This window comes from Larus michahellis, chromosome 5 (assembly GCF_964199755.1).
Source record: "Larus michahellis chromosome 5, bLarMic1.1, whole genome shotgun sequence".
In the NCBI taxonomy this organism is placed as follows: Eukaryota; Metazoa; Chordata; class Aves; order Charadriiformes; family Laridae; genus Larus; species Larus michahellis.
In genome coordinates, this window is record NC_133900.1 from 60,187,868 (window position 1) to 60,328,722 (window position 140,855).

Consider the following 140,855-nt stretch of genomic DNA (forward strand, 5'->3'; position numbering starts at 1 on the left):
TGAATATTTGCATTAACGAACCTGCTCCATAGTTTGGGTTTGTATCGATCAGGTTTTCACATTGCGTTTGAACTCTATTTTCTGGAGTCAGGCTGAAAGGAAAAGACTGCAGGCATTTCCTAAGAATGCTTTACTCAGATCTGTTCTTCCTGCTGTGCGAGGTGATAGGAGCTCTAACAGTTTATACAGTGATTTCTGTAAGGAAAAGCACATAAAAACAGTCAAGGGGAAGAAAGCAAATTTCAAAGAGTTGAGTTTGGTATTTTTTTTTCCTTTTTTTTTTTTTCTTATTTTACACTGAAGATGAAAATTGTCCCATATGGCTGAACTACTCACATCTTCCCCCACTAGAAAGCAGATCCTTGTGGAGTGAAAATTGGCTTCAGAACCTGAAGTAAGAAATTCAATTTTTTATACATATTTCAGATCCTAGGTTTTGCATATCTTTGTAGCAGAAATAGTCATTTGATTGAATTTCTCATTGGAAAGTAGAGCTTTAGCAACTCAAAGTCATCCATTGCAAATGACAACTTTCTGCAAAAAAGCCTCACCAGATTCAACAACTCTTATAAACAGTTATTACTACTACTAGCCAGTTTTAACCATTTGGTTCTCACTGATGTCTGCATTTCTATTTCTAAAGCACAATACAAACATATGAAAGAATGAAGTATGGAATCTCATTTGAAAAGCAAAATGTAAATAATGCTCAAAAAAATATACAGTTTCAGGAACAATTTTCTTCCCCATAACTCCCAAACACCCAACTGTCCAAACACCCAGTCCACAATGACTTGGGCCATCCAGATGTAGGACTGTACAGTCTTGTACTGGGACATACAAAAACCCAGGGAATTGTACAATGAAACTCGTGCAGCTGTAGAGATCCATATTTATCCAGAACAAAACCTACACCATTTTAGTTTAATTCCAAAGGTTTATTTTGCAATCACTGCGCACGGACATAGTTGATCACACACACATAACCCACTTGCGGTTACTCGTACAAACACCATCTCGCAGTACTTCACTCCAGTGTCACAGACAGGAAAAGAGAACGTGAAACCACACAACAATTCACTGACAAACACATGGGCTGTAGACAATTTGATACATTCAACTAGAAAAACCAAATGATAAATTGCCGATATTTTCCATTTTGTCCTCTCATTGCTGGAGAAGCTATAGCAGCATAACAACGGGAAAAAAAAAAACCACATTATGGAACAACTTGAAGAACACCACAAAACTTTCGTCAGGGTCAGAGATGAGAAAGTTAATGCAGTACCGGCACATCTGAAGTTTCCTCAGAAACTTCCACAACCCAAGGCAAAGGAGACCGCAGCCACCTTCCCTGGCGGGTGAGCAAAGCACCTGCACACTTACACATCTCCTGGAGACTGGAATCGCTTTTAGCCTGTACCACGGGCTGGAGCAAACGGCTGGTGAGACATGCAACCACTGCCCCACGGCGTCCTCCATCTGCAGCAGCTATCTTTGCAGCCGCACAGAAAGTGCCTATCTGGCACTGCCTGTCTCAGATGCCTAGCTCAGGTAGGGCAAGAGATGGGCAAATGGGATTGCAAACGAGGAAAACACAACCCCCCCGCTGTTAAATCTGTACAAGCCCCTGAGGAAATTCTATCCAACCATCTCCTTACTAACACATTCAGAGCTGGGCTCCAAATGCAACTGTAAGATGATTTAATCTTGTTGCAGAAGTCCAGTACAACTGCCTTATCAGGCCAACATGGTATTTTATTGAAGCTATCCAATGGCAATATTATCAACATGTAATGCCTGTAATGTACATTAATAAACAGCAGTAAGCGCTAATTTTTTCTAATTCTAATAATAATAATGGATTCCAATCCTGCCACTTGAACTCAAATCAGATCACATCATACCATGTTAGTAGATCTAACTGCAAAGTAAGGTAATTCTCAATTTGAGTGACAGGGTCTCAACTTGCCGTTCTCGCCCTGCAGGCAGAAGAGGAAGAATTTCTTCCTGGCATTCAAACTCATTTTTTACATCGGATCACCAAGGTTGGAAGGGAACTTTCAGACCATCTAGTCCAACCATCAACCTAACCCTGACAAAACCATCACTAAACCATATCTCTAAGCACTATGTCTACCCATCTTTTAAATATCTCCAGGGAAGGTGACTCAACCACTTAGCAAGACTCAGGTAACACATGGAATAGGCAACTAAAGCCACTGAAAGATGACATGTGCATTTGCTATGTATAGTTTTACAAGTTTTCTACAATTAGAAGCCATCTTTCTTCAGGTTTTCTCCGTAGTATTTGATTAGCTTCTATATATGATTATCAGTTGGTATAATCTTGATTCACTCTGTTTCCTAACAGTAGCACCAATATAATAAATCTGATTTTTTTCATTCTTCATTCTCTAGCTCATATATATTTTCATTTTCTTACTTGTTGCTGTACCTCTGTCCCAGTAAAATAGTATAAATCCTGGCATAAAGGCTCAGACCAAATTTTCTTCCATTACCCAGTAGTAAAATTGCCCTATTAGGTCAGCTTACAATGTGTGCAGTAAATATGCCACATATAAATAAATCACAGTATAAAACCATATATGTCATTTGGTAGTAATAGCTGAATATTAGGATCTCTGACTTTAATTTACAGTGTAATTTACAGTGTAGAACAAAACAATAAGCAGCTTATCACTCAGGAAAATCTAAAAAACCCCAAATATCGGAAAGCAACTCTCCATTGTATACATAAGAAAATATATATTCATATATATTTCTATATTTGGAATATATATGAGTACATATATTATTTCCCCCCCCTCAAATACCCCTAAAATTTATGAACTCCTCGATTAGTAAATAAAACTCGTGCAAGCAGCCGGCTCTACCTAAATGCTTCACTTGCTTCTTGTGCCTTACTCCTAACTGAGAGCAGCTCTAAGACTCACTGAGTTTTCATATAAAACAGCTAACTATTTAATTTAAAAGTGCTTATTACCTCCTCAGCATCCAGGTACCTAGAAGGGTCAAGAAGAACTATTATCAAAATCACAAACTAGAAGGATGATGTTCGTTAAAAAAAATCCCACATGGAAGGGAATGGATCACCTAAGCCCCGAGAGCCTGCTGAGTCTTTCTATCATGAAATTAAGCAGACTCTGAGGACAGTTTTACACAGCATTAAATAGCTTAGAAGCATATTAACGTGAACTAGGCCTGGAGCTTCAGAGTCTAATGCCCAAATGAAAATTAGTGTTTAAGTAAGAAAAAGGCACCCAAATTCCTTTGGAGAGATCTGAGTGTTAAGAAATGACACTTACTGGGTCTCATGGAAATTTTAGCTCCTAAGACTTGTTTTAAAAGGAACTTGAAAAGAAAAGCAAAAAAAAAAAAAATCCCAACCCTTGAAAAACCTGGTGTTTGATTTTTTTTTTAATGCTACACCCTACATGTACCATCAGAGTTCTCTCTCTTCACCATGAGGTTTAGTTTTCTTTTCATATTAAAGCTTCCATAGCTATTCTTAAAAAATAGAATTAAAAAAAAAATAATATATATATCCACAGAAATGCAGCGTCAGCAAACCCAGAAACTAGAGGCAACTCTATCACTAGTCGATCAGGATTTGCAAGAGAGACAGGGAAACCCATCAGGACCCAGAGCTCTCATTTTTGTGAGAAGCTGGGAGACGTTGAGACAAAGCAACTGAAAGTCAAAATAGCTGGAAAAGGAATGGGAGGTCAGGGGAGTGTCACGAGCCTTCTTTGAAGTCCTCAGTTCTCACCTGCAACTTTCATGACCTATTGGGAAATGCAGAGAAACGCAAGCTGGTACCATTTCAGGTTCGCTTGCATTGATTCTTAGCAGACTCCTGCTGGGATCTCTTCCCTCTTCCCTGCCTCCTCCTCCTCAGTGACTGCACTCACACCTCCTCATTAGCACACAGGGGTGCTCAGCCAGCTGCTCCTCACAACCCCGGTTCCCCACCACCACTTTACTTCTCCTAGTCTACATTCCCACCACAGCACCTATTTCACAGGTGCCCACGAAAATTTTGGCTCTTATTTATTTAATCAGCTGCCACTACTCCCACCTCTCATTTCCTCAACCATCACCCTAGCTGCTAACGAATTCACCTGTACTCACTTAAAACACATTCAAGGGGGAAGCAGTTCACGCTGCCACATAAAAAATACAAGTTGTGCATTGCTATAAACATACTGAATGAAAAAATACATGTTTTCCCCCATCTCCTGAAAGAACTTCCTGGGTTTACACGATCCCTTTTTTGGTTTCCCCATTGTCCACCGAAGACGTGAAGTTTGACTCCTGTTCTGCACTCGATTTCCTCTCCCCTGGGTAGTGGTTCATTTCTTGCATTTCTAAAGACACTTTATTCCTTTTGGCAAATGCCTGGTTGATCTCATGAAATGTCTTATTTTTTGTTTCAGGCAGGACAAAAAACAGGTAGGTAGCACCCGCAAAGCAGATGGCAGCAAACACTAGGAAGCAGTAGGTCTGTAAACCACTCTGAAATAGAAAACAAAGGAGATGGTCATTACAAAAGGCACAAAATTCAAAAGAAAAGCAACACCAGAAATAGTTTGAAAGGGGAAACAAAAAGTGGTATGGAGCAACTTTTAACCAAGTACAGTAAGCGCTGGCAGTCATCGCAAGTCAGAGTGCTTAGAAGTTCATAAAAATGCATGAATCTCTAGTTCTCCAACACCGCCTGTGGCCCGTTGATGGAAAAGTAGGTTCCTGGCAGTGGTGCGCAGATCTGCAATCTGGGCGATGCTGGGAGACAGCATCTGAGTTCTGGCTGAGCTCAGGCACGGCGGATGTGAGGAGTGCAGGTGGCGGCTGGGCTCCTGCTACGTGCACGGCTTCGCTGAGCCCTGCGCCGCCGCCGTATTTCTGGAAACAAGGCAGATGTTTCATGGGGTTGTTCTACATACTGTCTCGCCATTTCTAGGCACGAAAAAACGAGGTATGCTTTTGCGATGCCGTGCACCTGTATACAACACATAGGGAACCTGTCACAGCCAGGGACATCTGCATCACAGTAGTTACAAGCTTTGAGATTTGCAAAATAAACAAGGGGGGAAAAAAAAAACACAATGGCAGACATTTGTATCATTTCTACGGTTATGGGAGCTTACAGCAGGGAAAAAAAAATCCGTAAAATCCAAAAAATCCACTTCTGTCATGCTAGAAACTAGTGTAAGAATTAACTGAAGACAAAGTACAGGCCACATTTGAATGTTTTGGATTTTACTTCACTGCAAAAAAAAAAAAGAGTATAGACACAAAGCAGGTAGTTTATAAACTGATTATAAAGGCTCCAACTGACTAGTAGGAGTTGCACGTCACTGAAACATAAGTATTTCTTGCCTGGTGATTATTAGATCATTTAATAACTTACAGTTACATTTCAATAGTACAGTTTTGAAAAACATTTGATAATTACAATGTTGCCAGCTGTGATTTGTTGAACGAGGAAAAGGTTTGGTATTGTGGCTGCAGCGAAGCCCCTTTCCTCCTCTATTGATTTGCCTCACTCTGCGTCCTGAAACCGAACAACCAATGAACCCGTATTTTTGACTTGTTTTTATTAACAAGGCTGAATTAAACTAAAAGGGTACGTCAAGCTCCAAAAATAAGGCGACCTTTCCGTTGGTGCCTTGCATGAGGTCATGAGCAGTGAACAGGAGGAGAGCCGGACCCCTCACACGTCACCCCAGGTGCTGCAAGGCAGAGGTTACCCAGGGAAAATCACTCAGGATGGAGGACGCAGATGTGGCATCCTACATACACAGATATTTACAATTGCCATTAAAGCCATGTATCTGAAACAATTAAGACAGAGCTAGACAATGATGTAACCCTGACTTTCCACATTTTTCTAACACGTTCTCATCAGCTGTACCAGTCCTCCACTGCAGGCTGGTCAAGCTCCCTGTTTTGGGGGCTCAGGGTGCACTCAATTCCTAGGACTATTTTTATGTTTCACTTTCTCAGTATACATCATATATGGTGTGGAAGAAGAATATGAATTCGTGTGTGGAACAAGAAAGGAAAAAAAGAAAAAAACCAACTTTTCTGCAGCTGCTTTTTAATACCATGGCTGATTGCCAGCCTGCCTAGTCACAATGTTTTCCGTGGATAATTCATTACCTAGTTCAGCCCTTCCACCCCTGTCTGTAATAGGAAAAGCTGGAAAGTGCATCCTGTGATATTGACTATGGGCTCTTGAGATCATCAATTCTTTTTTTGTTAAATCTTAGAAGCATGAACTCCTGAGCAACCTGACAATCACAAGCCAAAGACAGCATGGGTGACAGGGGGGTGGAAATATTCCAGCATGGAAACAGATACGACTTTCAAGCTTATACAGAGGCAGACGCAAATGGGTTTAGTAGACGGGAAAAAATAATTTCACAGTGCCTCACAAATCATCCTGTCATGTTAAGAACTCAAATTTTGCATCTGGATCTTCTGCATTTGAAATTGTTGTTCAGCCAAATGGTAGAGCTCCAATCTGGAATCATGTTTTTCCCTTTTAAAAATCTTCATTGAACTAAATCTTCCCCATGATGAAAATGAACCATTAATGCCTAGTATGAATAAGCCTGTCAATCAGATGCCACAAGTTACCTGTGCCTCTTGGTGCTGCAGCCACAATTTTGTCCCACTTTTCTTATTCCTGTTTATTTCTTTGCTGTCCATGATCTAAATTAGCATATTTCATCATCTTTGATTCATGTCTCCTTAAACCTTTTCTAATTGAACTGAACACTGTCGTGAGTGCATACTTTATTTGCAATTATTTTACATAATGTATTTACATTTATTGGTAATAAACTTGCTCTCCTTAACTTCTGCAGATCCCTTTAGAAGTAGCCCCCAAGGACTCCAACTGAAGTTCTACAGAGAATAAGCTAAAAATTAAATTTTATTATAATTCCTACAAATGGGACTGTGGAAACAGACCAAGACTTTGCACTCCTTGTGTTCAGCAGAATTATCACAATGGAGCCCTAATTCCTAGACAGGAAGACTGCAGGGCGATAACAAAATGCCCTTTTCTCACCAGCTAGTCTTCGGTCATAGTATTTCCTTAAAGTTGGTTATTATTTTACACACACAGGGAAGACAAACACCCATATTCATAAGTCTTTCATAATTCATTCAGAGTTCAACTCATATCACCCAAACCTGCATTTGGCACAGAAGAACATCACGTGTTAACTGAATTTCTCATTATAGGCACGAAACCTTCTACCTGCACTGCACATTGATAAAGGATGTAGGACAGAAGTACAGGATAAAGTGGAAGGAAAATGTTAAAATCCCGAATCCTAACTCAATAGAAACCCTTAGTGGGACATGGGTGGGATACAGCTCAGCCTAGATGTTTAATTCATTTTTACCTGTTTCTGATGTATTCTGAAGTGCCTGGTACCGCAAGAAAGATCTAATAGGTGGAACAATTAATAGATTGGCCACAGCATACCTGATATGCCCATCAAGGGATCTAGAAGGTAGGATAATGTGCTGGGAAAAGGGTAAATGCTGAGTTATTGAATGACAGCTACTACAGAAAAGGTACTGACAGACAGATCTGACAGGAAAACAGATCTGTGTCTTTGTTCCGTGAAATGACTATACTTTCTCTCATTTATATTACTTATTATTTATATTATGCCCACGAAGCCTGTATCTCTCATTTACTCTTTGACATCTGTAATCTCCAAATCCATAGTCTCTCTTTGTTGTTTTACTCCTTGCAACTTGGTAGACACTACAGAGACTGTGCAGCTGTCACTCTGGAACTAAAACCCCAAAGTTTTGCTTACCTTGGGCTGGGGTGGCAGTAAAAAAAAAGAGGATGAACTTAAAGTCTTCGGTGGCAAAGCACAGATACTCTGCAACCTTCTGTATTTGGCCCAACGGCCACGGTCTCAAGATCCTTTACTGATATGTGCATTCGCAATGATGGGAGAATAATGACAATATGTACGATAAAACTTGAAAAGGTAAAAGTTTTTCTATACTTTGTGACATTATTTCACTAACTACATGGGACAGAAGCCTGAAATTCAAAAACTGAATACTTGTATCCACCTGAAGAGTAGTCTGATTCTTAATAAAAAATACCATACTCAAACAGCTGGAGGGGAGGATTAAGAGAAGCCGGGAAGGGTGGGGGAAGAAGCAAAAGTAAGCCAATTCTGAATGAAAATTCTAACTAGATACAGAATAAATTCAAGGAAAATATGCAGTTTCTGTTACTTCTCAGCTTTCCCACATAAGGATTGGGGTGCTTCCTTACACTCAGCTCCTAGCAGCCGCAGCATCAACTCTGGCCACGCAGGAGGCACCGAGCCAGCCCCTGGAACCATGCCGCGGACGCGAGCCCCAGCGAGCACGCCCTGCCTGTCCCATCCATGCCCCTCTGCCACAGCCACTCTGGTAAGTCTCTTCAGCCTGCACGTACTGCTCAGGTTCAGAACAAGCTGCCAACTTCACCAAGGTGCTTCTCCTCTTCCAACACCAGACAGGCTTGTGTGACAGTATGCTCCCCCCCAGTCCCCAACATGACCTTTATCTCCCGTAACCTTGCCCAAGTGATAACCACCCGTGGTGGTCAAAATGGCTGTATATAATCGTGATGGCAACATCTGTCTCAATGTGGGTTCGGGGAGACAACTAACAACACAATTGCCAAGGGCTAACTTGAGCAATGCACCCACCTAACCACAATGCTGGTACTGTAGTCAATACGCAAATATGACTATAAGACAATCATCTTACCCCCACAAATAGCCAACAGCCCAAGAGCCCTTTGAGCCCTCCTGCACGGCAGTGGGCTGCACGCCAGGATCCCCCCTCGAGTAGGGACACCTCTCAAAGTTACGTTTACTTCTCGAGATTCAGAGATTCCTTGCCACCACAGATCCTTGGTAAGTGACTAATAGCATGCCAAACTTTGAAATCTTACCTAAATGATATAAAGCATTGATTGTGAATATATAATCCTTTAGACATAAACCGTTGACCAAGTCTGGGACTAGGATTGGATCCAGCCGCCCCTAGACTCCTCTCTGAGAAGGAGTTTAGAAAGCAAGGGGGTCCCTTTCTGAACCTTGTGACTCAATGGGAGGGTCCCCCGACAGTTCTGTCTGACCCCGTCCTCCACGCAGTAAATAACCAAGTGTGCCTTGCCATCGAATCTTGTTAAAACACTGTTGCATTTACCATCAAACTTTGTTAAATCCCTCTTTTACATCAATAAACGTATTGCTGCTTCTCTCTCTGAGTGAAGTGCATCACACCACCCGTGACAGCTCGACAGAGCTAGGAATACATTTCTTTAGCAATACCCAAAGCCAAGCTTTACAGCCGAGGTTAGAAGGAAGACAGAACAAAGCACTTCAGCAGTCCGTGCTTTGTAGCTGTTTTCCCCTAACATTTCTTCAGTACGCCCTCCCGCATGAACATCCAAGGTTCAAAGTTGCCCAAAGTTTCAGGTGGTTTCCTGAATAACAACGGTTCTGTCTCTTGATAGGCTCATGGGTATTTGTTCAGAGTAAAGGTCAGGTACACAGGCAAAGGTCCTTGAAAGGCCAGGCTTTCCATGGGTTACTGAAGGTCTTCCTCTACTGAAGGTGCACCTGCTCTCCCAAGTGCACGGGGGAGGGCAAGGGAACAGCAGACACACTTACTGATGCAATCTCCCGAGGAAAGCACCTTGGCTACCTACAGCCTGTTCCTTGCTAGTCGGCAGGCTAATAAAGCCTCTCCAAAGCAGGATTTACACTGGATTTGTCAAGGCTAGTGAGGGTTACTGCGATACGGGATATTTAAAAGTTAAGCATAAACTTCTAATCTCATCACCTTCTATTTTCGTACCAGATTTCTAAGGAGACTATTTAAAACACAGCATTTCTGGAAATGTCCTGCCAGCTGAATTTTAAATTACTCAAACATTTTTATCTTCTCTTTTCTGCAGCTGATCAAGGCTCTGTATTTGTCAAAAAATCGGAAAACCAGGAAACAATTCACCTGAGACACACACGTGATTACCACAAAAAAGAAAGTTGAAGGACTCAGGCAATTCCCCCAAATCAGATCCCAGGCATGGCAAGCAATCAAATCTGACTTTGAAGATGACATGTAGCTGCATAAGCGAGTTGTATGAATAAGTAGATGCAGCCCAGACACATTTTCTTAAGCAATGAGATTAACAAACATATTCCCAGCTTCTGTAGGGCTGCTATACACAGTTGGCAGAATGCACAGGCATTTCCTCCACCTCCCTTTAAATACAATGGTAAAGAATACTTAATCTTTACCATTATGAACATATTTAAGTGCCCAGAATGAATGAGCAAAAGAACTAATTTTTTTTCAGGCTAAAAAGTAAACTGAAATAAAAAAACCTGGCATTGAAATGATCAGATTTCTGGTTCTGATTTAAAAAAAAAAAAAATCACAGTTTGCCATTTTTAAAGTCTGCTAGCTGAGAACAGTCTTCCTGCTAATAGCTGACATGCTGTGAACACTGTAGCCTGGAAAAATATAAAAATATTTGAGTAGATCATCACATGCTATTGAACGATGGCTGCTTATTGACTTAACTCATCCTGTAGCAAAGGTAAATTCTAAGCAGGACTATGATATTGGAAACAGGAAAATAGACATTGTAGGGCAGATACAGCAAAATAAATGAGCAAATGAACAAATTCTGAATCAGATTTAACAAATTAATATTTAGCTTAACAAATTAGTATTTTTAAAACAGAACTTTTGGCTTTTCCCAGCAAACGCCAAAATGTGATTCTATATTCTCAACTCGCAATGTCACAGCCCCTTTGGCAGCAGTAACGGGTGCTCGCATTTGGAAGTTGCCATGAACATTAGAGTCATGAGATGGGGGTCAAACTTGATTTTGAAGTGATGAGGTCAAATGATAATGGTTAGATGTCTTACTAAAATGATCAGCAGCAAAACAGTTATTCATGTAGACATTTGACTTTACTTACTTTGCTTCAAATTAATATAACACCCTGAAACAAGTGGATGAAAGAGTTTGTGTCCTTTACCCCTTGTCCTTCTTCAGTTTCAGACATAATTTAAGGTTCTGCTGAAGGTGCAGGACAATGAAGAAGGATAGAGCACTAAGATGTAATGTATGAAACGTATTTCCTAAGTAAAAAATAGAGACATTTTCAGATATGAACCGCAATTTCAAGCCCAACTCTCACACACTCACTATCTCCTCACAAAAAAGTTAACAGGTCCTTGTGTTTTATACTTGAAGTGGGTTGCTTCTAATTAAAGCATTTTTTCTCGTATCTAACATTCTGGGAGCCTATATTTAATTTTCTCTTTTTTGAGGGGAACTTTAGCTATTTCCCTTAATACAGGTGCACTGCAGTTACTTTAAACATCAGATGTATTTGCAAAAGCTTAAAATAGCTTGACTGAGGGAATCCATGTATAAGCTTCCATGCACGTTTTTGTTATTGAAATTCTTGTACTGCATAATTGAAAGAGTCAATAGGTATTATTACAGTGTAAGGAAATAATAAGGAAAACCAAAAGACAATCTTGCTGGGTAAATGATTCTTGATGCACAAGAAGGAAAATCTGAAGCGTAAAAATAAGGAAGAAACAGCATAGGTTCAGGAGAGCCTCCAGTAACAAGTATAATGACTCAGAAGTAATATTTCACAGGCAGAAATAAATTAGTTTCTGAGAAGGGGAAAATAAACACCCATATAGGGTCTTTGCATCATACTAGTAAGCAATCTGAACTAAGGCTGCCAGCCTTGTAGCACCTGTATCCCGTGTGATACTGAGCTCCATCTGGACCACAGATCCAAGCAGGTTATTTTTCAAGACACTTTAATGAGTCTAAAAAGAAAATAAAAGTTTACCCAATTTCTAACTAGCAAAAATTTTTACTTTACTTCTTTCAGACGCCTTCTACCCCAATGTAAGTAAAAAGCTTATATGAAGAAGACATGTGAAAATTCAGAGAGTCTTTGAGTTCCTCACTTCAAAAGCCAGCAAATAAAAATGCTCCCTATTTGGGGGACATGATGTCCACCCAGCTATTTGTCCTCCTTTCCTGTCATCTCAGCATCTGCCTCTGCCTCTCAGCATCTGCCAACCAAAGCGCCAGCGCTGACCTCCCACGCGAGGGCACACGAATTAGACCTCCACCCACCAGCTCAGCAACTGGGCGCCATCCGACTACGACGGGCTGCAACAAGCTGCCCGTCTACAGCCATGTCCTCATTTTATTGCCCTTGCGCAGAAGACAGGTTAGGCAAACATCAGCACTCAATGCCAAGGATTTCTTCACTGTAAAGATGTTTCCCTGCCACAACTAGAGGATATAGGCAGCTCTTCATAAGAAATATTTAAAATTGATCTTCTGTCACACACTTTCTATTCACTATATAATCTCCTTCATATCCTTCTTAAGCTCTTACACTGTTCATTTTCTGAGAACAAACATACTAATACGATTTTTTAATTATTTTAAAGGTTTTCCTAATGTTTGCTATGGCTCAGAATAAGCTACCACCTTGTTGGCTGAACCTTCCTGCGAAAACACACACTGTAATGGGAGGGGCACTGATGGGGTGCGACAGGACAGCCCCAAAATTTTCCATCAATTTCTCAGATATTATCGAAGCCTGCCCCAAATCTAGTGACTTGTTAGTCCATCATTAAAAGCACATCATTTTCCTTTGCCAGTGAACTGCACAGGAATTACAGAGGTCATTTTTGTCAGTTGCTCAGTTCCCCAGCCTGAAGAGCCAGGCACCTATCTATAACTTAAGCTTTTTACGTCAGTCTTCACTAAGGTCTGAGTGTTCATCTCTGTAACCCATCGCACAATATATATCTGCTTTATCAACATGCCGCAATTTCCAATTTCATGGAAACAAAGCAAAAAAAATAGATGATGGAGGATAGACACAATTATTATGACTTTGTAAAATAAAGCTGTTTTTTTATAACTAGACAAAACATTCAAACTGCACAGTGACATTTATTAGTCTCTGCAAAAATGAGATACTCTACACTATTGCTCTGCCACAGAGCTGCAAAACATCTCACAGTTTATTACTATTATTGCCTCAGTCTTGCTGCAAAAAGGCTGCAAGAGAATAATGCCTTTGTATCCCATTTTGGGGTAACACAAGTCCTCAGGGGCTGTATGTAGGCCTGGCAAGATGAAAAAGAGGTTCCTCCCATTTCTAAACGAACCTCATTTAAGTCCTTTCTTTTTCCTATGAAACCATAGCAGCAATTCAGTTCTTCGTCATTTTGATAGGGAGCTACATCATTTTCTAGTACAACTACGTGGGGAGATTCCATCGATCAGTTCCCCAACACTTCTAATGATTTCAAAACTCTCTTTCTTTGCCAAAAGTGAAAGTCAAACCACAGCTGGGAGTAAAACCAGCTTTCCACTTAGTGGACCTGTAATCATAACTGGGTATTCCTCTGCGATCCCTGGTTATTGGAAACATTTCTATTAGGAGGAATGCCCGAAGATGAGTTGTTCTGGAAAATTACTGATGGGACAGAGAGAGAACCAGAGGAGCAGTAAAGATGCAGCTGGTCTCTGCAGGGCAGAAAGGCAGGAAACGAGGGCTTGGGATGGTCCGTTTTGGCTGCTGAGATGGAGCACCCAGGCAGAGGCATCCCCCTGCTAAAGCACGCTCATCAGACTGAAGGCCAGCTGAACAAGGATGGCACAGGGGCTGGCAAAGAAGGGTACAAACCAGTGGCAAACATAAGCTCAGCCAGCTGCTATCACCATAGCGCAGGGAGAGGGAGGATGCCTGTGGGGCAACGGGGTGAGCAGCAGGCAAAGGTAACACGAGAGATGTTTATAGAACCAAGTACATAACCCCAAGAATATTGACAGCGGATAAAAATGACTAATTCATTATTTCCTCTCTGGCTTACATCTGCTTCCAGTGTGTGACTGGGAAAGGAAAGTGCATTATTCTGCAATGCAGTTTAGTATATCCATGCCAAGATTCCAATTTCAATAAAATACATAGCAGTAATACACAGCGTGACTTTGACACCAAAAAAAGACTCTGCACAGTCTTCTAGAAAGAGAAATTATTACGACAGAAAACTTCTGGAGAAATCTGCTATGCTGTCCTGCAATGTAATACTAATTTACCACGTAGCCTTTAAGTGCCTCATAACAATCTAATGGAACAAACTGAAATATGAAATAAGAATGCATCAACGTGTAATGAAAATAACATGTCATGAAATTAATTTCCAATTATTAATGCTTAGTAATTCTTTGCATTTACAGAATGCACTAGAAAAAATAAACAGCACCTTTTCCTAGATAACATGTAATTTAAGGTCCTGCTATGTCATTGGGTTACAGAAGTCTGCCCCTGCAAACTTACTGCTACTGACGAGTAACAGCTTAACAGAAGCCTATTCTATTGCACCAGAGGCTTCCAAGCCTTCCAGATTGTGCTTTCCTGCTGCTGGAGTTTGCTGTCCCCTCTGCCTGCTTCAGCTCATTGCACCCATTGCCACATAAATATACCAAGTGTCCCTGTTCTCCACACTCCAGCACCTCCTCAGCCTACCAATTTCTACCAGCCATCACTCACTCTTTAAAACAGATTTTTCAACCATCCAGCTCCAGCAAAGTCAGGCAAGGCCTCGGATTTTATTTCCAGCAACATAAAATAAAACAGAAAATCTAAGGAGGTGATGCCAAACAATATCCACAAGTAACAATTTTGAGTCTGGCTAAATTAATAAGGGTCTGCCTGTATGTATTTGTGTATGTACACCCTTACAAGATTTGGGTTTTGTTCATCTGAGTGCTTTGGAAATAGCTTCTGTTTATACACGTGCCTGTTGGAAAGTGAAAACAGGAGGCTTATGGACAAGCAAGCATATTTGTTTTGTATGTTATTTAGCCATTCATTATTCTTCTGTTTAAGAAGATCTTCATTAAGTTAAGGACTGGAATAAATATCCTGTGGGATAATGAGCTCCTTATGGTTGCAAGTGACTTACAGAAACTCTGCTGCTTGAAATACATTCATGTGAACTCTTCAGCCAACAATTAGAAAGGTATCAAAACCCCCAGTCTGTGCTGTTCAACAGAAGATTAAATAAACAAAAATTTGCAAGAAATAAAGTATCTGATGGCTGAAGGGTGAAGTCATTTAAACTTAAAACAGAAATAGACGCGATTTAGAATTCATCACTGAATACCCTATTGAGAAGTATGAAATTCACTGGAAACCTTCAGTGGTAACTGAGTACTGTACATGTGAGACACTCTAGTGCAATTAGAAAATACTAATGCAGAAGTAAGTAGGTGATATTTGACTGCATGCACCTTAAACCAGACAAGAATATATAGGTTCCTCTAGTCATATTTGGGTTGGGGTTTTTTTTGTAATGAGTCACTACTGCCAAAGGGAAAATGATCTGTTTCCTCTCATTACCCATAAAAGAAGGAATATATGAAACAGTAATAAGCTTACAGAAGGATGACTAATATAACCTTGAAGGCCTTCAGGTTAGAGATTCCTCAAATTTCTGTGGATGCTTGATTCTTGCTCAAGTTGTTCTGAAACTCACAGGGTTCTCTCTGATGTGTCAGAGAAGTTTAACACTTTCCGATCCTTTTGAACTGAAGAAAATAAGTGATCTTTTCTCCCTCCTCAGTTGTTCACAGTTAGCCTTTCCTTTCTCAAATCTTTTCTCCAGACAGAGTATTTTTAGGTTTGCATTCTTTTACTCCAAGTTTATTGCAATTTTTGCTGTTTCTTCCTCGTAATTTTTCAAGATTATTTATCCCAAAGCATCATTACACTATTCCTACTATGCTGTCACTATTTTCAAGGAGAGGAGTAATTGCAGTTGTCTTCTATTTATTATTTTTTTTTTAGTTTGGATTCTCCTGCCACCACAACCTGCAACAGCCCTTCTTGCAGTGACACTGATGTAACACAGTAACAAAAAAAAAAAACCTTAAAGGAGCATTAAAGGAGCCCCATGATGTGTGTACACTTGGTGAGAGACACTTCCTGCTCCGAAGGCTTCAAAATGTCAATAAACTCATAGAAAACCAGGAATATAGATGCCAGCCAGTCCATTCTCATTACAAAGGCAGCCCCAGTTCTTGGCAAACATCTGTCTGCCTGTCTGTCATAGATCTCCAGTAATGGACAAGCTACAATTTCTCCACACATCATTGCACAGTTACACTATTCCCATGATTAAAAGGTTTCCTAACACCCTTCTTGATGCAGTTATCTGAAAATATAACATGCATTCTCTCTGCTTCATCACCCTTGTCGCTGGTGAAGTCAGTGAACAGAAACACGCCTGCACCCAAGACAGAGAATGGGGAAGCAACTGCAAGTGGGTCTGGCATGCCTGGGGACTTTTGAAACTAAGCCGGGTATGAAAGCACCTGCCTGCTAGAGCTGTTATCTGAACTAACTCTCTGCAATGCTCAGTAGCTGCAGAGGACCTTGTGCTGGACCTCCTTAAATGCAAACTTCACATTCACTGCAGCAATCAATAAAAGCATCAATTAATTCCAGCGGAATTTGATAAAAAGGTTTTATTATGCTTCATGGATGTTGTAGAAACCTGAAAAGCAAAGCTGTGCTCGTATCTGACAGGCAGCAAAAGCCACCTTGGGACAAGGACACGTGCAGCCGAGGAGGTGGAGCTTCTGATTGCCACCACTATTCAGGTCTGACCAAACACACAGGCTGCTGGACATGGTACAGACAGCAATAAAATAGCATCCTCTTTTTAAAAATACATACTACGGTCTCTTCAGTCCTTTATTATTTCTGTATAACTACAACTGGAAGGAGTATCCCACCACCACTACCATCACCTGGCTTTTTAAATGTGTGGTCTCATCTACCATTGAGTACTTTGTGCTCAGTCTTGCAGCTCTGCCCTTGATTACATTAGCAAGATGCCTAAGGACACTCTGCCGGACCAGCAAACACTACTACCTATGAAGCTGGGTCCAAGGGCCCTGTTGAAAGTGAAACCCCCTGTTTCCTGATGGTCAGGGACACAAATTCAAGTTTCTCACATTTCAAGACCCTCTTCTGAGAAGAGGTTTAGGTGCAAAGGCAACCCCAGTCTGGTTTGGTGTATGGATAAAGAGGGAGAGATAAAGCATTGTTACTGGATAGTGTACACTGCTAAGATCAAAAAGGCAACTACAGGCACTAATATTGTTCTTAATAAATCTGTATTTAGTAATCAAGCAGCACTGTGCAGGAAAAGAACTCTGCATATTTTCCAGACTAACACCCTTCCTACTGACAGTGATGAGAATGCTCTTAACTGACTTTGACCTTAAAGAATATTTACTGTCATGTCTACTACACAAACATTCACACTTTCATAGTCTGGAGTCCCTTTCCAGGAAAGAAAGTTAAGATTTGATATCTGACAGGCTATACATGTCAGAACAACAGTCAGCAAATTTAAACCATGTAATCTACTAAATTGGGAAAAACAGATGCCACATAACCACTGCTGTAATTAGTCTAATTTTAAAAAGCCTGCAAGTGCAAGTCTAGATTAAAAACGCACACTGGTAGGAAGAAAGCACACAGAACACAAAGAAGAGATGTTCAAAATTCTCCTTTGTGCTGCCTACAAACAGGTATGCTGCCTTTGCTCCCTGTGTAAAAGGCTTGCTTCTTTTTTTACATCTCTCTGCGAATTCTAGTCAAAGACTAATTGATGTCATGTATTAAGCTGCTTAGCAACCTGGAGGGTTTATAAAATACTTACAATGTAATTATTGAAATGAATGCTTCAGTCTAACCACGCAGATGAACATATTACACATATTGAAATACCTGGAAAAATACACTTACATACTCACCAAAACAACAACAAAAAAATTAAAAAGATGTATCTGTTGCTCTTGCCCCAAGAAGTTCCATTGGCTAAAATAAATTATGGAACGAAGTACTAATTATTCTGCTAGTGCTATCCATTCTACTCAGTGGATTTAACCTGAAAATCTGACATATTCAGGTTTGTTATCCTGAGCTGTGATTTAGTTATATATCACTGTTAATGGGATTAGAACAGAGACATAACAGAGGCATTTAATGAGGAAACCCGCAGTGATGAGGAAGACCTCCATGCAAAGTATGTCTTGGTAAAGGTGGCCTTCCTGCTCCCCTACCTGGGGACAGTGCAAGTTTTATCCCCAGCATGAAAAATCTTCACAATAGCTTACTCCTACAGGAAATAACAGTAGCATCATCAGCACTCGTGCTCTCATCAAAGTGGCATTAGCATTTTTCTCAAGAAACTAAAGAAACTGGTTGGCTCACGTGAATTTCTGCACACCATCAATATCACTGATCCAAATGCATAAAGTGAGAAGCGTCCCAGCTACACCTGCAGATCTGTGTGTTGGGAAGAACCATTTGGCTGCTGCTTGCTTATTCTGAAACATGAGAGAGCTTGAATGCAGACGTCTACTCCACTACTACAAATATTTTGCACTCCGTCTCACATGTGCACAAAAAACACGTTATACAGGAACTTAAAATGGTCCTATTTTGATTTTGTTCTTCTTCTATACATCTAACTGTACCATCTCCCTTTTCTCTCAAAATGATCAGATACTGCTGATCATCTTGAGAGAAAAGGGAGATGGTACAGTTAGATGTATGCATATCCCATAGAGTCTTACAGACTCATCTATCCCATAGACTCTTCCTGATTAATTTTCTAAATATAGTTTCACAGACAGAGAGCAGAACAGATGCATCTGTTGACATCCAGAAAGCATCCATGTATTAAGACAAGATGAAACATTTGTCGTAATTTAGCCTACAAAATACATTGATGAGCAGCAGGAAGTCTCAATGTCTTTTCCAGAATTTTTAGTGACTTTTATTTCAACTCAGGATTAATAGTGAATAATGTACACTTTTTAAAACTAAGATTAAAACTATTCTCAGAAATGGCCAAACATGGTTGCATTTTAGCTACCATCAGTTTTGATTACTGACTCCTCTGAATTTAAAAGCTAACTAACATAGAAGTACCAAATCTTGGTGGTTTTTAAGACACAAGTGGACAAGGTCCTAAGAAACGTGGTCTGATCTCACAGCTGACCCTCTCTGAGCAAGAGGCTGGACCAGACACCCTGAGGGGTCCCTTCCAGCTAAAATGATTCTATAATTACATCCCCAATTGCCCAATGCTTTCACTCCAAAAACTTCGATGGTTTGTTATGCTTGCTTACTTGAGACATAAAATACTATCCCCTTTCCCAAGGGATGATATGAGTAAATGATGGAATGATTTGTTGTGGATGACTACAGAAACTCATTCTCAATACGCTTTCTGTACACACAAAAAAATAAAGATAAGTTCTCACAGGTTCGTATACTGAGCATAAACTCTTTGCAAGTACAAGCAAATACTTGGAGTCTGTTTTACGATACTCAATTTGCTCCAGGTGTTACAGCTAGCTTAGCAGTTACTCAGAAGGAAACCACAAAGAGAATCTGTGTCTCGTAGTCCCAGAAGCTAAATCATTAGGAAATAGAAGTTACACTCGGAGCACATGAAGAAGGTGACTAATCCTCTCAGCTTGCCATGCCACATTAATGCGTTGAGATATTCGATATCATAAAGCAATGAGAAGACATTTCCAACAACATATACTATTTTAAAAGGAGTACGTGAATTTTATGGGTAGGTACAACATCTAACACTATTTCTCAAGAAGAAATTAAGAAATTCTTCTCAAGAATTCTCAAAATTCATGCTACCACTGCAAGCTCAACCATGACACAACTTATGTGCCACAGGAGAATTACTTGCCCAGGTGATCTGTACGCAAGATCCATGATGGAAATGCTTATTTTAGACCCCAAGAAACTATATTATTTGGAGGTCTCAGGAGAGTGGCTAACCTTTGGAAGACTTGATTTCATCTCCTTTTCATTTTCTAAAATCATTTCGTATATTAAAGAGTCATATTTTCAAAGACTGATTTGTTACGAACACATCAAAAAGAACAGTTGTGCTTTTATAAGCCTTCTGAGCAAGGAAGTGCTTTAAAACATTTTTCAGAGGATATTAGTCACAAAAGGAATAATGGATGATCTGTAACACTGCGCATCAAAACTGCAACATAGGGCTGAAGCAAGAAGCAATATTATTTATCATGATTGTGGGACAAGCCCTGCTGCTGCCCTGAATTATCTATAGCAACTGAACCATCACAAAAAGCAAACAAGGGAGAAAGATTTGGCGTTAAAGGGAGTTTAGCTGAGTTGGGTCTTCACCTAGCCAGCTATTAAATGCTTTCTGTGAGACGCTGACCCCAGAGTGTTTCTGCTGAAATTTCAGCAACACAGCTGAAAATCAGATAAATTTTGTAATTTGGATTAAGAACTTAGAGGTATCTATCTTTAAAAATTTTGGCCAGATAGTGTGGTGTCTAGTGTAGCAATGTCATTTGTGTGCAAGAACACACTGTGTGTCTCTTTCTTCTTCTTTTTTTAATTTGAATCATTTTTGTAAACTTTTTTTTTTAAAAAAAGTTTATAAATATTCTACGAAAGTGAAAAAATTAGACATGCACAAGGAAAAATGCTATTATTTTCACCTCTACATATTGGAAAAATGAAACATGTAACAAACAACAGAAAACAGACACGAATTGAACAACCAATACTGCATAATTTAGGTTCAGATCTTTCAAAGGCATATGAATGCACATCAATAGCTTTATGAATGCAAGCTGCTTTTAAATCAAATGCTGGAATTAAGTGTTTGCATCAGTCTCTAAGAACAAGGACACAACATACCTATTTAGATATGACAGTATATTCAATAAGGTTTTCATCAGCTTCCACAAATTTTGAACCTTTCTAAATGCTCACAAAAATTAGAGATTCAAATCCAATCACAATGCATTAAAAGTATAAAGCATAGTCTATAATGTAAAGGCAAAATGAAAAGTGTTAAAGTTGTAAGTATTTCAGATAAAGTATTTTTATTTCTTCAGGCTTATACAAGCATTATTATAACTTCAGTTATTCCTTCCCCCAGTGGCCAAATTACTTTTTTACTATTACATGGTTGATTCAGTGAACATTGTTATGATCTTCTGACACATAAGTGCCATGCAAAAACATGAGATATGCAAGTCAGAGGAGAGGGCAGAGGGCTGAAGTGCTTTCTTTCTTACTCCAGATACTCACTGATGGATATTTTGCAGGAGTGAAACTTTGGAGGTTTGGTGTCCAAATAAGAGAGCATTACGACCCAGTTCTAGCACCTGTAGGAGCACTGAAATGCTTTGAAAGGAGGGGTCACCATGTCTTTATGAACCATTTCACGCATGTCTGGCCTGCTGGCTTATCAAAGCCGTCTTTGTCTCTCCACAGCTCGTTGTTGAGAAAAGCCTCATGCCTTTGTTCTCAAATGATGGCAACGGGAAAGAGATACTGCTGGGCATCACCCAAGGTGACACGTTTGACATTTCACGAGGTCAAGCTCTATGTTAAACACAAGTCTGAAATGCCTTCAGACCTAAACCCAGATGTTTTATAATTTCTCTGTATGTTCCAGGATCACATGCAATAATGCTTCTTCAATTATTATACTTTGCACTAAAAAAAAAAATTCTTTTAAAATGCAAATTTTTTTGACACCTGCTATTAGAGACCTCCTGGTTATCACACAATATCAAATATACTTGTGAATTCAATGTAGCATTGGTTGTCATTTTAACTTCAGTCCTGATCCTTTGCACAAACAAATTTCTCAAATAGGCAGTGCTGAGGGCTGGAACAGTACCCACGTTTTAATTTTTTTTTGATTTGTCAAAAATTGATCTGTATACTAGCTTTTCAATCTCATCCATACATTTTAATGTATGACTCAAGCCAGTGTTTTATGCTATTATATGTACCTACAGATGGTTGAGGGGAGAAAATCTAGGCATTCAAACTAGTTAATTGGTGACATTTGGAGAACTAACTACTGGTTGTTTTTTTGAGTAACTCTAAAGCTAACATATTTGTTTCCCAAACGTTTGGGATAATTTTGTAGAAGCACACCAATAATCAAAAAAGTGGCTGCTGTTTCTCAAGCAATCAGGTTAGTATTTAAATACACAGAAGGGATTATACATTCATTCCGTGAAGGCATTTTAAAGATTTTTTTCCCTGTTTTGGACTTACAAAGATGAGCTAAGGAGAGGCTATTGCCTTTCTATACAGAAACAGGTGACTCACAAGCTGAATTTTGAGAATAAAGTTGACTGAAATAGGAAAGAAGTGAAAGTTAGGGAATGAGGAGACATTATAGTTTGATCTCGTGAAAAAGCTTTAAAAATCAGTCTGAGTAACACTGCTTTCATCTTTAGGTGCAAACTCTAAGCTTTTACTCTTTATTACTTTTTAAAGAAGAGAAAACCAAAAGCCCTGCAAGGTGGAATTATAATTTACCTTCGTTAAAAATAAACTGGTAATTTTGTAATCACACAATGGGAAATTTTTATGACACAAAATAATAAATTCCTCAAGGCTACAGCAAGCTTCATATGGATGCATACTAAATCACTCAAAAAGCTTTAATATGCATATGAAAAGTTAACCTTTTTATTTGAATTTACTGAGGGCCTTTTTAAACATTTCCCACCAGGTGATCTGTCAGGTGGGATTAGCAGGACAAGAAGGGAGAGCCCTGAGTTGCATGAAATCAGACCCGACTGACAGCCAGAGCTCAGGTAACTCCTCAGTTTTGTGCAGGAGGCAAAACCCACAATTTGTGAGAAATGCGATTTTTCCTTAAATGTTTCTGGATAATTTAAAAACGTAACAAATAAAAGTATTCTGATTATACGCTTCTGGATTTGAGACCTCGTTTCTGGCCACCATGGAGGCAGGTGGTGGGACTGCTAGTGCCTGGCCAGCTGGGGCAGAAGGCAATCCCCAGCACTCCTTAAATAGCTAGTCCCCATCTTCTTGGAGAAACAGCTGTTAAGCCACGCAGAAGCAGCCACTTGCTGGATGAGCTCGTGGCTGCCTCCTGGACCATACTGATGCTGATGACTAAGGTCACGTTTTCAAAAACACAAGGGAACTGTCTAATTCTTTCTCCACCGCATTTGGTAGATGTTCTAACGACCTCAGTGGGAAAAGAATTACATCTCTACCTGCTTTTAAAAATCTCACCTTAAATGTCTAAGCTGGCAAGTCTTTACTCTGCACTGTGAAACTGGTGAAAAACACTCACTGTTTTCTGTAAGCGTTGAAACAAGCTCTTAAGATTTTTGCTCTGAGGAGTCTAACTAAGTTAATGTTAGTAGGAGCACAGAGTTTGGAGCACATCCTTTATACCCATGTTGACTTTTGAAGGTGATCCAAGTAATCAAAATGACTACAGACTTCTTCCTTTTACAAGAAATTTTAAATTAAGTGTCAAACTTAGATCAAGGGTCAGATTTTATAAGACTTTCATGTTCTCCCATAAACTATCTCATACAGATAATTTTAAACAGTACTACTTACTTAGAAAAGCAGTCTTACTTGTCAAATGAAAATGAATATATAGTCTTACAGTATGATACAATTTTACAGTATCTGCAAATACTGTTATACAGCATTGCATGCGATAAAGTATCATAAAATTTTCAGGCACAAACAGCAGTAACACCTCCTTGCCTGTTATTTAAATCTCTTACTCAGAAATTATTTGAAGGGTAATCCAAAATCTCCCTCCTGGTTGTGAGGACCTGCAAGTAGCCTAAAGGGCTTGCCTCCCTCTGTGCCGTTCCCTTGCCCCTAATCTTCTCCTCTGTGCATTTAAAAAAAAAACCAATTAGGACTCCTATATTTTGTGCTGTAGTTGTGAGCTTCACTCTTAAACTGTTATCAGTGGAGCAGGATGGCTCTTCAAAGAGTTTGGATGTGGTTGGTCAGGGGACTGATAAGCTGTCCTTCAGCTCCTGAGATAGAGAATCAGCTCCTGTGTGAGCTCCAGCGGCTGTGGATGGTCCTTGGGAAAGGTTCATGGTCAAAGGCCCTCAGTGTGGTTCTGAATGAGAAGCTGCTTGAAGCCTCCTTTGCCGCACAAAGACACATTAACAATGACAAAGCGTTCTTAGGAATCAGAGGGGGAAAATGCTGTTCTATGTTGAACTTTTGAGTTTTATTTTTTGATATTTTTTTTTAATTTAAATTTGATTTTTTTAGAATATAAACTTAGCCTGTTAGAATACAAACACCAGTTGCCAGGCAGTTCTTGATGAAACTGGCCTCTGTCCTGCTTGTGACTAGTTCAGCCAAGGAAATAAAGCACTCCACTAGAAGCAAAGCTTATGGGAGCCTGAGGAATCTGGGACAGGAACAAATTCATCCACGCAGCAACTAGGCTGCAGCAAGAAGGAATCAGCTACTGAAGATAAAAGCCTGACAGAAGAGACTAGAAAAAAAAGACAGCCACAAAGTCAAGCTTAGACAGAGGACAGAGGAAAGGATCTATTCCCCAATGAGACTAATAAGGATTCTCAAAGCCTAGGGTAAACCAAAAGATGGGTGGCCTAAAGGCTGAAGAATAAGGCATCACCATCAGTGACCGTGAACTCTTGGCGCAGCCATCAGGCTGCATTGCTAAAGCCCTGCGAGGAACAGTTACCATAATTTTTCTTTTGCAGGACGGTTTTCTCCAAGATGTTCAAACAAGGAGATATGTGGGTAGCACAATTGAACTGTATCAAAAACGTGGTGGGATTTTCATCCCCTTTAATAAAAAGACATTTATCATTACCTGAAAATTACTATTCAAACTTCCCATGCTGTACTATACCAGCTATATCATCGTATATCAAATATCAAGGCTGCCGAGTACCTGAATGAAAGGGAAGAGCAGTCCGACTGCGAAGTTGGAGAGCCAGTTGACTGTCCCAGCTATCATGAACGCGGCCGGCCTCTGCGACTGCTGGAAAAACTCTCCGGTGAGGACAAATGGAATTCCACCTGAAACAGGGTTCAACAGATCGGTGGTTTTAGTAAATTTCTTCCAGCAACAGCTGTTTCACTTACCGAGATGAACGTGCTCCATGTTACACACCTCAGTGACTAGCACTGCTCTACAGCCCTCTGCTCTGGTGTACACAGGGGCTTCTGAGCCAGTAAAATGTGATTTGTCAAAACCATACTTTACAGAAGTGACACTTCTGTCTTTCAAGCCACCGCATCTCCTGTTTTACATCCTTTGAGTGACGGCAAGCAGATAACAGAGCAGTGACTCCACACAGCTTCTAGAGTACCATATGATGAGCTGTTTATTAAAAATAACTGTTTGTACTAAAATGCTTGAAAATTCATAAATACTCCACAATATTTTTAGACCTTAACAGGTGCAGAGATGGCTCCAAAGAGATTAAACAGTATTTTTTAAATAATTATTACCCACTCTATTTTAGCAATAAAAAAGGCAAAACATTTGCTTCTCTCTAAGCATACTTTTCATTGATGCTTATTTAATACATTCCCTTACTAGATATACTGTTGGCGCTTCCGGCAAGGTCTACTTCTCCCATCGGTAAAGGACTCTGACCTCCGCAATACCAAGCTCAGTTCAATAGCGCATTTGTCACTCGTTTCCTTCCACTTAGACAGTGGACTTTTTTATACGGCACTGGCATATTGCTGGCCTGAAAATACCCTCAGGGAATAGCTGTCTAGTAGCTGAAAGTCTCAGTGTATGATCTTTGGCTTCCTTCATTCCAATAGGATATTTCAATAGAAATATTTCTATTTTCATAGAATAAAACATGGATTGCGTTTGCTGATTGGCCACGTGTTTCAGTTAATGTTGCACATTAGGTATGCATCTACTTGCAGAATTATTTCACCACAGTTTAGAAAACTGTAAACCTAGTAACATCAGACAGATTTTCTGTATTCTGGTGCTATCAATTCCTTCTTTTAGGTCCTCATGTCTACCAATATCATGAGCATCACTTAGCTTTGTGGGCGAGATCCATGTACTTACGTACTGTGCAAGTCTCTTCTCTGCTTTGAGCATTTTAACAAGTCAGTGTGAGCAATCAAAAAGCATATTAACAGACACACCAACTCTCAAAACCCTCTACAACAATCCTGACTTCCAAAATATATACAATTAAGATAAAACCACCCTCAAAGACTTATCCATTCACTGGATCTTCTCCTTGCATGTCTTTGCTTGGCCTATGTGTTTATCTTTTCCACTGCCCTTACTCTTGGACAGTTGTGAATACATCTGTAAATGCTTTATAGCGATGCATTGTCATGTAGCCCCCTGTGCTCAACAGCACTACACTTAAACGCATGCACCAGAAGCTGTTCTATGAGCAGTATGAGATAGGAACTTGTAAACACGTGACAGGACGTGCAGATGACACACGGTATCAGTTATTCCTCCATTCCAGATCTTTCAGATGCAGAGACTATGAATACATGCATAAAATAAAGGTAATATGATGCACCAAACGGCTATACATGTTAGTAGGCATCACTCTCCACCACCAGCTAACATCACTTTTTGTGAGAACACATCTACAATGGTAGCAAAGGCTTCAACTGAACTTTCTGTTCCAAAGACTGCCAGTATAAATTATAGCAAAACAGCATAGAGCAAATAAATTTATTTACTCCTACTTTATACACAGGAAACTGAAATATGGAGAGTTTAGGCCACCCAAGCCCAGGTTTAGTGTCCTACAAGCCACGTGTAGTATCTGAATTCTGTGACTAAAAAAAGTGACCTCTCCCGATAGCACTCTGAACACGTAGAATAAGCAGACTAACAGGCATAACTTATCAAAATTCAAGAAACATGTGGTCTATCAATCCTTGGTGGCTTCCGCTGCCTATTTTACCAAACATTTGGGATTTGGGTTCAAATCCTAAGATATGGCAGGCAAAACAACAGTCACATCTGTTCTGTCAGCAGCTGGTTTAGGTCTCAAATGCCATGCAGTGGTTTGCCAGGGCACTTGACCCTTGAAGGGAGAAACAGAAGGACTGGAAACAGAGAAATCATGTAAGATGATTTATTTATGATCATTTATTCTGTCATGCCTTTGCTGTAGGACAATTTACAGAGGTGTTGCTGTTCTTGTCAGTATAATAAAAAATGCTATTCGAGACCTATTTGGGAAAATACACATTGTACAAGAGAGAAAAAAAGCCAGAGGCAAAAAAAAGACAAAAAACAGTACAAAAGGACAGAATCATATCAGAAAGCATAAATGTTATGGAAATAAAAATGCATGGGCACTACCTTGGGAAAAGGTTCCTTGAAATTCAAACGTAATTTCTAGATACACGTTAACCATCACCGAAACTTACTATTAGTCACACTTGCCACAAAAACTCTTCAATCTAATTTGAAAAACCATCAATTAATCTAGTGATGGTAAAAATAGTATTTTGCAAAGTCTACTAAAAAAAAAAAAAGAAATTAGCAGCTGCTCTGAATTACGCCAAATATTCTGTAGAGGAATGGGAAAGGTGGCACAGACAGACCTCCAGGCATCCTCGTGGCATAGACCAGCATCTCCATAGCATCACAAAACAGAGAAAGTCATTTTCTGTAAAGGGATGACTTAAGACAAATTATACTGAAGAACCAAGGAGCCTGAAAAGAGAAACCGAATGAAGCCAGGTCATTGCTGTATATTGCTATATGCCTGGAAGAGCAGAGACTCGATCTTACTAGGATGCAGAGCAGGGGATGCCAATGCCTCCCATGAGCCACACACCACTGTGAAGAACACACTCCACAAATGAGTGAAGTGAAAAAGAAATTAGGGCAACCTGAGGGAAAAATGTAAAGCCTTAAGACACAAACAGCGCAGACACCTGAGATCAGCTGAACTGATAGCTCCAGGAGTCCACCCCCAGTCAAGGACCCCTTTTCTCCTGGAACTTCCTTTATTTGAGAAAGAAATCTGGGTGCATGGGACTGAAGGAAGCTGTAGTGTGCTTTAACTAGGTCAGTTTGGATCCAGGCTGCATTGTGCCACTACCAGTCTGTGGATGCAGGCTTGGTCCTCCCTCACTCTCTCTTTACAAATCCCAGTATTTTCCACCTTACTTTTTGAGCAGTTGAGTCATAACAGCAATACGGCATCTCATCAACCCAACCATTCCTTACAAAGTTAGTCTTATTGCAAGGTTCTCTACATAGTCACTAGGCTGGATGGGTCCATACTGGCCTGTGTTCAAATACAGATACTTGGAAACCACAGCCAGAAGGAATCCAACGAAACCACTATATTTTTTGAAACAGTTCTTTTTGTCATGGGTTTTGCAAATTTAATGTTGTGTTTGAACGTGGGTGAAATCGTTTCACAAAAAAGCTAACTGATGTTCTTTCTCATGGGGGATGAACCTGGCATTAGCATTTCCCCTGGAAGGCTTTCCACACAATTTTCAGTGAAACAGCTTTATTTTAGATCTGATCATAAACCCAAAAATGTCTATTAGGATTTCCTGTAGGAGTTTTTCAGCAAAGTAGCTTCTGAACATGAATTTAAAGAGGTAATGCATTGACCACAATAATTACAGTGATTCATTTCTAATATATCGTTCTTTTTAGCATTACAGTGAACATAATGGAAGAAGCTCTTAACATACTGCAGTGCCATTAAAGAAAGATTGTTATACCTGTTAGCATGCTGCATCTATTGGAAATTACAAATTTCCTATTGCAGTACTTGAGTATCAATGGGCTGTTTAATGAAACTAGATTAAACCCACATGACACAATTAGACATGCAACAATACTTCTATATCTGTGTATTTTATTCATTACCCTCCATAATTAGTCCAGTTACGCTTAGAATCAATGTCATTTGATGGTAAACATCCAGAATCTCAATCCAATAGTCCTTTATGCATGAACAGAAATAATATTCTTGGTGTAGATGTTACAGATTTTCAAATATGTATTTAAATTTGCACAAGTATCAACATGTTTTCTTATGAAAAATTAAGTACACATATTTATTGTTTTGTTCAGAGAGCACTTACAAATAAACACTGCTTAGCAGCCATTACTCAATTTAGTCCAAAAATCTGAACACAGAGAACACAAAAAAGGAAAGAAAATACTGAGATCCCTATTCTGTTTTTATCCAGTACCTACCTGGGAGTTGAAGTCATGGCTATATATATGATTTATGAAATGAAACTGTTAAAAGAATAAATGCCTAATACCAATCAGGGAGATTTATTACACGGGTAAATCGCCTCTAAAAGTGATGGAAACCATGAGCCATAAGAACCATTAAAGAGAAAGGAACTCACTCCCTGAGTCAGCAGCTCATCTCTCAATACACACTCAAGACAAAACTCCGTCTGTTCAGGCAGTGTCTCCAGCGGTGGGGGCACCAGGAGGACCACCATGGCCATACAGCCTAGTGGCCTCTTGCACGACTCAACACTCCAAATTCTGCCCCTACAGGAGGGAGTCTGGAAGTCCTGAGAGCCCTGATTAGGCAAGAGCTCCTAGATTTTTCAACTCTGTGCTTTGAGATAAGGAGTCTTCAAAGTGAGATGTTTTGAGAAAATAGGCAAATACTTTGCAACAATGCTCTGTTTTGGAAAAAAAAGTCTGTGCAGCCCTAGACAAGATCCAGCAAAACAGCTTTTGACTGCAAGGCAAGGCACGTAGAGAAGACTGACATATCCTAGTAGGGTTGTGAGATCTCATTGCCTATCTCCATGAAAGGCTTCAGTATTTGCAATTCAAGGGGCAAAATACAACTCTAGAGGGCAGCTATGGGAGACTAGCAATAGAAGTGAGATAAATATCCTGAAAGAAAACTGCTGGAAAAGCAACCAATATTCTTCAGTGAGACAGCAAAAGGCTGTTAGTTTCTAATGGGGCCTTAGCTATTAAAAAACAAACAAACAAACAATGCAAACAAAACCCCACCAAATAAAACATTACCTCGTCAGATATGACGGCTGTATTGCCCAGCTAATCCTGTTGAGAGAACTGGGAGCAGAATGTGTGACAGGGGTGCACTGAGTCACAGCCTCATGCTACAGACTCTGCTATCTGTCTCCAGCTCTTCTCCACCAGAGAACTGCTGATCTCATTTACCGCAGAATCAAACAAAACAGGCCCTTTACTTGTATAAAACACTATAGTTCATTAACTCCATTAATTTGTACCATTTGAAGAGCATGGTCGTTTCTGCTTTAGATTAAAGGCCACTTGAATAAAGAACATGTAAAGGTAAGTCAGTCTATGGCAAACCAAACGTGTAAACCATAACACCAAATTAGAAAGCATAAATAATACAAAACCTGTCAAACAAACAGTAACACAATAATTAGTACCTATGGTTATTGACAGTCTAATTTTTAATACAAAATTTTGTAGAAAGGGTTTTTGCATCGATTAACTGGCCTTTGGTTTAGCATCTATAAAACTCTAACAGCATATAGAAAGCCAGTTCTGGAGTTATTCTGAACTTTGTTGGTGCAAGGTAACCCACATCATTCAGGGTAAATAAATAAACTAAGCAATGGTGTAGAACAAAAATACTGACATACTGTGGTATATTATCGTTAGGTAAAATGTTAATTCTTAGTTCTCAGGTAATTCACACTAAAATGGTTGACATACCACAACAAGGCTATTTGTTAATGAGGAAACCACACAATATTCTTTCTACATCCATTTAGGTAGCTATTTCTAAAGCAGATATTCCATGTAATTTTGTAATGCAAAAGACAAAAGAATACCCTTATCTGAACCATCTGATAATTTCTTCTTCAGTGAATTTGTCCCCCTCTTGAATAATTAGTGCATTTTCCAATAATTTTTAGTTCCATAAGGCAGCATTCTCAAGCAGAATTTCATAAGCAGTCATTTACTGACTGAATCATTTTTCTCTGAAAATTTGTTTAATGAAGGCAAAATACTTACTACATAACTGAAGAACACCAATAATTTCAGTACTTTTACAGTACCGTTCTTTACACGAGTTATAATATACAACTGTTTCCTGGAAGCCTGAGTAATATATTAATTTTTTAATAGCTTTTCCTTTTTTGCTTTTTTTATCATAATAGAAACCAGCAGTCCAGACATAGGCCATTCTGCCAACTGCTGTACAAATCCAATATAATTTTTTTTGTGTTCTGGTAACACTTTCAATCTGGTGGGGTATTTTGTGATTTTTTGTTATTGGTTGAATTTTTTTTTGTGTTGTCTTTTTTTTTTGGTAAAAACTGAACATCAACATCAAATTTCTACTGTGGTACTTTGCAATATTTCTTTTTTCTTCATCATTAAAATTCTGCGTAACTATGTAAGAATAAAATACAATTAAAAAATACACTCAAATTTTAACTACATGTAAATAGTCTTTTAAACATTTCTGCTATATTTTCAGACTCACTTTATCATATCAGAACCCTAATTATAGCCTGATGTTCTGTTCTATTTGAATGTGAAGAAAATTTTCTTTACTAAGCTATGACTAAGTGTCTATGATATAATTAATTTATAATTATTCTCAGTAACAATGATGATCAGAGACTGATTAACACCACTTCTGTTAATATTGCATTATTAAAAACAATGATCTCAACGACAAGATCAATGAGAGAGTTTTTACTTTAATAAAAGCACTGGAAGGGTCCCGTACATTCTCATCCACCATACAGAGGGCAGTATCGTGGAAATACCTGAATTAGAGACTCAGGCAGTTTGATCAGTCCTAGGTAAGTGAAATACTCGTAACTGTCACATCACTATAACAGCAAAATGTCACATCACTATAACAGGACTGAAAACAGAAAAAAACCCAAACACTATCTAGTCTTGGCTTATCACTTCTACAATAATCTCCTGAAAAAATATAAAGTCATCAGACATGATTTCTCTGTCAGGAATTTGGGTTGACAGCCCATTAGCACAAAATGCTGCTGGTTGTGAACCTGTGCAAGCTAAAACAGTCTTGAAAACTCAGTTTGGCATGTCAGGCTTTCCTCATGAAATATTTTAACAAACAAATTAATCATAGTAGCAGTGCACAAGGATGTCATTGTGTATCTGCATTTGTCCTGAAGGACTCCGAAAGTAAAAATAGTGGACCACATTTTCAGAGAAGCTGGGACAGAAGAGCCTCTCCCAGTCCTCCTCCTCCTGTTTATGATGGGTAACAGACCATGTCTTCACTGTTTATGATTTCTGGAAACTGCTCAAGTCTTTAGGACATGGGGCCTCAAATGCCAGTGATTAAAGAATTTGTCTGCTGCTCCAGGATGGTAGGCAGGGTATGGAGAGCATAGTTGTAGAACAAATGAATGTAGGACAATAAAAATATTTTATTTTCCTTACTGTGGCCAATAACCAAAATAGATACAGCAAATAGCAATATCTCTTTGTCACCAAGCAGAAAGGAAAATGAAGACAGCGCCAGAAGGTGCTCTTTGACTAGAAGTACCAGCTTGAAAAAAGACAGTAACAGTCTTGCTGTGATGAAAGATATAAAACTTCTTTCTGATGAAATTCACAAAGAATTTGCCGAAGTCGTAACTGAGTGTTGCCACAAAAGTGAAGTTTCCAGAGTAAGACAGATAACATCTAGAGATTCAAAGGAAACAACTGCTTACTTGGTCAAACTGACACCATCAGACTACCCTTGTTCATGCAATTGTCCTTCTGACCCATAGTTTCCCAGGCAAGTGTCTTACTGCTGTTTATTTAGCTTTCTACATAGTAATCTGGCTATCAAGAAACACTGCCTAGACCCCAGAGCAACTTTCATTGCAACATAAAACTCATAAACATTTGCATTTAAATGCTAGGCATGGAGCTTAGCCAAAAATAGATGAGATGAACTTAGAACTTTTCTTTGCTGTGCATAGTGCCTGGGCACAAGGAAAATAAAATATTTTTATTGTCTTACATTCATTAGTTCTACATTTACTGTTCTATATATTTATTAGTTTGCACTTTTGTAAGTATAAATATCTTATACTAATTCACAGAAGAAACAGTATATTTTTTTTACTAGGCTTTCTATATTCAGTCGGCATTAATCTGAATAATGTACCTAAGTTACTTACACAGCTTTTGAATAAATCAATTTTTCACAGTTACATGAAGCTCTAAAACAAATGGATGCATTTTTGCAGCAGTAAATTTCTTAAGTGTTGGAGTTGTGAACCTTCAGCAAGTAATTAGCGATCAGTCAGGAAAACATGCTAGTTCAGGTAAGAGGAGTGCTCTCAAGTGTCAAAGCATTCACATTTTGAAAGCTTCAATTAAGATAATTTGTAAAATCTATTGTTAAAGGCATGACGTTCGTAAGTTTTCCTGCTGCTAAGAACTCCATGTGTCATCTCCAGCAATTCCGTTATCCAACGGATAAGGTTACCTTTCAAATACTAGGGGTTCGTTTTTCTTTAGAACTTCCACTAATTATAAAGGATTGAAATCAGTTCTGTAACAGAACTGTTAAAAAAAGACACATTTACTCAATGCTGTTCTTTAAAGAGAGAAGTATTCAAACAAAACAAACCAGTTATTAATCCCAAAATATATATTGAATGACACTGTATTTACTATATTCAAGAGGCAAGTTATCTTCCCCCACAAAAAAATTCAATGAAGATGAACAGGGCAGGGGATGGGGCCAGAGATCCCTCAGCAAATTTTCAATCAAGACTGGTATGTATCTCATAACAATCATTTATCTCCAGGTTATTATGAATTATAACTCGTTGTTTGAGTTACAATCCAGTTATTGAATAGAATCGTAACTCATGTTTGGAATATTTAACTGCTTTCAGTGCAGCATGTTTTAAATCTACTGTTGTGCCCACAAAAGCCTTAAAACCATCAACAAACCAAACCTTTTCTTAAATATCCAGGAAAATTAAAGCTTATTTCTGCATAAATACCCTTCTTATCTGATGAGGGAACTATTTGACATTGTCAAAGGATGCTTACCTCCTGGAAAGACTGTAAAGGCTTCCAGTTCACAGAATAAAAGACATTTTGAAAATTAACCTAAACTTTCAAATCTACCACTTTTTAATTAAATATATAGCAACACAGGTTTATTTGTTTCTTTTTAACATGATACACTTTTCTAGTACAAAGAGAAGGCTTTTTCCACACGAGCAAGCTCCAAACTCTTCCTCAAAGTGCACTAAAAAAAGTGTACTAAAAGAATGCCTCTGTGGGAGGCCATAAGCATTAGAAATTCTTACATCCCACTCTAAGTGGAGAAGCTAACATAACATCACACAAAGCTTCTATAAATGCCTATTTCAGGCAATAATACTGATGCTGCCTTTCATTTCAGTACTTTTATGTCTACGTGTGTGCAATCACACCTTTGGTTGTGTTTCACATCCAAGAGAAGATTTTTTTCTCTTCCCTGATGGCATTTCAGATTGAACAAACCTCATGACTTTCAAAGTGACCCTTTTATCACAACCGCTCTGCTGTCAATACAGCTGCATGTTGGCATTCAGAGTAAGAGCACAGGCTGATTTAAACTTTAAATATCAAAATATCTTTGATACACCTCAGGGCACAGCAATGATTTCCTCTGAGTCTTCTTTAGTTTACTTCATAATGCCAATTTAACACATGCTGAACGTACCATTATCATGTTTTTATTGTGTCAGTATTCAGCTGTGCTAGGAAAGACTTCACTTACTCTCCATAAACCATGGCAACTGTTATAAACTAAATGATAAGACAAAACTCCCAAAAAAGAGACAAAAAGTGAGTGAAACATTTTTCTGAAATGGTTTCGTTTGTTAATGTTTCTTAGCTGTGTCTGAAAATGCAATCACTATAAAAAGCAACAGTCAAAAAATGAAGATCTCACTACCATGAAATTACTACTTTTTCACATTCCATTAGGGAGTGAATTTTATCAATTTCCCCTTCCTGTGACGACAGTGTGACTGGAAACATACCACTGATCTGATTTTGTCATCCTTACACATAATGAATAGGAACTTATTTTAAAAGTAGGAACTGAAGCAAAATCACACTGATTCATGTTTGATTCTATTCAGACTAACTTCAACCTTACACAAACTCCACTGGAGTCCGCAGGAATTTGTCTGAAGGAAAGCACCACTCATCCACAGAAATACCTACAGGATTTAGGACCAGGGTAACTACTTCTAAGACGTTACACAGTGTAAGACAGAAAAGTCAGATGCCCTGAAGCCACTGTATAAGGATTAACCAGAGACTCCTGCTTTCTCCTCACTGTAGCGCCACTGATTTAAAAATAGCAGCTATTGATGTAAATAAAGTCACAGGCTACACGCTCTATGTAACGACCAGCTAGAAAATCCTCTCTGAGAACACGCTCATCTTTGCAGCCACATGGGCTTTTTGACAAATGGAAAAAAGGACAGACTTTACACAGAGGATCAAGCATCTCACTAAGAGATAAAGGAAGAACATAGGACTTGGAGATAAAGGAACCCAGGATCAGACTGGATCATCTGGTTCAAATCCAGTCCTCAGCTATTTCAGGCAGTACTTCATACAGTCCTTTTAGAAATTTATAAAACTCCTGTGTTTAGCTTCCCCTTTTGCTGTTTCCATTGTGAAGCTGATACAGAACTCAGCCACTGCTAGGAGTCTTCTTCCAATTTCTATTCTAAATTTATTAATGGCTAGCTAGGTTTGAGTTGAGTTTTTTGTTGTGATTTTCTACAACATTTACCTTCAGTTTATTCTGTCTTCTCGGTGTTATTGTGCCTTCTGCCCATGTATTTAGAAACAGAAATCCTATTCTTAGTCTTTTTTGTTAAGACACTATAAAGTTATTCCGTATATTTTCATATTAAGAAAAAAAAATAACAAACAAACAAAAAAATCTATCTTCTTCACCTTCACAGTAGCCCTTCCTTGCAGCCTTCCTGGCAAACTGCTGCATGAGCAATTTTGTGCTTTAACATTCAACTCTAAGCCTTCATCTCAAAAATGATGACATGACACATGACAACACAATGAGCATTTTTCACATTACAATACAGAGAGACAATGCATGACAATATGATGCATTAGGTCTCTAAGAAAATATGTAAATGAATGTGCATATAGAGTGTTAATATAAAACAATCTTTCAAATGACTTAGATAAAATACAAAGAGCTATGGAGAAGTTTTCCATGTGACACTTACAGATATAATTCTTACGTTCTCCCTTAGCTAGCTGGCATTTTCAGACAATCTTAAATCCTCACCCTATTCCTGAGTTTCTAAGCCTCTTTTTCTCTCCAAGTGCCTGCAGTTACATATGTCCTATTACTAGAAACAGGTAAATTGGGGAAGATGAAGTGAAATTTCCAACAAATCATTAACCTCAGACTTGGAAGCACTACCAAAATATCACAAAGTTCCTGCACAAAGATGGCTTGATTTATGATAATCAAGCAATGGATATAAAAGCAAGTCCTCAGATTTCTGGAACTTCCCCTAGTATTACTGCTTGTTGTAATAAAACCAGTATTTTTTTGTTCCAGAGGACTCCAAGAAATTCCTGGGGAACATTCCCTGGAAGAGGGGAATGTTACCGCATGCCTGCCTGGGCACATGTGTGACCAACCTCCGAGGTACAGCAGTCGAAGGAAGGGCAACACACTTGTGCTACACAACCACCTTTTACAGGTCTTGCTGCAACAATCGGGTCTTGGGTTATTTCTGCTTGCTCCCAATGGTAAAATAAGTCCAGCGCTCCAGTTCACTGTATTTCCAGAGCCGCCAAATATGCAAAGGTTTGATTCAAGACACAACACTTTTTCCATTTCTGAAAGAAGCTGATAAAGGAAGGATTACTTCAAAGCGAGATATATTACTGAAACTGTCCACCACCTCCCACCCTTTCATTTAGTTAAAGACAAGCATCATACCTAACCTCCCCCATCATGGTTTCCTTTCCCATCTCTGCAACATTGCCTCCTCCGTTTATCAAGACTGGATAGAAGGATGTTACACTTGAACAGAATTTTCTTCTAAGGAAAAACTATTAATAAATCTCTTCATACAAAGACAGTGCATGGAAATGCTTTATGCCAAGTTTCCCAAGTTCTCAGGGTCTCACTGTATCTTTATCATGCTTATTTCCATTGGGAAGGTTATCTGGAAGTCCATGCCAACATTGCTGTAATCCCCAATTAATCAGGGTTTTTTTCCCCCACATGTTTCACCATCTGGGTTGAATCTCTTAACACATCGCAGAACAACCATTCTCTACTTCAGGGAATGAATGTTTAATCGTTTTATACAAACTGGAACAGCATCACAAACAAAGACTGAAAGACCCTCATCCCCAGAATACATGACTGCCTGCCTGGCAGGTGGGGTCACATACCTGAAAGCAAATAAGGAAACTGTCCCTGGACTGGACACATTCTGGGTAAGTTGGTTTTGTTGCTGCTGTTGTGTTTTGTTTTGTTTTTTAGCTATTTGGCTGGTAGGTAAAAGGAGTCAATCTCCAGCAACTTTATAAAACTATTTCCAGTCACCCAACGCACACATGTGTATAGATATTTTTTCAATTAAGCCAGCAAAATCAAAAACCACTTGTTTGCACAGCAACTGTTGCAAAGGCACAATGAATGAACTGGGAATTCAAGTAAATAGATAAAAATAGGCAGAACCTACACTTGTTGTGTTTAAGTCAGATTTTAGTGTGGTTTTCCTGAAAGACACACAGATCGTGCAAGCACACTTCAGTATGCTCCAGTGGTCATGAAGAGGCAGCCACACGGGTTTAATTGAGAAAGTAGGGATAACTGCTTTTAGCTTTTCCTTCTTGCTTAAATACTAAGACAAGGTTAAAGAAGGAAGACATTTGACATGTACCTAAGCCCATCTATCACTACCCAAATTTCCAAGGAGCTGCACGTTATTTACCCACTCACAGTAAAGGCATTCTAAATCAATGTATTTGCTCATGATGCCCAACCCAAAAAGCAGAAATGCTTTGTGGAGATACTGAAAATGTTCTCTTACTATTTTTCTTTGGCATTTTTTTTTTGTGCTTGTTGTTTCCTTAGGAGCCAGAATTAATGCCCTCAGTTCTTTCTATTTACTCTTTGCTGGATGACAATTCTTCAATTGAAACGTAACATGTATTCATTTCAGGTCAAACATGAGACCAAGAAAAACATTTCCATGAAGCTTCTGCCTTCTTCTTGAAGTGAAAACTGTAAAATTATTTACTAATATGGTCCCGTAATCAAAAGTTATATTGAAAAACAGTATGTTCCTCTGCAACCAAATACCTTCAACTCATGTATAATTGACCAAACAGGCACAATGAAGCAACTGTCTGGAACAGCACAGCTCCTTAATCTATAAAACAATAAGCAATTTTTGAAGGTTTTTTTTCTTTCAGATCATAGATTGGCTACCTTGAACATAAGGGTCCCTTTAATTTTTAGTAAATGCACAAAAGCTTCCTGCTGCTTGTGTTTTGATAAAAATGATGAAGTGCCAAATCACACACACGTCTGAATGTACCTGTTGTTAGCATTAATGTTTCGGTCCCTTACAATATGCCTGAAAAACATCTGCAAGCTGAGAAGCCGAGTTCAGAAAAATGAAACAAATCAAAAAACTCCACAGTTTATAGTAACAGCTGATCCTAGCTGCAAAGGAGCAGATGGGACTCATCCATATGCTATCAGAAAGTGGGAGACCACACAACTTCTAAGCTATCAAGAAAGTATCAGATGTTCTAACAAGAAAGAAAATATTGTATTTTTAAAGGCAATTTTAAAGCAGTATTTTCATAAGTTCAATTCCTCATGTTATTTACTATTTTTAGAGGGGATAATTCTTCCAAGCACCGATAGCTCGATGAATGTAAAAAACTGAATTCATCCTAGATGAAATTCTGTATCTGCAGAATCATTACAAACCATGAAGTATTTACTCTGAAGAATGCCGAAATGCTCTAAATAACTACGGAAGGAATTAAATAAGATACTATGGGTTAGTAATACCATGACAATAGTACTTAAAAACATTAAAAATCTTCAACTCAGTAATAAAGAGTACGCAACTAATTTTCTTGGGGAAAGACCCTTTTAACTGATCAGAAAGGCAGGAAAGTTATTCCTAAACTTCATCCTTGTCTTGTTAAACTACCAGACTGCTGCAAAAGAATACTAGATAGTGAAGTGTGAAATTTTCCTGCTAAAGGGATGTCATAAAATATCACTGAGAAGAAAGCAGTAAGAAATAGCCATTCATTCTGGAAAAGTATGAGGGTGATAAGGTAAGTCTACAAGATCACCAGAAACTTGAAGAGGGAAAAAGGGGACCAGCTGTTCCGCTTCCTCCAATGCAAGACCTAAAGGGCAACACGCAAAGCAAAACAAAGGATGTCTTCATGCACATGAGAGGTGGTAGACATGTAGACTTCTTTGCTAAAGGATGCAAAAATTTTGCAGTTTCAGACAGAGAATGAACATATTAATGGAAAACTAAGAAAATCTTGGAAACTATGTCTCAGGAAGACCCTAAGCTGAAAAAACTGTGTGCAGGTTCTGGAAAAGCGTCTCGCCTGCTTGCCCTGCTCGTACTTTTCTTTAGATACTCTCTAACAACCACTGCATTGGAGATGTGTTAAAAAAATGTGTTCTTTCCTACTTACTTCCTCTTGCTAAAACTCTAACATTAGTAGGAAATGAAAGATAAGGTTAATTTTCAGCAGTGACTTTCCCATTTAAAGAAATTATATTTTTGTGTACCATAACACTCCACTCTCATTGCACGCCCCCCTGAGAAAATGCTTAGTTCCTTAGTATATGTATGATACAGATATATTTATATGCTGTATCTGCCACATATAGGGTATCTTACTATCACAGTATAGTTTTGAACAAAACAAAGCCAATTTTAAATCAGCCCGTAATAGCTAGTGAGTAGCCCTTGCCCTATCTAGGAAGATCCAGAAGTACAGATTTCCTACTGGACTACAAAGTTACGAAGTAAAAAAGCAGAAGTAAAAACTATTCAATTTTGTTCTTTGTGTAGTAATTAAGGACTCAAAAACTTTGGCATCCTTGCTCCACTGTCTATAAGCAAAAAGCTTAAATGTGGCTAATAATGGAAGTTGCTTCCGTATTCTGAAAGAGAACTGCTCCCAGCTAAGAGGTAGCCAAGTAGTTTAGATCTCCTAGGCCCCACTAAACAGAACAGAAAAGTTTCACTGAAGATAAATCCAACCCCATTGAAGTCAGCGAACAGAGGAACAAGAATATGATTCTTCTCAACTTCTTCGCAACAGCTGAAGTGTCAATTAACAAAATTTTCATAAAAAGCAAAGCAATGTTCAATGCTACTGGGATATTCTCACTATTGTCAGGTATTACAAAAATTTGAACATGCACAGGAAAGGCAGAGGCGCCAATTAGATAGCTACTGGTACAGTATTAATGTTGTTTGGTTTTAAAAGCAATGAGCACAATCAAAAACACAAAAAGATTTAAAGAATTCCTGTAGAAAGCAAGTAAGTAATATCAAACAAAAGCTGTCCTGCAGACACTGCTCCAAAGAGCATGCAAAGTACAACAGAAAATCCCAAATAGCAATTAGTAAAAGGAAAGAAGCTAAGTGAAGAAAACCAGAATCCATTCCAAAGAACGGTCAGGTGAAGGAGAAATGTAGAAGGTTAATCTTTATATGCTGAAAATACATTGTAAGAACAAATTAATCTGCAAGTTCTAAAAATCAGTGGAGCGCATCTGTAATATGGAAAAAAATTAAACTCTGTTTCAATAGAGTTTTTTTGAAAAACAAAGGCAGATGTTGCAAGCAGGTGCGCTTACTTAAATTGTCTGAGCTACTTAAAACACTGGAAGGGAAGTTTTCAAGAAGTTTCAAGTCAACATTTGACTTTCCTTAGGTATTCAAAATGCAAGAGCAGTTCCATTCCATCAAATTCTTCTTTTTTAAAAAAAATAACTCAATCTAAGAAATATATGTCTGCAATACTAGGGACTTAGGTGAACCTGAGATTTGTCTTTACAGAAGGACAAATGGATTGCAAGATGGTTTGCACTATCTGCCTTGCAAGAAGAGCTGGAGGTGAGGAAGAACAGTTCCACAGATCACCTACAGTCCAACATTAGGTGCATTAATGACCCTAGTCAAGCCTGTTTGACTCCTTCCTTCTTCCAGTCAGCTACCATATGCAAAGGAATAAGCCCAGAGATTAGTGACAAACTGGTTTTCCAGAAGCAAGGGGAAAAGGAATATTTTGATCTCCCCATTTTCCTCTAAAGCAGTATAATTTTTCCTCAACTTTTCCAAAAGAGGATCCACAGAATTACAGCAATGTTTCATTAGAGTCACATGAGACATCAGCAACTCTTTCTTTCCCCAAATAAACCACAATCAATTAATTAGATCACTTCAGTGGTGAAGATGTATAAACAGTTGATTAATGTTTAATGTCAAACTCTTTATAAAGAAAAAGAGGCAATAAACGGTGCATGAAAAAAAAAATCAAGAACTCAAGGGAACAGAAGTCTTGCTTTCAGGTTTACAGCAGAACACCTGTGAAAAAACTCCTAAAAAGCAGCTAATTTTTTGCCTTTTTGTGGAGAACGGTTTGCAAGAGAATCTTTGAAAATTTAAGCACTGTTTTGACATCTCATTCTGTGTATGAATTGAATTTGGATTAAATTCCTCTTCATCTATCTGCAAATAATTTTGGTTAACATTTCATTATTTGATAACTGCAGGATACTATTCTGATCAAGTATCTGAAGGCTACAGCAACACTGTTTAGAGAAATAGTACACTCAGGCAAGTATTTGCATATTATGAATATCAACTAAAATGTGTTTTCCAAAGATATGATGCCATTAGAATCACAGGATAAACCAGGTTGGAAGGCACTTCTGGAGTTCAGCCTCTGGTCAAAGCAGGGCCAGTTGCTCATGATTGTCCAGCTGAGTTTTAAATAGCTTCAAGGATGGCCATTTCTCGGCCTCTTTGAGCAACGTGTGCTTAACTGCTCTCTGTGTAAATCATCTTCTCTTCTATCCAGTCAGAACTGCCCTTGCTGAGACTTGACTGTTGCTCTGGCCCTTTCAGTCTACACTTTTGAGAAAGGTCTGGCTTTATTACTCTTTAGTATCTTAAACAAATACAAAAATTACAACCTGCAGGTACTGGTTTATGAATAAATTTGTATTCATCTCCACATAATCAAAACTGGGCTGGGATAATAGGTCTGATAAACTCATTACAACCTACAAACACATTGGATTTGAAACGCATGCAATCAGTAGAGAACTGCCAGACTAGAAGCAGCTCCACCATCGGGACAGCCACCTTTTCCATCATCTTCCTAAAGAGACTGTGTGTAAATCCTGTTGCAGAACACTTGTGTGTCTTTGGAAAGAAAGAGAAGGAAGAAACCACGTGCAGCTGTCCCCTTCCTCCAGTGTCACATTTGCCCAGCATTGAACTGCTAACACAAGCATCAATAAATAAAACACTCAGCTTCCAGTCTGAGAGTTTTCTTACAGATTTACAAAATCATAGCGATCCTTCAGTAATAGCCAACATTTTAATTTGGTACTGATTGCAATTTAGGCGCTAGTTCTCAATTATGCTGACAGCTAAGTGCGAATACATGTGTAGATGGGTTTTTATAAAGAATGTTGCTGTCACTTTGTGTTGCTATCACCTTTTATTGTCTTAGGCCCCTTGCGGTCTTCAGATAAGGGTAAGGTGAAGTTTTCCTACAAGCAATTTGTTAACGTAGTGCCAGTGCAAAAATACCTGTGTTTTTGATGTACAAAGAAATGTGAAAAAAATATAGACATACCTGGTCCAATGCAGAATGATGCAATGATTGCAAGGATGCAAAATATACTGAGGTAAGGAAGCCAATGCACGGTTTTCTGGGTAGATAAAAGACATTCATGTTCAGTATATTGTATGTATCACCAATATTAAAAAAAAAAAAAAATCACAGATAATGATAGTGTTTTCCATGATTCTATTCCAGAATTTAGTCTATCATTACTTTAGAAAATCACAGTATTTCTCTAGAACTTTATTGCATGATTCGTATTAGAGATCTTTGTCTCTGTGGAATCCCCGTAGAGAAACACCAGGCAAACTCTTGCACCACAGAAGTCACAACTCTGAAAGTTTACAACTTCTTGTGCTAAAGTTCAAAACAACCTGGAAAAGAGTTTTTCTTTCCATTGAACAGATTCAGTGCCTCCATCCTCCTCAGGTGTTTCAGTGATATTTAAAAAGAGCAACTATGATGGCTCACAGAGCGTCAAAGTTCACCAGTTAAAGCCTGGGCTGAAGTCTAGACACGACAGGCTGCCTTTTGGTAGGATAGCTGTATCTGAACCTTAGCAAAGCACAGGAAAGACACAGTCCAGGGATTAGGCTGTAATCCGATTTTGCAGACAAGGAGGGCCATGTATGCAAACAACAGGTACAGGGGAAAACAGAACAAACTATAAATGGCTCTTTAAGGGAACTGTAAACGGAATCACCCATTTTCCTCACAAGGCAATCTTTTTTCTACTTCTAAGTGGATTTTTCTTTATTCAGACCACTAAAATACAGGAACTTGAAATACAATGAGCAATTTCTACTGAGTTTTCAGGACACTGTTTCTTAACCATGTATGCGAATGCTTGATAATAATACTAACAGATGTGAAAAACCCATTGGAAAGGACCAATTCCCATTCTTTTCTCTCTTCATCAGTGGGGTTCTTTCCATCAGCAAAGTGTGAATGCCATTTTTATTAGAATTTTACTGTTTTTGCAAAGATACATATAACTGCAGTATCACAAAACATCACCTGTTTTGTGCACTGTAAAAATATACTTGCAAAAATAGGTAATTATTTATTTCAGTGTTAAAGACAGAGCCCCATTTTGCAATGCTTTTTCTCTTTCAGTCTGGGTTATTCCTTTAGTTACACGTAAAACACGGCTCCTAGGAATTAACATTAGCCAAGAGACTTGCAGATCTATCAAAATTACACATTGTGGAGTTCTCATCTGAATGCAGATCCAAGGTGTCTAAGGGTGCTGAGACAGAGAAGGTGCAAATATGGAGTAGATACAAACTTCCCTGAGATCAAGCCTATTTGTACTCTGGTCCTTTGTGCAAAGCATTACCTCATCTCTAACACTTAACACATTGAGACACTTATGAAAGGATGTAAAGCTGAAAGGTACTCAAACTTCAGAGATTTACAATAGCTGAAGGTCCTCACGCATCAAATTAGGTTTTACAAAACTGGGAAGAGAATTTTTCACTCAGCACACAAAACCGGCAGTAACACGTCTCTTCTGGAGAGCTGTCTCACAGTTGTCATGATGGGTATGCAAAGGAAAGCTTTATTGTGCTGTACATACAGGTAAGTCAAACAGAACTTATTGGCATACAGGGTGGCGTGCTGCTAGTCAAACTGACTTACTCTCTCCAACCAAGAAACAAGATTTGAAAGTCAGACTAATGGCAAGACACAGAAGTCAATGACAGCAGAAAAACAGCTTAATGAAAGACCACCCAAACCCATGCCATTGCAGACTGTCAGCTTTACTTCTCAAAACCACTCAGGAACAGAAAGAAATAGCATCATTATGAAAATGGAAGCTAAACAAGGAGAAATGACTCAGGGTCAGTATTTAGAATGGTTTAATAATCCGCCTTTGACCATTTGAAATAGCTGGGGAACTGACTGCTAGTAATATCTGAGAAATTAAGTGTAGATGGTCTGCAAAGGCTAAGTCTTTATATTTTCAATAAAAATATCAGAAATGTAACTTGAAAGAAACATCAAAAATGGAAATCTTTTCACTACTGGAAAAAAACACCCAAACCTAAGAATAAGGATGACATAAAGTATGAAAGAAATCTCAAAATGACTGCATTATAAACAAAAACACAGAATATGGGTAACTATAGGTAAAATTGTCTTCATAATAGTTCACGATATGCATGAATCTTTGAGTTAAGGAGCCTGAACATGACAAAACCCGTATGGTTTTTTAATGCAAAAGCTGCTATGGCTAACCATAGCACTTTGAAACTAACAGATTCCTAAATAAGCAAAAGACAGACATTTGAATCTTTATGTCAAGCTGATTAAAAGGATTGGCTTCTGTAGGAATGCTGAGGCAAACAGGTATCGAGAACTTGGTGCTTAAAATAGGCAAAAGAGAGAGTAAAAATAGGTAGTGACCATAGTGTTACCTGTAAAGTCAGAGAGACAGTAAGTACTCCGAAGAAGACAACCATCAGCCCAAAACCTCCGATGAGAAGAGGCCTGCGTCCAAGCCGTTCAATAACTAAGCCCTGGAAAACAAAAAATGGCATTTGACTTCCTTGATAAAGCACTGAAGGATTCAGACCATGTTATGTGTTCTCGTGGTAAATATGAACATCAAAAATAAAACCATGAGAGTTGATTCTATACTAGGTATCAGCTATAATATGTTCATAATTGTGTTCACAATTGTGTTTACACAATTTAACCTCTTTGAAAAAATAAGCCAGCACAGCATCAGCATCCTTATTTGAAACCACTGAAAAAAACCCTAGGAAAACAATCAAAGCTGTATTTGGTATTAGTTTTATGCCTGGATTTCCTACTACAGAGCAAATATGACCATAGATATATCAAAACCATGCGATTGGTAAATTCAAGTTTAGTATTATCGACGTGGTAGATTTCAAAGTTACTACTACATTTAACTTCTTGTGCAACAATTTAATAATAAAATAAATGCTGCATGTTAGCTATATAAAAATAATTAATATGATGATACCTATATGAAGTTTGATTTATTTTTTTTCAGGGCATAAATCAGCACAGAATTACAGAATGGTTAGAGTTGGAAGGGACCTTAAAGATCACCTAGTTCCAACCCCCCTGCCCTGGGCAGGGACACCTCCCACTAGACCAGGCTGCTCAAAGCCCCATCCAGCCTGGCCTGGAACACTTCCAGGGATTGGGGGTGGGTGCGGGATAAAAAAAATAGTTGTACATTAATTGAATGGCTGTTTCTTAAGTTCAACATCTCTCTGAATTTAAGATTAAAAGGTTTAAAATTTAAGATTAAAAGTTTTTTAGCAAAGATTAATTTTTTTAAATGAATCTAAAATTTATTTTTAATTTCTTTTTTGTCCAAACACAGCAACAACATTTAGTTATGATTTTGGACAGTTTATGTATCTAGAATAGCCAGATAAAATAAATCCACCTGTCAGAAAACTTTGCTCAGACACGGTATGATAACACTGATACTTGTGCACTCATGCACATTTCAAATTTATATTCAACACATGAACATAAAACAACTTCGGTAAAAGCAGTTTCACAAAATCTGAATGCTTATCTGCTAAAGAACACAATGAAGAGTTTCTTGAAAAGTTGTAACATGAAACTTTGTTAGTATGACTCATTAAAGTAGTCTAATATATACGTTAGGTCGTGAAATCTAATGTACTATTCCCATTGATAACTATTACAGTTGGCTTTCTTCTGAGAAGGATAAAAAAATTTTATGAAGCCCAAAATGTACCACTTCAAATAAGTTAAAAGTCAGAATCACACAGCTGTTTGCCACGTCATTATTTACTGGAGACTGAAATCCCCCTTTCACACCTCCCTCAAGCAAAATATAAAATGAGCAACTAAAATGAAATCTGGAGCAATAGCCTTAATTCTGTGAGATGATGCACACTGTTCCATAGAGAGCATTTAGAAGAAACCCATTAAAGGAAAGTGCAAAGTCACTCAGGGAATAAACGCCTTGTGCAGCAAGTGCTTCTCCCACAGCATCAGGTCCACCAGCAGATTTTAGGACAGGCTTCAGAACACACCAACCCTGCACCCTGCCAAGCTGGATTTCCACACCAGAGACACGCACTGTGACGCTGCAGAACATGGAAAGCAGCTCTGGGGAGAGATTTAGTGTTCCTTATTTCTTTAAATGAGCAAATATACTCATTTTGACAGTTTCCACAGCTTCCATAACACAATTTATTTCAGAGCTGTGTTTAAAGTAGACCCGCACTGATGTTATTATTAAAATTTCACATTGTGCTCACAGGGTCCAAATGTTCCAAACCTGCAACTGCTGCACCATCAAAACCTCTACAAGATGCCAAGTATTTTCCACTATGATTAAAGAATCCATCTTGCAAACACATGTGGCCCCACATACACTTAACAAAGAGTCAGTTTTTACGGCTATGAGGGATGAAAAGTTATCTAATCGGTCCATAAGAAAGTGGAGGCTTCTGCAACAGATGCCTCACGTATAATTTGATATGAATTACACATTCAGCAATAGATGCTGTACGTGTAATCTGACACACCAGGGAATTTCCCTTATTTTTTTATGCATTGGTGGTTGTGATTAAGCAATCTTGGTGTTAATACAAGCTGGTGGGTTTTGGTGGGTAAGGAATCAATGTTTCTCTTAGAGGGGAAAAATGTTCATAGATGGCTCTCATACAGAGAAAAACATGGGGAAAAAGTGCTAGATGGTTTCTGGTTGTAAAGCTCAAAGAATAAATAACCCTAGTAAAGGAGGACAGTTTGGACTAAGTCCTCTGAAAAGATGTGTACACGCACTTGTGCCTACACGCATTGAGAATAAACAGTTTGGAACGTACTTGGGCAAATCCAGGTGGGTTGGTGAGGAACTCTCAGTTTTAACTGAGTGCAGCCAAGAACAGATAGTTACAGTAGATCTGGAGGCTCCCTTCCTTTTTACAGAAAAGAATAAGTTTCTAATACATTTAAATTCTTTTTTATTCAGTGGCAATTCAGGAAGAAATAAAGCAAATCCATGCGCAGTCATTCTGTCCCCTGAGATCATGCCAGGTTTCCCAAGTGTTCATCACTGCTATTTATTTAATACAGTAGCAATGAGGAACTTGAATGCTTTAGCTTCTGGACACTCCCTGCACTTTCTGCCCCAAAGAATTTACAATTACAATTCTTGGTGATATTTCTTGTGATTTATGGAATGGACCAACTTTGTTCACTGGAAAAAATAAGCAGGAATTTTGTCCTTATTCACAAGGACACTATGATGTACCAGAATCGCTGGGAATCATATAATCATTTCCAAAGTTTATATGAAGTTAAGTACACTGACAACACTAATAGATCTAGGAAATACAGACTTGGAAGGCTTCTCAATTAGACATGATCAACTCGCACAGTTATGGGGAGAGAAATGCCTACTTCTCTTTCAAAGCTAAGGACACGTCTAATTTGTTCCAATGCGTGACCTACCTCTTGTACCACCAGTTCCAACCCAACAAAACACGTCTGCTTATGGCACAGATTCAAACGAGGCACACCACTCTCTGCTCAAATGGGACACTACACAGAGTGAAGCCCATGAAAAGTCAACCGAAACAATCAAAACCCACGCTCCCTACCTGGATATAGATTACAAAGCTGTGGTCTCATGAAAGGCAGAACGTGTGTTTGGGAAGACATGGGTCTGTGGCTCTGCTGGTCAGAAGGCAACGCAGAAGCAACCCAGGGCCCACTGGCAGATGAAGGTTGTTCAACTGGGAGCCAATCCACAGCGGAAAAGCCTCTCAGGAGGCACCATCTTTCATCAAGGCCAAAAAGGTTTTTTGAATCGTTTAAGTGCGCAGATGCATCAAGCTGTTTAGGTCTACATTATTTCTAACTGAAATTTGATTTATTTTTGAGGATTTCTTAAAAAAAAACCCCTATGACAATCCATCAGTAGCTCTGATTTCTCTGCTGAACTGTTTGTTCCCCTTTTCTTGATGGAAAAAAAAAGCTCAGATAAACTCTAAAGTTTCAACAAATACTTGAAAAGAAAGGTCTAACACGTCTCCTATAACAAGTTTCCCTGGCGAAAAAAATGTTGATTTTGAGGTTATAAACAGACAACTTCATTTTTAGTTATGATTATACAAATTCAAAACTCGTTAACTTGCAAAACCGACTAAGATGCTTATGACTCATAAGAAAGGGAAGATGATTCACCAGTTTTCAAGTATTTATAGTCCTGAATGCTCCACTGCTATGTGCTGGTAACTGTTACCTATTGAAGACCTATAACAAGTCAAAATATACTATATGGTAGAGTAAATGAAATAACAAGAAATTCAGTATATGCTCAAGTTCAGCCAAAAAAAGAATCTTACAACTGTTTTCTGTGGTAGCACAGAGAGTTATGTGCCAAATTATGTAGGCTGATACTTGTTTATGTGTGATCATAAACATGAATTTGTAGAAGCCTATACCCAGTCATGGTAATTAACACAGCTGAAATTACTGAAAACGTGTAAAAAAATATTGCAACCAAAATTCTCTCAACAGAAACGTTTGGTGATAATAAGGTAACTGATATGCAAACTAAGTTAACAGTTCACACAACTTACTTTTGTCTGGCAGGAAACACTTGTGAATAAAGTTAAAAAAGCAAATGTCAATCTTTTCCCTTGAGTCAGCTGCAGATACCGGAGCTGACATAATGAAAACGGAGTGCATTAAAAAAGACCAGACAAGCTTCTCTGGATAAAATGAATGTGTAAGCAAGTTCTACAGCCCAAATGGGAGGTCACTGAATACTATTCCCTACTTATTTCCTGGCCCTAAATTATAATAAGAAAACCCTATTAGATTTTCTTGATGTCTCAGCTCTGTAAAGAAGTTTGATCTATATGCTAACGTCAAGAGTAGCCACACTCTTTTTCTCATGTATTTTGGATATAGGTCTGAGTAAGACTGTATGTCTAGATTCAGACTTAACGTGACAAGACAGCTTTGTCTTATTTCCATTTTAAATACAGGATTAAAATGGATAATCACATTTATATCGCAGTCAGGTTTACTTATGACACAATGTGTAGTATCTTGCATCCAGGAAAACGAGAGGAGCAGAAGACTGAGGGTTATAAATTGGTTTTTTTTTGATTCCTATTTTTATGTATATCCACTTGTCTACTGTATTAATTATATAGTTGTAAAACAAAGAATCGGATTATTTTATTTAAGTACCTGAAATGAAATTTAGAGTCCTAGCACTAAGTTTGACCACATAAACAGAAGGCGTAAATAAATCTGTGCCTACCCTGGTTCTTATATCAAGTTTGCCTGTATCTGTGTTATTGCCATGACAGGATAAGATCCTACACATCTTCTGGGGGTACCAGGCTAGGGATTACTTTCAGCAAAGGATGGAACTGATTGCTAAATTTCTAAGCTCAGTCTGAACTATTTTGCAATAAAGCAGCCTTAATCAGCTTCACTTGGCAATGAAATTTTCCATACACTAAAGAGGGTCTCCACACTCAATGCCTGCCAGACCAGCATGACCAAGACGCAGCCCATGCAGGGATTCCCTCCAGCCGGCCACTTTTGCCCCAGCAGTGCCTCTAGGAACAGCCCTGAGGGCAGCGCACAAAAACCCCTCCATTACTTTATTCCTATTGTGTTCCTTATTTAAATTGAAGATATTTTTAAAACAAAGCTCCTTTTGTTGCTGATTTGTTAAAAGCACTGAGTTTTGTCTTGTGTCAGGTTCATGTTATAAAAGCTAAACTAGATCCTGACTTTGATTTATGACATATGTATTTTTTTTTTTAAATACTTGAAAGCAGGAGATATGTCTTCAAACCTTTTAATTTCTGAATACATCCTGCCGAAGGATTTGTACTAGACAAACACACTAACCCACTATGCCTTGGGTCTTAGGAGTGGCATTGTAAGGAAGACCTTCATAAGAAGACTTTTTCTCCCAGAAGGCACTACATTGTTACTTCAACACATGTAATCTTTGTCTCTCCAAAAGCTCAAGCGTTATGAAATGATTAAGAAGAAATAATGTCTTTGTCAACACAGTCATGCTCTGAGATCCACCCTGCAGTGAAAATGTGCCCACATGGGCTCTGGCCATTGACAAATACCACGTCCTAGGAAGGTGCTGGATCACTCTCTCTTTTCTACTGCTGATTCTTTCTAATTACATTTTGCCCGATACAGTGACATAAACCTGAGTGTTTTTCCACTCACAAATTTGCTCCATAAAGATTGCACGCATTTACATTTGAGATCTGGAATGAGGATGAATTTATGACTAGGGAGTAATTAGTAACTCCCTGCATCTGAAAGAATTCAGTATCTTATATTCCAAATGAATCACCGAGTATTTTTTTGGATTTCACTTATTAGACATACTTAGCAGTGCTTTCATAGGACTGAGCAAAGCATATGTAAATCATCTAAAAATTCATGCAATTGGAATTTTCTATCGGCAAAACAAATTAGTATGGTAGGCAATTTTGGAAGCCAACTGTTTGCTCATGTAGGCAACTATTTACGGGTCCTTAAAATTATAGATGATGAGCTGTATAAATATTTCTCTTGGATAAAATTAATGGCCTTCAGTGCTAGGTAACTTTTTCCCCTCAAATCAACATGCATATTGACTAAAGACTGTTTTTTCACCTCACAATTTATTAGCTAAAATGAGGCTTTCGTAATGATGATTAATGAAAGTCACAGAAATGATGTGAGCTGATGGCAATATCTGAGAGCACTGGATCTGGGCAGACGGAGCACCTATCTTCTGTTGCACAGGGAGAAGGAATAGAGCGTCTTGCTTTTATCCCCCCCAAAACGCTAGGATGAATTATTAACCGATCAAACAGTCTGACAGCCACTAGAGGAGACTAAGGTGATAAGAACGGCCAAAACAGATTTGCTCAGTGCAGATCAGTGTGACTTCTTTCACTGTCAGGGAGGAAGCTGAGTTGATAGAAAGAAAATGAAAAACATGATAGATTTTGACTTCAGTAAGCCTTTTGACACAGTTCCACATGACATTTTGTATTTGTGTATATGATTTTTTTCCTTCCTAAAGTGTGGAACTGGGTGCCTTTCCTTGCTGAATTTCATCTTACCAATTTCAGGCCACATGTCCAATTTCTTATGATCTTCCATAGTTCTTTTCGATAGTACTTTTAAGTTTCTCCCTTTGGAGAGTTTGAACGACATAATTGATTATAAAGGTTCTTTGTCACCTCTCACGTATTATTAATGGATCTTTTTATGATGAATTGCCTCAGGATAAACCAGCACAGAATCCCATTTGATATTTCTTTGTATGACAGTGAAGTGTTGACAGTTATGCAGTTAGCTGAGCATCCACACTGTTATCATTTCATCCAGCCCACACCTACTGTATCTGATATTCTCTAATCTCAACAGGATGGACTTTTTCATACAATATGTATGAAAAACTGTGAAATTCACTGCTTTATGATGCCGTGGGTTCTAGAAAGATATAAAAGTTGAGAAGTAACTGGAAAAATTCAAATAAAAAAATTTTATCCAGGCTATTAAAGGCCAAGATATTACCTTGTAATTCTGGTACTCCTTGAGCAACAGCTTGTCAGGGTGAGGGGAGCAAAAGGGGAAAATGCCATGTTTGCCCCATTCTTGCACTCTCCTCTTCTCACACCCTATTGGGGATTATGGGTAGATGAGGGTTGATTCTGACCCAGTGCAAACAATGTCACATGGAACTCCATTGTCTTACTAAAAATCAGATTATAGCAAAACTTCCTCAGAATCCTTGAGATTAAAGTTTTTGTCACCTCATTTTTCCACTTGCTACAACTGGCTGTCACTGGAATGTATTTCTTCTTGTTCTGACCCCAGTGGAGCCACAGAGTTTCAATGGCGATATCTTGCATTACCCCTTGGATACAATGGAAGAAATGTGTTAGGGATGAGAACAACTATGAAGTGTCTGGGGTGACCTTATTTTAACTGCCATGCCCTAAGCAGGGAATCCCTTCTTGCATATTAAGATCTATTAATGTTAAAAGAAACACAGAACAAGTCTAAGAGCCCTTTCTCGTGACATCCCAAAGCAGAATAACATCATCTCACCTAAGAAAGCTGGTTTCCTTGACTCCTGTGTGATACTGCAAAGGATTTCCTATATTCTTTTATGGTCTACTACTGAATTATATTTTAACTCATTCCAGGCTTTGCATGGCTTGTCTCCGTCACAGGCTTTGGAAGGCGCATTAGTAACACCTTGATGCATCACCTTTGGGAAATGCTTAAGGCATAATCTTCTCAATACAGTCATAGATAGTTTTTTTCCGTGAACATTATGTAAAGACCAAATCTGGTGCCACAGATGGCAAAATTGGATGTGGGATGCTTAATTTGAATAACATTGTCTTTTATTCTTTGCTGGTGTCATGGAGGGGAGGGGGAGGAGTCTTCACACATATACTTCTGTCTCTTTTTCCGTTGAGCCTGTTGCCTTGTCAAAGAAAGGCACTGGCAAATGGTTCTTTCTGTCCACTAAGACAACTAAATTAAATTAACCTCAATTACTAAAAATTACAAAAAAGCCATAGTAACCAATCTTACTAAAGAGCAACTAAGTGTGTGGAGTCCCTTCACTGAAGAATTTAATGAACAGACTTCTAATAAACACATATTTGCCAGGGAATTATTTAGATATATTCCGTCCTTCTAAAAGCATGGCTTTAGGTTAGATAACTTACTGCTGCAACACATCCATGAATAGGAAATCTTCAGTATTTCTTTCCAGAGGGGAGCAAACTACTTCAGAAGCAAACTGAAATTAACGGCGCTGTCATTAAAAAGTAGCTTGTCTAGCAACTCCTCTAAACTGAATTTGTGTTCAGTACAATGGGTGGAGAAATACACAATTAACTGAAAAATATACAGAAAGTTTATATCATCTCCTCAGAGAGAAACAGGACACCAAGTACGCAATGCTACCATACAGGTATTTTGTGAAGTAAATTAGGAAGTGATGGTGTAAGCAGGAGTTGCAGCCAAATTATATTAATTAAAAGAAAATGGCGATGCACGTGTTTCATTTTTCAGTCTTTATGTGGCTTTTGTTCAAGAGGAAGACGGATGGAGCTGTACACAAAGCAAGCGACTAGCAGGCATATCAAGTGATCTGAGGCAATATAGAGCTATAAAGAGGATGGGATGTTATTTGCTCTTCCTCAAGGACCGCATTATTACTATTATGCTGCTGCTCCCAGAAGACACATTAAAAGGAGACTTTCAAATTTTTCCACAGTTTGAATGATATTTTATCTCCTAAATATTATTTTGCTTCTCTACAAAATATATCTATTTCAGTCTTTTCCTTTAGCATTCATATGGGCCTCCTCAATGGAGCTCATCAACACCTATGTATTCTTACTGAGGCCCAGAGTCTCATGACCACCTAACATATGCATAACGATCAGAGATAGTTCATTGTGGACGTCTCCAATAGCTATTTCATTTATAAGAACAAAAATTCTATTTCTATTACCAATAGAGGAGTATTTACTGAAATTCTGGAATTTATTGTTAGCAAAATTTGGTTTCTGCTAGCAAGCACGATATATTAAGAAATACCAGGAAAATTATGTTCTCCCCTTGCTTTGTTCTGCTTCTTTCCTCTGAGTAGTACATCAGACATATGCACCTGACTTAATGCTGTCAAATAGATTAAAAAAAAAAAAAAAGAGGAAAAAAGCTGAGAGGTTGAGAGTGGGAGGAAATCCCCCATCCTTAGTTCTAGCCATGAAAAACATTTAGAGGAAATTACTTGTAGAAATGAGAAGCTGCAAAACCTTAAACTGAAAAAACAAATTCATGTTGTTGTTCCTTTAAACGGCATCAATGAAACATTTATGAAGATTACTGAAATAAAATTAAGGCTACAAAGCAGCATTTCTCTTGAACTGAAAGAGCAAATTTGAAGGTAATGGAGATATCAATACATCAGCATTTCCAGAAGCACAGCAAATAGCTTAAACAGAAGTAGTATTAAAAAACACTCTTCTTGGGCATAAAAAAAAGTTACCACACGTACCAGGAACCAAAGCAGACACATCCACCTCATTATGTGTGAACCGTGTGCTCTGAATAGGCCCCACAAACCGATAGCACAGAAAGAACTGAAAAAATGACAGACCCTATTTACAGAACGGCTTTAATATCATGGAATCATCTCCATGTAATTTTCCCTGTTTCCACAAAAAAGAGGTGTATTCTTGACTTAAATCACTGGCAGAATTATCATTTTCACATATATCTTAAACAAGAAGCATTTCTGCAGTATCACGAAGAAATTGTAAGACGTACAGATTTCCACACTTCACTATTTCCACCTATTAAAAAGAATGTCCCTTTAATTAAAGAAAAAAAATATGGTTTACCCCAAAATAGATTTGTAGAAATTTACAAAGATCAGAAGAAGATCCTTGCAACCTTTGAGAGTCCTTATGTCCTAGACTATAAGAAAATATACTTGATAGTTGGATTTAGTTTAACATTTTATAGGTCATAAGCAGTTGTTCTGCCACTGGAGAGGATTTTTTTGCCAAAACCATTCTTCTGACATTTAAAAATGCTTGTCTGGTGCGTCCAGTATTGTGCAAATACAGTTAGTATAGAATATATGAAGATAAGGAAAAATCCTAACAAAGAAAGAGTATGTACTTTTTTGCAACTTCCCATTTCAAAAACTTCTTCCATTGTTTCCTATTTATTGCAGTGCAAACAAAAATGTATTTCCTTTAGCAATTAATGGCGTATCTAAACCTTTCAGGTTTAGTTTGCTTGTTTAGTGTATTATTTTTTTTCCTAGCCAACTTTTCTATTTTGAAATAGGAAAGAAAAAAATGTGCCTGGATATTTTTTTCTATTAACATCTTCCTCTCTGTTCAGTGCAGAGCAAAGGTACACGACCTACTCAGGAGCTCGCGTGTTATGAAAGGATGCCTCCTTGCCCTCGGTGAATGAGACAGCAGAATTTAACACAACACGGGACAATCTTGTTCTAGCATGCTGGCTTATTTTTCCAACAAGCTGGGTTACAAACACTTACTCCGATATTTTTAAATGGCTGAAGAATTTTCCTCAGTGTTTGTAAGCTGCTATAGGAAATGTGTCATTAAAACATGTCCAGTAAGTCGTATGTCTGTTTCTGTGATCCATACTGGACACACCTCGCTGTACTATGCCTGAGCCTTCTTCAGCAACACTGCCTGCTTCCCAGCAGGCACACGAGAAGACTCTGAGATGTGAATAAACTGCTACCAGGTAAAGTCATTTATGAGTTATCACTAAATATACTTTGGGCCTTGCTGTTCCTGCCTTCTTTTTCTTCACTCATACAAAGCACCTCAGGATATATCAACTTTTTATGCTCCTTGTATGCAACTAGAGAGCATCTTTTTACAAAAAAATAGTCCGAGCCACAAAACTGAGTTTAGGATTAATATTTTCAAATGCTCTACCAGCCATTACACTTAATCCTCAATATACTATTTGTTTATATTTTAACCTGTGTAAGGAAATAAAATCAGTAATTTAAATATCAAGCATGTTAATGGATTTTTATAACCATACTTACAGAAAAAACAGCAGCCAGAGTCTCAACAGCACCAGTACTTAGAGTAACATAGGGGATTGTTTCATGATGGATCCCAGCTTCACTAAAGATGTTGTTTGTGTAGTACCAGATCTGTATCAGAGAGAAGAAAATGAGTTATTAATCATTATGTCTTGGAGTACAGGACGCTGGCATTCAGTTCAAGCATCTGATCTGCCACAGACCAGACTTGTTAAAACACTGAGCACCCCTGAATGATCGAGGGCTGGGCAGGACAACAAATGAAGGAAAGGTGCAACTTTCAGGTGGATTAGTCACAACACTGCTGCTGTACTTCTGCTTGCAGACCCAGGCAGAATTACAAGCAGCTTTAACTCAATTTAGCTTAATTCACTGTAGGAGTAAATCAAAGAAACTCACTTTAAGCTTGAACAAGAGGCTACAAATAGGTTTCATGTGGTTGAGCCCCACTGCTTAAAAAGCAGGTTTGGATGGCTTTATGGAATACCTCAATGGCACATAACAACAGGAGAGAACAGGAAAGAGGTGCTGAGAGGCACTGCAAAAACCTGCTCCTTTTCAGACAGAAGGTGTGAGATTTATCTCACTTTAACCTCACTGCAGTGTGGACATCAGCAGTCAAGCCATCACCCTAATCTCTCTATTGTCAACAGAAAGAAAAGATACTTTTAGAGTGAGAGTCTTTTTGTGAAAAGTAAAGAGCTGCTTTTAGGATGAAATGAATCATAGGCTAGAAGGCGTTGTCATTAATGGACAGAAACACAGGGAGCATACAGTTACCAGCCTAGACTGTGTTTGGTCAGTAAAACCATACCCAGTGGTGACAATATCCAGACGGAGAACATATATATTTTAAAATAACAAGTCTGGTGAGTATCAAAGCCCCATTCACATCTCAACTAAGGTCTGAAGACCATATGATATTTTTGACTCAAGGTGACAACAAAGAACTAGCCAAAGATTTTGGCTGCCAAAAGCATGCAACAAGGAGAGACTGCCTTGGAGAGAGAAAAGATAATTGATTTACTAGAGAAGATGAAAACCAAAGGAAACAACTGATTATGAGGAAAAAATAAAGTTCTAAACCAAATCTGTGGCAACAAAACTGAAAGCCAGAGATAATAATGGCACTAAACGTGAAATTAGTAGTGAAATTTTTTTTCCATATGCTGTCCATGTGCTAAAGAAAAGGCTTATCTGATGAATGGAAGTGTTTTGATCGCGTGAGGAAAACCCTGCTGCCTGCCAGCATATTATGCAGATGCTACACGTGGTCATCAAGCTACTAACTCAGGAGCTTTGTAAAAAAAAAAAAAAAAAAAAAGTAATACTAAATTCCCAACTAGCCTTCAGCAAAGCTGCTTGTCCCAGATCAGATCAAAGAAGAAAATCCAACTCATCTTACATAAAATACAAGTAAAATAAAGCACCAAGGACTAAAAAGACACCTATATCACCTCACAGATAAAGAAAACCTGACTTAAGACTTTTATGCCTACTGCTGGCACATCAGCTCTCACCAGAATAGGCGCAGCGACAACAAGTGATAGCAGCAAACTTCTCCATATGAAATAATCTGCCTTCACGTAGCATGCACTGGTGTTAACTGCGCATTTCATTGGCCTTGCTGATACAGAGCATGACTGAAGCAAAACCAAGGAGCAGCTCCCAATTCTCTCTGAAATGTTTATGACAACTGATAAATTTTTTGGGACCCTGTCAACCTATTCACCTCCCATACCCCTACCCAGTGATTATAAGGAAAACAAGGTAGCACAAAATTCCCATAAAAATAATATTTTTCTCCATACTACAGGTTACAAGACTGAAAAAATCATGCAATGAAAGTTATAAACCATGTAATTTAGGCATTTCATTCTTGATATCAGTTTTGCGTAGCAGGTAGAGATAAAAATGGTGGTGACAATGCAGGTATGCTGACCTTGAGGGAGAACAAGAAGAAAGAGGCCAAAGAGTCACTTAAGCAGACAACTCCCAAATGCAATTTGCCAAAATGTAATAACTAGAACATAAGACATTTCACAAGTGGTTTTACAGAAGAGCATGACTGACCATTGACAACAGCAGTGGTAGTAACACAGCTAGATTAAAAACCTGGAAAAGACAGCATGAGGTTCACTGAGTTATTAGCCCTCTGTAGCAGCACAAAAATAAATTAGGGTAAAAATTAACAAGGTGTACACATTTGAAAACAATAAAAGTGAATGTTTTTCAGCCTGTGTATCATTAAACAGGGCAATATGTTGCTCTAGGACATTACTGAGAAAAACTTACTAGGCTAATGACAATTACTCTACTTCAAGTTATTTTTCTAACATGATTTTTGTTAGCTAATTATTTGGGCTAAAAGTTTTGGAACAAAAGAGCTGTGGAAAAATTGGGCAGAAGGTCCAAAAACCCAGACATAACTGCTCTCTAGTCCAAATCAACACAGGGACGTCCAAGTTCCTATGTTCACGGTGGGTTTCTGTTGCTTCACAGACAGAAGTAAAACTTCACCATTTTGGTCAGTTAAACAGCTGTATCTCCTCAGTCTGAATTCGGTGAGTTCAGACACAACCTTTTAGCATTCTTGTCTGTAGATTACAGTTAGCTGCGTGGAAGTTGTTTACTTTGCTTATCATAAGCTTTTACTCCTATAAGCTCTTAGTTTAAAGTGGCACGTGTTACATGTTATCAATGGTGTTCCCAAACTTTTTCACACCAGAAACACCTCTAGCATTGTCTCAGTTTTCCAGTCCTTTTCTTTCTCATCCAGAAATAAAAAAAAAAGAAAAAAAAAAAGAAACAGGCAACAACATAGACATATACTGTGTTGCACGCTGAATGCATACTGCATGCTCATCCCTTCCTACACTACCTGCTGCCAGGTCTTCTCTACAGCAAATGTGAAGCACACACTCTTCATAGGTCTTTTGCATGCTGAAAACATGCCTTGCTGCATGGTACCCCATCCCCTACATGATTTCTTGCCATTTGAAATACAGCCCCTGCCTTAAGGAGAGACCCCACGAAAGCCTAGGGATTCCACTTGGGAATGACCCTGGTCAAAGCAATATGCAGCGCGGTGTAGTTCTTGATATGAAAAGGGATAAAGTTCACCAATGAGAACTTCACTGTAGTTTTGCGTCTTCTTTAGAACTGAGATATAATGGTGAAAGATAAATAAGTTTATTATGGATGATATGTTTCATGGATAAATTTTATCAGATGAAAAGAGACTAATACAGATTCATTTATTTATGCCAACTTAGGTCAGGCTGTCTGGTATTTTGTTATAATTGAATATATTAATATAATCAGGGCTTCACCATGATTTCTGCTCCATGTGGAAACAAACAAATGTACTGGTTTTAAGCTATTTTACTGGAAAGTACAAGCCTTAAAAGGAAGCAAGTGTTCTCAGATACCAGCAGGATGATTACAGAAGTCTGCCAGCTGGTAATTTCCCCTGAGAGTGACCTGAGACTCTCGCCTGAAAGAAGCCCAACTTTCCCATATGTCCTGCCCAACTTTCCCATATGTCCTGCCCAGATGGCAGTTGTGGAAAAGACCAGACTGACTAACAGAGCACTACAGACAAAGCAAACGGTGGGAACTATGAGTGAGAAGGAAGCGTTGGCAGCCAGTTAAACCTTGCTGATGCTGGCTCACACCCAGCAGGTCACCCCAGATGCAGCCAGGCAAACCAAGACGTGGGTTGAACAGTATCTGTCACACGTGTACCTGCCCTGTGATCTCTGAGCTTCAGGCAACTTGAGCAAGATCAGCCAAGAAAGCCATGCAGAAGAGACAAGGAATTGACACCTGGTCTCTTAATCAAGTGGTCCAACTATTGCTCTTGACCTCTCATCATCTGCTTGTTTTTCCTAGATGAACTATTTTAAAAAAATCAATTTCAGAATGCAAATTTTGTGTGAATAATTTTTTTTTTCATGTTTAGTGGCATTATGTGGGAGGAGAAACAAAATAATAATAATAATTAAAAAAAAAAGGCAAGGCTTAAACCAGCCAATTGATATACAGGTTTTCTGACAAAAATAGTTTTTCTGAGGCATATTTTCACAAATTGGCCACCTAATGACACCTTAAAACAACTCTGGTATTCATTTTGGACTGGACATGTCTCACTATTGCCCCACACCCCCATTCAAGCTATGAGAGAGTAGCTATGTTCTGCCATGGAGTACTGGACAATTTCTGTCATCTATTAAATATCCTCAAAGTCACAAAACTCTTCTCTTTCCCCTGAAAATTTAGTTGTGTGATTCTTTTTTTTTTTTTTTGGCAATGTGCTTCATTATTTTAACAGTCTGTTTCTTACTATAAGTGTCATTTTATTTCACTTCTGCATTGATAAATCTTAGAAAGACTGGATGACAAGATAATTCCATTTCTTTTCTTAAAAAAGTATCCACAATGAGGAACAAAATAGCCTGTCATTAGCACCAAAATCCTACAATTAGAAGAAAATACCACCTATACAAACGCGTTTATAGTTCTCTCCACAGTATGAAAAAATCTTCTAGCTGTCTCCTAGTATTTCATTAAAAACTTTTAGATACCAGAATTCTAATTGCATTAATATTTCAAATGGTCTTGGACAAATTACTTTGTATTAGGAGTTTTAAAGCTATAGAGACACCTGAGATAAGCCTGAACTAGCTGCCTTTGGTACACTTATTATCACTGATTAGCCCTGGGGTAAAAAAAAAAACAAACACAGCTGAAGTATGGTGTCATGCACAAAGCCACAGTGAGAAGCCAAGCTCTGTTCATGAATTGCCCTTCATATACATAAGCAATTAATGCCTTTGAACTATGATGAAAACCCCGTTCGCTTTGAGGTGCTTCATGAGAAAATTTGTGTTGTGCAACGTAAAGCATCTAACCCAAATGTCACAAGCTGCAGCAAGGAAAGTTCTGGCTGGATATAAAGAAAATGCTTTTCACAGTGTAAGAGGTGAGAATACCTGGCACAGGTTGCTCAGGGAGGTCATGGACTCTTCAACTTGGAGATATTCAAAACTCACCTGCACAAAGCCCTCAGTAGCCTGAGTCAACCCTGTAGTCAGTCCTGCTCTGGGCATGGGGCTGGACCAGATGACCTCCAAAGATCCCTTCCAATCTAAATTGTCCTGTGACCCTCTCCTAGCTGATGCAATGGGCTCAGACAGATAGGAGACTTTGGTATTCATTAGCCTTAGACACACATTAACAGTCAGCGGGACTTCTGGCTATTGGCTGTTTGGTGTCTTTTTTCCTCTTTTGCTCCACTTTCCAAAAAAGGCATATTGAAGTGCAGCTTATTCTTCAAATTGTATGAAACAACAACAAAAATCAAACATCCACAAACATCAAAAATCACTTACAGGAACTTCTGCTGACTTCTATAAGCACACAACTGAATTAATCCAAACAGAAGTGTCTACTGAAAGACCAAGTTTACCTAACGAACAAACATGAGGCATATCAGACCAGATCTTAAGTGACCAGAAGCAGAGAATCTGAATAACAGAAGCAGAAGCTGCACACTTTCTTTGCTGATCTGTACTACCTTTTCATGTATTCCTTCAAACTTAACACAACATGGCTTTCCCCCCAACCTTTTTTTTTTTGTTTAAAAAAAAAACACAAATGATACAGCTTTCCATGGAGCTGCCCACATGCTGGTGTAACAAAATAATTATGAATAAGAAACAGCCAAAAATAGAAAGTCATAGAGATTGCTGAATGGTATAGCACAAGCCTTGCATTAAAAAGAAATAAAGGAGCACACCAGGAGATGTCAGGGCCTGAAGAAGGACACTTACAGCATTTAGCCCACAGAGCTGGTAGCAGCCCATGGTGACAACCACGGTAATGACCTGCCATCGCACAGCACGGGTTCTCAGAAGCTGAAGTATTGACACTAACTTGGTGTTTCTTTGGACTCGAGACTCTGCCAAAACTTCTTCTATTTCATGAGACACGTCGTCTTTCCCAAGGAAGGTCTGAAATGCTACAGAGAGAGGACATGTACTTTAGGCCAGACACTTGGCACTATCTGCATTTACAACAGACTTGTTCCATAGAAATGGAAATGTGTGACACAAACAGGAACCACACATGGGCTACAACTTAATTATTCTTCTGCACAACAATATCATTCTGCTGTGGGTATGATCTGTCTCCTCCCTGCAACCGGTCTCAGAAGCTGTAATAAGAATATATAAATTGCTTGGCAACCTTACCAGATCGCTCCTTATATTATTTCATATATAATATAGCCTAAGGTCCAGTGCAGAGTCAAAACCCTGCAAAAAAAGGGTTTAATTGCAAAGCAGTTTTGAACATTATTTGACTTGGCTAATTTTGCAGCCTAACAATATATCACATTTTGTTGCTGTAGGTAGATTGGATAGAGAAGTAATAACATGTAAAAATGTTCCTAAGTCTGGTAAACCAAGGAAAGGCAGACATTTGAAAGGAATAACTATTACTCTTCATTTTACCTCTTGTTTTCACTAGCATACCGGCAAGAATTCACTTTGTCAAGATGATTAATATTAGAAAGAATTACCTAGAGCAGTTTCTATTTGTCAACGCTGTAGACACAGGAGTGAATTTACCTGGCAAATGTAAGCAAACAAACAACTTCGTCTCCCCAGAAAAGTATACCACTTAGTATTATATTATCACACATTGATGACTTACTGAGATATCCTTCCACTGTGAATAATAAAAGCTTTTCATCTCACAATGGCTTCAAGAGGTACTACAAACAGATACCTCCTAATGGAGGTGATGTATCTCCACCAACCTTGTTTTACAGATACTGTATATGCTGATGATAATTTTGTCACAATCTTATGAACATACCCCAGGGGTTGGCTTTTTAAGAGATGTTCAAAATTCTTACCATCTTGGCATGACTGCAGAGAAACAATTACATTATGCATAGCCCTGCAACAAAGCTTTGTGACCCAGTAGGATGCTAACTCTAAAAACAATCCTTTACACAGCAGGTCACTTAAAATTGTTATTTTTATTAGGTGAATAAGTTGATTTAGTTCTCCTAAGAGCAAAATCCATTTTTCTCTTATCCACACCTTTGCATAGTACTGCCTATAAATAAATGACCTTCACATTTTCCAGTAAGTATACATTGGTTTGGATCATAGAAAGGACTTGGACGGTTAAGAAAGCCAGAGACACTGACTAGTCATGATTAAAATGCCTGGACTCTATTTAGGTTTTGAAGTTATAAAATTTAACTTTACCCAGCAGGTGAAAAGGCCAAGTAGTGGCATTTCAATGTCGTGAGGGATCGGTCACACAAATGCACTGGTGGCCTCCCCGGCGCATCCCTCTCCGTCCCTTTGATGGATGCGCAACACTGTGTGCTCCGCCTGGCTCCCAGTCTGGTGGCCCAGGGAACTAACTTGAGCTCTGGGCCCAGTTTTTCAGAGGCAGTTAGCACTTCTATTGCATTTTAATGAGGTTTATGTGACCCTGCTTAACAAGTGGGCTGATTTTTTTTTTTAAGGGATGAACACTGATCATCTCTGGGTGCTGAGTCAATTGATAACATTCATTTATTCTGATAGCCACCTTCTCTCTTGGGAGAGGAAAGGTCAGAATTTTTAAATCCCTCAGAAACAGCATGAGACTTATCTTTTCACACAGGAATTACCATCAGAAACGAGCTAACAGATTTGGACCTCAGAGCCTAGAATTTAAGTTGCTGAGTTTTGTCCTTGTGCCACTGCCCACTTATTAAATGACATGCTAAATGCCTGCTTAAATGAACGTGATGTATTTAAAGGCTACGATAAGAACTGTGAAATTAGAACAATGTGTGACTATGGTAAGTCAGTATCACTTAAATTACACTTTCCTCAGTATTATTAGAGCACTGATAAAGAAAAATTCAGATAAAGATGAGAACAACCAGACATATATCACCGTACTCTTCTTTGAAAAGATTCTCTCAGATTTTTAAGCATCTGGTTTATCAGTGTAAATTAGGTCATTGCACAATTTTCTTTCTTTTTCCTGTCCTTAGAATCCTCAGCATTACTGTAGGGCACACAAGTCAAAAATATAGGTGCAGTCAAGTAAAAAGAAAGCAATCTGTCTTTTCTGCACAGGGAGCTTGCTATATTTCTAGAAGGATCATGAAGTAAAAAACTGCAATTACCAAAATTACCAAGTACAAGGCAAGAAAAACCTAGACACCTGCTTTCTTTTTCTTCCCTTCATGGTATTAGGGCAGAGATGTAAATGCCACTAGGGAACTTTGACGGATGCTTAAAATTACCAACAAGCCAAGAAATGCTAAGAAAATGCTATGCTATATATGCATAGTTTTGAGCAGATAACACTCAGTCGTCTTGGAAAAACACATTTTCCTGCTGCTCAACACATCTTTAATTTTCTTCCATTAACATTTTTTCAGTACAGTAAGAATCACAATTTTATACATAATTAATGTGGAAATAAATTCTGCATTAGCAGGGAGATGTGAAAACTCAAAGGTCTTTCAATGTGTGATGTTCAAGTCTATTCATTTAACATTTTAAATCCCTGCATTATTGGCACTGAGAGGCACCACAGTCATTCCTCTCCCCGCTGCAATGACTCATTTCCCTCTGTGACTGGCTGCTTCTCTCTGTAGGGAGGGCTTATTTCCATGTCACGCTTACAACTGTCTAAGGAGATACAGTTCTGGCAATTTTTAGACCTTTCCCAGATTTCTTTTTATTTCCCTTGGATCAGAAGGTCCTAGATGCTCGGCTTTCAAAAGCTGCTACACTACCTTTATAAATAGCAAAAGAAGTGGATGGTTCCAGTCAAGGGGAAAGGAGATAGGAAACCCTTCCATTTACACCACCAGCTTTTATTCATCTCAGCTAAGTGAAGGTGAAACATTTGAAAGTTTTTCAAAAGTCTAAAAAAAATCAGGTGGTACTGTCTTTAAAACCAATCAGCCTTTTAAATTAACTGAAGACAGGCACTCAAGAACTCAACTACATGGGGAATTACTAACTCTTTTTCTACTGTTGGTACTGTCTTTAAAACCAATCAGGCCTTTAAATTAACTGAAGATGGATACTCAAGAACTCAACTACATGGGAAATTACTAATTCTTTTTCCACTGTAGTACTTCCACAACTGTGAAAAGAAATCAGCTGTTATTGTAAAGATCAAATTAGCATGTAAACTTTGAGAAGACATTTAAAAGGATCAAAAGGCTGTTGTATGGTTTACAGAATGGAGCCAGCCCCAGGCAAGAGGAGGAGGCAGAAAAAGAGAGTAGTCATCACTGGTAGTAGTTTGGGCAACATGGCTTATGTCTCTAAAAACTAAAAAAAATAAGAAGCTGCATGAGTATTACCGTCATCTGTTTCCCATGGACACGTTCACTTGATTAAGTACAATAAACCCAGTGTCTTTAATAAAAAGCTATGTCTAAGTTCTGCTTAAGCAGTATCTTCTTTGGCAGCTGTGGGAGACAGAATGCTGGGCTGCATGGATGCAGTCAGGCATCTTCTGAAAATGTTGGCTGCTGTTCTGAGTGGTAGCAGATGTATGGGGTGCCTCACTGTTTGCCTCAGCACTTGCAAAAAGTTCACCCAACTTTAATGCTTTTGAATTGGATACATAGTGATTTCCCTGTAATTGGATACATAATAATTTCCCTTCATGTCAATGCAAAAATAGTTGGCCAAATGAAAAAAATTTAACCACTAATTTTATTAGAGCACTGAATAGCCAGAAGAATAATTTAGATTTTATTTTATTAGAGCACTGAATAGCCAGAAGAATAATTTAGATGTACCTTGCCAGAAGAGATTTAAATGACTATTTAAATCTAGCAAAATATTAATTAACTACTAGCATGTAATGTAGCGAAGTTTAAGAACAAATCCCCAATTCAGTAAATGTTACGGCAAGGAAAAGGCTTTAGGCTTTTCCCATGTGTGACCTCCTTCTAAGTAAAGGAACACACAGATCTTCTGTGAGTTATTATCCAGTTTGGGATTACATCTTTACCTGTTCTTATGTCTGGTTTCACAGACCATCAATACAAAATAGGCCTGTTCAAGTTCACTTGAAACTAGCCAAGATGTACAGGTAAAACAAAATATCTACATGCCACCCTAAAATAATGCAAGAATTGGTAAACCAAGTTGTATCAAAGGTCCAGTGGACCAAGTATCCTTTGTGAAAGACAGGAGGTTTAAGAAAAGCTTAAAAACAAAACAGACACACCACAATCACTGTAGTTTTTGTCAGTCAGCAACCATCTGAGATGGAGCCTCTACCATGAGCCAGCAACTGTAGTAGTCATGGCTGACTCTTCCTCTCCAATAACCATAGCTTATAATGCTTAATGACATACAGAAAACACATATAGGCAAAAATAAATCATCCATGTCCTTGTTGTCAGCCATAACAACTTCATTTAAATCACTGGATTTGCAGCAATTTATTCCTGCCCTAACTTTGGTTTTAATATTTCTCCTGTCCACGTGGGCCCCACGAGTGTCTTTGTAAAAAAATTAACTACCTACTTTTTAAAATCAGGAACGGCTTTGCTGTTATATCACATCAAAGGGTATTAACTCTAATCCATCGTTCGAAGAATTTAAATCTACACTTCTTGTTATAGCTGGTGTAATACTTCTTTCATAACCACTGGATTTTTAATGTATGAATGAACATACTAGATGAACAGATTTTGTATGTCACCAACAGATGTTACTGTGACATTTTATCTAAGTTATTTGACCCTTAAGACATAACAATATTCTTCTCCGGCAAGCTGGGACACCATGTGAATCCCATTATTGGTTTACATGACCTGCTACTGTAGCTGCATTGAAAATCCAGGTTTCTTCAAAAGACACACCAACTCTCCAACTAAGAGTGTTTATAATCAATGTTGTTAGTCATAAAAATGTTTTATCACACTACTACGATTGGTTTTATTTATTTTGCATCATTGCCACAGTCACAGATCAGGTGTCCGCTTGGCATGCAACTAATAGACAACTAATGTCAAATTCCTGTCTTACTGTCCTAGGGCTTGAATGGTAAACCACCTGATGTAATTCTAGCAGTAGATTTTTCATTTTCTTCCTGTTTCTATCCCTGTTATCCTTCACTCCCACTGCTCTCTAGCAACTAAATAACCATCTCCTTCCAAAGTCCTTCCCCTCAACCATTTAAATACTCATTTCTCCTCTGCTGTCTGGTGAGCATTATGAAGAAGGATCACACCAGTTAAATGTCAGACATTTTTCTCCCTTCTGTTCTTACCAAGGGAGGAGAATGTTAGTTATGGGACCTGGGAGGAGAGCTGGGATGCTTCTACCCTCTCCCCATTAACAGATTTTTAGCTTCTTGAGCAAAGCTGCTTTACAGATTGTGCTGTTGCTCCAGTCAGCCATTCTCCCCCCACAACACGTAAATCAGTTCTCCCACCTTCAGCAGTGAGACAGGAATAAGGGAGATAGCTCAGCTCCTGTTGGTCTCAGGGAGCAGGACACAGGATGGTGACCTCCAGGAAGACAAGTAGAGCTCGGCTGTTAGCACGGCTTTTGGCAGCAGGCAACTGCAAATCAGCCATGGCGTCCGTATGGCTGATCAGCCAGACATAGGCTCAGCCACCCACAGCCTGCACCGCTTCCACTGCTATGAAGGGGAAAGCAGGGAACTGGGTAGATCCCCATTAGTGGAGCTCAGGAGACATCACTCTTCTGAGGCCTCAAATTCCTGTGCTCACGGAGTAGCTTCTTGGGCTAGAGCCTGCCTGCTGTAACCTCATCCTTCTCTCTGTTCATCATTTACACAACACGTTTTGGTCCTTCTCCCTCTTTCAGTCTCTTATTTGCCACTTAAAGGCGTCATGCTCTTTTACACCTCTGCCAAAAAAAGAGAATGATGCCACCTGCATTTTGGTAGCTATAGTCTGGTTATTTCCTGAGGACAGAAGAAAAGGAGGGGATGAAAGCAGAAGCAGAATTTGGTGGAAACTCAATGACCTACATTTTCCCACTGGATTTTTATTGCTCTAAAACAATTAGGAAGATTAATGTTGGCATCTCCACTTTAGAAGCTTTGACATACACATACATTTTAAAGTATTTTATAAAGACTAACGCAGTCATCTGCCTTAAATACAGCAGACCTTTTACAAATAACAGATTTATACTTCTCCAACAAGATATAATCCACAGTGAAATGTATATTTGCATGAATAGCCTTGATCCATTAGGGGAAAGAAAAGGGATTTAGTCAGAAGAAAGACTTGCGCATTTCTAATATTAATATGCAGATTTAACCTAAGAGGCAAATAATTCAAAAGCATTACTGTAGTCATCATTAAAATGGAGAATACTGCATTGTCATTACATGGTTTATAATCAGTAGTTTTTTTTAATAACGCACAAACTCCTCTAGTGTCCCTAATACTCAGGCTTTTCCTCCTGTTTCTGCAGATAATGCTAACATCCAGATGATTTTTCTTAACTGTTGATTCACAGTTATTGAACCTCCTATTTTGTGAATTCCCCTCCCCACGTGCTTTTGTTATTCCACTGCGTTACTCCAGATGCCCAAAACTTGGCTCATGCCTAATCTGGATTTCTCCACATGCCCTGGGGTGGGGAGGAAGGCTCCAAACCCCCCACGCTGGTCTAACATCACAGGTGTCCTCTGCCTGGTCATTCCATGAATCAACCAAACTCCCTCCCCACCTATCCACATGCAGAACAGAGATCCAAAGATACTATCACTTGCAAATCTACATTAGGAGAGAGGGGATTAAAAAGGATGTGCAACGGTAAGAAAATTGTATGTGTTCCTAACGTGCTTCCTAACACATGGATACTTCATAACACAGAAGGGTAAGATGATATGACCTATGCTGCCTTACAGGTGGATTTCAAGGACTCCAAAATGATGTCTAAGAATCATCCTTACCTATTTTGAACCTGATATCTTACACCTTGCCTGTGCAAACAATTCTGGAAGCACGGCTGCCTGATAGGCAAGGAACGGGAGGGGAATTCAGGGGGAAGTGTACACTTCACTGTCCTACAGTCCTCTGCAAACCCCTGTCTAGAATCATTGGTCTCTACCTGTTTCGAAAGCTCTGTAGACTACACTCAAAATAAGTTTCACTCTGTACTACAACATATATCAGTATTAGTTTTTTTCTTTTAGAATTAATCAGGTCCAAAAGCTTCTATTGATAAGCAGTTACTTTGAAAAGTTTTTTATATCAGCCTCCTCTTTTTTTCTCAGAGTATCTAAATTTATAGTCTTTAAGGTGTTTCATGAAAGACACCTTCTCATAATCAGCAAGCCAATTGCTCAAGTTCATTTCCCTTCAAATACCAAATAAGGTGTGGGTAACTTTGCTCTCTGAAGTCTTCTACTCCAAAGTCCACCTCCAATGCTTCTAGATAAGCTTTCAAACCATTTTCAGAACATGTATGCTGAAAACGTCCCAGACTGCAGTTGGCCCATTACCAGAAACAGTAAATGGTGTGAATTTCAAGGCAGGTGGTGTTAATTCCACTGCCAATTTTTTGCAATTTTTAAACTCCACCTGGGAGAGGCCCAGCTTCACTGTCAGTGCTGAGGTTTCCAGGTTCTGTGGCAGTATTTCCAATAGATCCCTACAGAACAGGCGTGACATTACGCAATAGCATTGCCGATGCAGGCTCTTTGCCAGCCATAGCTCCAGAAATACATTTTACAATTGTATCAGGTAGAAATGAGCCAGTTTAAACTTGGCACCCAAAGGCGTTTCTTCCCAGCACAGCTGTGGTGCAGCAGAAGTCACCACCCAACAGCCAGCCCCAAGCTGCTCACCACCGCTGGCTGCTCTGACCACAGCTGGCAGGCAAGCCCTTTCCTTTACCAACCCTGGAAAAGCTCTTCTCTGCCTCAACAAATCTCCGCTGATTCTGTAAAGCTAAAGAACTCTCCCCAAAGCCCTGCTGCTTTTGTGCTTTCCTTTTTTCTTTCTGTGTTTTTTTTTTTCTTTAAAAACTCTACTGTATCTTTAAATGTTTCAGACCCCAACATTTACAAAATTCTTCATTCAACACCAAAGTGAGACAACACAGGAGTCTCTAGCATGCCATTTCTATTTCATAGTGCTCATCAGAACAAAAAAGGCCAGTTTTTCATTTCATGGTAGAAGAAACAGGGTAGAGTGAGTTGCATTAATTTAATGCTAAAAGATTATTAAATTTAAGTTTCAGGGGCTGATTCACACTTTGCAAGTAATTTTGCAAGCAACTAGTTAGTGACTGAAAATGTTAAGGGTTATATTGAAATGAAATTTTTACAAATAATTGTTAAAGCGCAGTTATGTTCTGCAAACATCCTGGTATTATAATCAGAGTCCTTCCTTCTTTGTACAATCCTATTTTTAATGTGTCCCTGCAATAAGCAAAACCAAATTTTTCAACATTCTCTCAGCCATAACGTGATGATATACTGGAACTTAAAACTGACCATCTTGATTTTACTGGAGCAGACTATACAGCAGCTGTGATCACACAAGCAAATTCTTTTACACATACAACCCAAAATAAGAACAAATTATTCTGGTCTGGGTTTGTGAAACTGAAGCAAGCTATACAGAAGCACTGAAAATATGCAGTTAAATCGGTGTATGAGGTTATTATTAGAAATACAAAGGTTACTGAGTTACAGAAGCACAGGGTCAAACACAGTGGCTACTGAACAAAATCCAGCAACAGAATCAGCGTTTTTGCTAGCCAAATGGCAAAGACTGTAGATAAGGGAGAGTCGTGAAGACTGAAACCACCTTTCACTCCCAAATGAACCCCGAATACAGTGGCTGATGCACAACAACAGGATGATTTGGTTAGCTCTGTATCGCTATGCGTAATGCTACATAGGTTAGTTTGTTGGAGAATTTGATCTATTAAAAAAATAAATCAAAGCAACAGTTATATTTACGCACAAACAAAAAGGTGAGGGAAAAATAACTGCCAAGAGATTCTCCTATGGGAACATTCTGCTTTTACTGTGACATCAGAATTACTTTTCAGCCAGTATCCCTACAATAAACAATCCTTTATTGCAAGAAAGTAACACATCATACCTTTTTCTGCCTTGCTCGTGTTATGTTTTTCAAGTAGAAGGTAACGAGGACTTTCAGGAAGAAAAGGCAGAATCACAACTTGTATCAATGAAGGCACAATGATCGCTCCAAATAAGTAAGGCCACCGAGATTCCTGCAAACAGATGCAAAGATAAGTCAGTAATAATCTCCCACAGTGATATGAGGAAGAAAAATAGCTTTGATGGGAAATGCGGTAACTTTTCATCATTCAACATATTGTGTCAGTGAGCAGCATGACGTCTTCTGCCTGAGCTTAGTAAGCAGTCTGAACGCTTCCCCCTCAGATCACCTTACTGAAGGACCAAGGAAGACAGAATTCAAGCCATCAACTGATGGAGCATGAAAAGAGAGTGGCAGGGAAGCTGGGAAACAGCAAAACATAACATATTTTTCCTTTCCTTCAGCATCAACAATTATACCTGTAAAAATCTGATATATACTCAAATATATATTCTACAAGTCATCCCCACTCACAGTAGTATCTATCACTCATTACCTTCAAGAAACAGTACGATGCTATTTTTGTATAGTTACATATACCTGCATGTTGTCTCTTAGTCCAATCTAATTGATCTTAAAAAAACCAGAATACACACATATATTTATATATATTTGGCTCAGTCTTCTATTTGTCATAGTACAGGTAAAATCCTGATAACGCTTCAGCTAAGCTGCTTTTAACAGAGTTTTGTGATTCTTGGTGTAACACACGCAGTGACCATTCAGCATTTCACAGCTGCTGGGAATGAACCAAGTTGGGCTGAGGTCTCACCACAAGCCTCTTCTACTTGGAAAAACACAAAATTTGCCTTACAGGTACAAGTAACACACAGTTGGGCAGTTTTCATTTCCATTCAGAAAAGACAACATATACAATTCAACACCATTAGAGTGAAAGACAGGTATAAAATTTAATAACAAGCTACCTGGCTAACCAAAGCAAGGTTGTCTTTATGAATGTTTTCTCTTGCAGACAATGATTCCCCCTCTTAAGCTGGCTTCCATGCTAATTTAAGCAGAAGAAATGGGTTTCACCTATCCTCCTGCCCAAAATCATGGGACCTTAAAGAAGTCCTTTGGCTCTATGGTGGTGTAACTAAGAATACTTATAAAGATTATACAAAATATTAAGAAAAATTATACTGTTTCCCACTCTGAATTAGGTAACGTAGCTCAGACATTCAAATGAAATGCTGACAGCCCTGTTCCCAGGTCCGCAAAATAGAAAGTACCTTTTCTATTGCCTTGCAAGTGATCTGCTGGAAGTCTCCAGCAAGGACCTAAAACACGAGAGCCATCTGCGGTATCCCCCCAAAGCAAAGCACCAATGACCCCTCTCTGTCAAGTCCCCCCTACAGAAGCCAGGCAGTTTTCACCTGCCAGAGCCCCACCGCAGTGCAGGTGAAGAGCACGAGGTGCTGCACTAACCAACACCATTTACATGAATCTACTCAACTGCTGGCAGATTTCAGATACAACTTCACTTTGATAATTTTCTTTGAAATCAACTGAAACAAAGTTGTTAACATCCTCAAACGTATTCATTATTTAAAATGAGCTACAGAGGGCAACCTGAGCAAAGCTTTTTCAGGAAAAGGCTGGGAAAGGCAGCAGAGAGCTCATCTCTGGGCTTACTCTCAAGACAGGATACTTTCAAGTAACTGAAGGAAAAAGGTGCCAGCAGTATTATTTTCTCCTGCAAAATGGCCCTCAATCTGTCCACGTTCTTATAAGATGCCTTGTGCTCCAACCGAATGTCAAGATGAAATTTTTTACTTGTTTTCTCCAAGCTCAGCATTCATCTATTTAATTCAATGCTTTCTAATTTGAGACTTGGTTCTTAATTGAAAAGCCTGCTGAGACTTCAGCGGGCCTACTGTTCAGGCACCACGTCTAGCACATTTTCAAAAGCTTGGCTAGATCAAAAGCAGACTGTGCTGCATCCTGGCTGACTGAGCTCTGAGAGGCACCGGGGGTTTGGATCCCGTTCCTCCATGAGAATGCATCCATGCATTCAGAGTCCACGTTTCCCCAAAAAGAGCTGGAGACATTTTATTCCAATACCATTTTCCACAGTTAAATCAAAGGTCAAAAGCCCCCAGACTACTTTCTGTTGATGGTTTTTATTTTACATTCTCCCACTTCAGCAATACAACATCTAAAACACAACTTACTGCAGGCAATTTACAGCCTCGAACCTGAACTAGGGCCTGAGATAACTTGCTTATTCTGTGTTCTATATTAGTAAGTTAACTCCTCATGAAACTTTTCACCTGTCCTTGAAGTGACAGGTTTGGGGTTATCTTTTTTAATCTCCTGGGATGGGAAAACAACTTGAGAAGGGATTTTTTCCATATAATTTAAAGCTCAAGGTTATAAAGTCTTCTTAGAGCCTCCATTACCACAAGGACGTCAAGATCCTATTTCTTATTATTTTTTTTTAATGCAGTTGAGTGGAGAACTTTACCTAACATAGGAGAACCACCAGTGGTTAACAATATATTTATAAAGAAACGAGTCTCAGTCTTATTTTAAAAAGTAGAAAATTAAACTTGTGTTAAGGCTTCAAGATCAGTTAACAAATCACATTAAAAAATAGGTACCTGTTTGTAAAGAATAACTTAAGAAAACAGGCAGTACAACTGATAAGTTTTAGTCTATGTCTGCCAGGAATCCAACATTTCTTTTATACAAAGTCGTTAAAATTTTTTTCATTGTTTTATTTAATCTCTATCATGATTTCCTATAATATAAATCCACTTGCTATGTGCCATATAAAAAAGATTATAGGGTGGTAGAACTTTTTACAGTACTGCTAGATAAAAATCTTACTCTTGATCATCGTGTTTCCTGTAGTTTTTTCCACAATGCCAAGGACACTTTTTAAAGGAAAAAAAAAAAAAAAAAAGTCTCTGCTGTATATAGTTGCTGTTAACATTCTGCCAACCTATGGAGACTTACTTGGAATCAGCTTTCACCCCTTTTAAAGTGTCCCATAGTGTATGTTTTTTCACATTTCTCTCAAATAACTCTTCTGAAAGTGTTATTTTGAAAAAGCTATGAATGAGACTGAAGTTCTGAACTTACCCTTCGCAATAAGTAACTATAATAAATGACTGTGTAATAAAAAGCCCTCTATTTTCACCACATAAGACGCTGAACTTCCTCTGTGAAGCTCTATCAAAGATTTCTGGTTTACTTTTTATTATGCTAACTTCTAAAACCTTAAAGTAAAACAATCATAAATATGCTTCCACTTGCTGTTGCTGGCATGAGTTGAAGTCCCTGAAGGCCACGAAAACTTCTCCATCCATTTCAAAAGTGTTTGGATGACGCCTATTCAGTGCTATAGAACATGCATTCTACTTGCTTTTGTCTTAATTTACATTATTCAGTTTAAATACTTCATCCCACTTCAGAAAAGAAATAGGACTAAAATGAGTTTAAAAGGTCCATACATTTGTTGGTCTGAAAGTATAAAATACAAATTGCTGAAAATCAAGTCAAATTAGACCCTGTAAAGAGAATTAAAAGAAAAGAGGGAAAAGAAGGGTTCCCTAACCTTTTTAAGAAGGAATAGGACAAAATACAAACTGGGACAACACTCAGAAGCAATAAGGTAAAGGCAGAAGACAGTGTAGGCGTGACTTAGAAGACACACTAACACTTTACCTCAGTTGTCATCAGTAAGGAGCAGCACACAGGCACTACCGAGAGAAATGAAAACAACCATGTCCCATTTTATCTCAGGAAAAACTTAAAAGAGCATTAAATATTTTAATTACAGGGGACCTGACTCATCACCTGTTCAGAATTGGTACAAATAACATGTCAAGATGGTAAGATTTTAATTTTAAACTGTCACATTATGGATATTTGCTTAGGCTGGAGCATGAAAAAACTGGCTTTGATCTATTTACAAAAGACAGTTAAATAGTAGAATGAGTTTGACAACCACAGACTCATTCAAAGGCTGATATAATAAAGTGCAAAGCTGCAGAAATAGAAGGGGGGAGAGAGGGGAGGATGGATAAAGCACAAACATGGATCATGGATTTATCAACTGCAAATTAGACAAGATTAAATTATACTGGAATATAGTAAAGCAAATGTAGCTATGCCAGAGATTCATCAGCTAAAGTGCAGAAAATAGAACTTATTGTAACAATTAAAAGGTGGAAAAAAAACTGGCATGGGGATAATGTCAACAGACACTGCTGAAAGCTGAACTGTTGGTCCATATGAAGTTCAATGACTTATTTAAGCACTGGTTACATTTAATATTTTCCCTAATTAGGAAGATTTCAATAAAATTTGGAGACACTTTCAACACTGAAAAGGCTAAGAATAGGCACATATATATAAAAATTTTAAAAGGGAGAACTGAATCGTTGACAGGGTCATACAACAGAGGTGGGAAGAAGTGCTGTACTGCCCTGTATGTAGGCACTCGTTTTTGGAAAGATCTAGTGAGGCCAATTAAGTATACCAGTACAAGATGTATGACAGGATAAAAAAGACTGACTAAGGAGATACACGAACTGCCACAGGCTCCACTATCTATCTCTCTCTAGTTTTATTTATTAACTTATTTAAAATGCGTAATCTGCACATGCATCCCGCTCCCCATTCCCAACTGCGTATCAACCACTACAGCACAGTCAGGCTCCTTGTTCGCTCTCTGCCCCGCAACTGGTTTTCTCTGCTGTGGAGACACCCACCTCCAGCTGAGCGTCCCTGACCCCAACTGCCCCAGGACAGGCTTTCTGCATCCCTGCCTCCTGTCCATTCCAGAGCCACCAGGAAATCACCGCACCTCAAACGCAAGCCCCAAACACCTCCTCCTCGGCAGCAGCCTGCACGTGGGGTAGCACACGGCAATGCCCAGAGGACTCCAGCCCTGCTCTGCATCCCAGTATAACAGCCACGCTGCCTCACAGAGCTGCTACCGAGGGCTCATTTAGCTTTACTGCTTGGAACTTGCAGGAGATAGTACCAAAATACTCACGCTGCCTTTTTGTCATTCAGTGCACAGAACTGTGATCTCTCAGTCAGCAGGTCTATTTACCAGTCACTATTCCAAACTCCTTCAAATATTAATTCCAGAATTAATTCCTTGGGGGAGTGGGGTTATGATGGGTTTACTACAGCATTGAACACTTTACAAACACCAATGATTTTTTTTTGTATAATACCCTTCCTATGTAAAATGACATATTTTATCCATTTTATATGTTGGGAGCAAAGAAACAAAAGCCTTTTGCATCCAATGCAAGACACTCAAAATGTCCAGGAACTAGTGGTTTGAGAGTCTCTTCTGCTTCATGTTCCTGCAAGAAGCAGGAACACATTTACAACTTTAGTTTGGCAAAATATAATCACATACACACAGACAAAAAGAATTATATCTAGTATAATTTCTCGATGCCCTGAAGCATCTCGCCTCGCCTCCCGCTGCAGCCCCAGAAGGATGCAGGTCTCTGGGGTTTTCTGTGTCACATCTACCAGTCCCACAGGGACATCCGAGGTACCCTAGGGCATCAAAATGATACTATATGCTTATGTTCAGGCAACTGAATCTTACCCTCTTTAGTAGAGACTTGGCACAAAAACTTCATATCAAAAATATTTTGTTTGCCACACCAAAAAAAAAAATAAAATAAAAAATCACATCCCTGCTTAGAACAGACCAAGTAGAGTTACTTGGGTGTGCAAAGCTGAGAAGACTGCACAAGTCCAGCACTTCCTTGTTAATCTGTTACTGTGCCACATAAAAAACTCCTAAAGGTAAAGGACAACCTCACTGGCCTGGGGCCAAGGACTGAAAAAGCACTGAGATGGAACTAATTTCTCAGCATTAGAACTGCCTTTTCTTCCTTAAGTCAAGGGTATGGCACAGTGGTGATGATCATGAGGGAGCTGAGAAACGAATACTTCTGTATCTCAGGCTTCAGATCAGCTACTCACATAAGGAACAGAACAATTACCCTCCTCTTACCTCCTCATGCCACCCCAAACATCGTTTTACAACCTTCTCTGGCTGCAGAGGGTAATAACCGCCCCGTCTAACAGTTGCATCCCAGCTGGATACAATTTTCTCTTTGCATGACCATTCCTGTAACCCACTTCTGTCAAAATATGTTTTAATAACAGAGTTATGAATTGCTTACCTTCTCCTTTAAAACGGAGGTAAACCAGACAGCATGTGTATTTCACCTCTGTTCTGCACCCACATGGGTATTTATTTTTATATGTCACTAGTACAAATATAGCTCTGACAACAACATGACTCAAGTCTCAGTGTCTTCCCAGGTACTAAACAGTACAGAAAGTTACCAGACTTAAGACTGTACAATTCTTATCTAAAATTCACAGAGGTCAGGAGGAGGTATTTGTTACTGAGTAAACCATCTTTGGAACAGGACTTAAAACAGCCTTGAAAGTGGTTGGTGTCCAAATCCAATGACCTTCTGTTGAATAAACTGCATGTTAGATCATGTTGTACATACTGAGGGGGAGAATTAGTGCATCTGTTACAAGTTCCCAAGATGCTTTATGGTCCAACTTTTTACTGGAGTAACAACCATCTTTTTACTGAACACTTAAATGGCAGAATTTGCCTTCATTGCTTATTCATTTCTGAGAAAATTTCAGAAAAAAATTCTGACAAAAGCAATGGGAAATGGCGAGCTTTCAAATGGGATTATTACCAGCAGCCAGCATCCTTTAGAAAGAAATATTAGAGGTATGTTGGAGCTACGCAAAATTTCTGACAAAACCTCCTTTCAACTATGCACGTATACTCAGGTTAACTTCCATAAATTATAAAATAGTAAATTAAAATAATTGAACAGGATAAGGTTCAGTTCCTCAAACATGAGCATATAGTATCATTTTGATGCCGTAGGGTACCTCAGATGTCCCTGTGGGACTGGCAGGTGCAACACACACAACTCCAAAGACCTGCACCCTCCTGGAGCTCCAGCAGGAGGTGAAGTAAAATGCTTCAGGGCTTCTAGAAATTACATTAGATGCAATTCTTCTTTTGTGTAATTATATTTTGCCAAGCCGAAGTTATAAAAGTTAGAGGCTAAGGAATAACAAGGTTAAGAAAAAAAAAAAGAAAAAAAGACGCCAAAAAAACCCAAAGCACATTTGTTGTTTTAAAACCAACTGGAACAGTTGAATATTTAATCTTGACACTATTGTAATGGCAATAGATCTGGTTTAGATTTAAAAAAATAAATTAACATATACTTCAAGTTAAAAAAATCCCTCAAAATACTAATCAAGAATATGCCTCTTGATTTTTCTTTTTGTCAGCGATTTCAAAAGCAAACGAAGAAACACAAGTCTAGACAATATACCCTACTACTCAATACAATGACTGCATGCTACTCTATGATGCTTGACCAATTTACCACAGCATTAATATCCAATTTGTAAAGGACAAATTTACATATTAGGACATGAATTTGCAATAATGGGTGATTTTACAAAGGACAATGGAAATTAAAACTGAAGTGTTAATCATCCAGAACCTTCAAAAAGATTTAAATGGTGCTTATCTCCCCAGTGTGTGATGCACACTGGGAAGGAAGTCACAGGTCAAATCATTTTAGATTTATTGCTTAATAACAGATTTGTAAATATTATTGGATACTCAAGCACTAAGGAGACAGGCTAAACCATTTACTTGCTCATAAAGTTCTGAAGAGGAGTCCAACTAACACAGGGTAAAATAAGGTTCATAAACAGATACTGCTTGTTACTAGGTCAACTACAATAAGTGAAAAAATCCACCTTTTTAAGTCTGACAAAGAAGCAAAAAGTCAAACCTTAAATATATAGACAATATAAATAAATGTTCTAAGTTCAACTTCTGTGGTGTTTTTAAGTCTTTCTTTACTTCAGACCTGTTGAAGGACACCTTTCCATGAAAACTTGTCTACTGCTTTTCCAATTGACCTAAAAAGCACAGTACTGCTACATAGAAATCTTATCTTCTCAAGAGTTAGGTGGGCCCTGTTTCAACAGTCTATAGAAACATAGTCCTCACTGATGATAAACTTCCATCCAAACATTATATGCTCTGCCATTAAGTCTGTTGTTCAGGAATAAGTCTAAAACCAAATAAATACATATTTCTCCATAATTCTCCTTCTTCTATAACCACACTTCCACATTCAGACAAATCCTCTCCGGCAGGATGTTCTTCCCAAATGCAAAACCACAACATCTGAATATTACATATGGCCAATCAGCCACGTGTTGTCCATAAAACTTCAGGAATTCAAGTCTCACAGCACAGCTCTAATGGACTGAAACTCATTTGCAAATATGAAGACTCACGGCTGTTTTCCCATGCATTACTCAATGAGTTCTGTACAGAAAAAGGATGAATAAATACCTCTGTGTCTATCTGGGGGAACCAATAAAATGTTGATTTATAATCTCCAGTAAATACATAATCTCAGCTGGTCCACAATAGATATAAACAGAATACCTCACTTAATGTCTCCACTACAAACATATCAACACTCACTACATCCCACCAACAGGGCTGGTGTAACAGAGCAGACCTTCTCTTCCCATGGGTACTACTGAACTATGAACATGCAACAACCCAGAGGGTCCTGGCAGCGTTTCTGTTCCCTTGTCAGCACCACCAAGGCCGTGTATCTCCAACCTGGTGGCTGCACAGCAGCTTCCCCTGGCTGCATCAACTATGGGGTGAGGTGACCTCCAAGCCCCTGATCAGCAACTCACAGCTTGTAATTAAGCGCAAGTGCATTAATAAATGACACAGAAATTGCTTCAGCAATAAGAAACTCTGTGCCTTATGTGTTACTGTGAAAAGATGAAGGAAATTTCCCATCGCTAGATAAAAAAGGAAGCCAGAGAATATTTTAAAAAGGATTGCTGTCTTCAAAATCACTACCTCAAGCAATTCTTAATTGGCATGTCTGCTACCAGTTTGCAGGAAGCGCAGGCAGATTTCCATCCAGATACACATAATCAATACAGGCTCAGAAAGCCATACAAACACCTGTGGAAATCGGTGATTATCTGAATAAGCGCTGAAATGTTTTCTCGTTCTGTTTTTGTTTCTCTCTCTTTTTTTTTTTTTTTTTGTTAGGGTGTTTTTCTGAGCTATTCTTAGCGGATACCATACCCTTATGGGTTTGAGCAGCCATTTACAAGCACCAACCTGTCTCCTGTATCCTTAGCAGAAGATTTAAAACACTCTTTTGGGAATACTCTAGCCTTTAATTCAGAGTTTTGCATTTTACTACAACAATATAAAGAAGCTTTGCTTCTATGCTTTTATGAAACACTGTACCAGCTCAGCAGTCCAGAGGAATGGCAGGGACCAGGGTAACTTGGAGTCACCTTTTGCAAGTCTGTGTCAATGGCAGAGCATTTACAGGAGTATTTGAAACCATCTCCTCAAACTCCTGCTCCAAACTTAGGTGACCCCTCATCAAAAAAGTGGGGATCAGAACCGATAAGCGTAATTCCTGGTTTATTTTTCCCATGTCCTACACTAATTTTTGCTCTGAAGATCTTACTAAGAATTAGCAATTTATATACTACAATGGGCTCCACAAAGCAGCATCTTTCTAAGGATATAAACTGTCCCACTGCAATTAACAGGACTACTCATATTTGGGCATACAGTCTAGTTAAAGTTTTTGAACTTAAGCCTAAGAGCCTTAAGAAATCACTCTTTGAAAGTTCAACATGAATAAACTGAGATCTCTGCATTGTAAATTGTTATATACAATTCTGTGTACACTTAGCATTTCACAGAATCACAGAATGGTTAAGGTTGGAAAGGATCTCTGGAGGTCATCTGGTCCACCCCCTCTCCTTGAGGAGAGCTACCTAGAGCTGGCTGCCCAGGTCCATGTCCAGACAGTTTTTTAATATCTGCAAGGATGGAGACTCCATGACCTGTCTTGGCAACCTGTGCCAGTGCTCAATTAACCTCACAGTAAAAAAAAATAAATAATTGTTTCCTGATGTTCAGAGGGAACCTCCTGTGTTTCAGTCTGTGCCCATTGCCTCTGGTCCTGTCACTGGGCACCACAGAAAAGAGCCTGACCCTGCCTTCTATGTACCCTCCCTTCAGGTATTGAAACACATTGATAAGATCCCCCTGAGCTGAGCCTTCTCCAGGCCCGACAGTCCCAGCTCTCAGCCTTTCCTCAGTGTTCCAGTCCCTCATCATCTTAGTAGTCTCTCTCTGGACTCCTTACAGTCTGTCCATGTCTCCTTTGAACTGGAGAGCCCAGAACTGGACACAGCGCTCCAGGCGGGGCCTCACCAGTGCTGAGTAGAGGGAAAGGATCATCTCCCTGCTGGCAGTACTCCTTCTAATGCAGTCCAGGGACCTATTTACCTTCTTTGCCACAAGGGCACATAGCTGGCTCACATTCAACTTGGTGTCCACCAAGACCTTGAGTCTTTTTCTGTCAAGCTGCTTTCCAGCTGGCTAGCCCCCAGCATATCCTAGTGCCTGGGGTTGTTCCTCCCCTGGTGCAGGACTTTGCACTTCCCGTTGTTGAAGTTCATGAAGTTCCTGTCAGCTCATTTCTCCAGCTGTCGAGGTCCCTCTGGATGGCAGCACGATCCTGTGGCATACCAGCTACATCTCCCAGTTTGGCATCCTTTGAAAACTTGCTGAGGGGGCACCCTGCACCACTGTCCAGGTCATTAATGAAGATACCGAACAGGATTGGACCCAGTACTGATCCCTGGGTTACTGGCCTCCAACTAGACTTTGCTTCACTTTCGTATATTTCTATAATATAACTAAGCAGAATGAAGATGTTATGGTTTTCTGTTCTACATAGCCAGATGTTTGAAATTATCACAAACAGGACACTTTGGGAATTCGAGTGATTCTGGAAAATGCTAAACTAGTGGATGCTTTTGTCCTACTCTAATGGAAGCTACAAACACCTTTTTATATTCTGTAAACAGCAAGCACCTGTGAGGCATAAGCTGGTTTCATTGCCAAGATACTTCATGCAGTTGCAAGAGTTCACCTGTCTCTTACTGCCACAAGAGCTCTCGGTTCTATATTCTGAAATAAATTCTCAACTCATATCTTGAAAGATAAGTATCTTTAACTGTAGACACTATCATGGCTCAAGGGGAAGATAAAAATATACAACAAAAGAGCTCACAGAAAAATATGAGGAAACTGGTTGATTCATACCTTTGTATTATCATGCTAATGTGTAAGATGCATTTCAAGAGCATCTCCAACAGACCATTTTGTCACTGGTGTCCACCAGCAGGCTGCAGGTCCCCAGAGTAATTCTGAATTGCTTTCTTTTCTCATCTATAATTTACTGTCAGTTTTTAAGGAATCCTTGAATCTGAGTCAAGAGTCTTAGGAAGAAGGATCAGTTAAAAAAAAGAAAAACAAGGGAAAAAAACACACTAAAAACAAAGCTTTGACAAGTAAAATCAAAGCTTAGTTTTCAGAACAGCCTTCAACTGCATAGGCTGTACAACTGCCTATTCCACCACTGTATTTTAGTGCAAGTGAAGGATTACTTTTAAAAGAACTTGGCAAAGAAAAATGAAAAATTCCTATATAAATTTCCCTAAATATACAACTGTCTATGACTTCAAATCTATCATTTTTAAGAGGTCTTGTAAAGAAAATTAGAGTTTAACATAGCATCTACGGAAGTTCTTAGTTTGAGTTTAAAAAAAGAAAAAAACAATTACAACTATTCCTTTGCAAGGTCCACCTGCGTAAAGAAGAGCTAACTTGAAAGGGATTAATCACAAAGATCTTTCCTTACTAGATATATAGTACAGTGTCTATGAAGTTCATTAGTCCTTTCACAAATTTAGCTCATTTTGCTGTAGAAATTGATAGTTATATCAACAACAGAATTTCTTTGCTAAAATAATCAGCTGTGGGGGGAAGAAAGTTTGGCCAGTATCACCAGGTATCACAGACTTACCTCCAGCTAACTCCTTTTTTAAAAACAGGGAATCTCTAGCCAGATACGTACTAAAGCTGCTCAAATTCCTCAAAAAAGTGGCATTTAAAACTGTAATTCATGTTTTTTCAATGACATCCAATTAATGAAGTTTGTAACTGTAACCACTTACACAGCAGTTTTGCAACATGGCAAATTCCAAATGTGTTTAAGAAAAGATGGAGGAAAATCTAGACAAAGACGGCATGTCCTTTAAAGACAAATTCTGAGTCTTCTCTGGTTGTACTTTGTTTTTCATTGCTTTAAGTGTTTACCCAGCATGGGGTTACCCATAAGACCTGTCGAGCCTTAACCCAGCCTTTTCTCCTCAAGAAACCACTTCCCATCTCTGATCATTGCTGCTCCTTCCTGTGTCTTATATTGCTTGATTACACTCTTTTTAAAGCAGGCTGACCAAAATTACCTCTAACATTCAAGAGATGGACACATCAAGAATTTCACTGTTTTTCTGTTTGCTCCACTATTTATTTTTTTTCTGGAAACACCTACAGTAGTAATAACGATTATTCATAAAGTGTTGCCCTAGTAAGTCTTAGGATGCAGAGCAAGGTTTTTAAGACAACATACTATTCACTATGAAAGAGGGCAATACAGTTAGACAAGCTTGTGGGTGCATGACCCGTTGACCACTTGAAATATATAGAATAGGGTTCCTGAAGTAAAAACCAACCAAACAAAAAACAGCAAACAAAAAATAAATTTTTCTATTGGCCCATTTACAGCAAACAGCTGTTCTGGTCAGAGAAGCAGTGGGAGCCAAACAGCCACTGGGGGCAGCTCCAGGGAAAACAACTACAGCTCTGCAAAACCTTACACACCATGCACGGGAAAGGGGGCTCAAAGCAGAAGTCTGAGGAAAACGTGGCAACAGGCAACAATTCCAGTTTTATCTGTCCTAAATACATATACACACTGTGAAACATTTTTTTCTCCCCTCTCTTATACATATACAGAAGACAAAAGAGATACTGAGGCTCAATGTATAAAAAAATATGAATATAGTAACTACAACAAAAGTATTCACGAACTAAATCCTCTATCACTTAAGGAAAGATTAAAGCCCACCTTCATTAAATAAGATACAGAAGACACAGCCTCGTGGTCTACAACATTTAAAAGATGTTACCATCCTAAGCAAAGCCTTTGGAACACTATATGCTGGAGGAACTACACGAGTTAGTTACAGAGAGACACCTAAGGATACACGGAATATGCCAGAATCAGGCCAGACAATATTCCCCCAAGACAGTCAGTGTAAATTTGAACTTTCAAAACTGAAGTTGACAATGTACTGGCTTTTGCTTTTCAGGGAGCAATCTGTCAGAAAAATGGTCTGGGTGATTAAATTGCAGAAACACAGAAGCAGAGAGAACGGAAACACCTGAAGGGCAGTGTTTGAAGAAGTGACAGCTCTGAAACAATTCCTCTTTATCTTAATATCTGTTTTTTCCTTCAGTCAGATATATAGGAAGCTGTACATGCTATACAACCAAAAATGCTCCAAATTAAATAACCTTGTAGCCAGTAGCTACAATTCAGTGCCCATATTACACCAGATAACATGACTGCACACCTGTGGGCCAGCACCAAGTTGTCATCTACAGTTGCCATGGCTTCCTGAAGAATGAAGGGCTTACAGAAGAGTAAAACAAGATGCTAGCACATGAAAATGAGCACACTACACTCAGCAGTCAGGGTGGTGGAGAGAAACAGGTCACTAGCACGTAAAGTCGTCGTGCTCTGTAGTCTGACCACCAGCCAGCTTCACCACTGTGTAATTTCCCAAACCTCAACAAAGACATAGTAGATGTGGCTTCCCACAGGTTATAACCTACAAGAATCACAATCTCGAATAAAAAGCATTTCTGGGATTTGTTGGATGATTAAGACAGGGAAAAGAAAATAAGAATATCAAACCACAGTAGCAGAGGACCAGTATCATGACAGCAGCTTTTCTCTTTCAGAATAATCACTCTTGTTAAGCGTTGCTTACTAAAGGAACACCTTCCTCAGACTTAATACTCTAAAGTTAGTACCCCTGGAGACCAATAGAATAAAAGCCTATATATTCACAATCCAAAAGAATGCCTGTATTTAAGTATTACAATCATTATTAGATTTTTTTTGCATCTACTGTTTTATACTGTAATTTAAAAATTGGATGTAGTAGTGTTTGGCAAGGTCATGTCAACATGGTATGACGGAGGATGCGGAAAAGGTGGAGTAACTGAATGCCTTCTTTGCTTTGGTCTTTGCTGCTCGGCCCAGCCCTTAGGAGTCCCAGGCATTGGGGGAATTAACCGGGAAAGAAGACGACTTCCCTTGGGTTGAGGAGGATCGAGTGAGGGATCAATTAGATCAATTAGATATTCACAAGTCCATGGGCCCCAATGGGATGCACCCGAGAGTGCTGATGGAGCTGGCGGAAGTCATTGCTGGGCTGCTTTCCATAATCTTTGAAAGGTCCTGGAGAACAGGCGAGGTGCCTGAGGACTGGAGCAAAGCCAGTGTCACTCCAGTCTTCAAAAAGGGCAAGAAGAAGGAGCCGGGGAACTACAGGCCGGTCAGCCTCACCCCCATCCCTGGAAAGATGATGGAACAGCTCGTTCTGGGCGTCATCTCAAGGCATGTGGAGGAAAAGAAAGCTATCAGAAGTACTCAACATGGATTCACCAAGGGGAAACCATGTCTGACTAATCTGATAGCCTTCTATGATGGCATGACTAGATGGATAGATGAGGGGAGGGCAGCAGATGTGGTCTACCTTGACTTAAGCAAGGCATTCAACATGGTGTCCCACAGCATCCTCATAGGGAAGCTTAGGAAGAGTGGGTTAGATGAATGGACAGTAAGGTGGATAGAAAACTGGTTGAAAGACAGAGCTCAGAGGGTTGTGATTAGGGGCACAGGGTCTAGTTGGAGGTCGGTGACGAGTGGTGATCCCCAGGGGTCAGTACTGGGTCCAGTCCTCTTCAATATATTCATCAATGACCTGGATGAGGGGATAGAGTGCACCCTCAGCAAGTTTGCTGATGACACAAAGCTGCGGGGGGTGGCTGACACACCGGAAGGCTGTGCCACCATACAGAGAGACCTGGACAGGCTGGAGAGTTGGGCAAAGAGGAACCTTATGAAATTCAATAAGGGCAAGTGTAGGGTGCTGCACCTGGGGAGGAATAACCCCATGCACCAGTAAAGGTTGGGGGCTGACCTGCTGGAGAGCAGCTCAGCTGAAAGAGACCTGGGAGTCCTGGTGGACAACAGGATGACCATGAGCCAGCAATGTGCCCTCGTGGCCAAAAAGGCCAATGGCATCCTGGGGTGCATCAAGAAGAGTGTGGCCAGCAGGTCGAGGGAGGTCATCCTCCCCCTCTACTCTGCCTTGGTGAGGCCACACCTGGAGTACTGTGTCCAGTTCTGGGCTCCCTGGTTCAAGAAGGACAGGGAACTGCTGGAGAGGATGCAGCAAAGGGCTACCAAGATGATGAGGGGGCTGGAACACCTCTCTTATGAAGAAAGGCTGAGGGAATTGGGTCTCTTCAGTCTGAAAAAAAGACGGCTGAGGGGTGACCTTATCAACACTTATAAATACTTAAAGGGTGGGTGTCAGGAGGATGGGGCCAGGATCTTTTCAGTGGTGCCCGGGGACAGGACAAGAGGTAATGGGCACAAACTTGAGCATAGGAACTTCCACCTAAACATGAGGAGGAACTTCTTTACTTTGAGGGTGGTAGAGCACTGGCACAGGCTGCCCAGAGAGGTGGTGGAGTCTCCAACTCTGGAGACATTCAAAACCCGCCTGGACGCGTTCCTGTGCAACCTGCTCTAGGTGACCCTACTCTGGCAGGGGGGTTGGACTAGATGATCTCCAGAGGTCCCTTCCAACCCTATGGTTCTATGACACAGGAAAATAAAAACCTAAATGCAGTTCTAGAACATTTCAGCCAAAATATTTCCAGGAGAACCAGGAAAAAAGGGAGTATTTAGTATTTTTAAAAGTATCATTTCATCTGGGTTGTCTGTATAATCTTGTTCTCTCAGGTTCAAATTTAAAACCAGAATTGGTACAGAGAAAGGCACGGAGGATGAGAAGGAGACCGAAGAGAAGAGCTTGTTTTACTAGCGTAGATGAAGTCTAACCTGAAACACAAAGATCACAAGTGATGGGGGGGTGGGGAGAGAAAGAAAACGCATTTAGGGTAGGGGGAGGTGTGGGGGTGTGGAGAGAGAGAGAGGAAGATATCATGGGATAAATAACAGTTGACCAAAATAACAATAAGCTGATAGAACTGGCATGAAAAGGCATCAGAAGGAAATGAGAAGATTCACAGCCTCCAGCCCTACCAGTAGAAAGCTTGGGAAGGCTGAAGGAATAGGGAAGAGCCAACAGCCTTAAGACAGCAACACAGCCAAAGCTGACCATTGCGCCCCTGGCACCGAACCTGGGGCTGCCTACATCTCCTGCTTCTCCTGGGCTGGTCTTCATAAATAAAAGATTGCTAAAGAACAAAAATCACTTTGGGGCTGCTTAACCTACTTGACATAAAAATCAGTAAGGACTTTCTGAATTGCCTCAAGTAATACTCAGTGTTTTGGAGCTATTTTTAGCACGCTTCCACATTTAAAGGAACACTGTTGTTTTCAGTAATGGAGGAAGTTATCAATTAGGTTGTTAATAAATGCTTGTAAGGCTATGTCCCACAGCCTACATAAACACTTTCCTTTTCTGTGGAAAGACTTTTACAGAACCACTGAAGGCAACAACCTCATATAATCCAGATAAATGCATGAAGCTCCAATTTAAAAGTTAAATTTTCTGCTTAAGCTACTTCAGCCGGGAGTCTGTTCCAAACATCACTCTGCTGAATTTCAGCACGCAATTACTCACACAGCATTTATAAAAAGTTACTCTTGTAGCAATACCGTCCTTGAGATTAAGCCCCTCTGTTCCCTCTGCAGTTCCTTCTTGTGTTAACATGGTGCTTTTAGTTCCCTTCCCTCTATTTACTTGGCCACACAAGCAATGTTGCTGTCATCTCCTCTTACAAGACAAGACCTTGGCCATGACTGCAGCCCTCCCCATGCCCATTCCTTTCCAAACAGCCTCTTCCAGCAAGACACCCAACTTGGTCTTTGTCCCTCCTTTCTTCAAAATCATCACTGCTTAGATACTATGGTTAATAACCTCTTAGATATTTGCTCAAGTTACAAGGATTAGATACGTGACAGAGCTCAGGAGAAAACTGTTATGAAACCATGACAGAAGACATGTATTTGTAACTATTATTATTTACAACCAATTTTGATAGAAACAAGCAACCGACCACAGAGCAACAACAACAAAAAAACTCCTGTGAGGTTTTACACCAAAATTATTAAAAAGCTGGACTTTTCAGACAGACTTAGCAAAGGTGTTTTTCCACATGCCAGTGCAAGCAGTTGCACAGAATAGCGATCACTGGAGACAAGCTCCTACTGCTCACAACTTTCCTGTCTATTTGCTTTAAACAATTTATGAATTTTACAGAGGTAGAGCTATACCACAGAATGCCATGTTACAGCCTTGGCTGAAGTGTAACGCAAATAACCTCAGGCTTCGGAGGAAAGCGAGAGTTTGCTTTACAGTTACAGCTGAAATCATTAATAAGGCACCACGAATGCATAGCTGTCTCCAAAATACGGTGGCTGTGGATCTGGAAACGGGCCTCACTTTCAAATGCAATGAAGATTTCTCCAACAAAAGGGAGAAAAAAAAATTATACGGGAATGATTTGATAAGAAGCTTTTACATCATTAGTGAACAGAAGTCATGATGTCAATCAGTGAGATGCTGACATAGAAAATAGCCTGCAAATGTCTTGAACCTGCTTCTGAACTTGATTGAACCAAGTGACAGAAAGTTGAGCAAGGTGTTTGCTAGGGAGGGGAGAGGGGAAAGTGTTGCAAGGACTAAAGAACTCAGGATGAGGAACACGATGGTTGCTGCCTCCCAGCTTCAGCAGAAGTGAACTCGGTGCACGTACCCTCTGCAGCAACGTCCTCTGGCAACAGCTGCTGCTCCTGCTGCAAAACTCCCACTGACTTCTAGTGGGAACCACACAAAGCTAGGGAAGAAAATCCTAGCTTGACTGAAACCAACAGAAATTTTGATAAAGCCTTCAAAGAAGGATAAGACTGCACTAGGGAATCATATTTCAAACAGCCTGAGGTTTCCCCCCACTGCTATATTTTATTAATATATTAAAAGGAAAATATACCCACATACCTAACTGGAAAATGCAAGCCGTCACCAGTAATTTTACTGGAAATATACAAATTCACACCAGCTAAAACTTTGCTCCTTCTAACAGGCTGATGTTACCCATCTTGAAAAGAACTAATTTTACCGATGAAGTATATTTCTTCTCACATAAATTAATTGCTCTCTTTAATGGTACGATATTAATTAACTGCATACTAAAGCAGGTTGTAGAAGCAGAACTGCAACCTCCATAATTTGGGACTGGAAGGGAAGGACGGGGAGAAGAGAAATAAAAAGAGCAAGAGTAAGCTGAAACCAAGGAATAAGTATTTCCTATTTAAAAAAACGCAAAGACCTAACAGGGAAACAAGAATTTTTATGACACCTCACCTTTAAAAGTGTATGCATATTTCAAAAAATTAGAAAAAACCCTACTACATAAGAGCTGACATATATTCTAAGCAGTCGAATCAGCCTCTCGACATTTAATACACTTGTTTGTACCAGACTAGCTTTCAAAGCATGAGAAGGGAATTCTGTAGAAGCCACACAATGAAGGTCAGTGAAAACCATTTTGAGCTTTTTCCTAAAATCTGTTGCTTTTGCGGAGGGGGGAGTAATTCGTCCTTCAATAAAGGGTAGGTTGAGTCAAACCATCTGTCTTCAGGGGAGCTGAAAAGGATAAATGAGCCTAAGGATAAAGGGACAGAATAGGAGACCCGGCCAGACAAAAGTAAGTGTTAGGGAAGGTGGTATTGTGTATTTAAAACAGGGTTGAATTTGGATGGACATGGGAGGACAAGCTCTCCTCACTTTTCAACTGTTTACTACTTTTGCTGGCTGTCAGAAGAAATTCTTCATTCAGGTTTCATTGTGAGAGGATTGCTGCAAACACTTCCTCCACACCGCTTTGAAGATTCATCTCCGGATGAAAAGTGTTTCCAAGTGACAGTCTGAATAAACCTTGACTTCATTTATTCAGAGTAATAACGACATCCAGTGGCCACCAAGTTAATCTCAGCCTACAACAGCAAGATAACCTCTTGTATCAGCATAGATAATCTCTTTCCATGAAGGTATATATTAACCCTGTTTTTTCACCTCCAAGTCTAAAAGCAGGACTGCATTACAAGAAGCTTTATAAATACTGGACAAGAGTCTTCCTATTCAGGTTCTTGTACAAACTTGAACCAGGCCTTTCCCAGTTCTATCTGACTTTGAAAAATTATAAGTGAAATATGCAAAAAACTCTTAAGAAACAAAACTCTTCGAAACAAAAAGATAATGTTTCTATTTTCTACTTTTCTAAGGAACTCAGTCAAAATACGAAAATATAACACTTTTAAGCATGTTTGTGTTCTTTCACAGAGAACATCTGTTAAATACTTACCTGCCCAAATATTTCTGGCAGCCCCAAAACTTGACCAGTGAAAACACCAATACAGATGAAAATCGCTGTGACCTGACCCAATGAACCACGGATTTCCTTAGGAGATATTTCACTCAAATACATGGGAAGGGCACTCAGAGAAATGCCTGTAAAGGAAGGGAAAAAAAAACATATATTAAGTCAAATCATATTTTCATCATGCCAGGTACGAAACAAACTGGTCTACTGAAAGGAGTTTAAATGCTAATCTGCTCACAAGACCGGCATAAAACCAGGCAAAGAACAGAATTATATTTATCCACAGATAATATGAATTATCTTCTCTGCATGTCTAATTACTCTTGGACCATTTAATAACCATGGGATTGATTATCTGTTATGGATCTACAGTGATGTGCATAGGCTGCTATTTGATGAGAAGCACCAAAGGTTACTCAGAGATGAGAATCACCAGGAGAACAGATTTTATGTTTTAAACTCGTTCATTCCAAAGCAAGCAAAATCATGTTAGCACTGGTGCAGGTAAGGAAAAAAGAACCAATGTGTCAGGCAGAGAGGGCAGACACTGTCAGATGAAATATTTTTACTGTAAAGGGTATTAGCAGATGTTCCTCTCAATACAGGCCTACAGCTGCAATGAACTCTTAATAGCAGGCATAAAATAAGGGCAAGAATGCTGCTCAAAGTGACAAGAAAACAGATGCATGACTGTGGTTAGTACAATGACAATATTTACAAAGCTCCAAAAGTTTGGTTGTTTGGTGGTAATCTAAGACAAAAATTAGCAGTCAGCACCAAAATTACCCATGAACTTCACTTCAAGTGATGGACGTGTCCACTTTTAAACAACTGCAATCTGTGCCTACTAACAACATAGACAAAGCTTGCCAGGAAGAGGGTTTAGCGATGCAAAGGTCAAAGCATGTTCCTTTGTTTAGAGTCAGGTAATTACACTGAGAGGGTTAAACCATCTTGATTCATCAAGTCCATCTCCAGATTAAGTAAGTATTTCTCACCATCTACCCATCTGTGAAGCCGCTGAGAGCCTCACTACTAGCTGCAGGACTATTCTGGTGCAGCAGTGCCTCCATGATTTACTTTTAAACTGGGAAGACTCTGTTGCTAGGAGCAAATGATGATGTACCAAACCTTCCACTTAATCCTACTTGTATTAGCATGGAATCCAACAACTTCTAAACACAAGGCAGCAAGCAGCTGATTTGCCCCAGTGAAATCAGTGTGGCTAGTCCCCGAAATGCCTCTTTAATGTAAAGAAAGATCTAACTGGGGGAGAGGAGAAAGATTGTGCATGGTGCAAGCATTTCAGATATATACAGTGTGATAAAAGCTTACCTGCATCAACACCCATTATAATACGTCCCAGTATGAGCATTTCAAACGACCCCGCCAGCAAGGAGAAGGACATCAACAATGCAGCTGTCACTGCAAACACATTATTGAGCAGCAATGTACATTTCCTAAAAGAAAAAGACATTTTATGTAAGTACTAGCATCACAGCAGCTAAATCTAGTCATATTCAAAGCACGCTAGGCTATTATTCTTAAATATCCATAAATGAAACCAAAAAGTGGCTAACAAACACTGCTTCTTACATGTTTTGTAGAGTTCCAAAATACAACACTATACGCAAATGGATACAGTTCCAAACCAATGCCACAGCTTTAAAATAAAACATATCATAGTCAACTAAAGCAATACTTCAAAGGCACAGCAATTGGCCATCCTACACATCCTAAGAACCCAAGTGCCATGCCCCGAGACACTGTATATGAACATAAACAAGCATACTCTGGGCAAATGTATGTATGTAGGAACCAAAGAATATACTTCAAATAGCAATAAACTGCTATAACTATAGGCATTTTTATGCTACATACAGTTTTTGCCATTTGGAGAACTTCCCAACACTGACATATTTATGTCATTATAATTCATCCTTCAACCCATGATATTAAAGAAATACATTAAGCAAAATTACTTACTACTTGTAGAGCTAGAAAAAAAACACTGGGGCTCACAGAAGTGATAAAAATCAATCTCCTTCCAAAAATTGTTGAGTGAACCAAAATATTGAGATATATCTTTTTCACCCCAAATTTTTAAATTATTCCATTCAAAGCAGTCAAATAAAATGTGAAAAAAACCATTTCTTTCAAAGAAAAGAAATGTAAAGTCAAATTATTACTTTGTTGAAGAAGTACAAAGAAAATCAAAAATATATTTTCAAAATTTCAGAACATCTCAATTTCTCGCTCACACTATACCAACAGCTGTATTTCTCACAGTTTTCATCTTCTAGAACTTTCTGCTTAAGTCTGAGGGACTCATCAATTCTACAGTTACTCGTAAGTCTCGTAACTTCTGCAGAAGGAAACACTTTACAAAAGAAATGACATGTAGGATTTCACGGGCCTTTGACAGTCAGATTCAAACACTGACATCCAAGGTCTCATTTCCTGAACACATGGAAGAGGGGTTAAAGATACAAGATCAATAGCTCTGCTGCAATGATTCTCTGTTGAAAGATGAAGTAAAAAAATCCACCCAGAACTCAGAGAATCACTGCTACCTTATACACATCTCTTCACAAATACAGATTTCAGTGGATTTTTGCTAAATTACAGCCTGCAGGTGAATGGCTGGAAAAGCTATTATCATCATCAGGTTCAGCCTTGCGAGTGACTGAGAAGTTTCTTACAATTCTTACAATTACAATACAGAGTCACAGCCAGAGCTGTGATATCTGCTGGAGATGTGGTGGGCTCTCTACAGCACATCACAACGAGATACCTGCTTTGCATCGCTTGTTCTCTAACACAAGACAAAACACCGTAATTTTCACAATTACGTGGCAAGTGAATGATTGTACCCTATGTTTTCTATCTGTGAGTCACCTCACTTAGTTATAAGAGGCAAAGCAACAAAGTTTCTCTTTACCAGTCACATAATTAAGAACAGTCTTGTTTTGGCTCTAGAGGTACAACTCAACACTGAAGCCTCTAATCCCACTCACAACAACATATGAAGCTAACAACTGATTTGAAAACAAATTTACCTGGAGATAAACATCACTGATGATGTAAATTATGAGGATTCTATTAACTTTGAGAGTAAATGGCACAGGCTGAAAATATACCAATTTTATTAAAAAATGAAGTGGTATTAAATTTGTAAGTATTCTCAATGGATTTTCAATCTCTATATACTGTGATTTCCATGCAAAAGAAATGCAATGACCAGAAAGGCTGCCTACCCTTTTCTTTTCCAAAGCAGGTAACAAACTGACCCAGCAGCCCTCATTCTTCTCGAGTTCAACACATAGGTACCAACTGGACATCTCCCACCCACTGAACCAGTCATCCAACTTGTTACAACAGATCAATAAATTTTGATAGCAAGTATTTTTAATACTTGTATTTTTAGAATACTTCTACTGTTTTCTAGTGTTTTTTGAACATTGTTTGAATGAATAACATGGTTTGAAGATCAAACAATGACATATAGCTTATTGAAAGTATATGTTTATACAACACAGCTGTCAAGCATGATGATGACTTTACCATTTGAAACAGATTTTTCAAATGGATATAATTTGAGAGGGCTAAAAGTGATATAAATAAGGCCAGACATGGAAACACTGTTCATTCAGGACAAAAAAAATGCTATACGTTCATCTCATGTTACTACTTTCTTCTTCTATAATTAAAAAAACCCCTACAAAATATGTATCTTTTTAGAAAAAGTTGGCCAGCGACCCCTTATTCTATGCAGCAAAGAATAGAAAAGCGCAGCCTAACCAACCAAAATAAAAACAAAGGATTTTGTCTTTTCCAGATCGAAAAAAATGAAAACAAGAAAGTAAACGCTGTTTAGAGTGTTACTATATAAAGCATGTAAATTTTGGTAATGAAAACACTGTGCTGCGTGTCTGTGTTAAGGTTTTGGAAGGGAAGAGGCTGCAGGGGTGGCTTCCATGAGGAGATGGAATGAGAGAATAATAAGGTCAGTGGGGAGAAGGTGCTCCAGGACTGAGCAGGTACATCTCCAGAAGGACTGTGGCCCATGGAGGAGCCACACTGGAGCACAGGAGAAGAGTAAGAAGGAAGGAGCAGCAGAGGGGAGTTGCTGCCCACTGAGCCCATCACCCTGCACGGCCTGTTCCTTCACTGCACGGACTGAGTGTCACCCGCCATGGGAGCAAGGGGGAGCAGAGGAGCCCTCAGCCTGGGAAACTGGGAGGAAAGGTTTTTTAACATTTGTCTTGTTTCCCAATACCTGTTCAGTAATTAAATATTTATGTTAACTGGCAATAAATTAAGTTAAATTCCCCAGGTTGAGCCTGTTTTGCCCATGGCAGTAATTGGTAAGTGTTTTCCCCTTCTTTAGTTTGACCCATGAGTCTTCTCACTCCCATTCCTCCTACATCCTACGCCAAACATTACGTTTTATAACTTAGTGCCAAAACTGGTTCTCTCTAAGACCATGCTGCTGCAGGAATGATAGTATTGCCAAGGTCGGAAGGGACCTTTCAGATCATCAAGTCCAACCATTAACTTAACACTGCCAAAACCACCACTTAACCATGTCCTTAAGCACCACATCTACCCATCTTTTAAATACCTCCAGGGATGGTGACTCAACCACTTCCCTGGGCAGCTTGTTCCAATGCTTGATAACCTTTTTGGTGAAGAAATGTTTCCTAATATCCAATCTAAACCTTCCCTGGTACAACTTAAGGCCGTTTCCTCTTGTCCTGTCACTTGTTACTTGGGACTGACCTTGTCTTGTCCTATCACTTGTTACTTGAGACCGACCCCCACCTCGCTACAACCTCCTTTCAGGCAGTTGTAGAGAGTGATAAGGTCTCTCCTCAGGCTCCTTTTCTCCAGACTAAACAACCCCAGTTCCCTCAGGAATGTACCTTTCAATCCTGTACTCAATGCGAAGTAGTCCTAAGAGAAGAACCATTTTCTCAGTAGAAATCAGTTTCTATAAGCATCTCAGCTGACACAGTTCACTCACCAGCTAGACACCAATAGAGCTGAGCTGTTGTAATAACTTTCATGAGGGATTTGAATTATTAATATTTTAGTCTAAAACTCCCAACTAGCAAATGATAGAATTAAAGTTTCTTCAAAAATGTATTGTTGTCTCAAAATTCAGTAATAAGAAAGACTCTAGAAGCTCCACTTGGGAGCAAATATGATACCTCATAAAGAAAGTATAGTAAGGTAACTAGGTGTTTAAATGAGAAGCTGTGTGTTCTTTAAACTAGGTGTTTAAATAAAAGACAGTAACATATTGAATATCAAATCACCATTTCAACTACAGTAGACTTCAGAATAACCAAGTGGTAGCATTACTAAAAAAATCTTGATAAATGCCCTTAATTGCTTCAAAATGGTTCACTGTGCTTGAAGGAAGGCCTTGTTCTCCTCCTGCAAACGCCTCTCTAGCAGTGGCCTAAGCAATCCACTAAGCATATCGCTCTGGGTGTTCAGGATACGCAACAGCAGTTGCTCTTCACTAGAAGAGAATATATATGAAGTGCCAAAGCCACATTTGAATGTGTGACTTATGTGGATCAAAGCTCTCTTTGAAAAAATTAGTCTACATCTCTCTTGAAGTAACTAGGGCCTAGGAGTCTGGTAATTTGAAAATTATGTTATTAACCTTACAGCAATATGATTCAAGAGTGCTCTTTTTAAAGTCATATATTATTTCTGACTAATGCTTTTGATCCCCCTTAGTTCATTATTTTGTGTCAGTGTAAATGGAGCTCCACTTCGTCATACATACAACCCTCCAATCTACACTTGAATGATTTAACAGCGGAGTATTTTATTGTTCTGTCAACATTTCATAATGTGCTCCTCAATTACCGTACCAATATGTCAGTCTGGTTTCCTAAACCAGACGAACACACTGCAGTGTGCACAGCAAGCTCAAGAACCACACTTTGATGTGCAGCCTTTATCCAGCATCCCTGAGAGATGCAATCCTTTCCCATCTCTAATCAAGTACTTGTACACCATACCTATGAGAGCTGTTTTCACAGTTTAACAGGGATACACAATAAACAGGGGCAGAGTCTGCAAGATGCAAAGCTCTGCCCTGGAAATATGACCTGCTCCCATCAAAGTCATATATACATATATATATATGTCTGAGATCAGCCACCACTTTAACAAAACTGCACACAAAGCTGTTTTACTCTTCATCTAAAATTCAAGACTTCTATGAACCTATTTTTCACTTCACTTTTTAATAAAGTAAAGAAGACTCAGCAGCAATTCTGGGAATTAATCAGAGTAAGGCATAGTTTCATATATTTAAGGGGTGTGTAAAACCCAAACTGACAATTTGGCAGAAGACTGCAAGCCAAAAAAAAAAAAAAAAAAGTGACTATGAAAAATATTTAAGAATTGAAAATCAAATGGTCAAGGGACGGAACAAAGTAATGAAGAACGGATAACTGATTTACAGAGCAGAGAATACTGACTTGCTGTACGCATGAAATGAAAGAATCTGAAAACATTCTCTTTGAGGTGGAAAATGGGATGTGGAAGAGTTGAAATAATGACAGACAGGCCTAGGAGAGTACAGTCTAAAGCAATGGAAATAGTCAAAATGCAGAACAGAAAAGTAAGAACGGTGGAGGTGGATGGTTATATTTAGCCGCCGTGACGACCTTCTCCAGTGATTTAACTGAGTAAAAATTATCAAATTATACTGAATTTACAATTAAGGAAAAGCCAAATGAGCAGTTAAGATGAATGCTATAATGGCTTTTTGTCCTGGTTTGGGCCGGGTTGGCCAATGACAGGACAGCAGATGGTCTCTACTCCGCTTGCTCTAGGGAGAGCAAGAAGAGAGATAAAGAGGTTTGTGAGTTTAGAAAAAACTAAACTACTTCAATGAAATATTACTAATAAAATTTAAAAAAAAGAGAAATAATGAAATAGATACACTATATACAAATATACACAAAACCGTATCAAGCTCCCAGGGAGGTGTCACTGGCAGGCCCTGGGAAAGTTCCAGACTTGACTCAGCGACAAATGGGAACTGGAATACACTGACCAGGATCAAAAGCCAGATGAGCTGACGGGGTCCTCTTCGGACGTCAGTCATGGAAGAAGCAGTCCATTGAAGAGGAACCCAGTGGAGAAGATCCGAAGGAGAAGGGGCTCAGAGAGGAACCAACCTGATCCCTTTGATCCCTCAGCTTTTATACTGAGCGCTGCGGAGGGGATGGAACACCCGATTGGCCAGTTGGGGTCACCTGACCTGTCCACAGGTGCAACCCCCCCCACAGGGTAAACAACCCAGTCGGGGTCCCTGGTTGCCACGGCAACAGCTGTGCGCCAGGGCCTCTCTCCCTCAACAGGAACCTGGCTCTGCTGCACCTCAAACCATTTTTTCCATGCCCTTCTAAATATAGGTGAATTACAAACTACTTTTAAAATTCTCTTTGGAAGACTGTGCCAAACAAAAAAATTGACAGAAATATCTAATTAGTAACTGCAGCAGAAAGGCAAACACATACCAGGAAAGACATTCCTAAAATACTCATACTCCCCATGGTCAAGACTTGGTCAAATACTGCATCGCATAGAGCAGGAAAGGCATCCCCAAGCTTGAGGAACACCAAGCACAAACTTCACCCTACTTTGGCTCTTCAAACGGTATTTTAAGTTGACACAAGGAAGAAAAAAAAAGAGCAAATGCTTATTACCACATGACAACATAAGATGAGAAGCAAACGAGACATGTTGATAGCTTTATTTGTGCTCAGTAAGATACTCAGCAGACTCGTGAAACAAGAATGTGCCAATTCTTTGTGAAATCTTTCCTATTTTATGGCATTTTCCTTTTGCACTCTTGACAATTCAACCTCCTCGACACCCCAACGCACTGCCCGTTCAGAGCAAATGGCTTCTGTCACAAAAATGATGCACAGTAAGGCCAGACAGAAAGGTACTGATTTTACTCTTGGAAATTCGTAATTCTTAAAAATGAGCTTTCATAATTTGAAGATGTTTAAATTTACATTCTGGTGAACAGGGTTTTTAAAAGAAAAAATTAAAATAAAGCCTTCTAGAGAGACTAAGTGAAAAACTTCTTTAGAAAACACACGTTTTCCAATACACTTACCGTCCAAAGAACTTCACAATTGGGGTAACAATTATGGCACCCACAAGGCCACCAATGGCAAAAATAGAAACAGTTATGGACCAGAGGAGAGTCAGTGTGCTTTCATCCACTGAGAAGCCATATCTTCTTTCCCAAGTTTCATTGTAAAACTTCTTGATATACTGAAAGAAAATACATCAAAACAATACACGTAAATAAAAAAAAAAAAAATAAAAATCACACTTTAAGAACACAACTGAGAGAAACAGAGTTTAAAAAAATACCACAACAGTAGGTTGCTTGCAGGAATCAGCCTTTCTCTTCTATCTCCCTCCTTCAACAAACAGGGCATCACTTTTAGATGCAACTGCACTGCTGACTAACTGAACCAGTCAAAGCGTACACACATTTAACTACACACCGGTCACAAACAAGGTGGGTAAAAAATAATAGGTACACGTGAATGTAGAAGAGGCTAATGAAAGAGAAACTCCTATAAAGCAAGGATGTTACCTTTTAGGTTGTCAGTACAACATTAACAGTTTGGTTTAGCCTTACTGTGTACTCATATATAAACATTTCAGCCTGAACTGGGGTTAAAGGCTCAGGCACAGAACGGTTGAGGTGGGAAGGAGCTCTGGAGGCCACCTTGTCCAACCCCCCTGCTAAGCCAAGCAATGAACGATAACATGTTTCTCCCAAAGCATTTACAGCCAAGACAAATAACTGTTAAAGGAGGGAGGCAAAAGCTGACAGATGTTGGTTTCATACTGATGGGGGGAAAAGAAGCCCACAGTGTGAGTCAAAAAGAGCTAGTTGTCTGACACCGTTAAAATTAAGAATCCCGAATCACTTTTATAGGTATTTATAGCTTCTTCCCTTCAAAATTACAAAATTAAGAATCCCAAATCACTTTTATAAGTATTTATAGCTTCTTCCCTTCAAATTTACCTAAGCTGCCTTTTGAACGCAGTTCAGGTTGCTAAACAAGGTAAGCAATTTATTTTCAGTAATGAAAGATGTAGCAAACACAAAATTAGACACCTAAGACCCTGATACGAATCTATCTGCCAGAGAAGCCGGTTCTCCCAAGAAATGAAAACCTGAGACCTATCCTCTAACTCTTCAGCTATCCCGAGACCTACACTTTTCTCCCACGGCAGCTTAATTTCCGTAAGACACTTCCATAAGGGCCCTTCCAGGGTATCTTTTGAAACTCCAAGTGTCTCTTGAACCTCTAGAAAACTCCGACAGATGCCCGAGTCACGATTCTCCTTTGCAAAAGCCATGCCAGCTCTTCCCCAAATTCTCACTTTTCTACTACAGTTTCCCATAGTTTGTCAGGTACAAATAACAAATTGTTAGCGTGTATGTTCCAAGTATTCCCCCTAAAAAACTACTTTTTTCTTATGGTCACATTAATCCTCTCAGTGTTACTGAGGCTATTCAGAAAGAAGTTGAACTGTGATATGAAGCCTATATTTTGAGTTATTTTTTTCAGTCTTGAATAAATGTTAAGATATTTTGGCAATGCAACACAAAATTATTATTTTATTCCGCGTCTCTACTGACACTTCCACTTGTCCAATACATCCCCTATAAAGAAGGTTACAGCGTGGGACCTCTCCAGACTTTTCAAATTCAAAATATTAATTCAGGTTTCTTATTCTGTCCTTGTATTCTCTGAACACCCTTTTTCAGCTTTCATTTTTTGTGCCTGCTGAAAATACTCAAATTCCAGGACTGGCTCACTTTTTTAGCCTTCAATGTGCCAGAGTTTATATTCTGTTTCCGTTTTCCTCATGTGAGCACAACTGCAGTTTTTTGAAAGATGCCTTCTAACAACTTCCCTTCCCTGCTGTTTAATTACATCAAAGTTTCTTCATCTTTCTAAAAGGTAAAGACATCATAGCTCCAGTATGACATTTTTACACAGTCTCTGTATCCCTTGCAGAGATATTGCCTATTTATCTTCCTTTTAGTCAACCTTCCTCATTTTTATGCTGTTTCCATTTCAAACTCAAGCAAAGCTCCAAGGCCACCATAGTGCCTGACTGTCTCAGCATAGCTTTGTTATTTACAAGAAGACATCAAATAATTGCAAATAGTCAAGAAAAGAAAGTACAAACTACAACATTAAACAGTAACAAATAAATGTGCTGGCATGTACATCACCTGTGTCCGGATTCCCATTGCCAATGAATGGGAAGCTAATAACGTACAGGTTTTAAGGAGCTGCACAGGAAACAAAACAAATCTGACCCAACAAATCCACTGGATTTGAATCCATTGAGTTTTGTGGAAAGGCTCCTTTGGGATTTTAATCAGATGTCTGAACAATACTAATGGCATAAATCTGCATACAAAAATTTTAGCCCCTAACCAAAGCCTACAAGGAATGGTAGCTGACTGATATCAGTATCTTGTATTCTGCTGCCTCAGTTCATTAAGGTAGCAGTGCTAGGGTGGGAAATATAATGGGAATACAAGGAATATATATATATATTTATATATATAAACAAAAGGGATATATTTTAAATATAAGGGAAATATTTTCCTTGTCTCTACTTGTAAATAAATTACATCAAGTGAAGAGATGAACTGGCCTTTAGAAAAGAAAAATGACTTTAGCCATAGTGACGAGGGTGACTTACGCACAGTGACAACTATCCAACTGGCTAACACAGCAGGCTATACGTTTTGTAATAGTCTCACTTTCCCTGTATCAGCTCTAAAAGGAATGCAGAGCTGCAGCCACCCGCAGGAAGGGGGCAAGGGCTGCGCAGCAGTAAGTGGCAGAGACTTCGCTTCCCACACGGAGCACAAAGCACATCATTGTTCTGCAGACCTTGCCCACAACCAGTCCATGGAATGAACTGCGGAAATTCAGCTCAGAAAAAGACAGCTTCAACTTGGCTTCAATTAAATCATTTGTCTTCCTGCTGCCAAATACTCACATACGTTTTTAATAAATTCTGGTAACTCTTTGAACAAGCCCATGGAAACATCTTATTCTGGGTTTCTCCTGTGGTCAAGCGCTGTGTGCAGGGTGAAGCACACCTGCAATGGGCCACTGCTCTTTCCCACTGAAAGGCAAGCGACTGAGAGGGAAGCGATCTCTGCTCTGAGCAGAGCTGGTGTGGTTTACTGCCCCCTTGCAACAAAAAGGAAGTTGGACTGACTCTACAAGATGACCTGCAGTAAAGTTCACCGGTGAGAACTGCAGGGGTATTCTCCTAGAGTTTGATGAGCTGGCATAACTTGCAGCACTGAAAGGAAATGTACACAAGAATTTACAAACAGTTCTTCAACGCTTCAGTCTTAAATGAACTTCCCCCCAACAGTTCAGGCGTCGTGTGTGATGTGTTCAGTTCCAGGATCCTGGAAACATCCCATGCCTTAGTCAACAGTCATTATCAAGCATTTTTTCAATGACTCTCGAAGCATCACACAGTCCTCCTCTAAGGCTGGAGGAATTTAGACATCAAAAGGAATTATACTGAAGTAAACAGGGGCAGAAGATACCCAACATCCTAGAGAGAGATGCTGATACAATGCAGGCTGTAAGCTGCACATCACCAGAACAAATTATTTGTCCTAACAAGTTTATAAATGAAAGTCAGCTTGCAGCTTTCAGGAATTACTGTACTCCCAATATAACCTCTTATAAGAGTGCTATTTAATATAGCTAAAAGCTGCTCCCCTTTGGTTTTCCTCAGTCACCTCACATCAGTATTCCCAAAGGGTCACCTTCCAGCGGACTGATCTGGTGACATACAGGGGAAAACAGATGGGGCAAAGGTTCTTTTTCTTGTGCTGCAAGCAGCACAGCTTTGGTACAGCTCACTCCTCCCCACCACGGCTACGAGCAGAGCCCAGACTCTTCCCTTCAACCTGGTGACTGCAGCTCCAGGGACAGGGACAGGAAGGTGGCCTGTCCTGGGCAAACAGATGACACAGATTAATCCTGGGGCTAGAAAGAACACCAGAGGCCACACTGGTATTTTGTTCTTGAACTGCACACTATGTATTCCTTGTCAGTAGGACTACTCTGTAGCCCTAGCTAATGTATGGCTTAACACGAATAAGACAAAGTTCTCAATCACACACTGAAACACCATGCTGGAAAAAGGGAGACTTCAGGCATACCTGTCAACAGAATGACCAAACCCATCATATTAGCACAGTGGACAGTTTCAGTCCAAAAGCAACAGTAAAGATTAAGCAAAAATGGACAATCCTGGAAGCATTACTAACCACGACATCTGAAATTTCATCATTCGTCACAGTGTATTAGCACCTTCAACCTCCCCACCAGCACTCTGGTCACCACTATGATCTATCACATGGTTCGAACCTAAGTGTCTTGAGTGTTGCCAAACAGCACGTCCTGCCATCCTTTCTTTCCTTTACTCCTGCAGAAAGCGACTGGAGAGCTCTGATTACCAGGACAGCCCATTTTTTAAACGTCGCTTAAAAGCTTAGAAATTGGATCATTCTGACTGCTCTGTTGAAAGTACAAAGGCAGCGCAGGAAGGATGTCTACCATCAGGACAATCAGTATCATTGCTCACAGAATTTCAGCTTACTGCTGATTTCTTCTAAGCCATGTTTATCTTCTGATGACTGCAGGGTGAAGTGATGCCTAGTCATGTCATGCTAGGATAAATATCAAATTTATCCAACCGTGTGTTATTGGTACAGAAGTGCCAGGAACTTCAAGAAAATTTCCAGAAGTTACAAAGGGGGCAATTAAATCTTTCTACAGGGTGAGTCTCTTCCTAATCCTTTGGGTCATCAGTTTACCAAATAAAATACACATATGAAACATTAATTTAAAAATAAAAAAAATCTTCTTTCATTATTTGCATAAATATTGCATCCGTCTTTAATGTGACCAACCTGTTTAGGTGGAAACGTAGCCACACATTTTTATAAGAGATTTCCATAAAAGAAGGAGCTTAGCTTTGGAAAGGAACTATTTTGAAATGAAATTTCAACAGTTAGTTCCCAAAATTACTAGCTACTTTTTCAAAACACTGTTGCTTGCAGCTCTACTGAATTGCTTACTGCTGTGCTCAAATGAATTAAGAGGATCTCTAGAGAGGCAGTGTAAAAACAAAATGTACTTGTGATGATAACTGATATCTTAATGAAATCCCCCCCAAATATTGTACCCTGATTTCACAGTACCCTATTCACCAAATCTATTCCATACGTTGCAGCCAACATACGGTCAACACAGTGGTTTGGAATTCAGAACCAAACAAGGCATCTCCACGAAATGCAGAAGAGGCCCATTATTTAAGAGGAAGCCAGAGGCATTATTTATAATACCAGTACTGGGGGAATTAAATGTTGTACAACCCTCCAGAACTGAGCAATCTGAACAGAGGCTGCTGAACATGTGCATAGAGCTACCAAATACCCACTAGAAAGACAGACTTTCAAAAATACCTTATCACATAAAAGTGTGCAAGAAGATTTAGTATTAGTCTGGGCTTGGGCAGAAGCAAACCACGTGCACTCACTCAACAGCAGCGTTTACTTTCCTGACAACTGCTGAATTTATGCGAAAACCTCATGGACAGCAGAAAGAAGCTTTTGGTCACAGGAAAGTTACCGTATTAGATCTAACCTCTTCTACTATATCAGGAGGACTACAAAAGCAGGCTGTTGAGAGGCACACGCTAGCTGGACAAGGCTGCCCTCTACTGATACTAAATTCCAGTTTTGTCAGTCACTTACCACTGCAGGAGCATTCACCACTGAGAGATTGTAACCATACAGAAAAGACGAGCCAAAAGCACCAGTTAAAGAGGCTACGATAAGACTTCCAGACCAATTCTGAAAAACAAAGAAAAAGATGTGGCCATTATTAACTTAAAATTAATGTACCTCGGGTTTTAAGATTCCTTACGCTATCTTGCATCACTCCTGCAGGCAGATCTCCTCGCTGCAGAACAGTGGCCTGAAACACTTCCCCTTGCTGCAACCCGAGGGACAGTAAATTTGAAGTGACAGCATCTCAGTTAACATTTACCGAGGCATAAGTGAAGGTCTGAACTTCCTTCAACCTCACAGATTTTTGCTGCAAGCATCCCATCAGCCCCCACACCAAAAAGTAAAACACCGGAGAAGCATGCTCTCGGCAAAGGACACTGTTGGCAAACATATCATTAACGCAACAAAGCATTAGGAGTAGCATATATTTGACACAACAGGTCCATGGTTAGACCTGACTTAGGTGAAAGCCTGATGCTGTGCCCCCCACTCCCAGGAGCAAAAGGATTAGTGAAATTGTGACCCCCAAAAATAACATTATGTCTACAAACTAGGTTTTGTAACCCACATGCAAGTTTCCAACAGTAATTTGCTGCCACACACACATTCTGGTGGAGACACCGTTTGCCCTTTTTCCCCAGTAACACACCTGTAATTCCCCTTCTCAGCTCTTCTCCCTTCATCCCCCTCATCCTGTTTTTAGCCCACCTCTGCTACCAATTTCTTCTTACACATCAGCTATTGGAAAAAAAAGGTAGCACTGCTTAGACACTGGACTTTCACCCAGTTGATCTGAGAGATTTTGCATTTTGGGGTTTTTCCCACCTTCCCCAGTATTACTTTCTGCCACTCGGTTCTCCCGCTGGATTACAGAGAGTGGCAGAAGTGATCATCACCGTTTCCAAAAGATGCTAAAGTTAGTGTTTTGGTGGCTGGTCAGCCGAGAATGTCATTTTGTAGATCATGGAAGACAACTCAACTTTCTTGACTTCTGAATACATTAAAGTGGATGGCTTTCTAATGTGTTTTGATTTTAAAAAACCAAAACAAACCAAAAAAAAAAAAACACAAAACTCCGATAAGAATCTTGAATTTCAGGCACAGCTCACTGTCGTTTTATGCCCAGCCTCATCACTCACAGAAGCCTCAAGGAGAAAGACCTGCTTAAGCAGGCTTGATAAACTCAGCTTCAGTTATATTGCTTACAGCACACACAACAGGTTAATGAGCCAATACGTTCTGTCAACTGCACACAGCTGTATGCTCACTTTGGAAAATTAAGATTTGGAGCACGAACTAGGTGTGTGTAGCTAGCACACAGTGTAGCAGCAGTGACGATGCACCGTAACAAGCTCCACCAGCCTCAGAGGAGGCACGGCTGGGCAAGCCAACATGCTGTGGCTGTTAGGACGTTTCCACACCGTCGCCGCAGACTCACTTTGATGGATGAAGAAGGGATGAGGTGATGAGATAGCTGGGTGCCAGGGAGCGCAGCATACAGCCCAGCATGCCTGGGGTCTGCCACGCGCCGCAGCTGCCACTCCTAAGGGCTCAAAAGACGCCCTGCGGGACAGCCGAGAGTTTTTAACTTCTTCCACATGATGTGGGAAGTTTTTAAGAGATTACACAGTTCATTAACCAGCCTGTTTTCAGTCAAGTCGGGAGGAAGTGTACAGGGGGGAAAAAGCCCTGTGTAAGAAATATATCCCATTGAGTTCATACATAAGCCAAAGGCAATTTCTTATTATTAGCCAGCTTCTTAAAATGAACCTGCCACCCACACACACAAAGCTTTGCACCATTACTTTGGTAGCAAGCAGTAGACATTTTGACCCAAGGCTTTATTTAACTTGCTGTGATAACACCTCTTACTAGGTGCCCATTAGTTCTCTACTGTGCACACACTATGCTCCTACACATAGGAGGGACTGCGGTTACTCTGAACTAATGACACTGAGGAGAATATTCCTGGAGGTCTCTCAGGGTGCTCCCAATGGGTTCACAAAAGATAAGCACGAGTTCACAAGTGCTATGTGGTAATCTCAATGCAATATTGCTAAAGGGCTCGGCTCCAACAGTGTTAGACGCATCAGAAAAATCCTGCAAACAGAATGATTTGGACCATATAGCCTAGGATTTATTAAAAACTCTGGTGAACACTTAAACCTTTCAGCACAGGCAAATTAGATGCACTTGAGGCTAAGTGGAATATAATGCAGGACAACTCACTGAAGTACCGCCGAATTAGAAAAGCCCATATCCACTTTATTTTCAAGTGTTGCTAACAGTTGGGTTTAGAGCCTACTTCAATACCAAGAATTTTTCAAGTATACAGCCTGCTGCAGAAAACCTCAGGCTTACTAAATTCAGGAGTTTTACAGGTCTTGGAACAAGAACTTCAACTTCTCCATGACCTGTCTCCTCACGCACTATCTTAAATATTTGCTCAGGCTTCCGCAATGCCAGATAAAAGACAACAGCACAATGAAGCAAGAACACCAAAAAAAAAAAATAATCAAACTGTTGCTCAGAAAAATATTAACCCTGTGACAACACTAACAAAAGAAAAGGAAAAAAAAAAAAAAGTGTTTTACAGTGACTGGGAAACACAAGGCGACCACGCCTCCCTCATAGGTGTTCCTTCACGGCCATCCGTGTGCTCATGCGTCGCTGCCACCAGCACAAGGGCAGGTAGGTGTGACCGTCACCACAGCAATAACTGTTCGGTCAGAAAAGTTGCATGTCAGTTCACAGCAAAGCACTCCAGATACTTGAGAATGGCTTCCTCAAGAGAGCCTGCAAGTTGTGGTCCTATCACAGATCCCAGGGCACCGTGCTCTGAAAGATGCTTTTCCCAACTCCCGCCCTTCTACTATGCCCAAAGTGTAGCATTTCTGTCAGCTACTGTGAGCCTCAAATTGTCTTTTTTTTTTTAAATGCATGCCAACTTGTGTTTCAGTTTTCAATACACAGTTGAGAATATTGTATTTTGGTTAGTTAGTCATCAACCCCTTCTCAGATTAAAACACGCTTATAAGTGTACACCAGGAAGTTTTGCTGCTCTTAAACGGATACTGATAAGACTTTCTACTGGTACTGGGAACCTGGATTTTGCAGCACCTTACCCGACACCCTTAACGAGATACGGTTTTAGGAAGGCACAGAGTACCGGAGCGATCTCCGTCCAGGCGAAGGGACCGACGGCCGGGCGCTCCGGGCAGGTGCTGCCCTTGGCCCGCCAGGCTGCGGGGGCTGAAGCAGGGGACCCCCCCGTCCTCTCCCCCCGGGCTCCCCCTTGCCCCGAGGACCGGCTGACACCGGGTGGTCTGGGGCAGAAGCGGTAAAATCTTCTCGCCTCGTCCCGCTCCCACTGCGGGGGCGGCTGCCCTGCCGGTACAGGCGCTGCCCTCCGCCCGTCCTCTGCCTGCCGCCTCGGCGGCCGCCGGTATTTTTAGCTCTGCCCGCCGCCAACCAACAACTTTCCGAGCGGGGAAGGGCTCGGCGCCGCCGCCGCTCTGCAACCTGAGCTCCTGGGGGACGGGGGGGCTGGGAAGCCGCAGGGAGACACCGCGGCTCCCACCGCCACCGCGCACCAGCCTCGCCTGTCCCCCCTCCCTGCCGCGCTGAGGAAGGACTGAAACCAACCCCCCACCGCCTCCCCGGTTAATCGTCCCCCGAGGCGCCGGCAGCGCAGGCCGGGCTCCCTCTCTCCCGATCACCCACCCCTCGGCGCAGCGGTGGTCGTTTATCCGGAGAAGACACGCTCAGGGAGACGCCAACACGTTGCCCACCCCCGCGGCGCTACTTACGCTCCGGCGGCGGCCGCCCCTCTCTCCCCGCGCCACCAGCGTGGCCGCCTCGGCCCCCGCCGGCCGCTCCATGCCGCTGCCTCACGTGCGCAGCGGCCGCGCATCTCCGCCGGGCGGCGGGGGCGCGGCCGCGGGAGGCGGCGGGGCGAGGGAGGGGGGGCCGCGGCCGGTGCTCGGGGGGTGCCCGGGGCGAGGGGGGGCGGCGGTGGTGGTGGTCGCGGGCCCGTCCGCGGCCCCGTTCCGCAGCGCCGGCCACGGGAGGACGCGGCTCCCGGGAGAAGAGGGAGTCGGGGGGGCCGCAGGCCGGGCTCAAAGGATGGAGGAGCCCTCCCTCACTTATCTGCCTGCTTGGGCATAACTTAAGAAAATCTTCCTGCCCGGCAGCCCTGCGTGGGGTTTCCCGGCAGGCATCTTCCACCCAGCAGGGACTGACCCAGCGGGGCAGGGAAATGTCACGCCCGGGTGCTCATCACGCCCCCACCGCCGCGAGTGGACCGCGGGTCGCAGGGGGTGCCCACGCCGCGGGTGCCGTTGTGAGAGCCGGGCTGCCTCGCTGTAAGCCGGGCGCTGGAGGAAGGAGGGGAAGAGTTTTCCCCGTATCGCCGAAGCTGAAAAGCGACGATGCCACAAGAGCTGTATCCAATTAAGATGTTAACTGCACGGCGTAGGGATGTTTCCACAGCCTTAGGAGGTGTAGATCTGACACGCCACAGCGCTGCTGTGTAACAGAGGGTGATTAGCCATGCTACCTGGGGAAGATAAACTCTTTCAGCTATTACTTTTAAGGTGCCTATTTGCAAACATGGGGATTTCGAACTGCTAAGAGTTAAACTACACCACCTAGTTGGCAATGGATGAGTATTAAGTGCATCTGGGCGCTATTCCCAGATGACTGCAGTTAATATTGGTGTAAATCTGTGCTGTTTCCGCTTCTGACATGCTACATACTTCACAACTGGCTTGGCACTCTCAAAGACACAGTAAGTAATGCCAAAAAGCACTGCAGGTTTGAATGCAGTTTATGATGCAGCAACTTTGAAGTGTCGTTGTCTCAGATCAAGCTGAGCAGTGTGAGAATAGAAAGCCAGATGCTACTTATTAACATGTAAAATTATTGTATGTATTGAGAAATGTCAGTGTGGATAGTTGACCGGACATCATTTGTAATCTCTTTGGATGGTCATAGGTGGTAAAAGAGTCAAGTTAGGAGAGTCAAGCTTCTAAAATGCATGGAGTGTATTTGAGATGAATCAGACACCTGTGTTTTATTTAGCTTCATTTTAAATAGCACAGTGCAAGTAGTTCAGTTCATACTCAAATACAAATAATATGGCTGCATGTGATTAATATGCACATAATTCCTCACCTTAACACACTTACATTTTTTGACCTTTTACAATTGTCGTTAGTAAGTTACAGAAACTAAACACATGCTACTCCCTGTACCCCTCAAATTTTCATCCTGGCAGCTTCCCCTTGCTCAAATCTCTGTGTTCACATGGAAAGAAGCATCAGTTTCCTCTTCTCTTCCATGTCAGAGTGGAAGGGGAAAAAGGGGAAGAATACACAGCTTTGCGGGTTCTTGTATAAGAAAGGTGTCAGAGACAAAATCAAAGCTTTTTTCCACAGAATACATCCTCCCAAAATTTCCTTTTGAAGGCACTGAAACTCTCCTCCAAAATGTTACCACTGTCCTCAATGACAGAGTCTCTCCCATGAAAGAGGAGATCCTAAAGTCAAGTAATCACAGAATGGTTTGCCTAAACCGTTTTTTGGCTAGTTCAAAACCAGCCATATATATATATATATAAAGAGAAACACGGGGAAAAATGAGAGGCCTGTGGTGCAGCCTCACAGTAAGCCCGTGAGCACTCCAGGTACCAAAGGCAGAAAGGAAACAGCAGCATTCATGTGTTTAGGACACTGAGCCTGTGACTGCAAGTATTCATATAGCTTCCAAACAGTTATTTTCTGCCTCCAGTCCCCAGATAGCAAACAAATGCGTTGACTGAAGATTTGGGAAATTCACTCACCGTTTTTTTCTTCACCACCTTATTTTCTTTGATCTCACCGTTGCTTTGCTGTTTGTTCTCCATTCTGTTACCTTGTCAGGCAATAGCTGAGAAAGAAAAGAGGGAGAGTTGTGGTACTGTTCAGCTGAGGCAGGGTTGGTTTTTTCCTAGTAAAATCATAAACCTGAAGTCTAGCTACTCTCTTCAAAAGTCAGATCCTCGTTCAGGAAAGCGTAGCAGCACCAAACAGAATGCAGTTAAAAGCAACTAAAACGTACACGCTAACTGTGTTAAGGAGTCTAGTCAGAGGGCGGCATGCTCTCTGGAGCAGGCATGGTAGCTCCTAGCACATCTAAAGAATGAAGGGGAAAAACCTACAGTATCAGGTCCTTCGTTGGATGCTTTGTCTCTATTAGAATAGGAGCATCAGACCCACTGCAACTACAAAAGGGTAGTCAGGTGGAACGACATTACTATGGCTGGGTTGCAGCCAGGGCATTTGGATTAATTGCTGGTGTGATTCTAATGATTATTAGACCTTATATTAGCTGGGGCATTGCCTGAACGTATTTGCAAAGGAGTTGTCCACTTATTTACTGCTCTGTCAAGAAAATTCTTGCCTGAGCATCACCATGTGCGCTTTAATAATGTTAAAGGGCATTTTAATCACCATTTATTAAGAAACTAAACTGATTTCTGGGGTTTCAGAGAGGATGATCTGTTATTTACACTGTGCTTCATTGCATGATCTTGGGCAGTCTTTCAGTCTGTTCAGTTCATTTGGAATATGGATTACTGGGTTCTTCTATCTCAACATCTTGAGATGACAGCACATTTCAAGATTTCTGCTTACTTGGTCGTTATGGTAACAATAGATCCCATCTTGGATGCAAATTGTCTTGTAGACAAGAACCTACTAGATAGCGAGCTATGATACATGGGGAGTAAGTCAATTTAGTGAAACAGCACGTTGGAGTGGAAATTGCCACACATACAAGAGGTTCCCTAAGAAGAAATTCTGCCTGAATTCTGTCTGATACAAGTACTGCCATTGGCAGTACTGGGGCCATTATATCAGATGGTTCCAAGAAATCAGGCTGAGCTTTTAAGTAAGAAGCTAGAGAGATGACAGTATCCTATAAGCATTAAAGCCGGAAAAATTACCTTCTTCCCTCTCTACCTCCCAGTGCAGTCAACACTAAAAACCTACAAACAACTCCTTTCCTCTGCTGCAAAGGGCCTTAGTCAGTTCCTGCTAAATTACTCTTCAAAAAGAGCTTTCAAGGCAAATGTATTTCACTTTGTAGGAGAGATGCTTAGTCTTATCATCAAACAGTTCACCTGTCCCATGCCACATTTAACGAGCATACCAAAAATAATGTCAGACTTGCTCGCTGCAGCACCCACATGCTATACAGGATGTCATATAAAGATAATGTAGATAATTGCATTAATGAAGGTTCTGAGAGAGCACAAACAAAGCATCATCAAACTGGAATTTAAGAGCTTACAAGACAGAGAGTATATGGGGCATAGCACTGAAACAGAAACAGCACAGGCTCAGTCAGAAACAATCTGCTAAGCATCTAAAGACGTATAACTCAACCTCACAGCTGAGACACTAGCCAAGGATAACTTCTGCTTGCTTTCCCTCACTGCATTTTTTTTTAATATGTTTGAATACTCCTCTTGTTCTTTGAGCGATCTTTAAAACACTTTCAAGATACGTCTCTTGTGTCTGGAAAGCTTAGTTGCTAACAGTGCACCACCTGCAGAAGTGTTCAGATTGAACTGCCCCTCCAATGTTTTCTGTAAGCCTAGTTTCACAACTTTTTAAACATATCCACTTGTATCTAGAAAAAGGAGCATCACCATATCCAGTACAAATACCCAATGTGATGCAAAAAATAAGAAACCTGCATGGATTTGTCAATGTTACTTTTGCAGTTGTGTTGACTTGTGTGCAGGGAAGAGAGACATGATTACAGCAAGCAGGAACCTGATTTTCAGATTTCAGTGCTTGAAAAAAAAAAATCTAAAGAAGTGATATTCCACTCAGAGGAATGAAAGTCTGATATTTGCGCTGCTGCTGCTGGTTGCCATTCGCTGAAAAAAAATTAACAGATAGGGCAGAAAAGTATATTTTTTGAACTTCATATTACTAGTACTAGGTAAGTTGCTTAAGGCGTAGATCCAGAAATATTCATTCATTAATCAATCTTTATCATGGAAGATTTGATCTGTCTGCTCCCTAGCTTGTACAGTTGGTCAGGAGGTGCCCCACAAATCAGGAAAGGCTCATTTATGTCAGGCCAGGGAGCACCTTCCGTTCCAGCATTACAGAGCTACAGATTGCCTACCTACTTACCCAGAGCAGTTTATTTAGCAATGTACAGGTTGAATTCATTAGTAGAACACACAATCCAACTGAGTCCTGCAGCTGGAGCTTGGCTTGGCTTTGTTAGCCTTGGCAAGGGTGGCTCAGCAGTTCACAGCGCAGGACCATTATGTGCACAGCAAACTGACTTGAGAGAGTTCTGAATAAGCCTACTGTAGTCTAGGTTTGGTTTTAAACTTCTATTGAATATTTATCACTCATTAACTGACTGTAAGTCAGGAAAAACAAAAGCTATCGGAAAGGTGTCGTGTTCACAAAAAGCAAATATGCAAAGGGAGCAGTTTCATATGAACTCAGATTTTAAATAGCCATATTTGTTATGTTAGATGGCAGGATCACCAAGGAGTTGACCACCTCCAAAAGGTTGAATTATAAGTCACAGTTATTAAGAAAGAACCCCAAACTAAGAAGAGTATAAGACCTAGAATAGATCAATTATTGTTGTTGTCCAGCCTGAGTGCAAAGCACTGTTTGGGCCAGTAGCCAGTGAGGGCCCGTTTGCCAACTTCAGGTGCCCTGGACATACACAAAGCCACCGGTCACTCCACCCAAGGCACAACACAAGTAACCTTCAGGCAGTTTATCTGCAATATGAAAAGTTTGTCTGACACAAACTCCTCACGATGGGCATACATGGCTTCCATGTCTGTCTCTCAAGCGCAAAATATATTACCTCTATAAAAAGATTCTATCTGTGTCAACATTGCACTACTATGCACAGGGAAAATGTGGAAGTCAGAAGAGCAGCTTCCAGCTGACAAAATTCACTTGCAATTATAAACACAGCACAGCCTCTCAGGGATGGAAAGGGACTGCTTTGCACCCTTCAGTGTAAACCTCTTTCAGGTATAGCACAGAATAGTTTGGTTTCTTTTAAAAATGGTAAAAAGGAGCACTAAGAGAGACAACACTGCAACAAGGTGTGAATTGCAAAGCTTTGGAAAACAGTGGAAAAATAAGCCAAACAGACTCTGTAAGTCCTATTGAGCCATAGTGAACATCTAATAATTTTTGCCTTTAGGAAGGCAAAATTGTCCAACTTGAGAACTTTGGTTCCCTATGCATTGTACTGGAAATAGGTAGGTGGAGACGGAGGAGAAGAGCTTTGAATCTCACTCCTATCCTGTAGCTTACATGCTTTAGAACTACTGCCACTGCCTTTTTCCACTCAGCTCACAGCCGAAATTCTCTGTGGCTGACCACTTGTGCCTTTCGGTAAAGGAGCCATCCTTGCAAGGCAACAGACTCAAGCTGAGGACTTCCCTGTGCTTCCAGCTAGATGCTTCCGTCACCAATCTACCATGCGTACTTCAATGAACGTGCTCCTCTCGCTGGTACTGTAAATCACACACACACCCTCACACAAAAGAAATCCACCGTGAAAAGATTAGCTAGAGCACCCAACGTGAAGAACACATTTCAAGTTTCTGTGTCCCTCAAATCAGGAATGATTTATGTATGAGATCCTGATAAGCACCACAACTACCTGGTTAAAATAGGTGTTCTGGAACTCCATTAAGAACTGAGGGATTCTTTTCTTCTCAAATAGTTTTGTTAAGCTAGATCTATTCCGGTGCAGGTGAGACTGTACAAGTCAATGCGTCTTACACTGTTTATGGAAAATGTCAAACAGTCTCAATATTAAAATACCATTGCTGGAGTCAGGTGTGTCATGCCTTTCATTTGGCGCAGAGCATTCCTATGGTACTGAACCATCTAGGAAGAGTTATTCTCAAATACTGTAGACACCCCAGCTTCCAGAAATACCTGTTTTCTTAAGTAGTCAGTTGACAGTGTTAAAAAATGTGTATGTCTCGTTTTATCTATAGCTGTAGTATCAGTCCGAAAGTGTCTTTACAAAATGATGAATTACTGTATCTGGATTTCATACAAGTCACAATCTGATCTCTTATACCGAGAAGGAGAAAAATTGAATTTCTATTTCAAAATGAAGTGTTTTCATTGTTGGGTTTTTTTTTTTAAATATAAATTGGGGGAAAAATAAAGCTATTTTCCATAGAAATCTATTAACCAGGAGAGGAAGACAGAGATTTCAGAGTTCATGACTGCTTATATAGAAGCTGAGTACTCGACTAGCACAGGAAATTATCTGTTTACAAATTTCACAAAATTGGTTTATACCAAGATAAATCCATTCCTCCTTCCCTGAGTCAAATCCTTGAGAACATTGCCAAATTTGAGAAGTTGCTCCAAAGTATCAAGTCAAACTTCTAGGCTCTACTCACCGCTTATCCAAAGTATTCTTCACTTCCAGTGATTTCTGAAGTTCAGTGCAGTTCAGAGCAGCCCTCTTCTCTGAAATAGGGACAGTTAAATCATTGAGTTAAATTCAGAGCCAGCTTTAACTCTTTTATACCTTTTCAGAATAAATAAATAATAAATAAAATAAATAATTAACAGTAAAAACAATGAATAGTATGACGATTCAGCTGGAATTCATGCAATAAATCTTTTCTACCCAATAAAAACCAAACTGCCTTGTATGCAATACCATACAAGAGGTCTTTGTTTCAGTTGCCACATAACGTGAAAAAGCTTTGCTTCCCACATTCCAACCAATAGACATTTGAAATGCAAATGCCTAAGGCTAGGACTCACATTCATATACTCTTACTTCATCACAAGTGACCAGGTAGAGGAACACCCACAGAATTCCACGTGCTGTAAGTGGCTTTCTACAGTGATGTGTTGGGCCAGTACTTGTGCGTGCGAGACAGCGTGTGGGACTTGTCAGGAGCCACCCCTGTGCAAGGGTCTGAAAGGCTGGGACAAGACATACTGTACAGTAACAAGAACCACAGTAGTTCATAGAACAATTTCCCTTGTCTGCCCTTCTGGCTTTGTGCCATAGAGATGAACTGCATATCAGTGTTAGTTTAAATACTAAACAAAAGACGGGTCAGAACAAGGGTGAAGCAGTTCTGACTTTGCTTTTGCTATCAGTTCCTTAACATCCCAAAGCTAAGCAGAGATAAGAACACTCTTTGGTGTGAAAAGGTGCTCCCTCTTTTGGCTTTTCCCTGTTGGTAAGCGTATTGCTTTCTCTGAACATCACACTCGTTTAAATTAGGCTCATCATCATTTCCTTAAGGACCTTAATAGCTAATTTAATTGGATTATCTGTAAGCTTGCAGATACTAAGCTAACCAAGATGCGTTAGGTAGAGGTGCAGCTGTACAGACATGAGTTTGCTGAAACCATAAATTCTGGCTGGGATTTGAAGTAACTTTGTTCTTTTAGAGAAGGTGGCATTATTGAGCACATGGTGCCTTGTTTGTATTTCAAGTTATGATTGTACTGGCAGCTCCTACGTATCGCTTTTGATCCTGTTACCATCAAATTTACTTCAGCTAGACATAAGCATCTTTCTACAGTTACAGGACACTAATCAAAGAAAACATCACTTTGCAGGGACAGGAAAGAACTTCTCCATAAGTTCCCCTAGGATATTTTATCTAAAAGTGTCTTAAACCTGGCACCCAATATTTTACAGTTACCAGGAAAAAAGTAAAATCTTCTACCTTAGCCCTTTGTAACACAGATGCTACATTGGTTATAAGGAAACAGGAGATTCTCTCCACACTCTCTGGAGTGACCGATGAGGTTCAAACATATCTTGTAATTTTCATGCAAGTGACAGATGATAACTTCCAGATATATACATTTAATTTGCATTTTACATAATCTATATTTTAACTGAAAACTTCACAACTTTTCAACTAATGCAAAGTGATTAGGTTTGTGACATCAAGATGCACTCCTTAGTAGCAGCTGTCATTTGTGGAAAGGATTTGTTGCTCAGTATGTCCCATGATTAGCTAAGGACAGGAAAATAAGCAAGACAAGGTTATAAAGCTGTCACTGCTACATTATGAAAACAGTTATGTGTGGTTATGTAAGCTTTGGGAAGATGTGCCTGTTCAAAAAGCATAAATTCAATGATTATTGAAAAGCAGCCCGCTCCATGCTGAAACTAATCCTTTCAGACTAAACAAAGTTACCTCTTTGATCCCAGTTTTTCCACGTTTTAGATTCAAGTCTATAAACTTGGCCTGTATCAACTTGAGCGAGAATACAAAGAAACCATCTCAAGGGCAACTTACACAGTCATGACCAAGAAAGAGGACAAACAAGAATTGCTGTTAGATACCACACAAGAAAGAAGCAAAGATTTTTTTTTAACTGAAATTTAAATACAACAGAAAAAAAGAGAGAATCTTTATGAGCAAGCCTAAGTTGAAAGTTCACCAACTGACAGAAGTCAGTGAAATTTTAATTTCAGGTTCAAGATTAATTTTTTTTTTTATTGTTAGTAAATTAGAAACAGAATTGCTGGAGTACACCAGATAAGCAGAGAGCATGCAGTGTCTGTACCTATATGTGTGAATGCTCATTCACACGTAAAAGGTGTAACTGATTTCTGTGCAGGTCCCTTTGGAAATTCAGTCTCAAATTGGTAAGCCAAACTGATGCTTAGATTTTAGTTTTATAAAAATGCCCTGATATGGCAAAGCAGTAGTATACAGTTTAGTTTTAAACCTAATTCCATAGGAAAATTAAGCATGTATATAAATACTGAGATAGTGAAAGTGAGAACGTCTAGCTTCTTACTTAGTCAAACCCCTAAAACTGGAATTTAGTGTCTTTCGTGGCTGCATGTCCATGATGGAAATTAATCGTGTTCCTGCACTGCTAAAAAACAGAGTTTTGAGAGAAAAGCCAGGACACCGGCCATGTTTATGTAGTAGTCTTTTTAGCTTAAAAATGTCAAAGCTCCCAGTACGTAGGCATCAGTACAAGCAGGTGTAACAGATTGGGGGAAAGACAGAAGAAAAATATCGAATATTCAAAAATAGATTTTACTGATTATTGCATAACGGTGCCTTCGATCAGCTACAGCAGAGTATTTCCCAGTTCTTTAGAAGAAAAAGTAGTTAATAATTACCCTGTGTTGTGTTTGCCATTAATGTTGTTTTAACTGTTTTCTCTCATTTACACGTGCAAGTCTGGTATGTCATCATTTAGGAAAAATCTTATGAGCCATGAGTTTAATGTTATCATTATGTTAGGGTTATTTCCAACATTACCTTCCATGTAGATTAAAGCTAGTTAAATCTTTGCCAAGTTATTTCCAGTGAAGTCAGCCGAGCATCCACCTGCCATTTAGTAAATGTTGAATTAAATATTGACAAGTAAAAGCTTTTATGTTGTAAGGTTATGCCCAGAGTTAAGACTAGAGCAGCTCCTGGGTACAGGTTCTTACCAGGTGGAAAGGAAACACACTTAAAATAATTCTTGTTGTAAAGAAGGATTATGCCCCCAAATGAAGCCTTTCTAGAGTGGGAATTTTGGGCTCAATCCCAAAGGCAGCAAAGTGCCCAGCATCTAGGGGGATTTTTGGTTGAACATCAGAGAATACTTTTGAAATTCCCAATATTAATATGTTTGAGCAGCTTCTGTTGTCTTTGTTAATGCTATAAGCAAGGAAATGTCTCACCAGGGTACTAAGATCTTGAGCCTTCCTCCTCTCTTCATGTAGTAGCAAAACCTACTTCCAGCAGGCAGATGTACCCTGGCAGATTAATTCTTTACACATCTTTTCCTAAAATCTCATTATAGACATCAAGAACAGGCAGGCGATTTCTACAGAAACAGGGTTTTTTCCAATCAGCAGTCTTATCACACTTAGGAATTGTTTACTACTCAACTTGAAATCTTCAGAGGAGAACCAGTGAGCTTTTTGAAAGATCATTTAAACTGCTAACACATCAGGCTCTAACACAAGGCCCCTCCGGGTGAAGCTCCCTGTTCTGACTCACAGTATCATCCTCAACAATATAATGACTCCTTCTAGCCTGAGACCTCACTCTTGACCTCTGTGGAGGGGGAAAATGAAACAAAATGCTTTCACATGCATCGCACTCTCAGCCAGTCTCTAGCTTGCTCAAAGCTTTGGTTGCAGGGCTTGAGCTCCAGCCCCCTGGGAGCAGCGAGCACTACTCCAGCCCAGAGTCCACGCATTCCTTACAGTGCCGAATGTGCCTAAAAAGGAGGCAGAACAAGCCCAGAGTAGAAATACATACTCACATTGCTTTCTTGTGAAAGTTGGTCCTGGAAATCAAGCTAGGAAAATAAACTTCGCCCTATCCAACCTGCCCAGTTATTTTAAATAGCCCCAAGCCTGGCTTCACTTTAAGCTGCCAGACCCTTTTAGTTGGTCTAGCTGTAGTTTTTAGGTCTGATCTCATTTGTCTTCATCTATGGACTAAAAATAATGCAGAGATATTTGTGTAAAAAATTATTCTCTCCACAGATTCATGAAACCTGGCAAGCAGCAGCTCACCATTTATTTTCTCTTGAAGGCTAAGACATCTTACCAAAGCATTTCCCTCTAAAAGTAGGGAAAGGTAACGTAATATAAGAATTGGCTTTAAAGTGTCACTACCTTAGTTTGTGTAACCAAAGTCTCATATGTAAATACGGTAAAATCCTGCTTGTTGTGAGCACCAGTGTTTTTCTCCCACTTTGAGGGGCTGGAGAACGAAATAAAAAACTGATGAGATAGATCCTCCTGCCTATACTGAGCTTTGATTTCCAGGAGCATTTAAATATCTTTTGTTGTTGCTTTTAAAACCTTACAAAAAAGTGTCTCGTCACACTCAGTGGGTTTCAATTACGTGAATGTAAAGATGCGAAACTCCCTTACTTTTTCAAGGGTTATGAAATACTGGGAAGACTGATATGCCTGCTTTGCATTTCAAAAGCTATTGGGGTCAAAGTCTGTTAGGTATTACTATTTTCAGCAGTTCTTAGTGTCAGGGCCCCAGGCGCATAGCCCGTCCCAGGCTCAGCTTAGCAGATGGGTGCAGGCACCCAGCCATGAGGGGAGCCTCTGAGCAGCAGGGACTCCCCTCCACCTTCACACAGGAGGGCACAGTAGGGGAACGTTCTCGACCATTGTCCTCAGTCCAGGTTAAGCTGATCCAGACCTTTACCCTGACCAGCAGGCCTGACTTTGCAGCTCAAGCTCAGACCTGCTGCATCACAGTGGACTTGCCTGTTGATCACAGGGATGCGTCTGGCCCTGGTTGCTCACGGGCCTGACCCTGACTTGCTGACTTCAATTCTCATCTGAACCCCAGACCTGCCTGAACACCAGCAGGTTATCTGCAGATCGGGGCTCTTGGCTGAACTTGGCCACTGCCACCAGATGACTGGCAGTCTAACAAAGAAATAGTCAACAAAGAAATAGCATCTAACATACATAAAAGTGTGTGGAAGATGATGTTATTGGGAGTAGTCAACATGGATTCACCAAGAGGAAATCATGCTTGACAAACCTGATAGCGTTCTATGGTGGCATGACTGGCTGGGTAAATGAGGGGAGAGCAGTGGACGTTGTCTACCTTGACTTCAGCAAGGCTTTTGATGCTGTCTCCCATAACATCCTCATAGGAAGTGTGCATTAGATGAGTGGAGAGTGAAGTGGACTGAGAACTGGCTGAATAGCAGAGCTCAGAGGGTTGTGATCAGCAGTACCTGATTGGAGTTGGAGGCCTCTAGCTAGTGGCGTTCCCCAGGGTTCTGTGCTGGGTCCAGTCTTGTTCAACATATGTGCTCAGCAACAGGACAAGAGGCAATGGGCATAAGCTGGAATGCAGCAAATTCCATCTCAACATGAGGAAAAACTTCTTTATTTTGAGGGTGCCAGAGTGCTAGAAGAGGCTGCCCAGAGGGGTGGTGGAGTCTACTTTTCTGGACATGTTCAAAACCTGTCTGGATGTGTTCCTGTGCAACTTGCTGTAAGGAAACCTGCTTTGGCAGGGAGGGTTGGACTAGGTGATCTCTAGATGTCCCTCCCAAATCCTACCATTATGTGATTCTGTAAAAGGCACTGTCACATAGTAAATTCAGGTGCCACATGGAGCTGCAGACCAATAGAAAAAGAACAAAGGACTGGAAGTGTCCAGTTACTTGTCATAACCCACCCACCACCAGGATGAAACCATTAACCTTTGGGCCCCAAGGAGCAGGGGATGGGTGAGTATAATGCCAGGGAGAGGAGCAGGAGCTGAGGAGTATGTGAACAACTCTGCTGACTGCATTGTTATTCTCTCTGCCTCTGAAATAAATAGATCTGGACTAATAACAAGACTCTTCAAATTCTGATTATAGTAACAAGCTCACAGTTAACAGTGAATTCTCAGTAGATCTAAGGTGTGCTTCCTCTTTGCCTACAAACAATACGTTGAGCATAACAGCGTTTCCATTCCATGGTTTTCTGCTCTGGAAACCAGAGTCGTTTGAACTATGATCTCTAGAAAGGGAGGCAGATCGGCACTAAAGGAGTTTAATATAGTGTCTTTATTTGTCAAAAAGGAGAACTCTTTTGGCTAGTTAGCACTAGTAACAGCAAGAAGAATTGTCCATGAAAAGAGGTAGTCAGTTGCAGTCACATTGTAAAACAATTTTTCTGCAACAAACCTAATTATCCGTCTTTGCTGAAGATAGTAATACTTCTTAACCACCTAATATTTTAAGTGGTCTAATAATTTATAGAAATGATTGTGTAGGCAGAACAGCATATTCCAGGAAGACATTAGAAATGAAATTAATTTCACTGATTCCAAGTAAATAAGAAATCTTTGTTTGTGGAATAAAAGGGTATTGACAAATATCCATTATTTCGGATCCAAACCTTTCCTATGGAGAGGAAGAGTAACTTGAGACAGGTGAACTTACATTGCTCCTTTTCACAGAAGGTTTACTACATTTAAATCCCATTTCTACAAGGAGCTGAGCATGCGTCTTGCAATACACCTTCCAGGAATAACTTCTCACCAGTTGAAATCCTCTACACAATGTTATGAAATAGCACCATAAATATTTCTTATGATCTCCCTGTGGTGTTAGTTGTAACATAATGGACAGAACACAACTTTGTAATTAAGGGCAGGGGGAAGAGCAGACTACTCAAGGACTGTTGAAGCATTTCCCTCTGCACTGTTGCAGGCACTGATTACTGATGTTTAGGAAGGCATCCTGAGCCTTCAGAGAGGATCCCTAAACCCCACAGGAAGGTATCACACGTTTGGTGAATGGCTTTTTAGCAAGAGAGCTCTTCCAGTGAGAAGATGCCTACTCTAACTCCACAAGCTTCCAGACAGATATATGTACAGATTCTCAGGTAAAAGTACCGTTATAAATCTGCCTAACACACTATGATAGCCCAATATCCCCTGCTTGGGTTGCTACTGACAGCTACCGTTTGAAGTTTCTTTCCACCTTTTCCGCTTCACTCGTGATCAGGCATTTCCCATTGTAGCAACCTTTTGGTCTGTTGAGTCTTAAGTACTGGCTTTTAAGGTCAGTTGGACTTGACCTTTGCCCACTCTTGCTGATTTTGCAAGTTGAGCAAGCTACTGTAATTTCATGGTGTAAGATAGCATATGACAGAAGAACACTAATAGGATATAAGGCAAGTCATTAACAGTAAGATTGTCACTAGATTATCCGAAGAACCTAGGACATTTCATGAGACTCAAATTTTATTGCCAGTGATATCGACAGGAGGACGTGGTAGTAACTGAATTACATCCAAGTGTATGATTTATGCTGTCTATTTAAAAAAATCCTGGAACAACACTATGTTACTCCATTCCACTTTGATGTTGGTTCAAGGGGCATTGCTTCCATGTTGAGACTTATGTTGTTAATTAATAAAACATTAACCTGAGAACTGAAACAAGAGTCTGTAGGTAGTACACACTAAGCCATCGGGAAGAATGTAAAAATATTTAGTCCTCAAGTAAATATTGAAATTATTGAAATAATTGGTAATTGCATAGCAGAATTTTGGGCATAGATCCCCTCACCTCCTGTTTATGGTTGTAATATAAATCAAGCTTTTAAGTACTTCGCATGAATGACCCTGCAAAAAGCAATTCACTATTCCAGACCAGTACAAGATGCTTGTGTGCTTAGATAGCATGTTCTTGCAAGTTATGCAAGCGCTGAAACACCATGCTAAACTGGGTAACAGTAATACTACTGAATTTAGCTACTTTTGCATAAAATTAATTCCATCAATTGTTAGATTAATGCACAATACCACCCTTATCTGGGGATTGTATTGCTCAACCTATCATTGAGTTATTTTGAAAAGGAGGGCAGATGTGAGGAGAATGTTTGTGTAACAGTGTACTGGGGACAGTCAAATCTAAAGCCGATTGCAGAGAGTTGTAGAAAGTCACTTTGTGTTTTAAGTGACAGATAAAATTTGTTGTTCATACATGCATATTAACGAATGTAGAAAAACCCCTTAATACATACACAGTAATGGACTCATAGGTAACTATTTTAATTTGGGAAGATCTTAAAACCAATGAGGATAGTCCTAGGAAGCTGTTAGTTCAGTTCTGAGGCAGACAAAACAAGCAAAACATCAAAATAAATCTAAAAAAAAAAAGTTCTTATGTTGCTACCGATCCCAACTGCAGCCAGCAATGCATTCTGTTATAGACCTTCCCTCTCAAGAAGTATTAGGGAGCTAAAAAAGATGCAGAAAAGGACAGAAATGATGAATGCTACTGTGCGAGACTAAGTATATCGAGGACTCCTTAGCTTAGGAAGGCGATGTGCCCTTTCTCTTGAGTTGTCCTTTCCTTGCAGAGCCTTTGCAAGGTACAGGTAACTACACAGCCTCACTGTAATAAAACTAGCCATCGCTCTATTTGGTCCAGCCGTGTAGTCACATCTTACAATGGCTAGTAGTGGATATTCAAGGATGCAGCAAGAAACAAAGCAAGTACAGGAAAAGCCTTCCCCAGTTCACCCGTCCAGCTTCTGGTTATTGGTTTCTTAGGAACTTCCTAACTTACAGTATGTATTGGTTCCACTTTCCATGCTCCTCTCACTTCTCCCATTTATTTATATTTTTTGTTCCAACATCCTGTGGCAGTGAGTTCCACAGGATCAATACATGAGGTTGTCAATTTTAGCTTCTTTTCTGATGACTTCTCTGGAAGCTCCCTAATTCTTCTGTTGTGAGACTTATTGCCCACACCTTTCCTAAGCTAAGTTGTGCTGGTTTTATGTATGTTTTTCCATCATAGAATCACAGAATTATTAGGGTTAGAAGGGAGCTTAAAGATCATCTAGTTCCAACCCCCCTGCCATGGGCAAGGACATCTCCCACTAGATCAGGGTTGGTTCTGAATACACCAGCAGCCCCTGGCTCTTCTCTCTTCCTGAAAACTCCATCCCTTTCCCCCGTTCAATCCAGTCTGACATGCAACTGTCCTCTTTTATACTGTTTTCCGCCCACCCGCTCTTGGTTCCTCCCTGCTCCACCTTCTGCTGCATGTCCCTTAGGGGTTTGCACAGCTCTATTCATTCCCACATCCCTCCCAGCCCAGGGTCCCTCTGAGTCGCAACATTCTCATTTGAAACGGCCATTTGATCTTCCTGGAGGTGGCACTTGTACTTTCTTGATGGCCCACCAATTCGTGTGACTGGCAAAAGTTCTTTTTTGTCATTGACTCCATGGTTCTTTTCTCAAGTTTGTGTCTCAGTGCATTCTGCTTCTGGTTTCCCCTTTTTCTCCCTGTTTCCCCATTAACAAGGTCCCCGCTCAGATAACCTTGCTGGAATAAACACTCCCACCTCTCACACGCCTTCATCCCTCAGCATGACTGACCAGCTTTGGTTCCCATCGCTGCCTCCCTTAGCATTTGCCCTCAGGTTTGGGGCCCTGCACCTTTTTCTTTATGGCCACATGGCCTGACAGCTGTGTTTGGTTCCCTGGGCACACTTCTGTTGTGCCACATTAAGCAATTATGCCTCACAGGCTGTATCTAAATTAGTCATTAAAACAGTTCTTATTTTCTTAAGCTTTACAAGACATCCAGTTCACACACTCCAAGACTTCTCTGCCTCACAAGCCAAAACACATCTTGGTTTACCGCAATTCAAACACACACACCACTGCGGTTGCACCATAATCTTCCCAGTGTGCCCAAGGAATCTCCCCTCATCTAATGCTGTAACAGGCAGCCTCGGCCTTAGGTTTCTCCCTTACCAATAGTGGTTTGGTATGTTTATTTTAAAGAGGAGTCGTTCCAAATGGGAAATGTCTGCTTTGGTAGAGATTCTCCACTCCCGAGTGGAGTGCTGCCAGGAACTGGTGCTCACTCAAGGCAGAGGCAAAACCAAGTGAGAGCCCGATGCTCCAGGTCAGATAGAAGCAGGGCACCACAGCCATCACTGCTTGCTGAGGAAGCCAGCAAAGGGGAATTAACAAAATGGAGCACTGCAGCCTACAGAAGCAACCTGTTGCCAGCATAGCCCTATGAGTTAAATACCCTCTCTTAGCGCAAGAGGCTGAGTGGGAAGGGAAGAGCAGAGAAGTCAGTCACATCCTGAGGAAGACTGGATTACTCTCAGAATACCCTGAGTTATTAGTTTGCCTTTGGGACAATATTTAATTAATTTCTTTTTTCCCCCCCTCACCTTTTTTCCATCCTCTCAAGCTTCCTACAATAAAGCTCCTTGTTCATAAAATCATTTAGGTTGGAAAAGACCGTTGGGATCATCGAGTCCAACCATCAACCCCACTCTACAAAGTTCTCCCCTACACCATATCCCCTAACACCACATCTAAACGACTCTTAAACACATTCAGGGATGGTGACTCCACCACATCCCTGGGCAGCCTATTCCAGTGTCTGACCACTCTGTCTGTGAAAAAATTTTTTCATGATGGCCAGCCTAAACCTGCCCTGCTGCAGCTTGAACCCATTCCCTCTTGTTCTATCGCTGATGACCTGTGAGAAGAGACCAGCACCAACCTCTCTACAGTGTCCTTTCAAGTAGTTGTAGGGAGTGACGAGGTCTCCTCTCAGCCTCCTCTTCCTCAAGTTGTTCAATTGTTTACTTCCATTTCAGAATGGGTTTAATTAAAGTTCTCTCCCCTTCCCTCCCATCTTATTTGAGAATTGCTTATGCTATTTCTACAGCAGCTCTTTGGCAGCTCTGAGGGAGAGGGGTCTGACAGCTCCTGTCTATCTGTTCCTAAAAACCTGAAACAGGAAACACTGCAATTAGGTGAAAATGTGTAGATTTTTGCACTCGCCTGGTTTTTGTGGCTGAGGAATACAACTCAAATTGTTAATATCACAACTGTCTGTCACGGCTGCTCTCTATTCGTCCCCAGCCCAACCCCTCCGAGAGGGCTGCATGCACATTGGGCTTTCAGAGTGGTTTTTGTTCACTGACATTGCACACTGGAGGTCTGTGCACATCAGACGCTAGGCTACGCTCCCGAGCCCCACAGACTGCTGCAATCCCATTACTCTCAAGTCTGACTATGGAGGGGCATAGGGAAAACAAGCCTATTGGCAAACCCATCGACTGTTTTTCTTTTATTTATTTTATGAAATAGAGTGGATTCTCAATTAGCGAGACTAGGTCTGGCTCAGCCAGCCAGGCAACCGTAGCAGCAGAAACAGACATGTCTTAAAGGAACTTCTGAGAGCTTTTAGCAATATATATAGTAAAATACTTATCTAGTCTTGTGCACATTTTCTCGTCTTCTCCTCCCCACCCACTGACAATTAAATTCTCAACATGAAATTTGCACATCTTATTTACAACAATAAGAGGTCGATGTTAAGTCTAAAACTGCTCATTGATCTTCCATAACACATCATGGATTAACTGGTGAGATGAAGACAATGTATGAATCCTGTCCCTGAAAGAATCTTCTGCATGGTGTTTAAGCTTCAGACTAAACAACATAAAAACCAGAACACGGTGTTTTGAAGAAACACTGAGAGCAAATATCGACCCTGTGATTTAATAACGGATTATCAACAAATGCTGTGACATTTAAATAGAACCAAATACTGTTTTATCTGCTGCACCAGAACAAGCTGATAATCTGCAAGCAAACATGATAATAATGCCACTGCAGTCAGTTTTTCCAACTTTGTATTCAAGATTTTAACAGACAGAGAGAAGGTCCACCGGGGAAGCCAGGGAGACACCATGAATTTGTCTAAAATGAAGCTCATGAAGATGTTTCAATAGTTAATACAGACTGTTCGCTATCCCACCTTCTTCCCTAGCAGGGAATAGATCAATTCTCAAGCAGTTTATAACAGCTGGAAACTTGCCTGGTTGTTTCATTAGGCTGCAAAAGCATAACCCAGGGAAGCAGGAACAGTAAAAAACTAACTTGTGTAATTATTGTTGCAAAAGAGGCATGTAGCTTCTAGCCAGCCTGTAAGAAACAGATATCTAGTGTGCCAGAATAAGCTAGACAGAACTTTTAATGTAGCCACTGTTACTCCTGTATGAATTCTTACTGTCTCAAAGGAAGCAAAATGATGACATACCACACGGCCATGACCTGTCTTACTACAGTACCTGCCATCATCACTGCATTAGGAGGGCACATAAGCCATACAATATAGATGTACATGCTATTTCCATGGAATACCCTGTGTATATGTAACTCCTCTAAACAGTTCGGTGCTGGTGCCTAGTTTGATACGCTCAACAATCCTCAAGGCGACAAGGTAGCATAAATGCTATATTCTGCATCTCTGAGATACTTCACACATCTCTCAAAGCAGAAGTTTGGAAAATTTGGGTTATTTCCTCCATTCAGTCTCATGTGGCTGTTCTTTTGTTGCTATGGTTTCCCATTTCACCCCTCACAGAATTTGATCAAGGCATGAAATTCATTCCTAAAGTTCATTAAACTGCTGTCCCCGTCTTGTCTTTCCTCATATTTCTGCAGGGCCAGAACATGACGTTATCCAAGGCTCAGTTCTGCCCTATGGCCCCACATCCTTGCGGCTTGGTTTGTCACTTAATCGTTTTGATTAATATTTGCTTCCCTGGAAGTGCAAAGCACTACCACAGCAGCCTGCTGCCCGCAATTATCCCAACCTCAATTTTGGTTGAAACTCCAGATTTAACTCTTCAACTCCTTTGTCTGTGTATAAGTAATTTAGACCTAATTCTATTTGGAATGAATACATAATGTGCTCTTCCCCATCTCTTTCTGGGACATTACCTTATGGTCACACTTCACCCCAAAATCCACAAGACCAGATACTGATGTCAAAGACTGTTTACCACACCAGACCCTATGGCATTCAGATCTCATCAAGTGACCTCTGTCCTAAGCTACATAGGTTGATTAAAGCCTAGTGTCCTTTGTGGAATGTGATGTACCAAGGACAAGATAATCTCTCAAATGGGAGGTTAGATTACAGCACATCTACATGCACATCTTTGCTCTGACTCACGCCTGTACACATAGTTCCACAGAAGCCACAGCCCTTTTTGGCCAAATCAAGACTTGTTTGTGTTATGCAAGTGTCTGACCACAAATTTTCAAGATAGCAGATCATATATGATGTTATTCATCAGATCTATGCATCTCTGTTGTGGTGCGCTGTACATGAAAGGGAATATGGAGAGGACTCTGACTGCATTTGGACACTGACCATCCAAACCTATCCTAATTCACCGTCACCTCTAAGCTGAAGTGATCTTAGCTACTGATACGAATTGGTATTCTATCCAGGTTGCCAAGGAAATGCTTGAAGATCAAAGCAAGGGAGCTTGCAAATGAGAGTAGTGAGAGGGATAATGTGACAGCTTCAAATAACTATGGAGAACAAAAACAAGACCTCACAACTCTTGATCACATGCTGCTTAACTTTTTTCCTAAGACCCAAGGAGGGAGGAATCTGGCTGTGACTTTCTTTTAAGCTGCCCTCTTGCCTACATGTTCTTTCATGTTTGCAGAGATTGCCTTGAAATACTGGCAGCTTGGCAGACAAAACACTTTTTTTAAACTATAGTTGCTCTTCCTCAAGGTTACTGTTAGGTGTTTTTGCATGAAATTGATCCACTCTGTTTCTGTAGCAGTGTAGGATAATTCCAAACCCTTTTTCCAAGTGTAAGAGTTGATACCACACTCTTCAAAGTGTTCTGGCAATACACGCTCTGTATTATGATCTCATTCTATCTGCTTCATTTGCTCAAGAGCTCAATAAGTTTTTTTTAATCCTTTTGAAAAACAGCTTCCAAAGTTTGTACTGGAATAGTGTCCTATTATAAAACCTGAAGTTCATTTTCAGCTGGAAATCCTGGTATCTTCCAATATTAGCTATTTGTTCTTCCTTTTAAAACTTAAATTAAAAATCTATAATTGTTATATGACCCCCAAAAAAGGTTTTCCAATTTGTAAACTAGGAAGCAGCAATAAAGTAATGGAACAGTAATGAACATTTTTCCCCAAACTGTCTGGTGCAACACTAAATTCTTCTGTGATTACAGCAAGTTGATTTGACAACTCCCTAGTTAAACAAATCTCTACTATTTTCCCTTCCACTCATTGTATGTGAAGTTTGTTCATAAAATTTCTTCCTAGTAAGAGTCTAGGATGAGTCAAAAGCTTCATTGCCCCCTCTACTATAACACCAGGGTTAGGAACGAGGAACAACTTTTGTCTGCCAAGGCAAAGCCACAAGAGCACTTTGTCCCTCCCTCAGTAGGATTTTTCTGTTGCAATGCAGTGGGGAAGAGAAAGAAACCCCCTTGTGCCATTACTTGTCTATTTTCTTCTCTCATTCATGGGCCAGTTTTGTCTAATTTGAAAGACAGAAATAAAGACAAACTCTTTTTAAGCAGTTTGGATTATAGCCTAGCACCAGAAATAAGGATTTCATTTCTATTACTTCCCTGCCACTGTTTTTACTACGAAGGAGGACTGAAGATTATTCTTCAGTGATTTGCTGTACATTTTTAGAGTCTAAAATTTGATAGCATGAGACTCACTGGGAAACATACACCCAAGGTACAAAGAGATAAGCAGGTGGTTAGGGTATGGCATTGGATGGGGGAGACCACCCCATGCTTCAAGCACAGAGTTATTTGGGAGGTTTTGTTTTGGGGGAAAAACCCCAAAACACACAGATTACAGGAACTGAGAAGCATATTTTTCTGGCCTTTGGTTTTCTCCATACAGCCACCTTCCCCCTCTTCTGCCCTTGCCCTCTCACTACTATGGCTGAGCAACACAGAAAATCCCATCCTCAGGCTGAGGACCAAAACTCTTCCCATGTGTGAGGAGGAAAGGAAGGGATGAGTGGAGTATAGGAGGATGGCAAGAGTAGAACAGGGGCTTATAGGGAGAGAGCTAATACTGTCCAGACTGGGGGCCTGGGAGGGGTCAGATCTTGTTGCTTAAGGAAGAAGCAGGGCTACATGCAAAAGCTGGTATCGGCTGGCTTTCCTGTTCCCTGCCAGCGGTACTGAGCAAGTCAGGCTAACCATTGCAAATATCAAGACTATTGAAAACATTTGGATTTTATACACATTTTGACTGATCCTCTTATATTGCGGTTAAATACAGCCACTGGGATAGCCTCCCAATACAAGAGGGAAGTGGTTACTGCCAAATTATGGTTCTCAGCCAGACTAACTTCTAGCTTTGAACTCCATGACAGTGCAAGTGGATTATTTTTTTTTTAGCTCTTCCAAAGTATTTTAGGGATTGAGCCTTTATGTGGCACTCCAAAACACCGTGACAACTGATGAGTCCATTTCTGAAAAAAGTATGTAGAAACAAAGTTCAAAGTAAGCCAGTAAGCAAACCTACAGACTCCACCTCTGGTTTTATCAGTTATTGCCTCTTCCCTCTGAGGACAAATGCTGCAAAAAGCACTTGCAGGAGGAAGGTATTTTATAAGCCATAGGGTATTGTTCCTTTTAAAAAAAAACTTGAAGTGAAAATTGACTCCAAATCAGTTAACACCAAAGGTTATTAGAAAGAGATAGGTTTGTTTTTCTGATCTGCTTGACAGGCTTCAGGCAGTCCGTGATCTTTGCTTGCCTTTCACACTGTGTGCCTAAGCAAAGGGTGCTTTCTGTGATCTGCTTTCTCCTGTCTCAGGGCTCAAAAAGATAATGGATAACAAGACATACAAGATCAGAACTTCAGCTTAAGCCTATAGTACTTTTCAGTGTTTTTCCCAGAACAGATTAAAGCTTTCCTCCATAATTGCATCACCATAAGTAACATATTTAAAACAGAATTAGGCCCCTTGACTAAGGAATATCTTATTTTATTAAGAAGGATATGGCGCAAAGATTTCCCAACCCTGCTTTCCTGCCTTCCAGTTAAGAAAAAAAAAAACGTCCTTCACAGTTTGAAAAAGGTATTTAAACCTAAACTAGATCCCATAAGATTGAGTGGAGAAATTACCATTAGCTTACACTTGATCAGCCCTCTTAAATGCAAACATGCAAAGATACAAGACACAAGCAAGGATACTATCTGTTGCAAGTTTCCACATACATTACTACACTCTCTAAGAAGCAACCATACCTACCCCCTTTTTTCCTTACAGCTTAATATTGGAAGATTAAGGTCCCTTCCAACCTAAAGCATTCCATGATTATTTCCTTGTGTATTGGTTAGAATACTTATGCCAGATCCCAAATTTGCAACTCAGCATTTGTGCCAAGGAGCTGAAACTCCCCATGATCTCTAATTTTTTATTTTTTCTTTTTTATAATGAGCATTTCACTGTGTTTGAAGACAGAAGCAATTTGCAATAAAGCCACTTGCCAAGTTAGCATATGATTAATCTATACTTACATCAATTTAAAAAAGCATTAGAGAATTTGCTGCCTCCGAGGAATGCCGTGGTTACAGAACTGTGCCTTCAGAAGATAAAAGCTGTGGCATTACATGCACAGACTCCTCTCAATCAGAAGGTTTCCCTTAAAAACAAGCCTTTTGTGAGTCAGTAAATAGATGAGTGACTGCTGGGCATCCTCTGCTGTGCTGGCACTCAAGAGAAACGGTGGGAAAGTGAAGAGCTTCTTCCTTTCCTCCCAGTCAGCAGAAAAGACTCAGGACAGTATTAGGAAAGACAGCCAGCCCCTGTGTTTGCAAGTCGGATTCAGTCAGTGCATGGCTGATGGAGGTCAGGGGGAGGCGTGACTGCCATCCCAATTGGCTGGAAACCGCCAAGTCTCACTCTGTCCCTCACAGTAACCAGGTACATCATAGATTACACCTCTCCCTTCACCAAAAAAATTTTTCCTGCATCCTGCACATTCGCTCCCTGCATTGGGGTGATAGGTACTCAGCCTCAGGAGGTAAGAAGCTGAATGGTATGTAAGGAGCAAAGTCAGCTAGGAGATGAAGAAATGTACATCAACTAAGCCAATCTGTTGGTTTAATATTAAGCAATTAAGTGTACTAATATAAAGATGACAGAACAAAGATCAGCACAGTAAGTCTTTAGGTAAAGCATACATTTATTTGCTTGCTTTGATTAGTTTTTCTGTCAGTCAATCTGTTTCACTGCAACAAAAGCCTTAAAAAGACAGTAGCACCTATTTTAGAAGGTCTTTGGGCTAAGAAAAAAAAAGAACCATTTTCTATATTAGACATTAAAACACTAACATAGAATCGGTATTCATTGAAATACCCAGTTTATACTTACTGGTTTTTGTTTGATCTTACCTTATAGAGAGTTCTGAGGAAGACAGAAGCTGATTATTTAAAGTATAAGCACATCTGAGAAATCTTGCATTTCATAGCTTCAATCACATGGATACTAATAAATTAATTACATTCAGTGTTGACTCCAGAATCTACTTGGTTCTTTCAGAATTCTTTTCAAATCAGTATCTTTCCCTGCCTGAATTTTACTGGAACTCAGCCTTGGCCTCACAACCATCACAGATATTAGGAACGTCCACAGACTCAGCACTATCCATCATTCTGTCATTCGATCCAGCCAAAGTGACCACACACTGCTTGAGTAGGCATCAAGAGAGAACACACTGTTGTATTTACGTTAGTGTCTCACTTCAGGATCTAAGTGTGCTTCTGCTAACATCTGCCAGATCCTCTGGATTAGATCCAAGGGACTGTAATAATAGCAGTGCCAGTAACACTTATGGGTGATACACCCATTTTCCCAAAGAGCTATTATCACTGATATTAAATATTTACACAGTAGTGACTACAAGTCCCAGGATTAGCATCCTACTTCACTGTCCACTAGATAAGTAGTTTCTTGGTAGAGGGCTCACATCTCTTCACTTTGGATGAAGAAAATAAGATGAGAACAAACAAAAGGTGGAAGAACAAGTCCCAGTTAGTTACGCAATGCACTTGCCTCTCATCCTGCTGGAGCCTCCTGACCACCACACTGAAGCATGAGGTTTTTTCCCCCAAGAAGTACTGAACAGTTATGCTAGTTTTCAAGACTGTCACTGAGCCGTGAAGGGTTTACTGGGGAGTTTGTGTCTCAGGACTATGCAAATTCTTCAAAGAAAAGCATATACCATGGACAGTGAGTCACAGAGCATGTTGCCAAGTTTGTCTTTTATAACCACAGCCTTACAGCTCAGAAACAAGCCAGGTTCATAGCCTGGGGTATGCTCTTGCCAAGAAGGCACAAGAAAGACTGTTGTTGGTGTGATCTTTTGCAGAGTCCTACTCTCTTTGGCCATTTGAGAGCAGACAACAGCCTGGGACTTGGGGTGAGCAGGCCTTTGAAAGTCACTGTAGTGAAGAAGGCGTTGAAACTGCTCCTCCAGCTATGCGTCCATGGCTTTTTGTCATGTCTGGTCCTAGCTGCTGCACTAGGGCATGGCAATAAGTACACCTGCTCAGAGAAGACTCCTGGTTGAGACCATTTCTCTCACATTAGCCCAAACGGAGCTCTAGGGCTACTGCAGAAGCAGCAGATGCCAAGAGAGTTACCTACTGTGCATAAGGCTGTCAGCTTCACACAACTGAGTTTAAAATCAAAGTTGGCTGGGTTTTTATAAGGTCAGTTTTGAATGTTCCAATTCCATCTAAATCCTGTGTTAAACTAAACCTAATATGCCAAATAAACCCCCATATAATCCTGTTAATCTGCAGTCACTAATTGATCATCATTCCAGCCTGGAGCCAGATTTACAGGAGATTAGAGTGGAGAGGCTCCAAGCTGGCTTGGAAACAGCTGGCAGCGTTAGGCACAGCAGCCCAGTGGCCACAGAGCTGCACAGCACAGAACCGGACCCTGGGACCTCACCTTTCACACTGGGCTGGGGGGCTTATACCAGCTCGCTGCGCTAGTGTGGGAGTCTCAGCGCTGTGCTCCTATAGTCACTGCAGAAGTAGCTGCAGATCGGGGAAAAATAGGCTGTGCACAGACTGTACTGAAATAAGTCTTCAGGAGTTTTCCTATGAGTTCAGATACACGGACAGGACAAGATGCTGAAAATGTTAAACTGGCGGGGTAAATTAATTAAGTAACAAAGGCTGTTAATCCACCATTGGTTAAGTTAAACTGAGCATAGATAAATCCTGGAAGGACACCATCCATAGCTGAAAAAAATATACAAGTATTTGACCCAATGATTAATCTCTGATCTCATGCTGTTGTTCATGATGCCTCCCATACCAGAATGGCTTCTCTCTATGGAGCTGCCAGATAACTTAATCCAGAGACTAAAACTTTGATGAAATAATGGAAGAAACCCGTTGAAATAATGGAAGAGATTTCATGCCCTTCAATACTCACTCAAGTATATATACAGTCCAGCCATATATCCTTATTTTCCCCAGGGAATCTTTTTCTTTATGTATCTAACCTTAAACTGAACCAGGACAAGCCATGCTTATTCTTGGAGCATAGAGCAAGGAGTACAATTTACAGAACTATGTGGCTTGATTTAGATAAGGCTTTATGTAAGCACAGTACTGAGGAAAAAACCCAGACCAAAACCTGTATATATGTATAAAGTAATTCTACATTCATACACAGAAATAGAAACCATAGAAGAGCAGTAAAAACACAAACTTGGTTTCAGTATATAATATTTATGTTTGAACAACTGAAGACCTGGCCTTTAAAGTTAACTTGGCTTTTTTTTAAAAAAAACCCTGTTAACTATGCACAAATACTTACTTGAATTTGTAAGAGGCACAAGCTATATTTATTATTTCATAATGCAACATTTATGTAATGGATATTTCTGCTCCTTTCTATTAGTATTTGCATTGATTCTTGCTTTATTCTACTTCTTATGGAGATTCTCTGCACCTAAAACAGTTTAGTCTTGCAGGAGATCTTCCTGTCCTAACACCCCGCTCTGATCCTACTAAATGCCTGCCAACATGAGAGGTAGCATTACTAGGCTAGATTATGCTAATAAATCCGCTCCATGATGCGTGATGTGATGAACTAAGATTTTGCAGAATAAAAATATGCCTTTGGGGTTTTATGGTAAACACTAAGTTTTATTGAAGAATAAATTGTGGTTAATTATCTGTCTCAAAGGATTGGACTTCTGGTGTTCTTACTGCTAATGCAAACGACCACAGTGTCAGTTATTCAGCAGTAACAGCAACTAGAAAGTTATCCAAAGGAAGAGACCCTTCCTGAAAGTTGTGCATGTTCTGTAGTCAGATCAAAGAACATAAGTATTTCCTAGTTTTAAGGTCTGTTATAAATAAAGTAAAAAAAAGTTGCTTAGCAATTTTTCTTTTTTGACCTAGAAGCTACATCCTGAGTAGTTTGAACAGAATAACAGACATGAAGGTAGACGTACCAATGGAAGAAAAACCTGGAATCTGATGTGAGCTGAGACAATTGTAATAGATACATTTAAAAAAAAATATACACACCCCATAAATTAAACCCTTGGCTGAAATATAAGACAGAAAATATTTATGGAGACATCTAAGCGATTATACAGAGGTAGCATCAGTCAGCACATAAGGAGTCTAGTCATACAAGCTTTAAACAGCCCACAACCTGTGCCAGCATACTGTAGTTATATGCAGTTGAAAAGAGCACAAAATAACCATCCATCTCCCCCTGCACACATACACTCTTCTTCTAACATACTAGTTCAGTACACCCAAGTTCAACATCCCAGCTTGCAAGGAACTACATAAATATATGGGGAGAAAGCACCTGTTTCATTAGATATAATCTTCTACTTACTATAGTCTTAATTCAGGCTGAAATTTACTCCCACACATTCCTCCAACAAGTCTTCAGTTTTCCCTCTGCAGCACTGCCAACCCTCTTTTATACTACTTGTCCTAGGAGTGTTGGTCCATCCTTAATTCAGATAAACTGACTAATTAAGCAAAGCAGTTCAGCTGCATTCCCCTTGCTCAAGTGTTCCTGGAAGAGGAGGAACTCTCAACCCCGCTCTGAGAGGAAGTTTGACACCTAGTGACTGTTGGAAAAAAATGTACCAATTTCCTTGAGCATTCTTCTATGAAGATTGCGTTTGAAAAAAAAATTTAAAATATATCATTAATGGTACTCAATTTAGAGCAAAATGGACAGAAAAATTTGCTGTTTATTCAGTATTTTCGATAGTTCTCTGGTTTCAAACAAGACAAAATTAGGCAAAAATAAATATTAAAAAAATGGTTGGTGATTTCTGTAGAAACACGATAAACTAATCCTGAATTCTTTCATAATACTTACCTCTCATATTTAAGCATTAGTCTATGGTAGAGATTTAGCTACTCCGAGATGCAAATACAGATCTTTAAACTCACCCAACCTAGAGAAATTCCTGAATTAGATTCTCAAAGAAAAATGATACTTCTGAGATCTTTTCAATAATTCGTTAGTTTAATTCTTTAGTATTCTAAGAGATTTCTGTATGAGTAAGCACTGGTCTTAAAATGTGATTACAGGAGAAAGACTAATGGCACCCTGGGCTGTAAGTCAAGGGAAGTGATAATGGACAATGACTTGGCATTTGCGATGTTGCCTCTGTAATGCCCTGTCAAGCTCTGGGTCCCCTGGGACTTGAGAGAGATGTGCAGAGGGATGGGAGCTCAGCTGAGGGCGATGAAGATTCTCGGGGGGATTGGAGCACCCCATATAGAAGCAGAGGCTGAGGGAGCTCCAGCCTTGCTCAATCTGGAGAAGAGGAGGCTTAGGGGTGAATTTAATTACTGTCTTCCACTTCCTGAGGTAGAGGGGGGCGAGAGAGGACATAGCCAAACTCTCCTCAGAGGCAATGATGACCGGGTGCAGAAGGGGAGATTCTGGTTGGACATACAAAATGACCGTGTCCACAATGGTTGGTGAAGCACTGGAAGAGGTACCTGGAGAAGCGCTGGCTTCTGAGCAACCTGATTTAGCATTGAAGTTAGTCCCACACCCCTAGTCCAGGAAGCTGGCCTCGGGGAAGTCCAGAGGTCCCTTCCAACCTAAATTATTTCATGATTTTATGACAAAAAAATTCAGTAGACATAACTTTTGACAACACAAATGTACAAATTACCTTAAAGAAATTGTTTATACTACCAAAAGCACTTTCTAATTGACATACCTCGATTTATTTTAGGGCTTTTCCTGCATATAAAGACCACAAAACCAGCCAAACTGATAAAAATATTGCAGACATTGTCATACTGACATCTGTATACTGTAGCTCCAGTCTAAATCTCTAGTCAGTGGTCAGCATGAAGAATATGCATATACAAATCCTAAATCTCTGTGACTAAATCTAGAATTGAAATCAAGTCTCGAGGAAAACCCATTAACAGTCACGGAATATTTCAGGCTATTTATCATTCCCCACTGGATGTTGAACTGCTGGATTTTTAGCTTCTATAAATGAAAAGCTCATTGTAACAGGCACTTCCCACATCTACAAGAAATGGTTAATTTTGTTGTCTCTCCACAGATTTCATTCTTCCCCAAAATATTCCCCCTATCATACTTTGGCTTTCATTTCTGTCATACATGATATGCCTAAAACAAGTGGTCTGCCAGTCATGTTTTCTTTACATCCTGAACTTTGCCAAGGACAAATGAAAATCTGAGAACTTGTTTTTAACAGGTCCATAACCATGGACAAGTTTGAGGAGTTAGTTCCAGGCAACTCAAAATCATCCTAGAAGTAACTAATTTATTGATAAGCTTAAATTAGAACCCCCTTTAAAATGTTGCAGTTGAAGGATCAGGATGTATATCCCAAGTTGGTACTTAAATTACTTTGTACATCATTTACTTATCTAAGAGACAGGCGTATCTGTTCATCAGGCAAATCTCAAAAATATAATTCGCTGTCAACAGACTTCAGCTCAATTAGGTTTGGGCAGAAGGGGACTAAAGATTAGAGTTAACAGCTCATATAGATTTCACTGTGTTTGAGGTATCTGTGCCAAATTATAAATGTAACATGGATTCTATGACCTTAAATAACGTTTTATTTCTGCTTCATTTTGTAGCCTGGCTGCACTGCAGATAAAGCCAGTTATTGGTACTGTCTGTAAACATGGCCTGTGATAAGGGTTTAGAAACGGTCTGAATGTTGGAGTTGGATAATAATTATGAATTATTTTCATATTAGACATTATTTTGACTACATAGCTGATGAGCTGGAGCAGTTCACATTCAAGATCTGTTCCCACCCTAATATTAACCTATTTCTGGTTTACCCTCCTGTGATTATACAGCTTACTCAATTAGATAGTTATTTGTCATCATCTCTTCTTTCCTGCTACTTGTGTTTTCAGTCTTCCCTCTTTTTAGTCCAGCTACATTTAGTACTACTTTCATATCCTCTCCTTCCTTCTCTGGAGTTGGACACCAACATATCACACATGCCTAGGAGGAGCCCTAGTCCACCTTTCATTACAGTGTCACCCATCTGTCCCTGACCCTGGCATGACAGGCAAGAAGCTGGGGTGATGGCCCTCTTGGCCACCCAATGCTGCCTGCTCTTGATCAGACTCCCGGCTCTCTAGTCTTTCTAGCTTGGTTCTTAATGGCCTGTATCCCCTTTCCTTCTCTCTTCGGCCCTCTGGGATTCTTGTTCTGCCCATAGGCAGCTTGATCGCCTTCAGAGGTTCAGTCACTTCTAGTGCCATTCCTGACCTGTGTTGGCATAATAACGCTCATTTCTACTCTGTACTGCATAGTAGTTGAGGTCCCTGTGTCTCGTCTACATCCCAGCACTATGCTTTTCAGCCAGAAGCTTGCGAGCAGGAATATTTTGATTTTGTGTATAACAACGTAGAATTGAGGGGATACTTCTCCCTCTAATAGAAATGAACCTATGGTGGATCTTCAAGTACCATTTAAATTCAAGAAATCTTCGTGCTGAGAGATTATATTAGACACTTGATTTACATGTCATTTAATTACATTAATAACTTTACTTTTATCACCAACCTTTGTCTAGAGATGAGGAAACTGAGGCATAGAAATTGTAAAGTCCACAATTGTGATACTCACTATCATGCCATACTACATAAAGACCTAACTGGAAGGAGGTTTTAAGGCTATGAGCACCGGTTCAATCCTGACCTCTCCTGCCTGACTAGCTTAAAGTGTCTTTTTGGGGCACATACAGAAAAGAAATTTAGGTCCAAACTCAAAATCAAAGTGTCTCAAATGCCAGAATAAACCCCTACTATTTATTAAAGACCACCCTGACATTTCTGTCTTTGGAAGAGAGCCACCTGGCACCGTAGCAGCGCAGCATGAGCTCCTAAAATGTCACTGAATAAACAACAGAGATTCTGAGTCCACATCTGGGATCTTTTCAAATCCTTCTCCTCTGGTTTGTGTATGTTGGATTTCTCCTGGTTATCTGAAAATGATAGCTTGGGAGGTTCGCTTGAAGCCTTGGTGTCTGCACAGACCAGGGCTTTTGGAGGAATCAAATCCACGGCATTCTTCCTCAGGCTCTTGTGAACCTACTTTATTTTCTGTTAATGTCAGTGTCTGTATGCGAATTTCTTCCTTTGTTTTCCTCTCAGAAAGGGTTGTCTCTACTTTAATTCATGAAGGACCGTTTTCTGCACGAGGGAGACATCTCCCAGGGTACTGTTCCTTCTCACAGGCAGTCTGTGAGACAAAACATGTCTGATTTTTCCCTCAAGGATAGAGGAGGAGTAGGAAAACTGTGGAAGATGAAGCCAGGAAACATCGGTTAGACTACAAAAATACCTTCACTTCTGTTTTCAGGCTATGCAGGCTGCTTCCATTTCTGAGTAAATCATGCTCATCTTTCCATTAATTTCAGCTTCCTGCTTACATAGGGAGTTTGTTGATTCTTTAAATGCACTTCTCATCCATACAGTCCAGGTGGCCTATCTTTTGTACCTAACAGCCACAATTGAGAGGTGATGATTTCCTTTGCTT

The 140,855-nt window shown here is 39.9% G+C and overlaps 1 protein-coding gene across 1 annotated transcript; it reads right to left on the reverse strand.

Moving 5' to 3' along the window:
- Window positions 1-4,152: 4,152 nt before the first annotated feature.
- On the reverse strand, window positions 4,153-109,305 carry SLC2A9 (solute carrier family 2 member 9). Its single transcript, XM_074587596.1, has 12 exons — window positions 109,198-109,305; window positions 105,353-105,451; window positions 99,626-99,786; window positions 92,800-92,924; window positions 91,447-91,592; window positions 71,766-71,898; window positions 62,443-62,630; window positions 56,609-56,719; window positions 45,384-45,485; window positions 42,976-43,051; window positions 24,976-25,103; window positions 4,153-4,539 (listed from the first exon to the last, which is right to left on the reverse strand). The coding sequence occupies exons 1-12, from the start codon at window positions 109,267-109,269 to the stop codon at window positions 4,282-4,284; spliced, it is 1,599 nt and encodes a 532-aa protein (XP_074443697.1). The 5' UTR covers window positions 109,270-109,305; the 3' UTR covers window positions 4,153-4,281.
- Between the last annotated feature and the right edge of the window lie 31,550 nt (window positions 109,306-140,855).

What these genes read in the sequence shown, in the direction of transcription:
- SLC2A9 (XM_074587596.1), bottom strand. Translation starts at nt 109,269, where the DNA reads ATGGAGCGGCCGGCGGGGGCCGAGGCGGCCACGCTGGTGGCGCGGGGA. An exon ending in TGGTGAATGCTCCTGCAGTG is followed by an intron (nt 99,787 to 105,352) that starts GTAAGTGACTGA and finishes ATTTTCTTTCAG; the next exon opens with TATATCAAGAAGTTTTACAA. An exon ending in TATAATGGGTGTTGATGCAG is followed by an intron (nt 91,593 to 92,799) that starts GTAAGCTTTTAT and finishes CTTCCTTTACAG; the next exon opens with GCATTTCTCTGAGTGCCCTT.